This window comes from Oncorhynchus masou, chromosome 9 (genome assembly GCF_036934945.1).
Source record: "Oncorhynchus masou masou isolate Uvic2021 chromosome 9, UVic_Omas_1.1, whole genome shotgun sequence".
NCBI classification, from domain to species: domain Eukaryota; kingdom Metazoa; phylum Chordata; class Actinopteri; order Salmoniformes; family Salmonidae; genus Oncorhynchus; species Oncorhynchus masou.
Window position 1 is genome coordinate 67370453 of NC_088220.1, and position 144179 is coordinate 67514631.

Below are 144179 nucleotides of genomic sequence, written 5' to 3' on the forward strand. Positions count from 1 at the left end.
CACATAGAGTAGAGATATGTGATGTCGGCTTTAAAATCTGTCTCAATCTTGTTGGATATGGATAAGGTGCTCTGGAATTATGGCAATGTTTAAACAAATAGGATCAGCAACAAGCAGTTGTCAGAGTCTGATGTGATATGTAGCCTAAACAATCCCCATTTTATTGCTCTCATATCTACAGTACAGTCACTTCATAGCTCTTTTACTTCAGGAATATGTTCCATAACCCTTGTTTGTCGTGATTTGTTAAGACATTTTGTATGATACCTGTGTTCCCGTGAAAAAATTACAAGTCACCATTTTTCTCTGGATCCGTTTGACATGTATACTTCATCTTGGCAGTTCAATAGATTAACATAGGAAGAAATTCAGAGGGAAAAAGATGAATGTTAGTTGTCACGAACTTGCACAAAGCCCGCAACAAAAAGGGAGACAACGTGGAGATCAGAATAACAAAATATATTTATTCATTGAAGTAAACTAAATACAATTAACAATTGTGTGTAGTCAGTAATGTGAGTGTTTGCATACATAAAGGTGATAATGGGGGAGTGTTGAAAGGTGCCAAAGCAAACAAAATCTAAGAGTCTCCTCAATGAATGGGAAAGAGGTGTATTAATCCTGGGACACATCCCGGCCCAGGTGTGTCCCATGTCGCTGACGACCCTCCCAGCTCCGCCCGCCAACATCCTAATAAGGAAAACAAGAGCAAAGAGAAAGAATACGGCGGACAGAGTGGGAGGGTCGTCACATCCCCCCCATAAAACCGGGGACCAACAAGGACCCCGGAACACAGTACCAGTCACACAAACAAATTCCCCCAGCCCCTGCATCCCAGATTCATAATGGGGTACGTGGTCACACCTCCACTTGCCCTCAGCAACGTTTGCACACAGGAAGCAACCTTTAAGAGGAAAGAAGAAAACGAGACTAGAAGGGGACAGACAGGAGCGACAGAACAGGACAAAACCAAACAAAATACACAATGCTCAGTCACGTAGACATTCAGGAACAGGGCGCACAAGCGAGCTTGTCAGCAACAAGCTCCAACAAAAAGGAAGCCTCAGGGTCCTTCTCATTACATTTTGGCAACATACGTAAGTTTCCAACAATATCAAATGAGTCCGGGGCACGACCGAGAGAGGAGCGACCCCTAGGTAAATCTGGGTCACCTTCCCAGAGCAAACTCCCTTGAGAGCTTTCCTTCCCTAACCAACTGTAGCCACTCGTTGCAACTTGATTTTTGCACCCTCCAAATGCTTTTTAAATGCCAATTCCTTTTCATACTTTACATGATCATGCTCTAGTTGTTACAGAAGCAGTTCTGTTGTTCAAAAGACAGACTACTAGGGCTAACAGATTGGAAGGCCATTGTAATGAAACAGGGAAATGGCGAGTCCTTGGCGGAGGCTGCTCCAAGAATACCACTCTCCGTCAGATTGGCTTTCAATATCAACCTAACAGAATTTGATGTTTGTCACTAATTTCAATCTTGTAGAGTTCAGCAATCTTCAACAGCTGTTCTTTAGTACATATTTCTAACAGTTCCATTGATGGAAAGCAAATAAACTTGTCTACACAAAGACACCATAGTCACTAGTATATACAAAAAAATAATATGTTTGCTCTTCCCCTCTGCTGAGCACACCAGACCACTTGAGAAATGACAATCACACTGGGCACCACAGAAGAGTGATGAGACATATGGAGTTTCCCCAAAACAGACAATAACTCAACCCTAGTCTTCGTGAGGATTTGCGGTGGGTAATTACGCACTGTAGCCTGCTAGAAAGGATATAAAAGAGGTGTATTTATCCTGGGACACACCCGGGCCCAGGTGTGTCCCATGTCTCTGACGACCCTCCCGGCTCCGCCTGCCAACATCCTAATAAGGAAAACAAGAGCAAATTGAAAGAATATGGCAGACAGAGTGGGAGGGTCGTCACCCAGCCAATATAAGGCTGACAGGTCAAGAGATATCTCTGAACCTTACTGCAATAGGCATAAGTGTCACATCCAGGGGCCTGGAGATTAGCAGTTAGGCTGAAGCCTCTGCTACTGCTGTCGCTGGCCATTCTGTCACTGCGAAACTGGGGAACCTGAGGCCTATTGGCAACACAGAGAAAAGTGCTCCCTACTGTAGCTCTCTCAACTAAGTCACCATGAGTCACCAGTATAATACCATTACAATGTCATACAAATGAGAGGCAGCTGCTAGTGAAGGTCAGTTTCACTACTTGTATTTGCCTTGATTGAAGCAAAGAAATGATATGCCGTATAACTTGTCATTGTATATTTTATTTGCAAATGAAATAGTAATAACTCAGAAGTAGTAAAAATATACATTTTTTTACTTGTAATATTTACATGGATTGTTTTCAACAAATAAAGAGAAGCAACTACAAAGAATATGACAGATTATTGAAAAGTAAAGAGTGGTTTACATTTCCCTTAATGATGCAATGCTGAGCTGTCTGTCTGACATCCAGTCAAGGTCGTTACAGACAGAGCCAAACCCCCCAACCCCCAAACCCCCCAACCCCCAACCCTCACCCACGATGAGCACAGCACACAAAGGTGCAAACTACATGGATTTGGAGGAACCAAAATAGAAAACAAATTAAAAGCATCATAAAACTTTCTGTAATATATATTTACAATCATGTTTTTTAGCCAAATACTGGTATACATTTACATCAAAGCAAAGCATTCCCCCTCATCTGCTCCATAGCCTTTGACATGCAGCTCCCTTTGCGTTCCTCCTTTCTGAGATGGACTTCCACCCCTCCCTTTTCAGAATGTCACAACAGATCATGTTCCCGTGCCAGAGGCTGTCCAAATACAGTCTGAGCTTCAATCTGTCATGCTGAACTGCTTATCCCCAAAACTGCTTTAAGAACACAAAAGTATTGGCTACATGAGATTCATAGTCATATAATATAATGTAGGATAATCAGAATCATGAATCATTTCACTTACATTTGAATGATGATAACATTATAGTAGGGCTACTTTAAGACCCATTTTGTCAGTGTTGCAAATCTGGGGGTGGAGAAAAAGCCTAGTTTAAATTCCCGACTGCTCAGACAAAAGCCTATCAGGATTCATTTGGAGAAAACAGAGCAGGTTTGACAGTCCACAAAGCTGGCACAGATGTGGAAAAGTGACACGAGGGCTCATAATCTGGGGAATTTTCCACCTGAGACCTCCAGTTGCTTGAAAGCAAATCAAAAAGTCGGAGGAATTAAAGACAAAGCATCTTATCCTCCACCGAGCTGCTCCTATAGGCAGTGGAGGGAATTTAAATGGAGGAGCCTAGAGCTCTGGCTCGATATCAATCTTGTTTTATGTCCCCCCCTCTCCCACCACTCTCTCACGTTCCCTTGAAAACTGTGAGAGCATTTGTTTTGAGAATGCTAAGACACATAGCACTGTTCATGTGTGTGTGTGTATTGTCTCCTGGGCTATACAATGGTTATTTTTATGCTCCCTTTGGTGGGGAGTGCCATCAGTCAGTCGTAAAGCCCGCCAACCATCCATCAAATGTATTCTGAAGGAACAGAAATAACAAGGCTGACTGTTTCGGCTTTTGGTTCACTATGTACTGTATGTGTGCGTGTCTGTATTTATGTGCATTTGTGTGTCTGTGTGTGTGTGTGTGTGTGTGTGTGTGTGTGTGTGTTTCTATGTGTTTGTGTGTGTGTGTGTGTCTGTGTTTCTGTGTGTTTGTGTGTGTGTGTGTGTGTCTGTGTTTCTGGTTGTGTGTATGATGGGAAGCTGTCAATACACAAAGAGACCTGTGCATGGTTATATTAAAAGACAGCTTTGCCAGGCAGATTGCATGCGAGCGACTTCCAGAGGCCTAGATGAGTATGAATTATGGATGGGCATTGTTATCACTAGAGAAAACAAGATTGCTGCATGTGAAACTGAATTGATTTCAATAATAGACATACAGTTGAAGTCTGAAGTTTACATACACTTAGCTTTTAGTCATTAAAACTTGTTTTTCAACCACTCCACAAATCTATTGTTTACAAACTATAGTTTTGGCAAGTCGGTTAGGACAGCTACTTTGTGCCTGACACGGGTAATTTTTTTTCATTTAGAATTCACTGTATGACAATTCCAGTGGGTCAGAAGTTTTCATACAATAAGTTGGCTGTGCCTTTAAACAGCTTGGAATATTCCAGAAAATTCTATCATGGCTTTAGAGCTTCTGATAGGCTAATTGACTTAATTTGAGTCAATTGGAGGTGTACCTGTGTATGTATTTCAAGGCCTCCATTAAAACTCAGTGCCTCTTTGCTTGACATCATGGGAAAATCAAAAGAAATCAGCAAAGACCTCAGAAAAAACAAGTCTGGTTCAGCCTTGGGAGCAATTTCCAAATGCTTGAAGGTACCACATTCATCTGTACAAACAATTGTATGCAAGTAAAAACACCATGGGACCAGGCAGCCTCCATACTGCTCAGGAAGGAGATGCGTTCTGTGTCCTAGAGATGAATGTACTTTGGTACGAAAAATGCAAATCAATCCCAGAACAACAGCAAAGGACCTTGTGAAGATGCTGGAGGAAACATGTACAAAAGTATCTATAGCCACAGTAAAACGAGTCCTATATCGGCATAACCTGAAAGGCTGCTCAGCTCCAAAACCGCCAGAAAAAAAGCCAGACTAATGGGGACAAAGATCATACTTTTTGGAGAAATGTCCTCTGGTCTGATGAAACAAAAATTGAACAGTTTTGCCATAATGACCATTGTTAAGTTTGGAGGAAAATGGGGAGGCTTGCAAGCCAATGAACACCATCCCAACCGTGAAGCACGGGGGTGGCAGCATCATGTTGTGGGGGTGTTTTGCTGCAGGAGGGACTGGTGCACTTCACAAAATAAATGGCATCATGAGGTCAGAACATTATGGGGATATATTGAAGCAGCATCTCAAGACATCAGTCAAGACGTTAAAGCTTGGTTGCAAATGGATCTTCCAAATGGACAATGACCCCAAGCATACTTCCAAAGTTGTGGCAAAATGGCTTAAGGACAACAAAGTCAAGGTATTGGAGTGGCCACAACAAAGCCCTGACCTCAATCCTGTAGAAAATGTGTGGGCAGAACTGAAAAAGTGTGTGTGAGCAAGGAGGCCTAAAAATCTGACTGTACACCACCTCTGTCAGGAGGAATGGGCCAAAATTCACCAACTTATTGTGGGAAGCTTGTGGAAGGCTACCCAAAACATTTGACCCAAGTTAAACAATATAAAGGCAACGCTACCAAATACTAATTGAGTGTATGTAAACTTCTGACCTACTGGGAATGTGATGAAAGAAATAAAAGCTGAAATAAATAATTCTCTCTACAATTATTCTGACATTTTACATTCTTAAAATAAAGTGGTGATCCTAACTGACCTAAGACAGGGAATTTTTACTCTGATTAAATATCAGGAATTGTGAAAAACTGAGTTTAAATGTATGTAAACTTCCAACTTCAACTGTATACTGCAAGTCACAGAAACTAATATAAACACTGCGTGTCTACACTGCAGTCTTTTCCATTCAGATAGGTTATGTCTAGCTGGTCCCACTATTCTTCTCCCTAGAATGAGCGGCTAACATGAGAATGTGTGGGTGTTGATGTGGCCCTGAAGGCTTGTACCATTGTTTTCAATTTTTGCCTAAAATGACATACCCAAATTCAACTGCCTGTAACTCAGGCCCTGAAGCAAGGATATGCAGATTATTGGTACCATTTCAAAACTTTGAAGTTTGTGGAAATGTGAAAGGAATGTAGGAGAATATTATTTATTATATATATATATTTTTACCTTTATTTTACTAGGCAAGTCAGTTAAGAACAAATTCTTATTTTCAATGACGGCCTAGGAACAGTGGGTGAACAGCCTGTTCAGGGGTAGAATGACAGATTTGTACCTTGTCAGCTCGGGGATTTGAACTTGCAACCTTTCGGTTACCAGTCCAACCCTCTAACCACTAGGCTACCCTGCCACCAACAGATCTGGTGAAAGATAATAAAAAAAAAAAAAAAAAAAAAAAAAAAAAAAAAAAAAAAAAAAAAAAAAAAAAAAAAAAAAAAAAAAAAAAAAAAAAAAAAAAAACGTTTTGTATTTTTTTGTACCATCATTTTTGAAATGCAAGAGAAAGGCCATAATGTATTATTCCAGCCCAGGTGGAATTTAGATTTTGGCCACTAGATGGCACCAGTGTATGTGAACGTTTTGGACTGGTCCAATGAACCATTGCATTCATTTTCATTATGTTGTATCAAGACTGCCCAAATATGCCTAATGTGTTCATTAATAACTTCTAATGTTCAAAACTGTGCACTCTCCTCAAACAATAGAATGGTATTATTTCACTGTAATGGCTACTGTAAACAGTGCTGTTAGATTAACAAAAAACATTTTTTTAAGCTTTCAGACAATATCAGATATGTCTACTTGTTACTTACAACCTCATGCTAATCACATTAACCTACGTTAACTCAACCGACCCGCAGGGGACCCACCGATCCTGAAGAAGATTTATAATGTACATCATTCCCTTGGCATGGAATGTTGTCTCATTATGGAGATGTGCACCCTCTGCATTGTGATTGGGTTACATATGATCTAGTTTACAGCAGAGATTAGTCATAGCAAGATATTCTTCCGGGATACCCTTGTACGCCTTCAGTCTTTGTCCACTACTTTGTATACAAAGCCTACATGCCTCTAGTGCTCTCAGTAGAGTACGTACCAGTGATGAGACCAGAAGGGATAAAAGTAACACAAAAATGAATAAAATAAAAACCATTTATGTCTGTACTATTACATATTGTTCTGTGAGTGATGACATCAAGGGAGTGATGACATCAAGGGAGCTATTAAGTAGCATTGGAATGTGCTTATTGCTGATCCTGCTTGCCAAAAGATTTTCTCTGACCCTCCTCTCTTTTCACACTACAGGGCCAGGAATGTCAGGGACTTCACTGTTAGGGCTGACACCAGGTGACTGGCTTCTACCTCTGTCGTAGTTGTGCAGCATGTAAGGATACCTATTACAAAGTGAGATTATTCAACAGCTCTGCCACTGGAACACAATACACTATCAAACAGTATCCACATGCAGGTCTTCTAACACCATATTCTATTTTAGGCATGAATGAATAATTGTTATTGAAGTGTTTTCTGCAACTATTTGTGTACGATACCCCCAGCTAGTGGTGTCTCTAGCTCCTTACTCTTACAATCCTGTGTTATTTATTTTGAGGAAACGTTCACATTGTACATCGATAAGTAATAATTGATGATTTCTCTCTGTCCGCAATTGTATATAATCTAGATCATGCATTCTATTGTACTAGGTACTACTTTATAGATTTTCTGATCTATTTTCTTGCCCATGTGACATGCAAGTATCATTGAAATAGAAACCAGGTGTGTGCTGAAGATGTCCACTGATGGCCTGAGGAAGAAACATTTGTGTTTTGTTTTCACATTTTATTTATGCACTATGCTATATTCTTTGGACACCATGATGTTTCAATAAACATCTTGATTTTGCATTCAAGCCTAAGTTTTGGATCTTTTCTTTTTTCGACAAGGTACAGGTCTCTATCTCGTCCAGTATTGTTACTTTGACTCCTACGCACCTGCAACAGACCCTTTTCAGTAGTAAGGACCTTAAAAGAGCGCAGATTATATGTATGTGATCAGATACATATAATCCCACAGGTTTGGTTAATGCCCCCATCTCACCGTGTTTTGGCAGTAGATTCCCAAATCTGGATCAACACATAACTCAAACCACATGTGCATTCATGACAAGGACAGAAAAAGAAACCATCAACAGGGATAGGGATTGGAAAGGCAGACTAAATAGTCTACTTCATTCAAACTGCACAGGGCCAGACAGATGTACAACAAAGGGGATGGCTGATGCCAAAGCTTGGCCAATGTACAGAGAATGTACAGAGAAACTATCAAAACAATCAGACAGTAATCGAGTGGCACTCTGTTGTTGTGGATCCAAGGAGAGTACCTACCAGGGGTGGAACCATGCACACTGTACAATAGTCCCTAGAATCATACTCCTTCCTCTATTCAATCAGTATTTTGGGGATTAACTTTATGTCATTTGTGTCTCTCTAACTATGTTTTACTTCCTTCTATTCAGTACCTTACAAAGCATAGAAAATAATCGTAGTGACCATCTTTGTTCAACACACATTCATTGACTTTCTGACAGGTTTTGGTTTCCGTAACATTGCAAAACAGTGGAGGTAAATAAATGAGTAAATAAAGCAACGATGACCCATCCTGGGGATTGGTGGCACTTCCTCAGGCTGAGACACAGCTGTCTGTCACCCTTCACAACCTGAAATTAAATAGATATTAAACCTCCTTTGTCTTAAAGTTATTTTTATTATTCAGTCATGTGTCTCTATTTACTGTACATTAACACCCAATTCATCCATATTTGGGGAGGAGTTTCCGTAACATATGGGATGGTAACGCCAGTCCTCAAGGGCCTGATTGGTGTCACACTTTTGCCCCAGCGCCAGCTAACACACCTGACTCCAATTATCAACTAATCATGGTGTTCAGTTTAGAATTCAATTAGTTTAATCAGCTGTGTTTGCTAGGGATTGGGGAACAGTGCGACAGATCTCTAGACTGGAATTGCCAATCCACAGAGCTGAGAGAGGATGTGGTGAGAAAAATAAAAGTTTCATCAGAACTCTGACTACCATGTTAGTGCTACATCCTATGAATGTGGCTAAAGTTTCTCCTATTGAGAAAAACAAATGAGCTGTTCTCTGAATGGGGTCAGGACCATGGAACATGATGTGTCTCAGATGTCGTCATGGAGTCCGTAAAGCATCACAGAGTCTGGAGCACAGGAGGCTTCTGAGGGGAGGACGGCTCATAATAATGGCTGGAAGGGAGTGCATTTAATAGCATCACACAATGAAACCATGTGTTTGACGTGTTCGATACCATTCCATGTATATCATTCCTGCCATTACTAAGAGCCCGACCCCTCCAAATAAGGTGCCATCGGTCGCCTGTGTTCTGGAGGGTTGATCTAGCGGTTTCTCTCCTCACAGGGCACACAGCATGCTCTCTGTCAGAAAGCCAGGGGTGTGTGGTTGTAGTGGGGGCTGGAAGCTCCGGTGTGTCTGCCTGTTGGGAGTGGCGTGGTTGGATGAGTCAGAGACACCACTAGGCCAAAATAAAGAGGCGTGGTTCTCTCTCAGTATTTCATGCCCTCATCCTCCGTCATGTCGTCAGCTGTGTGTCTCCACCGGCACCTGGTGCAGACTTTGGATCTCTTTTCTCAACCCATTCCTTCCTTCTTCCTTTTTCTCTGCACTCTTCCTGTCCTTTTGGTTTGATAAATAAAAGCTCCACTCTGGGTTTTTCTTACACCTCACCGCACACAGCGCTGTGCTCGCTCATTGCTTCCCATGACTTCAAAGTAGAAAGAAAATTGTAAAAATAAGTTATTTAGCCACGAGACAAACAAAAATGTGTTCTGTCTCAGTTTTTTTGTGTTTGTTGTTTTTTATTCAGTAGGGGGCAAGCATTTCTTATTTTCCCTTTTAAAGTATGCATTCATTAAAAGTTTGGGGGTTTATATTATTGATTATTTTAATTACATCCTTTCACTACTTGCATTTCCTTGTTTAACGGAAGAGTTTGTGTCTTTGAAGGGGTGGATTTTACACATCAACATAGCCAGGATAGACTTTCTTCTCCATCCTACACAGTTTGAAAGGCCTTGGTCTGGGCAGGGACCATGAGAGTGGGGGAGTGGGCCCAGAGATCTGTTTCCTGGAGTTGATGTTGAATTTGGGGGTGCCAGGGGGCTCAGGGGTCTTGTTGGGGGGTACCACCGTTGTGTATGCTGGGGGGGACTGGGGGAAATCAGGGGGCTGTCCATTCTCCTTAAGGGCAGCTATCGCTGGGGGCCGAGGGCGGTGCCCGTGGGGGGCAGTGTTGTGCACCATGGACTGTGTTGAGGAGGCCCCGGAGCGGGAGCTGCCAGAGCGGGACGAGGACAGAGAGTTGGGCTTCACCAGCTTGGCCTTGGGAGCCTCTGCATCCTCCCTGCACAGATACACAAATCAAAAACAAAAACAAACAAGAGCTACTTAGATTTGGCCAGTCATGACCCCAAGCATGCACACAGAGACAAACATAAACTTAGACAAACTCTACGGCCTTTCTGAGGAGAGCCAGTGGAGAAAAAGATCTTACACAATCAGAGAAAAGGGTTTGGTGACGCTCCACTGCACTTGCTGCATTATCATCTGGGTCTGACACAAGTGTCTAAATAAAAATAGTCCAACTCGTCTAGGTCTTAATCCACTACATTACACTGGCACCACGGTCACCGATCCCACTTCAGAAAACTGCCCCATCGCATCCCACCCGCTCAGTGGTTAAACATGACATGTAAAAAGGAAACACCTCCCCGTAGTCTGCATTATTTATCTAAACACCGGCAAATAAACAGCTACACAGCCTCCAAGCAGTGAATTGTTTTCTCTTCTGCTGTAACAAGCTGCGCCATTAGCAGCCTGGAGGCCCCAGTTTACTTTAAATCTCGCTCTGGGAGTCAAACACGGCCTCAATCCGCACTTAGACCCTGCTGCCTGCTTATGGCTGCTCTGGAGAGGAGAGAAGCTCTGGGCACGGGAGCAGAGGGGTGTGAAAAGGATGGCTCTCAGAAACCAATAAATACTACGCTTGACAATGAGAGATTTATTACAGACACACACGCAAGTGCACATACACGCTTCAGTATTTAAAAAGTTAGATAGAAAAAGAGTGAAAGAGGGACAGAAGATAAAGAGATGCAGGAAGAAGAAGAAAATGACTGACCTGATCTCATTGGGAGTCTCCTCCTCCTCATACTTCTTCTTCTCCTTCTTGCGGAAGACGAGCCAGATGATTAGGATGATGAGGAGAACACCAAAGGAGACGCCCACCACGGCACCTGCCAGCACGCCCATCCCTCGAACATCTGTGGATCATCACACATTTTTGACCTCAGAAGGGCAGCGGAAAACTACCATACATGCATCTGTACATACAGTATCCACACGCAAATATTGATGCTTCTCAGGTAAACAATCCCTTTAAAAATAATGATTTAGTCCCGATAGGTAAATCCTGTGAATTTGTGGATGATAGATTTTGCTGGTGTTGTGTGTATTATGTGTTCCCTACAAAGCTATGAATCTAACAAAATGCTATCAAACCATTTCTGTTGCTGTGTTAACTTATAAATCATGTCCCCAACATTTCACCCTGTTGTGACCTTAAAATTCCTGTGCCTTTCTGTAAATCTATTACCGTGACATTGAAACATTACTGTTTGAGCGAAGTCGATGACCAATGGCCACTGTTTTAACGGTACAGTGTTGTGTTACTGAGGCGCAGGGGAGTGGAGCGAGGAAAAAACAATGTCCAGGTGCTGTTGGAAACTACAGTCATCCATCACCATCATAGCATGGTGTGCTGCGGAGCCGGAGAGCAGCTCTCTCTACTCACACTGCATGGTGACCTCGATGATGCAGTTCTCCTCGCCAACGTCATTGCTGGCAGTGCACCTGTAGACACCTGTACTGTCCTTCGTCAGGTTCCGCAGGGTGACGATCTCTGGATTCTTCAGATCTGTAGGAGAGATAGATAGACTGTGATTTAACAACCTGCTCAACTTGGGAAAGCTGATAGGACCGGGGTCTATGGTGCAGTTTGTACATGTATGTCCACTACAATGGTTTCAAGCACTTCTACAGTTAGCATGATCTTGAAGAGCAATTTGATTAACAGCATGTAATCAATCCTTGCAGTGAAGTACTGTACTTCATATCAAAGTCTACTCAGCTCTCATCCACTCCATTCTATGATAATCTAGTACAGACCAGAAGCAAGACAAATGCATTGTGAGGCTGTATTGAGGCTGTATTAAATTGTATTGATGAGTGTTAAGCCTAGTTAGAACTGACTCAGGTCTGTTTTGGGCTAACCATTCCTGTCTGCAATAGTGTGTCAGCTCTGAGGTATCACACTCTGTGGGATGGAGCAAGAGGAGAGGAACTCGCAAATGTTGATCTTGGCCTCTGAGAGATTGGGCGTACTCATGCTCAGAGTGACTCTGGTGATTGAAGACCACCGGGCTCGTAGACCCTGGGGGAATTTAGGGGGAGTTGAAAGAGTTTGTCTGAGACAACGATGGAGATGTACGTGGCTAAGAGTCCCTTAGACATCCCTGTCGTGACAGCCACGTGATATTACCTTTCACCACCACCCATAAATAATGGGCCACGACGGTGCGTTGTATCGCCCAATGAAAACTAATTAGACTGAACAGATGTTGTATCATGGAGGTCATTCATTTCTAGGCTTTCGGCATGGGCACGTGTCATCACTAATGCAAGTTGAGTGGGGAGAATAGGTGGTAAAACTGAAATGCAATGAAAGTGTGTTTTGTGCCTCAAAGGGGTAGATGCGTCTAGGATAGGGATTATCAAATAGATTCAGCCATTTTTCTTCTTGAGTGCATGGTCACGGGGTCATAATTAGTAATAATTTGTAGAATGCATAAATGCATAAAACATAATAATTTCAAACCTTGCTTACATTTGTATACAATCACATATATCTCTGTATTATATCTGTGGGAGTACTTTTGAACAGATTTGCAAAATTAAAATCATTCAGAGCTGATTTGCTGGTGATTTCACAGTCTTTTATGTCCAAATAAAATCAGCCGCGGGAACAAATTAGGCTGCCAGTGGGGGAACACTGGCTGAATTGCCGCTATCAGGAAGTTTTTGTGCTACAATGAATCTCCATTATATTTTGGCGTTTCGGAGGCAGACTGGAATTTAAGTGTTTGGGGATAAAAATGTATTCTGGGAAATACTATCATCAAAATATCACATACTATGTAATGTCCTCTTTAGGGGACCCGTGTTTCACATGCACATGGATGAAGTGGGGTACACCAAGTGTACAATCTACAATCTACTTACCTCTCAGTGCCAGTAGGGGGAGGTTCCCAACACTCTTTCCCTTATCCAGCACCCTCTCCCAATTGTATTTGATAGGGTCTGAGCCGTCACTGGATTTGCAGCTCAGTTTAACATCACTGCCCTCCAGCAGCCTGCCGTCCATCCAGCATCGTGGCTTAGAGGGCTTCACTGTAGAAACAACAGAACAATAGTTATAAAACACTACAAATAACATTATAATACTGTAGCAGCATGTGTAAACAGGAAATAATACTTAAAGATTCTTGAGTGTAACAGTAGCCTGTTTGTTTCTCATGGAAGCCATTGCTGTGATTACAAGTTGTGTCAAAGGCCCCAAACCTAGATCAGTAAGTGACTGTGAGTTGGTTTTGAAAGCCTGCAGACAGAGACAGGTCAGGAGAGAGTGCTGTGCTCCTGAGTTCCTGTGGCGTGGGGGTCACTATATGGCCAGCCCTTCTCGAGCTCTATGGCTGCTTCACAGCAGCTGCTCCAGTCCTCCTTATATCTCTCCATCCATCCCTTAACCCATCCCTCCAACCCTCCACCCCTTCCTCCTTCCATCCCTCCCCTCCCCTCCATCCCTTCCCTCAAAGTCTAACCGACATGGTGAACATGCTGCTCAGTAAGAGATATGATGAAGGGGCTGAGGAGAGTGCATTCTGCAGTACATCTCACAGCTCTGTCAGGGCCAGTTAGACCAATCTATCTGCAGCCGGAGCAGGCAGAGCGAGGACACACACACTGACACAGGGGCCCAGACCCATCCAGCCACCAGCTCCTCTGCCAACCCATTATGTTAACGTCGGGACTGCAAGAGAAAAATGCAAATGTTCATCTCTCAAAATCAAAAGTGTTACTGCAAAGCTGAGGGCAATTAGTAAAAATCTAGATGCTAACTCAATGAAATGTCTTTATGGAGGAGAGGGACAAAAGGTAAAAAGGATTAAGAAACTGTTCCATTAAAGTACCAATAACCACCGGTTTAAATAATCTCCCATGATGTTTTAATAAATTGCATGGGAGAATGATCTCACTTCTCCCGTTGGACTACGTTGTGGTATTGCTGCTCTCCACTTGCCTGTCTGTCCTTCAAAGCTGTTTGTCTATTCAACGATATGCAGAGACACATTTACCACAGAGCCAGTGAAAACTAAGCCATTTAAAACAGATCCGCCAAACCTCTGTGTATTGGGGCAATGAAAAAACTAAACAGAACAAATAAAACAACAATGGGGTTTTTGCCCCTCTAAAGCAGCCCAACTGGCTTTGTCATAATAGTTATGAAAGCTGAATGACGGCTCAGAACTCTGTATGGTGTTTAATAATTATAAACAGATAACAAATATTCAATCATCATAAAGAGCTTGTCTGCAGTATATTTGATGACAGAAAACGTATTTTCATATCATGGTAGCAAAATCATTTCTAATGTTTAACAACTAAATTCTGCATCATCTGTTTCAAGCTGACAAGAGGTCAATCCCCAATGCCAGCCATTTTTTGACATATATTAGATTATGTTACTTCTATGTGCCTCAGCAACCATACATCTGAGACCCTCGCAATGGAGAAACAAGGCCAAACAAAAAAATCTAAATCGAATCACTCCATCTGAATCAAATTGAATCATTTGATCAGTCAGCATGAGAGAGGAAATGTGCCTGCTAATTCCCTATTGATTAGCGTGTGTGAGAGACAGAGCTGGAGAGCAGACTCACCCAGCACTATGAGGTTGACTTGGCTCCAGTGGTACTTTCCCCCCATCTTGACCTTGCAGTAGTACTCCCCAGAGTCGGTCAGCTGTAAGTCACTGAGGAGCAGGGAGGCATCTCCTTTCAGGTAGTCCCCAGCGAAAGACAGACGACTGGTCCCGCTGGTCACCTCGTTGGTGTAAACCTGGCCCCCGAAAAACGTGATGATCTGGGTTGGGGAGAGAGACAATGAGACACACAGAGAGCTGTATGCAGAGAGATATGTAAAGGCATCAGCTCTGTATGTGGATTTAGACATACATGGACACTGCTTGCTCATAAAGACACATACACCTACAGTACAGACATGTACCCTCTATTTGTCTTTCACTCTCTCTACCTTGTAAAAACACACACACAACGGCATCAAACACAGCTGTCACAGCAGCCTATTACTCAGGGCAAGTGAGAGCCTGCAGATGGGGACTGCTAAACGCTGGTGCCACAGCACATCAGTGCCATCGGAGCTGGGTTTACCTGCTGCGCTCGCAGGTGACGTCTGCCCATTTACACACACACACACACACACACACACACACACACACACACACACACACACACACACACACACACACACACACACACACACACACACACACACACACACACACACACACACACACACACACACACACACACACACACACACACACACACAAGTTACTGTGCATTTGCCTATGGGCACACTCCTGCTGTGTTCATCCATTTTGGATGCAGAGTGTACAGTATTTGCAGGTGTGTATGTGTTTGTGCTTGTGGCTCTGAACATATGTTTATGAGAGGTGGAGTGAGTGGTCTGTCTAATGTGCAATTGAATTCAATACAGCATCCAACATCAGAGTTCTTAATGTTCCCCTTGTCTGTGGACGGCCTCAGGATGGGCCTATGGGTGTGTAGCACCATTAGCATACGCATCCCCAGGTCAGCGCCAGTGAACCCTGCCCTTGCTCGGGATTTCTCTCCCTTCTGTGCTCATGACACATGTAGCCTGTACACTCGGCAACAGAGGCTAAATGTTGACAAGCTGCTCTTTTCCATTTCAACACGACCTTCCAGCTGAAATAAAATAATGATTTATTAATTCCGCTACAGGCACAGTCTGGTTTCTAATAAAATGTTCAGACGTTTCATTTTAATTAATGGTGCCTTCAATGTTATCTCCCCGTTAAATATGCAATGCAATGTGCCAGCCTCTTCAGAGGTATCAAAGACATTTGTTTTCCCCTTTCTTCCCTTCTCCCCTCCTCCCTTCTCCCTTCTCTCCCTCCTCCCTTCCCTTGTGGAACCAAATCTCTCATTGCTAATCAACAGATCAGTGTGTAAATGAATGACTTTCAAATACATTAGAAATCTCTTTCATCTGATAAGGCCTGTTGAGATTTCACGGTATTACTGTTATCAGATGTTAGTTTTTTCTTAATGAAATGTACTAAATCAAAACAGAAACTGAAACTTTAACATCTTCTGAGAGCTAGAAGACAAGTAATTACATTAGGACTGTTTTTAGACTCGGGTAGATGATAAAAGGTGGGTGATAGGATGGATCCATTTTTATTATAGTAAGAGCTGGCAGTATTGATGTTGTCTAATTCATATCTCAGGGACTGGAATATACTATTTTCACAGCTGTTGTGATGTACAGGCTTCTCTGGTCTAATGTACAGGCTTTATTTAGTAACTGTGTCTCAGGATGACATTCAGCCACAGTAATTTGCTTACTACTGTATCTCAGTCGATATCGTTTCACTTCAGGGAATCTGAAAAAGCCTACAGTATATTCAGAATGTATTCAGACCCCTTCACTTTTTCAACATTTTGCTACATTCCAGCCTTATTCTAAAATGTTTTAAATAAAACATTTTCCTCATCAATCTACAAACAATATACATACAAATTTATAAAAAACTAAAATGCATAAAACTTATTTACTTCAGTATTCGGACCCTTTGCTATGAGCCTCGAAATTGAGCTCAGATGCATGCTGTTTCCTTTGATCGTCCTTGAGATATTTCTTCAACTTGACTGGAGTCCACCTGAGTTCAATTAAATTGATTGGACATGATTTGGAAAGGCACACACCTGTCTATATAAGGTCCCACAGTTGATAGTGCATGTCAGAGCAAAAATCAAGCCATGAGGTCGAAGGAATTGTCCGTAGAGCTCCGAGACAGGTTTGTTTCTAGGCACAGATCTGGGGAAGGGTACCAAAAAATGTATGTAGCAATGAAGGTCCCCAAGAACACAGTGGCCTCCATCATTCTGAAATGGAAGACGTTTGGAACCACCAAGGCTCTTCATAGAGCTGCCTGGCTGGCCAAACTGAGCAATTGGGATTGAAGGACCTTGGTCAGGGATGTGACCAAGAACCTGATGGTCACTCTAACAGAGCTCCAGAGTTCCTCTGTGGAGATGGCAGAACCCTCCAGAATGACAACCATCTCTGCAACACTCCACCAATCAGGCCTTTATGGTAGATTGGCCAGATGGAAGCCACTCCTCTGTAAAAGGCACATGACAGCCCACTTGGAGTTTGCCAAAAGGCACCTAAAGGACACTCAGACCATGAGAAACAAGATTCTCTGGTCTGATGAAACCAAGATTGAACCCTTTGGCCTGAATGCCAAGCGTCATGTCTGGAGGAAACCAGGCACCGCTCATTCCCTGGCCTATACCATCCCTACGGTGAAGCATGGTGGTGGCAGCATCATACTGTGGGGATTTTTTTCATCAGCAGGGACTGGGAGACTAGTCAGGATGGAGTGAAAGATGAACGGAGCAAAGTACAGAGAGATCCTTGATGAAAACATGCTCTAGAGCACTAAGGACCTCATACGGGGGTGAAGGTTCACCTTCCAACAGTACAATGACCCTAAGCACAGAGCTAAGACAACTCAGGAGTGACTTTGGGACAAGTCTCTGAATGTCCTTGAGTGGCCTAGCCAAAGCCTGGACTTGAACCCGATCTAACATCTCTGGAGAGACCTGAAAATACTTGTGCAGCAACGCTCCCCATCCATCCTGACAGGGCTTGAGAGGATCTGCAGAGAATAATGGGACAAACTTCCCAAATACAGGTGTGCCAAGCTTGCAGTGTCATACCCAAGAAGACTTGAGGCTGTAATCGATGCCAAAGGTGCTTCAACAAAGTACTGAGTAAAGGGTTTAAACCTATGTAAATGTGATATTTATTTTTTACATTTGCAAACATTTCTTAAAACCTTTTTTTTTTGCTTTGTCATTATGAGTTATTGTGTGTAGATTGATGAGGAGAAAAGCACGTTTAAATCCATTTTAGAATAAGGCTGTAACGTAACAAACTGTGCGAGAGTAAGAGTAAACTGTAGGAAGTAGAAAAGGGCTGAGATGGGAAGAAAACAAATTGGAGGAACATTGTGTTGTATTAGTGTGCCTTTGAAAAAGCTTTAAAATAAATCAGATTGGTTGCAACAAAGAGATTGCGGGTGAGGGGGGGTATAGAAAAAGAGAGAGAAGAGAGAGAAAGAAGGAAATAAAGAGAGAAAATGACAATGAAAGAGGCACGAGAGAGAGAGCAGCTTCCTCACCACTCTCTGCTTGGAGTTGGGCTTCTGCAGTAGCCACTCGATGTCAAGCAACTGCACATTGGATTGCCAGAACTGATGGTGGCACGGCAGGGTGGTGTTGTCTCCGACGACTCTCTTCATGTCTGTCTGGGCGCCGGCCGTCAGCAGGCTCAGCAGCACTAGGGAGAGAGAGCGAGAGAGCGAGAGAGAGAGAGAGAGAGACAGAGAGACAGAGAGAGAGAGAGAGAGAGCAAAGACACTGTCAGACAACTAGAACCAGATACACCACCAGACAGCAGCCACAGGCAGAAAATATCTGGAGTAAAAAACCTAGTGAGATAGGAAACCCCATCAGAATTACTAGGACATAACACATAATAGAAACAGAATCAAATAAACAAAACCAGCGAAACCACAATGAGACAAAGACTATAACTAGAGTCAATTTCTCCCAAGCTCACCTAGCTGTCAGGTTGTTTGCTGTACGACAGGGTCTGAGTTGCACTAGGCTCCGTCAGCTGTGTATGTGGGCTTGTGGCTTGGACCCTGGCCACTGGCCAGACTGTCAGGGCATGCTATGCAGTGGGCATCGCAGGGTTAATTTATTGGAGGATGCTGGACAGCCCTGCTGGGTTGAGGGGAATTAGACAGAGGCGTCAGGGGGATTTAAAGAGGGATGGAGCTCGTGGGGGCCGTTGGGTGATCAAGGGGACATACGACTCCCTTCCACTGGTAGACCCAGCACAGGGAAAACAATGCACATGCTCCACAGCCCCCATGACGCCTCTGGCTTACTCGCTCAAATGCGCTAGATATTTGTGGTGCTTCAGCATTAACCTAACGCACATTTCATTTAGCCACTGCAGAGAGCCAGCTAAGAGCCTGGCTTCAAAGTGCTCTAAATAAAGTTATCAAACGCTTGTTCGGCTGCAGTATGTCCTGGTCATGTAAATATACTCGTTTTTATTACTCAGTGGTGTGTCGCTGATTAGGTGCTGAGTGGTTCAATAAATCACTAAATATACAATGTGGTATAATGGGGCTTGAGAGATTAAACAGACAGCGACTCATTAAAAGAATGCCTTTGTGCCCTATCACCCTCGATCACATGTTGTAAATGCACCAGCCGGAGGCACATTTCTTCTTATACAGTGGCCAGCCTCTCAGGAACAGTACACGTAAGAGCGGTCAGAGTCAATGAGATTGATCGCTCGTCTGCCTCATAAAATAGGTGACTTGGTGTAGGGATGAGGTAAAGAGGGAGACATCTTAAATGTTCTGTCACTTTTACCCTGCCTTCATGTACATATCTACCTGAAATACCTGGTACCTCTCCCTGTGTGTCGCTCCAAATTGATCTGATACTGGTACTCCCTGTGTGTAGCTCCACATTGGTCTGATACTGGTACTCCCTGTGTGTCGCTCCACATTGATCTGATACTTGTACTCCCTGTGTGTAGCTCCACATTGATCTGATACTGGTACTCCCTGGATGTAGGTCCACATTGATCTGATACTGGTACTCCCTGGATGTAGCTCCACATTGATCTGATACTGGTACTCCCTGGATGTAGCTCCACATTGATCTGATACTGGTACTCCCTGGATGTAGCTCCACATTGATCTGATACTGGTACTCCCTGTGTCTAGCTCCACATTGATCTGATTATGGTACTCCCTGGATGTAGCTCCACCTTGATCTGATACGGGTACTCCCTGTGTGTAGCTCCACATTGATCTGATACTGGTACTCCCTGGATGTAGCTTCACATTGATCTGATACTGGTACTCCCTGGATGTAGCTCCACATTGATCTGATACTGGTACTCCCTGGATGTAGCTCCACATTGATCTGATACTGGTACTCCCTGGATGTAGCTCCACATTGATCTGATACTGGTACTCCCTGTGTGTAGCTCCATATTGATCTGATACTGGTACTCCCTGTGTGTAGCTCCACATTGATCTGATACTTGTACTCCCTGTGTGTAGCTCCACATTGATCTGATACTGGTACTCCCTGGATGTAGGTCCACATTGATCTGATACTGGTACTCCCTGGATGTAGCTCCACATTGATCTGATACTGGTACTCCCTGGATGTAGCTCCACATTGATCTGATACTGGTACTCCCTGGATGTAGCTCCACATTGATCTGATACTGGTACTCCCTGTGTCTAGCTCCACATTGATCTGATTATGGTACTCCCTGGATGTAGCTCCACCTTGATCTGATACGGGTACTCCCTGTGTGTAGCTCCACATTGATCTGATACTGGTACTCCCTGGATGTAGCTCCACATTGATCTGATACTGGTACTCCCTGGATGTAGCTCCACATTGATCTGATACTGGTACTCCCTGGATGTAGCTCCACATTGATCTGATACTGGTACTCCCTGGATGTAGCTCCACATTGATCTGATACTGGTACTCCCTGTGTGTAGCTCCACATTGATCTGATACTGGTACTCCCTGTGTGTAGCTCCATATTGATCTGATACTGGTACTCCCTGTGTGTAGCTCCACATTGATCTGATACTGGTACTCCCTGGATGTAGCTCCACATTGATCTGATACTGGTACTCCCTAGATGTAGCTCCATTCTCGTGCATTTTACTGCCCGTGTTTCTATTTAAATGTTGTATTATTATTTTTCATCTCTGCCTCGTTGGGATAGGCTGATAAGCAAGCATTTCATGGTAAAGTTGTAGTCGTCAACTATGGCAAATATATTTTATTTGGTACATGGAGGGAGGTATCATACCTGCTCTGACCTCTTTCTCCCCTCTCTCTCCAGATGAAATCTCGCTTCTTGTGACGGCCGGCCGCCCAACAACCTGCCCGCTTGACCCTATCCCCTCCTCTCTTCTCCAGACCATTTCCGGAGACCTTCTCCCTTACCTCACCTCGCTCATCAACTCATCCCTGACCGCTGGCTACGTCCCTTCCGTCTTCAAGAGAGCGAGAGTTGCACCCCTTCTGAAAAAACCTACACTCGATCCCTCCGATGTCAACAACTACAGACCAGTATCCCTTCTTTCTTTTCTCTCCAAAACTCTTGAACGTGCCGTCCTTGGCCAGCTCTCCCGCTATCTCTCTCAGAATGACCTTCTTGATCCAAATCAGTCAGGTTTCAAGACTAGTCATTCAACTGAGACTGCTCTTCTCTGTATCACGGAGGCGCTCCGCACTGCTAAAGCTAACTCTCTCTCCTCTGCTCTCATCCTTCTAGACCTATCGGCTGCCTTCGATACTGTGAACCATCAGATCCTCCTCTCCACCCTCTCCGAGTTGGGCATCTCCGGCGCGGCCCACGCTTGGATTGCGTCCTACCTGACAGGTCGCTCCTACCAGGTGGCGTGGCGAGAATCTGTCTCCTCGCCACGCGCTCTCACCACTGGTGTCCCCCAGGGCTCTGTTCTAGGCCCTCTCCTATTCTCGCTATACACCAAGTCACTTGGCTCTGTCATAACCTCACATGGTCTCTCCTATCATTGCTATGCAGACGACACACAATTAATCTTCTCCTTTCCCCTTCTGATGACCAGGTGGCGAATCGCATCTCTGCATGTCTGGCAGACATATCAGTGTGGATGACGGATCACCACCTCAAGCTGAACCTCGGCAAGACGGAGCTGCTCTTCCTCCCGGGGAAGGACTGCCTGTTCCATGATCTCGCCATCACGGTTGACAACTCCATTGTGTCCTCCACCCAGAGCGCTAAGAACCTTGGCGTGATCCTGGACAACACCCTGTCGTTCTCAACCAACATCATGGCGGTGGCCCGTTCCTGTAGGTTCATGCTCTACAACATCCGCAGAGTACGACCCTGCCTCACACAGGAAGCGGCGCAGGTCCTAATCCAGGCACTTGTCATCTCCCGTCTGGATTACTGCAACTCGCTGTTGGCTGGGCTCCCTGCCTGTGCCATTAAACCCCTACAACTCATCCAGAACGCCGCAGCCCGTCTGGTGTTCAACCTTCCCAAGTTCTCTCACGTCACCCCGCTCCTCCGCTCTCTCCACTGGCTTCCAGTTGAAGCTCGCATCCGCTACAAGACCATGGTGCTTGCCTACGGAGCTGTGAGGGGAACGGCACCGCAGTACCTCCAGGCTCTGATCAGGCCCTACACCCAAGCAAGGGCACTGCGTTCATCCACCTCTGGCCTGCTCGCCTCCCTACCATTGAGGAAGTACAGTTCCCGCTCAGCCCAGTCAAAACTGTTCGCTGCTCTGGCCCCCAATGGTGGAACAAACTCCCTCACGACGCCAGGACAGCGGAGTCAATCACCACCTTCCAGAGACACCTGAAACCCCACCTCTTCAAGGAATACCTAGAATAGGATAAGTAATCCTTCTCACCCCCTTAATGATTTAGATGCACTATTGTAAAGTGGCTGTTCCACTGGATGTCAGAAGGTGAATTCACCAATTTGTAAGTCGCTCTGGATAAGAGCGTCTGCTAAATGACTCAAATGTAATGTAATGTAAATGCAAACCCGTTATTCATAAGCGGTTGAATGACTCATAATGATGTCATCATTACTCTGTGAACTTTGTGTGCAGCCCTAAAACTTTATTTGACTTTCACATTTCCCTGATGCAATAACCCTGGGCTCCACACCAGTCACTCACATCCATCTGAGTCACCACGTTGACCCAACTCCAGACGCCCTCTCTGACTGGCACCCAGCACCACAGGAAAGGAGGCCATATTACAGTACAGCAGGGCCCTCAGTCTGCTCAATACAGCCCTGGTGACAGGGCACATTACTGAGGTCCTCCTACTGCTCTCGCTCTCCCCTGCTCTGCTGAAATCATTACTCATCAGAAAAAATGGCCACCTATTTCAAGCCAAGGAGCTCCCAGCTCCCCTGAAGGTATCCCCATTCATGACTTTTTAATGCAGCATTTGCAGAGCCATTCATCTTGTGGGCACCCCGCAGATATTACTTGGAAGGAAGTCATGGAGGGGAGCCTAGGAAAGAATGATCCAGTCAGCACAGAGGACTGTGGGTATCCTCTCAGCATAGCTCCTAATCACTTTGAGGAGGAGGAGGAAGGAGGAGGTTGGCTGGAGTGTGTGTGTGTGGGTGAGAGAGTGAGTGACCATTGAGTGTTAGGGCCCGGTGATGGTCCGTTGGGAGCCCAGTGCATGCTGCTGGCCAAGGCCTGTTCAAGCCGTGCTGTCGAGTCAGTGCCCTCACACTTGTCACCACGGAACTGAACCCCCTGCTCGGTGTGCTGGGCCTGATAACAGCTAGTAAGCTCACCTCACCTCTCCACCACCTGCCCTACTTCCTCCCTTCGCCAGGGGACTCACAGGCTGGGGAGTCGGGGAGAGAGAGAGAGTTTTGCATGGGAGCGATATGAGTAGGACCAATTATCAAAGGCAGTATATGGAAGGTTGTGTGTTGTATGTGCAATTAACTGTGCTGTACAGTATATCGCCTACTCCTTTCGCCAACTCTCAACGACCTTCCAACAAGCACACTGAGCCAATACAGACTGTATGGGTTTGGAATTAGGCTTCACTTTATCATCGGTCAATGGATTTACCAAATATGAAATTCTCAATTTCAGCCAACAACATGACAAACAATACAATGCCTTTATAGTGACACGACAATCAGCTTTTACATCCTCAGTTTATGGTTGTGGAGAGGGGATTTTGTGCTCTACCTTGAAGTCGATTTGTTCTCAGATTTTTTTGGATTGGCTTCATTCAGTGTTCACAGCTGTGGCGGTTTGGACCGATGGAAACCATCATTTGTGAGATACCCAGTATGTATAGGAACCTCAGGTAGTCTTTAGTTTATGCCCTTGGCATTCAATGGTCTAATAGTGGGATATTTCAGCTTACTTTAGTTTGTTATTTCAGCCGTTTATAAAATAAATAAAACAATTCCACATAAATCTTGAAAAAGCCATACATGCACATTAGTAAAATCATGGAGGATAACACACAAAGTCTGGGACTTATTTGCATTGTGGTCTTCTTGAGACAAGATGGCCAGGCAAGATCGAACACTGTATGGCACTGAGGTAATAAAACATAAAACCAAAGAAGAAGAACATCTATCATCACTGCAGTTACATCGCAGAGTACATTCTTATGGGCACAGAAGACAAACAGTTTGGTACTTTATTGTTAAGGCAACTCATTCCACTCTGAGGCTCCAGTATACAAGTAAGTACCTTTCCCAGTGTAACGGCTTTCTTCTGTTGAAGGAGGAGCGGACCAAAATGCAGCGTGGTAGTTACTCATATTTATTAATGAAAGTAGACTAGACTTGAAATAACTGACATGTACAAAAACAGACGAAAACGTGAAAAAAAAAACTATACAGCCTGTCTGGTGAAACTAAACACAGAGACAGGAACAATCACCCACGACACACTCAAAGAATATGGCTGCCTAAATATGGTTCCCAATCAGAGACAACGATAATCACCTGACTCTGATTGAGAACCGCCTCAGGCAGCCATAGACTATCCTAGACGCCCCACAAAAACCCCAAGACGAAACACACCACAAATAACCCATGTCACACCCTAGCCTGACCCAATAAATGAAGATAAACATAATATATTTTGACCAGGGCGTGACACCCAGCACTACTTCTGAACCTGTATAAGCACACATTAGCATTACCTGATCTGGTGCTGTGGTTCTGTGCATCCCTAACATGCAGAAAGTAATCAGTCAGATATCTGGACGCAGAACCATAAATACTAGTGTAAATCAGACTTTAATCTGGGACACCCTAGCATCAACAGGCAGCCAGCTGAGTTCCTGAAAGCAGCTCTTGCCTATGTGTGTATGTGGACTCAGGATCTTTGATGTTATACTGAGGATAGATACAAGCCTATAATTCCTATGGTCAGACTGTATCGCTCCTTCTCATAGAGAGGTATAACTTTAGCTTGTTTTCATGGGAAAGATGCATTGTTCAAGAGAGAGATTAACGATGTGTAATACAAGGGGCAATTTCCTCAGCAGAATTTCTAAGAAACCTTGCAGGAATATTATCCAGGCCTTGGGCTTTGGAGCATTTATGCTCTGTTAGCATACTGACTACGTTGGCTGTTGCTACCTTTGCAAGAGAAAAAGAGTTCAGCTGAACCCCTAACTCAGTATAATACTTCTTGACTTGGTCGTTTCCATACAAACTAGAACTGGTGGGCAACATGCTGACAAGTAAAACATTTTTTTTGTTGAATTACTATGAATACCGGAGACACAGTAAATAGTCTGAGACATTATATACTGTCAGGCACAGCAAAATTGTCAAAACATCACGAGCAGACCTTGGTTCAAATACTATTTCAAATATCTCAAATACAGTACATTCAAAGTAACCTTTCAGATATATCTTACTTGAAAAGACAAATCCCACTTGGCACACACTGGTTGAATCAATGTTGTTTCCACGTCATTTAATGAAATTAAGTTAAACCAACGTGCAATTGATGTTGAATTGATGTCTGTGCCCAGTGGGGTGGTTGAATATTTTTATGTAGTTGGAAATACAATTGGAAAGTATGTTACAGTATTGTAAAATACTTATTTAAAATACTATTTTCAAATTCCTGCATTAAATGCATGAGTGTATTTTGTCAGTGTATTTGAAATACAATTTGGCAGACTATTTGTTTTTTTAAAAAAAAATAACCATTCAAATACAAGTACTTGTTTTGAGCTGTGTATTTGAAAATACTGAAATACACAAAAAAGTATTTTAAATACCAGATACTCAAATACACATGTATTTGATCCCAGGTCTAATCACGAGGCCTCTATGTGTTCACATCTTCTTGACATTCCATAGGGCCATGGGAAATTGTATGTTAAGGAGGAGCTGTGAGTCAAGGGGGTGTTTCGCGATAAGGTAACTATGTTAATAACTTCTGGCTCTGATGAGACACCCCCCCCCCCTCTCCCCCTCCTCTTCTCTCATTTCCTCTACTCTCTGGACTGGGATCAACATGGCTGAAAATTGACATTTTTGACAGAGCTCAGTTTTTACCCAAGCAAAGAAAAGAGCTAAAGAAATGTATTATAATGAACAAAAGGGGACCTGGCAGCAGCATAGGCTTAGAGAGAGACAGAGAGAGTGAGGGAGAGCTGGGGCGACTATAGTGGAGGAACCAATTTCTATGAAAATGCCCTAGGGGGAGTTGTGCTCCAGTAAATCCACCTCCCCGCAGAATGGTACAGTCTTATTATAGAGCAGCCAGTGGGACGCAGGCAGGCAGCGGCCCCAGATCTTTCACATTGCCCAAAGTCAAGATCCACGTCCCATTCAGCACATTGGCTTGGCTGGGGCCTCAGCACCGCTAAAGCTCCTGACCTCTGGCTCTCACAACTGTAGAGGTCAGGGGAGGAAAAAGAAGAGAGGGAAAAGAGAAGAGAAGGCCCAATGTCTTGTGTTTAATAAGTCCACTCTGTTCGCCATGGTTAACAGATTCTGGCCACAATGAGCTTGAATCTCACCGCAGCTCAAGGGAAAAGCAATGGGGAAAGTGGAGGATACAGAACTAACTCCTTTAGAGTTCTATATGTAATTGTCCTTTGTAATAAGAGTGCATGTGTGTGTGAACAGTATGTGGGTGCTGTGTGTGTGTGTGTGTGTGTGTGTGTGTGTGTGTGTGTGTGTGTGCTGCATGCTCTGTGTGAACATCTGCTGTCTCAGAAATGCACTTCCATGCTTCCATCTGCATAATGGGAAAACAAGACCTATCTCATGCTGACGGTAAATCAAGGTCACTGTGCAAACATGTGAAGTAGAATATAGCAGTCGTAGGGCATACAGAGTTTCAAATTGCATAGGAGTTACCAGCTGATCCACACAAGGTCCAGACAGGGAGAGAGGACTGCAGCATTCATCTCTCAGCACAGTCACTCTATACTAAAGTTTTATCTTGCTCCACTGACAGGCTTCTCTGGCAGGAGAAGAAAACAGAGGGAGCGGACAGGGAGAATTAATCAGAGAACAATGGGCTGGGACATAGAGAATTGCCTCCCGGATAACCAGGTGCACTGAATTTGGCTTAGCTCCATGGTATGACTAATATGTGTGAAATGCATCAGAAGCAACTGGTGACACACAGTTGAGCTGGGGACACATTCAAATGATGGAAAACGCTGAAATAGTCAGATGTCACAACCAAAGTTTCCTCAAAAAATGTTTGGCACCGAGCATATTTCAGGTCTGCTGAGCACAAACTTGAACTATATGACAATTCTGTGCATCTTCCAGCGCGCGTTTACTGTTAACACTGAGGCTATACCCACTTTAAGTTACAGTTAACAGTGGCCTTGTAGGCTCCTGTGGCTATTTGATCATAACGTAGCCATAACATTTCAACATGGAAATACAGTAGCTGTTCTATCATTCAGCCTACAGTAGCATCCAATGTGTGGTGTTCAATGTAGGCCTACATTACATGAGACTTTTGAAACATGCAGAGCTTGACATTATAACCTTTTTATCCACTTGTCATTCAGTGAAGGAGGTGACTGGAAATGTGGTGTTGTTTGATGCAATAAATTACTTCACAAAATAAAATACATTATTATTTCCATGCCATTATTACAGAGAATCAGACAAATGCTACCCTCTGCCTATTGGCTACTTAGCTTATTCAAGCCTGTCTTATCATACAACACTGCCCCTTTAAGACAAAAAGATCTGACTCACTTTTTAAAGATGTCTAGAAATGTATACATTTTGTGCTCCTGTAGGAAGCAATCACTCCCCTATTGCTGACTATAAATGATATATAACTGGGCTAATAACTCACTAACTAGCAAAGGATATGAACAAGATGTGCAGACGTGGTTACATGAAGCTCTCGCTTTGATCTCAAAACAAGCGCATCTACTCATGCTGTAAGCACAGTCCAGTTCAAAGTAAATGACACAGATGGTCTATTTGCATATAGGCCTACTGCAGCTCGGATTGTTTATGCCTCACCGGTCTGTGTATACTGGTAGTGCATGTCAATGCTGGTAGTGCATGTCAATGCAATAGAATCCTACTCCGATGTGTTCTGCCTACAATAAAAATCTCTTGCATAGTTAGTTTTGGTATGTTGCATTGAAATTGGATAATATTGCATTGATTCAATCACAATTACCACAGTAAAGAGAAACGTCAATAGTGTTAACAGGGAAAACTCTAGAACAGTGGTCACCAACCGAGTCAAGATCACTACAAGTCAAAATGCAACCCAAGATCTACCACTCAGTAAGCTATAGGCCCAATACATTATCACTGCACATTGGCTTTGCCAATGCATTGTTGTTCAGGATATTTAAAAAAAATCATATTTCAAAATTTGAGGTAGCCTATATGATCATACAGGTAATAGATCCATTGTTATATTACTTGTAAAGCACAGCTGAGTGAGCGTACATTTAAATAATTTGCTTTCTATTTTACTGTGCTGATGGTGCCTGCATCTGATGGTCAGTCAACAGAGGGAGAGAGCAGCAGACTGATGGTCCGCCTCTCAACATTCCTCCACTCTCCCTTTCCTCCACTGACACTGACAAACAAGGAACACAGTCTTCTAGCTGATGACGAAACTCGAGCCAAACAGCATATTTCTGCCTCATGCACATGTTGTTACTCCTGTGAACAGAGAAAGTGAAATATTCCTCAATATTACTGTAGGTTTACCTGCTAACCCACAAAGCATTTGGTCCTGCCGTACATACCTACACGTACGCTACAGTCACAAGACACAGGCCTCCTTACTGTCCCTAGTTTTTCTAAGCAAACAGCTGAAGGCAGGGCTTTCTCCTATAGAGCTCAATTTTTATGGAATGGTCTGCCTATCCATGTGAGAGACACAGACTTGGTCTCGACCATAAAGTGTTTATTGAAGACTCATCTCTTCAGTAGGTCCTATGACTGAGTGTATTCTGACCAGGATTGTGAAGGTGAATGGAAAGGCACTGGAGCGACCAACTGCCCTTGCTGTCTCTGCCTGGCCGGTTCCCCTATTTCCACTGGGATTCTCTGCCTCTAACCCTATTACAGGGGTTGAGTCACTGGCTTACTGGTGCTCTTCCATGCCTTCCCTAGGAGGGGTGCTTCACTTGAGTGGGTTGAGTCATTGACGTGATCTTCCTCTCCAGGATGGTGTCCCCCTCGGGTTCGTGCCATGGGGAAGATCATCGTGGGCTATACCCGGCCTGGTCTCAGGGTAGTAGGTTGGTGGTTGACGATATCCCTCTAGTGGTGTGGGGGCTGTGCTTTGGCAAAGTTTGGCCCTGTCCGGGGGTATCTTTGGACGGGGCCAGCGTGTCTCCCGACCCCTCCCGTCTCAGCCTCCAGTATTTATGTTGCAATAGTTTGTGTCGGGGGGCTGGGGTCAGTCTTATATCTGGAGTATTTCTCCTGCCTTATCCGGTGTCCTGTGTGAATTTTAGTATGCTCCCTCTTTCGCGCTCTCTTTTTCTCTTAGAGGACCTGAGCCCTAGGACCATGCTTCAGGACTACCTGGCCTGATGGACTCCTTGCTGTCCCCAGTTCACCTGGTCATGCTACCTGCGGCTATGGAACCCTGACCTGATCACCGGATGTGCTACCTTGTCCCAGACCTGCTGTTTTGGACACTCTCTACTGCACCCGCCATCTCTACCTCTGAATGATCGGCTATGAAAAGCCAACTGACATTTACTACTGAGGTGCTGACCTGTTGCACCCTCTACAACCACTGTGATTATTATTATCTGATCCTGCTGGTCATCTATGAACGTTTGAACATCTTGACATTTTTCCTAGCCACCGTGCTTCTACATCGGCATTACTTGCTGTTTGGGGTTTTAGGCTGGGTTTCTGTACAGCACTTTGACATCGGCTGATGTAAAAATGGCATTATAAATAGATTTGATTGATATGAAAAAAGACCCAGTAATAATAAGAATGCAAGCCTATAGATACACTTTCCTACTCATTAGTTACTGCTGCAGTGCTTTCTGTGAAGCTGAAACGAAATAGGAAGAATGCGCATTTTATGGCTTATAAAAGTGATCAATACACAAGTGTTGACAGCTCTGAGGTAGAACTTAAACTCACTCATAAACACAGCAGCTCTTTGTTGATTTTGTTGACAGTCTCTCTAGTCATGGTTTTAAACATTCTGAAATCTCACAGTATCAAGCTTTCTTTTATGCCTGCAACATTACTGCAGACAGTCATCTTGATTTGTACCCTCACACATTAAATGGTTCAAATTGACAACAGTTCGCCTATCTGGCACACAGGGCAGCAGAATCCTGAATCGGTTGCACCTACAGTATCGTCTGAGACAAAAAAGGCTTTATCATCTTTTTACAGAAATATTTAGCGATCGACTAGGAATGCCTTAGAGGTTGACTAGTCGATCCCGATCAACCGCTTGGTGCCCTAGAAAGTTGAGTGAAGTACAATCTCTTGATTCTCTCTGTGAGCTAATATTTATGTGCAGCAATCTCGGGGCTAGCTTAGAGGGAACACTGGTCACAGCCAGAAGTACAGCTTGGTGTTCAGAAAGATCAGTGAAATGAATACGTGTGGGTTTGTTGACAACCTGTTGCTATACAAATGGTAAATATATTGGTGCTTTCTTCACAAGGAAACAGTTATTACAGCGATGGGCACAGAGGGAGGTAAAGCATATGCTCTCATTTAAACTGCTCTCTGAGGTGGACTTGAAACACTGAAATGCTCTCACATCTCTGATGGCTCCCCAGACAAGAGCCATGCTCTGAGACACTAGTGTAAACTAACAGGCTACAAAAACAACCCTCGTCAGACCTCTTACAGAGACTCCTTTATACAGCCTCATATACAGGCTCTTTTTAATTAGTTCTTCTGAAGGGATTAAATATTTAACTCTACCAGAGATCACACCTTAACATTAAATTGTACGCGTTGCAGGCACTCCCTAATTCTTGGTCCAAGTCATGAATATTTTTCTCCTGTGGAATCCAAGAGGGCTGTGTTTTTGCTGACTGGAGGCTGCTTTTTGAAGGGATAAAGTACCCATAATCCTTCTCTGCATTGCACCCCGGCAACCAACACCCCTTCTGCTAATATGGAACTTTTCTCCATGCCACTAACAGCACTATTAAAGATCATGGCCATTTCAAGCATGGAGAGAGCCGGGGCTTGAGAGGAAAATGTTTAAAATGAGGGCCCAGTCATGTACACACTCATCTGCGATGATGGATTCCTAAGAGCCTGGCTAGAGCAGGCGGATACAAAGGAATGGAATCGCTTCAAGGATAATCCATATGACCTGGAGGAGAGAAACAGGGAAAGGGAGAGAGCCTATGGGAAATAAGGAATGGGAGATGCAATTCCACTAAGGTCTGAATAATATACGACCCTGTGGTACGTTTTCACCTCAAGCGCGATTGTTGGCTTCATTAACATTTATTTCAAGGGCTTGTCATCTATGTCACATCAAGCAAAAAAACAGACACCATCCCACTGATAGAATCCTAAAATAGATGCTAAATTGGTTTCATGCCGAGCACTTTTAATTCACCCAAAAGTTTTCAATAAACTAGCAGCAGATAAATGCCTCAAAAAGCTAATTACAACTTTTCCCAAAGGAACGCCAAGTCACGGAATCCTGCTTACATCTTCCAAACCCTGCAGCTGTTGTCATCATACTGTATACATGGGTGTTATCCAAGATCCTATGGATGTTCCGTCAGCTGCTTAGCCGTTAGCGTTAGCTTAAACGACCAGGGCTCCAGAGTGTACCACATGTGGTACACGAGGCGTTCCAATAAGCAGCCACCGCCGCCCCACTTCCTCCCTTTACCTTTATGTGGCTCAGTAAAACCGTAGCTCCACATATGACAGAGTGGAGTTACGAACCCCTTTGGCCCTGCAGTCTAGGGGGGATGAAAACAAGACCCGTAACATATCTCATGCCCGTGACATAAATCATAACCGTGGAAAGGAACAGTGAGAACTAAAAGAAATTCACAGACAACCTAAACCTACTGTCAAACACAAGGTTTATTTCAAACACACGGTAATGGGGAGGGGGGGCTGAGCTGGACCCAAGGAAAGAACTAATAAATATATATTTGTAAACCTAATCTAGTCTTACCTGCTTCAAGAACAGTTAGCTAACTAACCAATAAAATACAGTGGGTGGTCCACCCAGTTCTAACTAGGGTACTTAGACAGAGTTCTCCTACGGGTAATGTATGCCCATGGGCGACTTGGCTTCGTATACCCTTTTCGCACCAAAAAACTAACAGTCATACATACTCACAAGAAAACGGACAAAATTAGATCTAGGCGCAACAACAAAAGAGAGACGTATCAATCCAGAAAGAGAGAGAGAGAGTTTGGGAAACAACTGACTGGGTTTTTAAACCATGAGAAAGGGAATGTGATTGGGTAAGGGAAAAGGAGCAGGTGTGTCTTCAGTGGTGACTGATTGGCGACAGATGACTGCCAGCTGTGACGAGGGCAGAAGGAGAGAAAACAAACACACACAGGATACCTGTATCCGTAACAAGTGGCACAGGACTTAAAAGTGCTCAAACACAAATACACCACTGATAGTCATTGGTCGAGTTTGAATTAAAACCCATATTCATCATTTGGAATGGACATTCAACCAAAAGTTTGCTAGATCAAATCCCCGAGCTGATAAGGTAAAAATCTGTTGTTCTGCCCCTGAACAAGTCAGTTAACCCACTGTTCCTAGGCCATCATTGAAAATAAGAATGTGTTTTTAACTGACTCTCCTAGTTAAATAAAGGAAAAATAAAAAATACATTCTTCATTTACATTTTAATTATGCCAATGCATCTTAAGAGATTCCAGGCTCCCTTGCAGGATAATCGCTGAAGGCTTGTATGGTGTTAAACCGTTTAAGCTTGAAATAACACCATGCAAAGGACCTCCTATTTCCATGATGTGTTCTAAATAAACAAGCCCCCCCCCCAAATGTCAAATGGCCTGGCTTGCGCAAGATAACACGCTTCAGCTGAATTGTGGGGATTGGACAAAGACCCTCTTCTCTGCTGTGGCAACACATCCTCCCCACATCTGGCCACTACAAAACATACCAGCATGTGTGTGCATTCGATTTGCTACAAAAGACTAGAGTGTCTATATACAGTACGTACTTCAAATTAAATCAAATCAAGCTTTATTTATACAGCACATTTCAGACATGGAATGCAACACAATGTGATTCACAGAAAAGAGTGAGAGAGCATGAGAGAGAGAGAAGTTTAGACTTACTCCTCACAGAAAACAGCTAAAATGACTAATGTGCTGGTCCTTGGCAGAATCTCTCTCTCTCTCTCTCTCTCTCTCTCTCTTTCTCTCTCTCTCCGTGTGTGTGTTTGCTTCACATGTGGTTGGGGTGTGGGACTTGTAAAGGGCACATTCCCCCCAGAACACACACACAGAGAGAGGGAGAGAGCGACACACAGAGACGCACACTAAGAGAGAGACACATGAACACACACACCCTTTCAAAACCTTTGCTAGCCCCCAATGCCCCACAGCTTAGATCAACCACATTTCATGGACAGGGGACTGAAATCCCTTGACACGGTAAGACATTCTCAGACAGGCTAGGATAGACTTCTTTTTTGCCATTTCCACAGAAACATTAGACAACTTCGCTGAAAATAATTTTCACTTGTGTGCACACAGTAAGTAAGGATGGAAAACAATGGCAATATTTGACTGAGTCAGAAATTCGGGATATTTAAAGAAAACAATTATACATCCTGTTAACAAATTACATGTATTTTCACAGAAACTATTAGGAAAACCTGTATTTTATTCAAGCACAATCACAGTTTCTCCAAGAATTCAGCAAAACTATTGTTTTCTGAGCTGGGCCTATTTTTTGCTTTGAGTGCCATTAAGTTATTTTTCTTGGCCAACAAAAAGGTTATTTTCCAGGATTGTGCAAACAGAAAGGAAATATTAATCACAGAGGATTATTACTGTAGCAGTTAGCTGGTGAAGAAACAAGAAACAATAACTAGAAAAAGACAAACAGTCATAGATTTGCCTCCATGGGGTTCAGGCTTAGCTTAACCCTGACATCAAAGCAGATGGTGCAGTCAACAAGGAAGCTGGTCTTATGAATTAAAGCACTGTTTAATACTGCCTCACCTGCTACTGATAACAGGAACTGTCCTGTTGGGTATTGGCATGACAGAAGCTAAATTATGCTAGGGACAGACATATGGAGAAGACCTGAGACCAAACACAATTGCCATTGTATCCATACATGTATCAACAACCTTTTTGTGTACTATTTCACCTGGCACAACAAGTGTGCAATTCTCTCCATTATTCAGGACACAAAATAGACAATGTTTATTTCCCTGTTATTTATGCGGACTAATCTCCATTTGTGGCTGGCTGCTGGTGAACTCCACTCACATTGTTGGTGCTGCCTGAATTTGTCCATTGGCCTCCGAAAATCAACACCTAATACCCTATGGTGATGCCAAGTCCATTTAGCTGCAATCTGCTATTTTTTATGTCCATTAGGTGAAAAATAAAGTTGACTAGGTGGATGACCACAGGAAGTGGAATGCATGATGTTTGCCCAGTCTCTGTGGTAATGAATGCTCTGTAGCAGCGTACTGTACGACCAATAAAAACATCAGATGCTGTCTGCCTCAAGTATTGTACCATTAACTTTTATTAAATGCAGTTCAATACTTTGATGATGATGTTTTAAAGGAGTCTCTTTAACTCATTTTACAAGATGTGGGAAGACAATAAAACACATGAGAGTAGACAAAGGATGGTGGTGGTACGTGAAAACAGGGCTGTTTGAAAACAAAACGGCCTGGGTTTTGACATGCTAACGCTAAATCATGGCTTTAGACAGCATAAAACGGCCTGGATTTGGACATGCTAAAGCTAAAGAATGGCTTTACACCATAAAACAGCCTGGGTTTGAACATGCAAACACTAAAGCATGGCTTTAGACAGCATAAAATAGCCTGGGTTTGGACATGCTAAAGCTAAAGAATGGCTTTACACCATAAAACAGCCTGGGTTTGAACATGCAAACACTAAAGCATGGATTTAGACAGCATAAAATAGCCTGGGTTTGGACATGCTAACACTAAAGCATGGCTTTAGACAGCATAAAATAGCCTGGGTTTGGACATGCTAAAGCTAAAGAATGGCTTTACACCATAAAATAGCCTGGGTTTGGACATGCTAACACTAAAGCATGGCTTTAGACAGCATAAAATAGCCTGGGTTTGGACATGCTAACACTAAAGCATGGCTTTAGACAGCATAAAATAGCCTGGGTTTGGACATGCTAACACTAAAGCATGGCTTTAGACAGCATAAAATAGCCTGGGTTTGGACATGCTAAAGCTAAAGAATGGCTTTACACCATAAAACAGCCTGGGTTTGAACATGCAAACACTAAAGCATGGATTTAGACCGCATAAAATAGCCTGCGTTTGGACATGCTAAATCTCAACCATGGCTTTAGACAGCATAAAACAGCCTGGGATTGGACATGCTAACGCTACATTTTGTGGGTTCAGCTTGAGCGTGCTGCTGGGGCTCTGGATCCTTCCCTGATTCCTCTCCTCTCCACACACATTTAATTTCATTAGCTTGTCCACTGCCACTGTCTGTCAGTGTCGAGGCCCTTGAGTTCACCCAGGGTTAGACAGAGCATTTCTGAGCAAAGGCACTGAAGCGCTGGGCTGTGTCCATGGACGAATATGATCGGAACAACAACAGAACAGAGCGGCTCCTATGTTGTACATTTCACAAGCTAATTGAAAACAGAGGGGACGCTAACTCCCTCCCCTGATCCGAGGCTGCGACCTCGCCAGCAACATATTAGCACTATCTCCAGACTTATGGTATGTATCTGACTTATTATTGAGTTTTTTACCTTTATTTAACTAGGCAAGTCAGTTAAGAACAAATTCTTATTTTCAGTGACAGCCTTGGAACAGTGGGTTAACTGCCTTGTTCGAGGGTAGAACAAACAATTTTACCTTGTCAGCTCGTGGATTTGATTTTGCAACCTTTCGGTTACTAGTCCAACACTCTAATCACTAGGCTACCTAATCTGACTTGACTGACAAAGCAGAAAAGAACAAACACAGTACACCTGAAACCAGGAGTGGATGCCTGATGCTGCTGTTGCTTCCTAGGAGTGGAGTCACCCTGTCTATCCTGTCTGATGACTGGGAAGGGCACACCAATGGACACCATCTCCATTTTTCTAACTTGATCACTAATAATCAGAATAATTTGAGAGTGCTCTTCTCAACAATTGATGGTCTGATAAATCCTAACCTCACAAACCCATGTGACCTTTCTTCCACATCGAAATGTGAGGAGGATGCAGCATTTTTCAGAGATAAAAAAGCAAACATTAGGCTGGGTATCAGTGAAGCAAGACCTGATGAGAAGTTTGATAATATGTGCCCTAGCCTACCACACAAAGGCACTATGGATTAATTTCCCCTGGTTGACATAGACATGCTCAGGAAAGTGATACCACAACTTAAGCCTTCTACCTGCCTCTGATCCTATCAAGTCAAATCAAATATATTTACAGTATATAGCCCTTCTTACATCAGCTGATATCTCAAAGTGCTGTACAGAAACCCAGCATAAAACCCCAAACAGCAAGCAATGCAGGTGTAGAAGCACGGTGGCTAGGAAAATCTCCTTAGAAAGGCCAAAACCTAGGAAGAAACCTAGAGAGGAACCAGGCTATGCGGGGTGGCCAGTCCACTTCTGGCTGTGCTGGGTGGATATTATAACAGAACATGGCCAAGATGTTCAAATGTTCATAAATGACCAGCATGGTCAAATAATAATAATCACAGTAGTTGTCGAGGGTGCAGCAAGTCAGCACCTCAGGAGTAAATGTCAGTTGGCTTTTCATGGCCGGTCATTAAGCGTATCTCTACCGCTTGTGCTGTCTCTAGAGAGTTGAAAACAGCAGGTCTGGGACAGATAGCACGTCCGGTGAACAGGTCAGGGTAACATAGACACAGGCAGAACAGTTGAAACTGGAGCAGCATCCTATCCCCACCACCTTCTCCAAAATAGTTTTTAATTGTATATCTGAAGGAGTGCAAGCTATTGTTAATCATTCCCTGTTCATAGGGACATTCCCACTGCACTAAAAACTACTATGGTGAAACCCCTTCTAAAGAAAAGTAATCTAGATTCTTCAGCTTTTAGCAATTTTTACCAATCTCCAACCTTCCATTCTTAAAACCTCTACAGGATCGGTGTCCCCCCCCCCCCGCGGGACAGTTGAGCTAATGTGAGCTAATGGGATTAGCATGAGGTTGTAAGTAACAAGAACATGTCCCAGGACATATCTGATACGGGCAGAAAGCTTAAATTCGTATTAATCTAACTGCACTGTCCAATTTACAGTAGCTATTACAGTGAAAGAATACCATGCTATTGTTTGATGAGAGTGCACAGTTATGAACTTGAAAATGTATTAATAAATTAGGCACATTTGGGCAGACTTGATGCATTTTGAACAGAAATGCAATAGTTCATTGGATTAGTCTAAACCTTTGCACATACACTGCTGCAATCTAGTGGACATAAACTAAATTTAGCCTAAACTGGAATAATGCAGTGTGGCCTTTCTCTTGCATTTCAAAGATGAGGAAATAATACATGGAAAAAAATATATATTTATTTGTATTAACTTTTTCCAGATCTAATGTGTTACATTTGAAGTTGGAAGTTTACATACACTTTGTTTGGAGCCATTAAAACTCGTTTTTCAACCACTCCCACAAATGTCTTGTTTTAACCTGTTGATGCTCTGGGGGCGCTATTTCATTTTTGGATGAAAAACGTTCCTGTTTTAAACAAGATATTTTGTCACAAAAAGATGCTCGACTATGCATATAATTGATAGCATTCGAAAGAAAACACTCTGACGTGTCCAGAACTACCGAGATATTTTCTGTGCGTGCCCTAGAACGTGAGCTTCAGGCAAAACCAAGATGAGACGGCATCCAGGAAATGAACAGGATTTTTGAGGCTCTGTTTTCCATTGTCTCCTTATATGGCTGTGAATGCGAGAGGAATGAGCCTGCCCTTTCTGTCGTTTCCCCAAGGTGTCTGCAGCATTGTGACGTATTTGTAGGCAGATCATTGGAAGATTGACCATAAGAGACCACATTTACCAGGTGTCCACCCGGTGTCCTGCGCCGAAATTGGTGCGCAAAAGTCACCTGCCAGTATTTTTCCATGGGATACAGAGAGGAAAGCAAGCTTCCACGAACTGCATATCAATGAAGAGATATGTGAAAAAACACCTTGAGGATTGATTCCAAACAACGTTTGCCATGTTTCGGTCGATATTATGTAGTTAATCCGGAAAAAGTTTTACGTTGTAGGTGACTGAATTTTCGGTTCGTTTCGGTAGCCAGACGCAATGTAGAAAATGGAACGATTTCTCCTACACACAGACGCTTTCAGGAAAAACTGCGCATTTGGTATGTAACTGAGAGTCTCCTCATTGAAAACATCAGAAGCTCTTCAAAGGTAAATGATTTTATTTATTTGGTTATCTGGTTTTTGTGAAAATGTTGCGTGCTAAATGCTACTCAAAATGCTATGCTAGCTTTGCATACTCTTACACAAATTAGTCAATTTCTATGGTTCAAAAGCATATTTTGAAAATCTGAGATGACAGTGTTGTTAAGAAAAGGCTAAGCTTGAGAGCAGACACATTATTTTCATTTTATTTGCGATTTTCAGAAATCGTTAACGTTGCGTTATGCTAATGAGCCTGAGGCTTTAGTCACAAACCCGGATCCGGGATGGGGAGTTCCAAGAAGTTAACAAACTATAGTTTTGGCAAGTCAGTTAGCACATCTACTTTGTGCATGACACAAGTCATTTTTCCAACAATTGTTTACAGACAGATTATTTCACATATAATTCACTGTATCACAATTCCAATGGGTCAGAAGTTTACATGCACTAAGTTGACTGTGCCTTTAAACAGCTTGGAAAATTCCAGAAAATTACAGCATGTCTTTAGAAGCTTCTGATAGGCTAATTGACACTATTTGAGTCAATTTGAGGTGTACCTGTGGATGTATTTCAAGGCCTACCTTCAAACTCAGTGCCTCTTTGCTTGATATCGTGGGATAATCAAAAGAAATCAGCCAAGACCTCAGAAAAAAATTGTAAACCTCCACCAGTCTGGTTCATCCTTGGGGGCAATTTCCAAATGCCTGAAGGTACCACATTCATCTGCACAAACAATAGTACACAAGTATAAACACCATGGGACCACGTAGCCGTCATACCGCTCAGGAAGGAGACACGTTCTGTCTCCTAGAGATGAATGTACTTTGGTGCGAAAAGTGCAAATCAATCCCAGAATAACAGCAAAAGACTGTGTGAAGATGCTGGAGGAAACGGGAACAAAAGTATCTATATCCACAGTAAAACAAGTCCTATATCGGCATAACCTGAAAGGCCACTCAGCAAGGAAGAAGCCACTGCTCCAAAACCGCAATAAAAAAGCCAGACTACGGTTTGCAACTGCACATGGGGACAAAGATCATACTTTTTGGAGAAATGTCCTCTGGTCTGATGAAACAAAAATAGAACTGCTTGGCCATAATGACCATTGTTATGCTTGGAGGAAAAAAGGGAAGGCTTGCCAGCTGAAGAACACCATCCCAACTGTGAAGCACGGGGATAGCGGCATCATGTTGTGGGGGTGGTGCACTTCCCAAAATAGATGGCATCATGAGAGAGGAAAATTAAATGGATATATTGAAGCAGCATCTCAAAACATCAGTCAGGAGGTTAAAGTTTGGTCGCAAATCGGTTGTCCAAATAGACAATGACCCCAAGCATACTACCAAAGTTGTGGCAAAATGGCTTAAGGACAACAAAGTCAAGGTATTGGAGTGGCCATCATAAAGAACTGACCTCAATCCTATAGAACATTTGTGGGCAGAACTGAAAAAGTGTGTGCGAGCAAGGAAGCCTACAAACCTGACTCAGTTACACCAGCTCTGTCAGGAGGAATGGGCCAAAATTCACCCAACTTATTGTGGGAAGCTTATGGAAGGCTACCCAAAACGTTTGACCCAAGTTAAACCATTTAAAGTAAATGCTACCAAATACTAATTGAGTGTATGTAAACTTCTGACCCACTGGGAATGTGATGAAAGAAATAAAAGCTGATATAAATCATTCTCTCTACTTTTATTCTGAGATTTCACATTCTTAAAATAAAGTGGGGATCCTAACTGACCTAAGACAGGGAATTTTTACTCCGATTAAATGTCAGGAATTGTGAAAAACTGAGTTGAAATGTATTTGGCTAAGGTGTATGTAAACGTCCGACTTTAACTGTAAATATTTCCGTATTTTTTCTCATTGTTTTTATTCGTTTTTTCCCGAGTAGCACATTGTGTTGCATTTAATCTCCGAAATGTGCTGTATAAAAAAAGCTTGATTTGATCTCCTCTTTCGGTGAAGAGGTGCCATGACAGCTTTCTCGGCTTGTGAAAGGCGATGATTTGTGAGGTATCAGACAAAGACAAAGTGCTGCTGTGGCTGTGGCTGTGCAGGGCAAAATGGAGCCAGCGCTTACAGGAACGGTCCCATTTATGCTCAGAGGATCGCTAATGGCCCAGGTTACCATCTGTCCTGCTGGCTACTCAGGTCCAATGGATCAGACAGACACTGAGTGCCTGCTAGGTACACACAGACAGTTACTACTTGCTGGCCTAAGGAAACTATGCTGCAGTTCAGTAGGCCTAATATAGCAGCCTACCAATAGTAAACAATTTAGAGGTATCTTTAAATCATAATTATTGTACTTTGTCCATTTGTAATGTGCCATACACTAGATATCCATCAAAATAATGCATGTGATGTGTTAGGTTTGGAATGGGCATAGCACATTGAACCTTCATAGCCACCAAACATTTTACAGCACAAGGACACAACATGCCTAAAAAGCCCTTTTAAAGAGAGCACCAGGAAAGGCCTAAAACATTCTCCCCTCTCTGGGGGCCAGCAGCACTAGCAGAGCAGAGGTCCCCATGCATCCACATGTGGCATAAGCTTCACAGCTCTCACACACTCCCCCAATAAATAAGGCTGGCCTTTGGGCTGATCAGCTCAGTCAGTCTCTCTCAGGGCAGGGTTGTCCCTCCCGGCCCGTCAGCTAGATAAGGAATTTCCACGCGGCCACATCCGAGGGTGGAGAGGAGATTGAAACCAGATGAATGGGACTTTGGTGCAGCAGGCTCGCCAGGCCCATATTTCACTCCCCAAAGCATGATTAAACGAGATGCGGAGCTTTTTGGGCCAAGGCTGAGAACTCAGTGCTCAGAGGCAGGGCGTGGGCTCACTGCGACAGCCCAAGCTAGAAAAACAGGGCAAAGGGCAGACCTACAGTCTCTCTGATTTGTTGCTGTAGTCTCAGGAGTTAATTCCAGACACATCAAGAATGCACTCCGAATTTGCTTCAGACAAAATAATTGATCTACCCGGATTCAGACTTCTCAGTGAAATGGGAGCACTGATGAATGGAATTAAATTAGATTCTGTCTGAAAAGGGGTTTGGTGGGAATCTGTCACATTACATTGTGTTTTTGTGTGAAATAAAGCAGTGCAATGTAGGCCATGGGGTTGAAACTGACAACCAACGGTGCCAAAGAAAATGAGGGCAAACGGCAACATTTTGGGAGTGAGAAATTTGAACGTCCCTGTCTAATCCAGGAGTGAGAAATAGGAACGTCCCTGTCTAATCCAGGAGTGAGAAATTTGAACGTCCCTGTCTAATCCAGGAGTGAGAAATAGGAATGTCCCTGTCTAATCCAGGAGTGAGAAATTTGAACGTCCCTGTCTAATCCAGGAGTGAGAAATAGGAACGTCCCTGTCTAATCCAGGAGTGAGAAATTTGAACGTCCCTGTCTAATCCAGGAGTGAGAAATTTGAACGTCCCTGTCTAATCCAGGAGTGAGAAATAGGAACGTCCCTGTCTAATCCAGGAGTGAGAAATAGGAACGTCCCTGTCTAATCCAGGAGTGAGAAATAGGAACGTCCCTGTCTAATCCAGGAGTGAGAAATAGGAACGTCCCTGTCTAATCCAGGAGTGAGAAATAGGAACGTCCCTGTCTAATCCAGGAGTGAGAAATAGGAACGTCCCTGTCTAATCCAGGAGTGAGAAATAGGAACGTCCCTGTCTAATCCAGGAGTGAGAAATAGGAACGTCCCTGTCTAATCCAGGAGTGAGAAATAGGAACGTCCCTGTCTAATCCAGGAGTGAGAAATAGGAACGTCCCTGTCTAATCCAGGAGTGAGAAATAGGAACGTCCCTGTCTAATCCAGGAGTGAGAAATAGGAACGTCCCTGTCTAATCTAGGAGTGTGAAATAGGAACGTCCCTGTCTAATCCAGGAGTGAGAAATAGGAACGTCCCTGTCTAATCCAGGAGTGAGAAATAGGAACGTCCCTGTCTAATCCAGGAGTGAGAAATAGGAACGTCCCTGTCTAATCCAGGAGTGTGAAATAGGAACGTCCCTGTCTAATCTAGGAGTGTGAAATAGGAACGTCCCTGTCTAATCCAGGAGTGAGAAATAGGAACGTCCCTGTCTAATCTAGGAGAGTGAAATAGGAACGTCCCTGTCTAATCCAGGAGTGTGAAATAGGAACGTCCCTGTCTAATCCAGGAGTGTGAAATAGGAACGTCCCTGTCTAATCCAGAAGTGTGAAATAGGAACGTCCCTGTCTAATCCAGGAGTGTGAAATAGGAACGTCCCTGTCTAATCCAGGAGTGTGAAATAGGAACGTCCCTGTCTAATCCAGGAGTGTGAAATAGGAACGTCCCTGTCTAATCCAGGAGTGTGAAAAGGGTGAAAAAAACTGACACAGATCTACAATTGCTAGAGTTACTAATTATACCTTAGTCTGTAAAATTGCATTGTTGAGTTACTAAAATGACACTTTAATACCCCTGTCTGCAATTACTGTACTGGATGTAAGCCCTTGTCCAATGAAATGCAATATATGGTAACTCACGCCCTTCCCCCAAACTTGAATGTTTTACAGCAATGTTGTATAGAGTACATTTTCCAGTTGTCCAAGACATCAGATGTGCACAGTGCAGAGAAGTTGAGCAACTTGGAGGGTGTTGGCCTGTGCTCAAGGGGACTGGGGAAGAAAGAGAAAAAACAAACCAACTGCACAGGTCTTGTTTTTCCAGCTTGGAGGCGATTTTCTGTTGGCCAGCAGAGGACTCTGCTAAATGTGTGTGTGTGTTCAGGGCAGATGGTGTTTGTGAGTGATTAAGGGTTTGCTTTCATTGGTTGTCCACAATGGCCCTCCTGAGCGAGGGAAAGTGGCATACTTTTTTTCCAGACCCTGTTCCAGGAACTGTCCCTGTTCCCTCTGACATGTAGCTGGTTGGCCACACTCACAACCCAACGCCAAACACACTCCATATCACCACATTTCAGCTATGTCACTGCTAAAAGAATTGTGGCTGCTTTGCTGGCCGCTGCCCTGCGCTATACTCGAGTAAGTAAAGAAAAACCTTTTTAATTCAGCCATAATGTTTGATCTGCATTTGCTTGGCCAACGAGAGACTAATCTCATTACCCTGTGCTAAATTGCATGCTTGGGCCTCCTCTCTGACAAGACTAAAATTTTACCGTTAGTTAATTAAGAGAAGCATTAAAAAGACACTGGACCTACTGGACACGTAATCCATTCCGAAGGCAGCTCAGCCAGTAGAGAGCAAACCACGTAGATGACAAAATACCCAGCACTATAAACACACACAATAACAATGGCAGAATGGGGGAAACCTGGCACAGGACAGGCTAGTTCTGTGGTCGAACATGTGCTCCAAGTGATGCGGTGTGAGTTTAGTTAGTTGTGGTTTACCTGCTGTGAGAGTGCCCTATTAAACTCAGCCAGCCTTGCCACAATATACATGCAGGCTAAGCTTATTATTCTCCTCCTCCTATTCAAACAGCTCCCTTCATGTGGCACATTAATCATAATTTACACCCATTTGAAATTAGAAAGAGAGGAGAAGGAGAAAGGGAGAATGAGAGAGAGAGAGACAGAAAGAGAGAGCGAGAGAGAGAGAGAGCGAGAGAGAGAGAGAGCGAGAGAGATAGGGAGGCTGCTGCTGTTCCTGCTATCCTTTCTTCTCCTGTCCTCAGGTTCTTCCCCTGTCCACATTGGCTTCCTCATCTCTCTGTGTGAATCATGAGCCAGGCCCGAGCCTCCATGACTTGATCCCCGGTGACATCAACCCGGGAGACGTAGTGAGCAACACAAAGCAAAACAGCCTCTCTCCCTCTCTCTCTCTCTCTCTCTCTCTCTCTCTCATCTCTTTCTAGTTTCAAATGGGTGTAAATGATGATTAATGTACAAGGAGGTATCTGAGGATATGTCAGAGGACTCTAGATATTACAGTTTTTCTCAATTGCTAAACCACAATTTCTGAAACCTTGCTCCATTTCCTGAAAACATTAAACACAAAACCTCATCTTCAAACACTATTTACATAACCTCTGACTCCTCTTGCAAAATGAAACATTCGCCTCAAAACAGTTTTACCTGTGTTCAAAATCAAACACCGCTCTCAAATCATAAACAAAGTGTTCAAAATGATATACACTCTCAAGCAGTCAGTAAACAATACACCAAAAAATAGAAAACACATTGTTCAAAACATACAATTCTCAGGGATATGTACATTTCTATTCAAAAAAAAATATTCATATTTTTCCTTCATTGTCTTTTGATGAACGAAAACAGGTTCTATCATAGTAGCTCAAAATTGATCAGAAATTACTACTCTGCTTTGCTCTTTGCAATTTTGTTTTTTGTTCTTCCTCCTCCTTGTACCCCTATTTTTACAGTACTGTACCCTGCATCTCACAAACGTGTCCTTTGTCTCTGTGATACTGTAATTCTTGTTCTTTGTTGATATGAACCTGCAACCAGTCAAAATCTATTGAGCAGTCAATACTGTTAATAAATGGAAAGCACAATGTTCAGGGCCATACAATTTGTCCATTGTACAGTATACAGCCTACAATGCACTGTACTACAGTATCCATTCTCAGACTTTCTCCTTCCCACCTTCAACAACCTGTTTACTCTCTGAACTGGCTTATATTGGTTGTGTCGCATCATTTGAAACAGGTTAAATCAATTTTGAGTGGTTGTGTTCAATCAATGACATATGTTCTCTATTTGTATTTGATTGTGGCTACTTGTGTTTACCAGTATGGATGACATGTGCATTAGAGTGCAGAATGTGTTTTGAGAATGAGAATGTGTTTAGAGTTTTGCTGAAAAGTCTGAGATCTGCAAATTGTGTTTTACCATGTGAAATGGTTTAAGGTATTGACAACATACTGCATAATTAGCTAAATGAGTCCAGGCAACTGAGAACTTTGTTCAGCCAAATGGGTTTTAGTGTTTTAGCAATTGAGAAAAACTGTAATTTAACAGATATTTGCTTTTCGGAGACTGAAATTAGTCTCTTTCCCACTTCTCCTTCGTTAAGCCATTTCTTCCCCCTCTCCTCCCTCGCTTGATATGTTATGTAAATTAACCTTCCGTTAATTTGTTTAAACACAGCACCAACACAGCCCTAGATGAGTGCTTATGTAGAGTGGCAGCCAAACTAGAATCAACACAGGGCCCTTTTAGCCATGAAAAAAGTGTACCCTCGAGGGCTGAATACATTTATTTATTTTAGGCAACAGAATATAAAATGTTCTGTAAGGCCAGACATGGTAAGTGCTTTGTCTCTTATGCATCAACCCTTGGGGCAATTTATTCCTCTTAATTAAAAAGGGAGCAAGGAGCAGAGGAGGGATAGCTACTGTTGAGGCGGGTGGGTTTCTTGTTGTATTTCTTGTCAGAGTTTTTGGTATGATCCTCACTGCCGTGGAGTCTGCGGTTCTGCTGATGCAGGGGCTTTGTTTCAAGATTAATGAAAGACGTTTGGCTCATTGGCGTTTGGATCCAACTCAGAGGTTAAGAACAACCTCCAACCGGCAAAGGTTTATGCGCCACACTATACAGAATGTTCTGCTCACTCAGTGAAGCAATTCTTTCTCTCCTCCTCTCCCATTTTTACCCTCCTAACAAAGAAATAAAAAGTGAACCTCAGATTAATTTGAAAATGCCTACTTTTTCACTTTCTCCTGCTGACAAATCAGATTTCAAGCAGGAAAATGAAAACCATTACCCCAAATAATACCATTACCACGTTTTTGAAGGCAGCAACCATGTTAGAATAGAATATCATCTGTTCTAAAAAGGACAAACAACTCCTGATTTGGGACTGCATGAGAATGCTATTCATTGACTACAGCTCAGCTTTCAACACCATAGTGCCCTCAAAGCTAATCAACAAGCTAAGGACCCTGGGACTAAACACCTCCCTCTGCAACTGGATCCTGGAGTTCCTGACGGGCCGCCCCCAGGTGGTAAGGGTAGGTAACAACACATCCGCCACCCTTATCCTCACCACAGGGGCACCTCAGGGGTGTGTGCTCAGCCCCTCCTGTACTCCCTGTTCACTCATGACTGCACGGCCAGGCACGACTCCAACACCATCATTACATTTGTCGATGATACAACAGTGCTAGGCCTGATCACCGACAACAACGAGCCTATAGGGAGGAGGTCAGAGACCTGGCCATGTGCTGCCTGGACAACAACCTCTCCCTCAACGTCATCAAGACAAAGGAGATGATTGTGGATTACAGGAAAAAGATGACCGAGCATGCCCCCATTCTCATCGACGGGGCTGCCGTGGAGCAGGTTGAGAGCTTCAAGTTCCTTGGTGTCCACATCACCAACAAGCAATCATGATCCAAGCACACCGTGACAGTTGTGAAGCGTGCACGACAAAACCTATTCCCCCTCAGGAGACAGAAAAGATTTGGCATGGGTCCTCAGATCAGAGCATCCTGACTGGTTGCATCACTGCCTGGTACGGCAACTGCTAGGCTTCCGACCGCAAGGCACTACCGAGGGTAGTGCAAATGGCCCAGCACATCACTGGGGCCAATCTTCCTGCCATCCAATACTTCTATACCAGCCGGTGTCAGAGGAAGCCCCAAAAATTGTCAAAGACTCCAGCCACCTTAATCATCGACTGTTCTCTCTGCTACCGTATGGCAAGCGGTACGGGAGTGCCAAGTTTAGGTCCAAGAGGCTAAACAACATCTACCCCCAAGCCATACGACTCCTAAACATCTAGTCAAATGGCTACCCAGACTATTCGCATTGAACCCCCCCCCCGCCCTCCCCTCTCCATGCCCCTTTCACCCTCTGTTGTCATCTATGCACAGTCACTTTAATTAACTCTACCTACATGTACGTAAGCATTTCTCTGTAAGGTTGTATTCGGCGCATGTGATAATACAATTTGATTTGATGTCCTTTATGTTCAGGAGTTTATTCATATGCCATTTATATGCCACCCTGTATCATGCAGCATCACATACATATGTGGAATCAAGTACTCCATATTCATAAAACCTAAAAACATCATGCTGCGAATGCCATCCATCTTATAGAATTCTCCACTTGACTGTGTCCGTGCCAGATGAATCCTATTCCACAGCAGCAGACTGTGGGCTTTGCTTTCTGGGTGTGATGAGAACATCATTGGGTGTCATGACTTCACAACACAGTGAACTGGTGATAGCCTGATCCCATCATCGTCTGGTCATATTAAACATCACAGGTAATATGTAGGTACCAAAACCTATAACACAAAGCTTTGGCATCTGCCATTGTCCAACATACTTTTCAAAGACGATTATATCAAACAGCGAACTGCAGCATCTTCCTATTCAGAACTACAGTGAGGTCTGGAGGCAGACAGCGGGAAGCTGTATAAAGAGACTTTGTCATGCTGTCTATCCGATTGCCACCCACCCATCCCAGTCTAAGAGGCACCGCATTACTAGTGGTGATACACTTCACTCTCAGGCTACTCCCTTTGTGTGGAAGAGGACCATTTCAAACCAGATTCACCATCGCTGTCTGGCTTCTCTGCTGCATTGGGGAATATGGGGATAGGGAGAGAGGGTTCTGGGGGAAGAGGGTGAGGGAATGTTTTCAGGAGCCTGCAGTGAGACATTTTTTCTTTCTTCCATTCATCCCAACCCTTATCCTTCAACCCGTTCCTGCCTCCAATCCTTCTCCACCAACCTCTTTTGCCTTGATGTAGACAAGCCTACGGTGCACCCACAGAACACATACTACAACACAAACACACAGTCTCGCCCTGCATGGCGACTGTTCGGTGAAGGGGAATAATGCACTTTCCATGCATGGGTGGGCCAATGCCAGGGCAATGACAACATTCTCCCAGGGATCCAATAAACAAGAACTGATTCAATCAGCTTTGTTTCTGGCCCAGATGCCATGCAGTAGCCCGGTCGGTCTCTTCAGCTGGAGCAGCAAGCCAGCGGATTTGAGGAGAGGAGAGCCGAGCCGAGCCGAGCCGGGCAACACTGAGGTTAGCAGGATATGTTTCAGACCAGCCCGCTCTGCTCCGGGCGTATTTATCCCACCGTGGCCAATCACACAGGCTCTGGGCTCAATTTATATTCCCTATCGTCGGACGGATTAGTCCAGTCTAATCTGCTCAACTCATAGAAAAAACCTTCACCATTTTTCTCACTCTAATATTTCTATTAGTCCTGCCTGAATTCCAGTGATGTGCTGCGACACAAGTGGCTCTGCGTGAGACTCCTCTAATAGGTGGTGGAGGGGGAGGTCAGGCAGTCACAGGACTTCTTAATGCAGACATAGGTGGAGAGGATCAGGGTGGGACTGCATGCTGATTATGGGTCTGGTGTGGATGAGAGGGAGAAATGACTTGTATGATTTAATGAGCAGTGGCTATTGGCCTGGAGCAGGGTCTTAGGAGGGCGCACACACGTACGGAGGCAACTGGAGCAGTAATGCTGCCCTTAGCGAAATGCTACAGACTCCATAGTGCGACCTTCCAGCCCCAATGTCCTTCCTCCCTCAGATGTCCTTCATGACAAGCCAGGTCCCCTTTCATTCATTACAAAGCAGGAAGGATATATAGATGAATGTGAATGAGAGAAAGAGAGAGAGAGAGAGAAAGGCAGAGAGAGACTTGCATGTTTGGTATATCAAACTGAATAATATACTGAATAATAACTGCCACTGAGGTAAGCACAAGAGACCCCCCTTTCACTTTATGAAGAGCAGATTAATAGCCAAACGCATAGAAAAAAATATCTAATGACATTTGAAGGCCTTCATATTGACATCGGGTCCCCAGCAGCGGTTTTGTATGCTGTAGTAGTGCTCCTGGCCAGTAGGTACAAGCGTGCCTGTGTGCTCGCCAGCTGATCAGCAGCGTAATGTCACTGGGTTTTACCAGAAATTATTCTTAATGTCACTCCGTCTCCCACACTTGAATGTCACTGCCTTTTAATTGGCCCAGTAAAATAGCAGTGTTGTTTGCAACTGGGAGTGACAGATGGGAGGGGACAAATGAGGTGATGGTGGTTTCAGAGACATGTTCTATGATGGGGGAATCAAAACCTTACAGGTTTTGGCCACGAGCCATTTTGCAATTGGGCTGATTCTGTGGTGCATTGTTTCACTACTGCCAAAGCAACATTAGGTTACACTGTGTGGGAACAGAACCGAGAACCATTCATTGACCCAAGTCAATAGTGTACATACAAAGAACAGTGGATACCCTATACTATTGAGTGATAATGTATGTAGGGACCTGATTGGTTGGTTTTGTAGAGGGGAATTGTGGGGCAGAGGTCAAAACAGTCAGGACGGCCCTTAAGCCCTGCCTGTGGCCCAACAGACTCTGGGGACACTGTTCGACTGATATGACACACACACACATCAGCCAGTCAGTCAGCCACAGTAGCAACACAGCACTGAGCGTCACATGCCAACCTAACTCTATGTCCCTTCTGACTACGCTGACATGGTGACATCCCCATTTGACAAGGTCCTAGACTGGTGCCAGGACTATGAAAATGATCCCTCTGCTCATAAACAAACAGCTTATAGTCGGAATCGTGTGCCCATTGGAAGATTAACGCAAGGAAACATTTGCTCTCTGTGATTTTGGTTTTGAAACATAACAGGAATTTAAGAAAAGAGCCCACTGGGAATGTGCTAGCACTAATGTTTCTGGAATGGAAAGAAAATTATATCAGGTTTCTAGTGTTGAGTAATAAAAGAGCTCATTCTCTGTTAGCTCGGAGGAGGCGCTCTGAATCAGAAAGCCACATAAGCAAGGATCTCAGAGACGTAGAGGAGGAAGAAACAGGCTGTTGGTGTTGTGTGGGGGCTCGGTAGTGTGTGATCCGTGTGCAGCCTGAATATCTGGTTGCAGGGTGAATTTATCACCTCGCTATGACTATACATGGCAATCAGGTGAAACTGGGGATAGCCTGCCTGCCAAGAGGCTCCAGGTTTAAGTTCAGAGTGTGTTTAATCTCAAGCACACACACTTGGATACTGACACACACACACACACACACACACACACACACACACACACACACACACACACACACACACACACACACACACACACACACACACACACACACACACACACTGCTTCACAACCTTCTCTTTTGCCATGACTAACAGAGTACACATTACTCATTGCAGCTCTGCCGAAGCTCTTTGTTTAGATTAGGTGAGGCAGAGCAGAGCCCCGTCAGGCCCTGTGGCTGTGAACGCCACACGTCCGCCTGCCTGCCGTGCTATATACACACAAGCACGCACACACACTGCATGTCTGCTGGCCTTATGTAGGCATGGTGGAGACCCATTGCCTTTCATGGGAGAGCTGACTTTGTTTCCTCCTGTCCTAAGGCTCAGTGTTTTCCATCCACAGCCATCATACCGTTCGGAATGACAGGAAGGGGGGGGGGGGGCTGAGCTGCAGGAGACAGGGAGATGAAGAGTACTCTGGTGCTCCCACAGTGTTTACAGTGGTTCAGTCGTTTGGCACCAGACTCGTCCCCACTCTAAGCCCCTCTTTCCTGAGTTCCAAACACCTGAGTGGTTCTGGGACGATCTGAGCTAGATAAAAAATATATACTGCTCTTGTCACCGTAATGTGTATGTGAGGCCTGCTGGGAAGAGAAACTCTGTCAGCATTGGTTTCTTCCTGCTTTTTCTGAACTTCGAGTATGATTTGTATTGAAATTGGATTTGTATTGAAAGCACAGTATGCTCCCACTAAAACTAAAATTGGCATAGGCCACCCACTCAGGTGCCAGGCCCACCCACTTGGGAGCCAGACCCAGCCAATCAGAATGAGCTTTCCCAATAAAAGGGCTTTATTACAGACAAAAATACTCCTCAGTTTCATCAGCTGTCCGGGTGGATGGTCTCAGATAATCCCACATGTGAAGAAGCTGGATGTGGAGGTCCTGAGCTGGTGAGGTTACATGTGGACCTGTGGTTATGAGGCCAGTTGAAAGTACTGTCAAATTCCCTAAAACGATGTTGTGGGTGGCTTATGTTAGAAAAATTAACATTAAATTCTCCGGTTCAGTTTTAGATGCAAGATGGCGCTGACAGACATTGCAGCTCCTAAAAGCAACTTTGCAGAATTTAGTTTTTTTCCTTTAGTTCACCCGACCTAGAATGCCTCACAATCAAATGCTGACCGCATTACCGCCAAAGATAATTATGTTCGGTTATAGTCACAGCCGTGTATATTCCCCCTCAAGCCGATACCAAGATGGCCCTCAAGGAACTACACTGGATTTGTGCAAACTGGAAACGACATATTTATTGTAGCTGAGGATTTTAACAAAGCAAATTTGAAGAACAAGTTACCTAAGTTCATTCAAAAATCCCCCTTCCGGGATGGATATAAGACCCTCCTCCGCCCTCCCTTCGGCAAATCAGATCACAACTCCATTTTGCTTCTCTCTTCCTATAGGCAGAAACTAGAACAGGAAGTACCCGTGCTAAGGTCTATTCAACACTGGTCCGACCAATCGGAATCCATGCTTCAAGATTGTTTTGATCACGCGTACTGGGATATGTTCCGGGTAGCCTCTGAGAATAACGTTGACGTATACACCAACACGGTGACTGAGTTCATCAGGAAGTGTATAGGGGATGTTGTTCCCACTGTGACGATTAAAACCTAAACAAACCAAAAAACGTGGATAGATTGCAGCATTCGGGGTGCACTGAAAGTGCGAACCACCCCATTTAACCATGGCAAGGTGACTGGGAATATAGTTGAATACAAACAGTGAAGTTATTCCCTCCATAAGGAAATCAAACAGGCAAAACGTCAGTACAGAGACAAAGTGGAGTCGCAATTCAATGGCTAAGACACGAGACATATGTGGCAGGGCCTACAATCATGTACTACAAAGGAAAAACCAGCCATGTCTCGGACACCGATGTCTTGCTCCCAGACTTGCTAAACACCTTCTTCACCTGTTTTGAGAATAACACAGTGCCACCGATGCGGCAGGCTCCCAAGGTCTGTGGACTCTCGTTCTCTGTCGCCAACGTGAGTAAGACAAATCAAATCAAATCAAATTTTATTTGTCACATACACATGGTTAGCAGATGTTAATGCGAGTGTAGCGAAATGCTTGTGCTTCTAGTTCCGACAATGCAGTAATAACCAACAAATGATCTAACTAACAATTCCTAATCTACTGTCTTATACACAGTGTAAGGGGATAAAGAATATGTACATAAGGATATATGAATGAGTGATGGTACAGAGCAGCATAGGCAAGATACAGTAGATGGTATCGAGTACAGTATATACATATGAGATGAGTATGTAAACAAAGTGGCATAGTTAAAGTGGCTAGTGATACATGTATTACATAAGGATGCAGTCGATGATATAGAGTACAGTATATACGTATGCATATGAGATGAATAATGTAGGGTAAGTAACATTATATAAGGTAGCATTGTTTAAAGTGGCTAGTGATATATTTACATCATTTCCCATCAATTCCCATTATTAAAGTGGCTGGAGTTGAGTCAGTGTCAGTGTGTTGGCAGCAGCCACTCAGTGTTAGTGGTGGCTGTTTAACAGTCTGATGGCCTTGAGATAGAAGCTGTTTTTCAGTCTCTCGGTCCCAGCTTTGATGCACCTGTACTGACCTCGCCTTCTGGATGATAGCGGGGTGAACAGGCAGTGGCTCAGGTGGTAGATGTCCTTGATGATCTTTATGGCCTTCCTGTAACATCGGGTGGTGTAGGTGTCCTGGAGGGCAGGTAGTTTGCCCCCGGTGATGCGTTGTGTAGACCTCACTACCCTCTGGAGAGCCTTACGGTTGAGGGCGGAGCAGTTGCCGTACCAGGCGGTGATACAGCCCGCCAGGATGCTCTCGATTGTGCATCTGTAGAAGTTTGTGAGTGCTTTTGGTGACAAGCCGAATTTCTTCAGCCTCCTGAGGTTGAAGAGGCGCTGCTGCGCCTTCTTCACGATGCTGTCTGTGTGAGTGGACCAATTCAGTTTGTCTGTGATGTGTATGCCGAGGAACTTAAAACTTGCTACTCTCTCCACTACTGTTCCATCGATGTGGATAGGGGGGTGTTCCCTCTGCTGTTTCCTGAAGTCCACAATCATCTCCTTAGTTTTGTTGACGTTGAGTGTGAGGTTATTTTCCTGACACCACACTCCGAGGGCCCTCACCTCCTCCCTGTAGGCCGTCTCGTCGTTGTTGGTAATCAAGCCTACCACTGTTGTGTCGTCCGCAAACTTGATGATTGAGTTGGAGGCGTGCGTGGCCACGCAGTCGTGGGTGAACAGGGAGTACAGGAGAGGGCTCAGAACGCACCCTTGTGGGGCCCCAATGTTGAGGATCAGCGGGGAGGAGATGTTGTTACCTACCTTCACCACCTGTGGCAAGGCTGCTGGCTAAGACGGCATCCATAGCCGCGTCCTCGGAGCATGCGCAGACCAGCTGGCTAGAGTGTTTATGGTCATATTCAATCCCTCCCTATCCCAGTGTGCTGTCCCCACTTGCTTCATGATGTCCACCATCATTCCTGTACCCAAGAAAGCAACTGAACTAAATGAATATCACTCCGTAGACCCACTTCAATTTGCATACTGCCCCAATAGATCCACAGATGATGCAATCGCCATCGCACTGCACACTGCCATATCCCATCTGGACAAGAGGAATACCTATGTAAGAATGCTGTTCATTGACTATAGCTCAGCCTTCATCACCATAGTACCCTGCAAGCTCATCATTAAGTTGGGGCCCTGAGTCTGAACCTCGCCCTGTGCAACTAGGTCCTGGTCCCGCCCCCCAGGTGAAGGTAGGAAACAACACCTCCACTTTGCTGATCCTCAACCCAGGGGCCTCACAAGGGTCCGTGCTCAGCCCCCTCCTATACTCCCTGTTTGCCCATGACTGCGTGGCAATGCATGCCTCCAACTCAATCATCAAGTTTGCAGATGACACAACAGTAGTAGGTCCGATTACTAACAATGATGAGACAGCCTACAGGGAGGAGGTGAGGGTCCTGACGGAGTGGTGCCAGGAAAATAACCTCTCCCTCAACATCAACAAAACAAAGGAGCTGATCATGGACTTCAGGAAACAGCAGAGTGACCCTATCCACATCAACGGGACCGCAGTTGAGAAGATTTGAGAAGATGAAAAGTTGAGAAGATGAAAAGTTGAGAAGATGTTGAGAAGTTAAGAAGATGAACATCTTCAAGTTCCTTGGCGTACACATCACTGACAATCTGAAATAGTCCACCCACACAGACAATGTGGTGAAGAAGGCAGAAAACCACAATAGCACCTCTTCAACCTCAGGAGGCTGAAGAAATCTGGCTTGGCCTGCTTCCAAATCACACTCTGCTTCCAATTCACACACGTAGATCCCCTGAACGTAGCTCACTTTCCAGCCAACTTTCCAGCTCACAGTCTCAAACACATAGATCCCTAGAACACAGATCACGCTCCAGATTCCAATCAGCTGAATTCTGATCACCTGTTCACACACCTGTATGTCATTATCACACACTATTTAGTTCAGTTCTTTGCACCCCATCATTGTGAGGTATTGTTTGTTTTGTGACACACTTCTATTCGGAGCTCTGTTTTCCCGTAACTTACTCCTCCCGTGTATGATAGTTTTTGCCTGCCTCACTAACGACGCCTTTTGCCTATTCCCTGTCTGTACTTTAGCCTATCACATGTCCTGTTATCAATCTATTACCTGATCTCCCGGACGACGTTACTAGCATTTTCCCTGCCTGTACTGTTGCCTTTTTGGATCCCCAGTGTATGACCTTCTGCCTGCCCCTAGACCAAGCTACCTGCCTCCTCCTGTGGTCCTTTACAATATACACCTGAAGCCCTGCACTTGAAAACAGCTCTCTTTCTACCATCATGTTCATTACACTGAGACCCTCACAATTTTTACAGATGCACAACAATCTTGTTGGGCTATAACACTGCCTGGTATGGCAACTGCACCGCTCACAACAGTAGGGCTCTCCAGAGGGTTGTGCGGCCTGCTCAACCCATCACCGCGGGCACACTGCCTACAGCACCTGATGTCACAGGAAGCCTAAAAAAAATCACCAAGGACATCAACCACCCCAGCCACGGCCAGTACAGGTGCATCAAAGCTGGGACTAGGGCTGTGGCCATTACAACATTTTGTCAGCCCGTGATTGTCAACCAAATAACTGTCGGTCTCACGGTAATTGACCGTTAATTAACATAAACATATTTAGCATCTCCTGGCTTCCATTGTTGCAGCCCTTTATTTCCGAAGAACAGAATAGCATACTCTGAGTTGTCCTTATGTTAGGTCCTGATCTCGCTGTGACAAATGTCTGTGGATTACACTAGGTCATTTAGCAGATAGTATTATTATTTTTTAATTTAACCTTTATTTAACTAGGCAAGTCAGTTAAGAACAAATTATTATTTACAATGATGGCCTACCCCGGCCAAACCCAGAAGACACTGGGACAATTGTGCTCCGCCCTATGGGACTCGCTATCACAGCCTAGATTTGACCAGGGACTGTAGTGACGCCTATTGCACCGAGATGCGGTGCCCTAGAATTGAACAAAGCTAAATAAAATAAAATAATACTTTTTCCAAACGATTAGAGGGAGTGCGCACATGTGGCAAATCTTTGTTGAGCGTTAACAAAAAAATAGTTATTCCTATATGCTTAATTATTTAGCATCTACTGGCTTCCATTCGTCCAAGATGGCGTAGCAGTGAAGAAGTGTTTTGTTCGTGTCTAGTGCACTTTTGTATTTTTCATATTTTTTTGTATATACAGTGCCTTGCGAAAGTTTTTGATTTGTTAAAAAAGTTTGAAATATCCAATAAATGTCGTTCCACTTCATGATTTTGTCCCGCTTGTTGTTGATTCTTCACAAAAAAATACACTTTTATATCTTTATGTTTGAAGCCTGAAATGTGGCAAAAGGTCGCAAAGTTCAAGGGGGCCGAATACTTTCGCAAGGCACTGTATATTTCAATTTTATTTTCAATCTCTTTTCGATTTTAAATTCGATTATACCTTCCGGTAACCTGCCTCACCCAATGTGATACGGAATCGCTATTATTTTATATTTTAGAACACATTCAAGAACCTCCAGAAGCTAACCAGCTAATTAGCTCTTCAGTCATTGTTAGCCACTGCTAGCAGCTTTTACCTTCTGCACAGATACCAGCCCTTTTCTTAGCATGGATAATACTCTCCAGTCTACTAGTATTGGACTGTCTCTCCACAACAACGCCGGATTCCTGCCGTAATCCCTGGACCACTACTTCTGATCTTCACAACTAGCATGCAGCTAGCTAGCTCACAGCTTGCAGCTAGCTAGCTCACTGTGGTACCCAGTACCGAAGCTATCCCTGAGGCCCACCTCCCGGCCTACTCAGCTGTTCACCTGAACCCCACTCATACACGTCTAGAGCCCGATACTCCACCGGATCCTTGCTGTAAAGTCTAGACCTTGGCACCGGATCACCGCTGCTACCGATTGGCTATAGTGGCTAACGCCACTGCCAGGCCTCTCTCAAATATCAATAAGCCTCTTATACTGTTGTTCAGGTTACTTAACATTGTTTTAGTTTACAATGGAGCCCCTAGTTCCACTCTTCATACCTCTGATACCTCCTTTGTCCCACCTCAACCATTACAACCAGCATGTCCAGAGATACAACCTCTCTTATCATCACCCAGTGCCTGGGCTTACCTACGCTGTACCCGCACCCCACCATACCCCTGTCTGCACATTATGTCCTGAATATATTCTACCATGCCCAGAAATCTCCTCCTTTTATTCTTTGTCCCCTACGCTCTAGGCGACCAGTTTTGATAGCCTTTAGCCGCACCCTCATACTACCCCTCTGTTCCGCGGGGGATGTGGAGGTAAACCCACGCCCTGCATGTCCCCAGGCACCCGCATTTGTTCTATGATCGAAAAAGCCTTGGTTTCATGCATGTCAACATCAGAAGCTTCCTCCCTAAGTTTGTTTTACTCACTGCTTTAGCACACTCTGCCAACCCTGATGTCCTTGCTGTGTCTGAATCCTGGCTTAGGAAGGCCACCAAAAATTCTGAGATTTCCATACCCAACTATAACATTTTACATCAAGATAGAACTGTCAAAGGGGGAGGAGTTGCAGTCTACTGCAGACTTAGCCTGCAAAGTAATGTCATACTTTCCAGGTCCATACCCAAACAGTTCGAACTACAAATTAAAAAAATTACTCTCTCCAGAAATAAGTCTCTCACTGTTGCTGCCTGCTACCGACCCCCCTCAGCTCCCAGCTGTGCCCTGGACACCATTTGTGAATTGATCCCTCCCCATCTAGCTTCAGAGTTTGTTCTGTTAGGTGACCAAAACTGGGATATGCTTAACACCCCGGCTGTCATGTAATCTAAGCTAGATGCCCTCAATCTCACACAAATCATCAAGGAACCCACCAGGTAAAACAAGGGCACCATCATAGACGTTATCCTGACCAACTGGCCCTCCAAATACACCTCCGCTGTCTTCAACCAGGATCTCAGCGATCACTGCCTCATTGCCTGTATCCGCTATGGGTCCGCAGTCAAACGACCACCTCTCATCACTGCCAAGCACTCCCTAAAACACTTCTGCAAGCAGGCCTTTCTAATCGACCTGGCCCGTGTATCCTGGAAGGATATTGACCTCATCCCGTCAGTTGAGGATGCCTGGTCATTCTTTAAAAGTAACTTCCTCACCAACTTAGATAAGCATGCTCCGTTCAAAAAATGCAGAACTAAGAACAGATATAGCCTTTGGTTCACTCCAGACCTGACTGCCCTCGACCAGCACAAAAACATCCTGTGGCGGACTGCAATAGCATCGAATTGTCCCCGCTATATGCAACTGTTCAGGGAAGTCAGGAACCAATACACGCAGTCAGTCAGGAATGCAAAGGCCAGCTTTTTCAAGCAGAAATTTGATCCTGTAGCTCTAACTCCAAAAAGTTCTGGGACAATGTAAAGTCCATGGAGAACAAGAGCACCTCCTCCCAGCTTCCCACTGCACTGAGGCTAGGTAACACGGTCACCACCGATATAGCCATGATAATCAAAAACTTCAACAAGCATTTCTCAACGGCTGGCCATGCCTTCCTCCTGGTTACTCCAACCTCGGCCAACAGCCGAGGCGATCATTCCGAGCCGATCATGGGTGCACCTCAGCCCCACTCAAGGTACTGAACGATATCATAACCGCCATCGATAAAAGACAGTACTGTGCAGCCATCTTCATCGACCTGGCCAAGGCTTTTGACTCTGTCAATCACCATATTCTTATCGGCAGACTCAGTAGCCGCAGCTTTTCTAATGACTGCTTTGCCTGGTTCACCAACTACTTTGCAGACAGAGTTCAGTGTGTCAAATCGGAGGGCATGTTGTCCGGTCCTCTGGCAGTCTCTATGGGGGTGCCACAGGGTTCAATTCCCGGGCCGACTCTTTTCTCTGTATATATCAATGATGTTGCTCTTGCTGCGGGCGATTCCCTGATCCACCTCTACGCATACGACACCATTCTGTATACTTCTGGCCCTTCCTTGGACACTGTGCTATCTAACCTCCAACAAGCTTCAATGCCATACAACACTCCTTCCGTGGCCTCCAACTGCTCTTAAACAGCAGTAAAACCAAATGCATGCTTTTCAATCGTTTGCTGCATGCACCCGCACGCCCGACTAGCATCACCATCCTGGATGGTTCCGATCTAGAATATGTGGACATCTATAAGTACCTAGGTGTCTGGCTAGACTGTAAACTCTCCTTCCAGACTCATATCAAACATCTCCAATCTAAAATAAAATCGAGAGTCGGCTTTCTAATCCGCAACAAAGCCTCCTTCACTCACGCCGCCAAACTTACCCTAGTAAAACTGACTATCCTACCGATCCTCGACTTCAACTTATCACAGTGCCATCCGTTTTGTTACTAAATCACCTTATACCACCCACCACTGCGACCTATATGCTCTAGTCGGCTGGCCCTCGCTACATATTCGTCGCCAGACCCACTGGCTCCAGGTCATCTACAAGTCCATGCTAGGTAAAGCTCCGTCTTATCTCAGTTCATTGGTCACGATGGCAACACCCACCCGTAGCATGCGCTCCAGCAGGTGTATCTCACTGATCATCCCTAAAGCCAACACCTCATTTGGCCGCCTTTCCTTCCAGTTCTCTGCTGCCTGTGACTGGAACGAATTGCAAAAATCGCTGAAGTTGGAGACTTTTATCTCCCTCACCAACTTTAAACATCTGCTATCTGAGCAGCTAACCAATCGCTGCAGCTGTACATCGTTCATCGGTAAATAGCCCACCCAATTTACCTACCTCATCCCCATACTGTTTTTATTTATTTACTTTTCTGCTCTTTTGCACACCAGTATCTCTACCTGCACATGACCATCTGATCATTTATCACTCCAGTGTTAATCTGCAAAATTGTAATTATTCGCCTACCTCCTCATGCCCTTTGCACACAATGTGTATAGACTCTTTTTTTCTCATTTGTTCTACTGTGTTATTGACTTGTTAATTTTTTACTGCATGTGTAACTCTGTGTTGTTGTCTATTCACACTGCTATGCTTTATCTTGGCCATGTTTCAGTTGTAAAAGAGAACCTGTTCTCAACTAGCCTACCTGGTTAAATAAAGGTGAAGAAAAAAATATTAATGTAACTTTAGTTGTTCTACAAACATTGGGCTATACATTTTGATTTTTAATACATTGTAAGGCTGCATGTTGCAACTCTAATGATGATTTTAAAAAAGTAGCTTGAAAGGCATGAACTCTGCGGTTTTTTTTGCACAGGCTGTACAGTCGCAGCCAAAAGTTTTGAGAATGACACAAATGTTAATTTTCACAAAGTCTCCTGCCTCAGTGTCTTTAGATATTTTTGTCAGATGTTACTATGGAATATTGAAGTATAATTACAAGCGTTTCATAAGTGTCAAAGGCTTTTATTGACAATTACAAGAAGTTGATGCAAACAGTCCATATTTGCAGTGTTGACCCTTCTTTTTCAAGACCTCTGCAATCCGCCCTAGCATGCTGTCAATTAACTTATGTGCTACATCCTGACTGATGGCAGCCCATTCTTGCATAATCAATGCTTGGAGTTTGTCAGAATTTGTGGGGTTTTATTTGTCCACCCTTGAGGATCAAGAGGACCACAAGTTCTCAATGGGATTAAGGTCTGGGGAGTTTTCTGACCATGGACACAAAATATCGATGTTTTATTCCCTGAGCCACTTAGCCTTATGGCAAGGTGCTCCATCATGCTGGAAAAGGCATTGTTCGTCACCAAACTGTTCCTGGATGGTTGGGAGAGTTTGCTCACGGAGGATAGTAGTGCTGCTTTTGATACCATCGATCACCACATTCTTTTGGAGAGATTGGAAACCCAAATTGGTCTACACGGTCAAGTTCTGGCCTGGTTTAGATCTTATCTGTCGGAAAGATATCAGTTTGTCTCTGTGGATGGTTTGTCCTCTGACAAATCAACTGTAAATTTCGGTGTTCCTCAAGGTTCCGTTTTAGGACCGCTGTTGTTTTCACTATATATTTTACCTCTTGGGGATGTTATTCGAAAACATAATGTTAACTTTCACTGCTATGCGGATGATACACAGCTGTACATTTCAATGAAACATGGTGAAGCCCCAAAATTGCCCTCGCTAGAAGCATGTGTTTCAGACATAAGGAAGTGGATGGCAGCAAACTTTCTACTTTTAAACTCGGATAAAACAGAGATGCTTGTTCTAGGTCCCAAGAAACAAAGAGATCTTCTGTTGAATCTGACAATTAATCTTAATGGTTGTACAGTCATCTCAAATAAAACTGTGAAGGACCTCGGCGTTACTCTGGACCCTGATCTCTCTTTTGAAGAACATATCAAGACCATTTCAAGGACAGCTTTTTTCCATCTACGTAACATTGCAAAAATCAGAAACTTTCTGTCCAAAAATGATGCAGAAAAATTAATCCATGCTTTTGTCACTTCTAGGTTAGACTACTGCAATGCTCTACTTTCCGGCTACCCGGATAAAGCACTAAATAAACTTCAGTTAGTGCTAAATACGGCTGCTAGAATCCTGACTAGAACCAAAAAATTTGATCATATTACTCCAGTGCTAGCCTCCCTACACTGGCTTCCTGTCAAAGCAAGGGCTGATTTCAAGGTTTTACTGCTACAAAGCACCTACAAAGCATTGCATGGGCTTGCTCCTACCTATCTCTCTGATTTGGTCCTGCCGTACATACCTACACGTACGCTACGGTCACAAGACGCAGGCCTCCTAATTGTCCCTAGAATTTCTAAGCAAACAGCTGGAGGCAGGGCTTTCTCCTATAGAGCTCCATTTTTATGGAACGGTCTGCCTACCCATGTCAGAGACGCAAACTCGGTCTCAACCTTTAAGTCTTTACTGAAGACTCATCTCTTCAGTGGGTCATATGATTGAGTGTAGTCTGGCCCAGGAGTGGGAAGGTGAACGGAAAGGCTCTGGAGCAACGAACCACCCTTGCTGTCTCTGCCTGGCCGGTTCCCCTCTTTCCACTGGGATTCTCTGCCTCTAACCCTATTACAGGGGCTGAGTCACTGGCTTGCTGGGGCTCTCTCATGCCGTCCCTGAGGGGGTGCGTCACCTGAGTGGGTTGATTCACTGATGTGGTCATCCTGTCTGGGTTGGCGCCCCCTTGGGTTGTGCCGTGGCGGAGATCTTTGCGGGCTATACTCAGCTTTGTCTCAGGATGGTAAGTTGGTGGTTGAAGATATCCCTCCAGTGGTGTGGGGGCTGTGCTTTGGCATAGTGGGTGGGGTTATATCCTTCCTGTTTGGCCCTGTCCGGGGGTGTCCTCGGGTGGGGCCACAGTGTCTCCTGACCCCTCCTGTCTCAGCCTTCAGTATTTATGCTGCAGTAGTTTATGTGTCGGGGGCTGGGGTCAGTTTGTTATATCTGGAGTACTTCTCCTGTCCAATTCGGTGTCCTGTGTGAATCTAAGTGTGCGTTCTCTAATTCTCTCCTTCTCTCTCTCGGAGGACCTGAGCCCTAGGACCATGCCCCAGGACTACCTGACATGATGACTCCTTGCTGTCCCCAGTCCACCTGGCCGTGCTGCTGCTCCAGTTTCAACTGAACCGCGGCCCTAGGACCATGCCCCAGGACTACTTGACATGATGACTCCTTGCTGTCCCCAGTCCACCTGGCCGTGCTGCTGCTCCAGTTTCAACTGTTCTGCCTTATTATTATTCGACCATGCTGGTCATTTATGAACATTTGAACATCTTGGCCATGTTCTGTTATAATCTCTACCCGGCACAGCCAGAAGAGGACTGGCCACCCCACATAGCCTGGTTCCTCTCTAGGTTTCTTCCTAGGTTTTGGCTTTTCTAGGGAGTTTTTCCTAGCCACCGTGCTTCTACACCTGCATTGCTTGCTGTTTGGGGTTTTAGGCTGGGTTTCTGTACAGCACTTTGAGATATCAGCTGATGTACGAAGGGCTATATAAATAAATTTGATTTGATTTGATTTGATTTGATGTGTTGGTACCATTCTTCATTCATGGCTGTGTTCTTAGGCAAAATTGTGAGTGAGCCCACTCCCTTGGCTGAGAAGCAACCCCACACATGAATGGTCTCAGGATGCTTTACTGTTGGCATGACACAGGACTGATGGTAGCGCTCACCTTGTCTTCTCCGGACAAGCTTTTTTTTCTGGATGCCCCAAACAATCGGAAAGGGGATTCGTCAGAGAAAATGACTCTACCCCAGTCCTCAGCAGTCCAACTCTGTACCTTTTGCAGAATATCAGTCTGTCCCTGATGTTTTTCCTGGAGAGAAGTGGCTTTTTTGCGTCCCTTCTTGACAACAGGCCATCCTCCAAAAGTCTTTACCTTACTGTGCATGCAGATGCACTCACACCTGCCTGCTGCCATTCCTGAGCAAGCTCTGTACTGGTGGTGCCCTGATCCCGCAGCTGAATCAAGTTTATGAGACGGTCCTGGCACTTGCTGGACTTTCTTGGGCGCCCTGAAGCCTTCTTCCCAACAATTGAACCGCTCTCCTTGAAGTTCTTGATGATCCGATAAATGGTTGATTTAGGTGCAATCTTACTGGCAGCAATATCCTTGCCTGTGAAGCCCTTTTTGTGCAAAGCAATGATGACGGTACGTGTTTCCTTGCAAGTAACCATGGATGACAGAGGAAGATCAATGATCCTTAGCACCACTCTCCTTTTGAACCTTCCAGTCTGTTATTCGAACAAAATCAGCATGACAGAGTGATCTCCAGCCTTGACCTCGTCAACACTCACACCTGTGTTAATGAGAGAATCACTGACATGATGTCAGCTGGTCCTTTTGTGGCAGGGCTGAAATGCAGTGGAAATATTTTGGGGGGATTCAGTTCATTTGCATGGCAAAGAGGGACTTTGCAATTAATTGCAATTCATCTGATCACTCTTCATAACATTCTGGAGTATATGCAAATTACCATCATACAAACTGAGGCAGCAGACTTTGTGAAAATGTATATTTGTGTCATTCTCAAAACTTTTAGCCACGAATGTACACACTAAATCAGTCACTCATTCACAATTTGACAAGCACTTGATAATCCCTATAATTTCACAGCGGCATCCCCTTTGTGTGGCCGTATTGCACCCTAAAACATTCCAGGCCTGTTGCGGCCATTGGCCTTTGTGCCCTTCTCCCTGAGTTCCGAATCACCTCTCATTAACATGGCTCTCCATCACGTGATCGGGTCTTTCTCACAGGCTACAAGTGAAGGCAGACACACCGGGGACACAACTGCATGTGTCCTCATCCAATTCGAGATGCATATTGAGGATATTGGAAGAACTCTCCATTTACTTTTCGTCAGCAAACATGAAGAGTAGGCACTAGCCTATGTCATTCTACTGTCCCCCATCCTACAAACGTCAACCTATTCTGTTGCAAGAAATAAATATAAATATACTGAAGAGCCAGTTAGGATCTACAGCCCTTGTAAAGCGGATTAATGTGCTTAATTTAGTTATTAAAAGTTATTTGACCACTTTAGTTGTGAAAGAACCCTATCAAAACATACAGCTGAAGTTGGAGTCATTAAAACTCATTTTTCAACCACTCCACAAAATTCTTGTTTACAAACTATAGTTTTGGCAAGTCGTATATGACATCAACTTTGTGCTTGACACAAATAATTTTTCCAACAATTGTTTACAGACAGATTATTTCACTTATAATTCACTGTGTCACAATTCCAGTGGGTCAGAAGTTTACAGCTTGGAAAATTCCAGCAAATGATGTCATGGCTTTAGAAGCTTCTGATAGGCTACTTGACACAATTTGAGTCAATTGGAGGTGTACCTGTGGATGTATTTCAAGGCCTACGTTAAAACTCAGTGCCTCCTTGCTTGATATCATGGGAAAATAAAAATAAATGAGCCCAGACCTCAGAAAAAAATGTGTAGACCTCCACAAGTCTGGTTCATCCTTGGGAGCAATTTCCAAACACCTGAAGGTACCACGTTCATCTGTACAAACAATAGTACGCAAGTATAAACACCATGAGACCACGCAGCTGTCATACCGCTCAGGAAGTGGACGTGTTCTGTCTCCTAGAGATTAACATACTTTGGTGCGAAAAGTGCAAATCAATCCCAGAACAATCCCAACATCTTCTTGTGAAGATGCTGGAGCATCTATAGCCACAGTAAAACGGGTCCTGTATCAACATAACCTGAAAGGCCGTTCAGCCACGGCTCCAAAACTGCCATAAAAAGCCAGACTACAGTTTGCAACTCCACATGGGGACAAATAGAGTACTTTTTGGAAAAATGGCCTCTGGTCTGATGAAACAAATATAGAACAGTTTGGCCATAATGACCATTATTATGGTCATTACCATTGTTATGTTTGGAGGAAAAAGTTGAAAGCTTGCAAGCCGAAGAACACCATCCCAACCATGAAGCACAGGGGTGGCAGCATCATGTTGTGGGGGTGTTTTGCTGCAGAAGGGACTGGTGCACTTCACAAAATAGATGGAATCATGAGAGAGGAAATGTATGTGGAAATATTGAAGCAGCATCTCAAGACATCATTCAGGAAGTTAAAGCTCGCTCGCAAATGGGTCTTTCAAATGCACAATGACCCCAAGCAAACTTCCAAAGTTGTCGCAAAATGGCTTAAGGAAAACAAAGTCAAGGTATTGGAGTGGCCATCACAAAGTCTTTACCTCAATCCTATAGAAAATGTGTGGGCAGAACTGAAAAAGCATGTGCAAGCAAGGAGGCCTACAAACCTGACTCAGTTACACCAGTTCTGTCAGGAGGAATGGGTCAAAATTCATCCAACTTATTGTGGGAAGCTTGTGGAAGGCTTCCCAAAACGTTTGACCCAAGTTAAACAATTTAAAGGCAATACTACCAAATACTAATTGAGTGTATGTAAACTTCAGAACCACTGGGAATGTGATGAAAGAAATAAAAGCTGAAATAAAAAATTCTCTCTACTACTATTCTGACATTTCACATTCTTAAAATAAAGTGGTGATCCTAACTGACCTAAGAGAGGGAATTTTTACTCTGATTAAATGTCAGAAATTGTGAAAAACTGATTTTAAATGTATTTGGCTAAGGTGTATGTAAACTTCCAACGTCAACTGTATAGATCTACATGAGGTGTGCAACTATGATAAGAAAAAGTTGCAAAAAAGGCATTGTTTCTTATGCTGGGCAGGTGATAATATATAATTCGCAAGTGATAGGCTAATATTGTCACCCATCAGACTATTCTTGATTTAATCTTGTCTTAACATATACTAAATTTACATATGTGTGAAATTTGTTTTGATTTAGAATGGACCAATTTCAACACCTGTAATGAAACAGGGACAGCGGGAAAAAAAAATGTAATCTATGCACTTAAATATCGAATGGAGGAAGCTTTTCCCGTGGTTCATTTTCAAGCCAGCCAGGTAGACTTTTCTCCTGTTGTAATTATAATTAATGAGCTTAATATTAGGAAAGTTGAGAAATAAATATAGTAGGCCTAGCCTACAGAAAGCTGATGAGATCCGCCTATTTTCAGTAGAAGCCATCACTGTTTTATCGCGCAATTGCATAGACTAGAGAAATGTTGTGCAACATTAGCTCATGAGCTCTAATGAAGTGTTTCATTCGATTTTTAATTACTTTTGCATTGATGTCAGAGTGATTATAGGGACAATGGAGTGCAGAGGCAGTTAACATGTTTGGTAGGCTACTAATGACGAGCAGCAGCATCAGAGCTTGGAGAAGCCTAATCACCTTGACTAAACAGTCACGTGGAATTTGACTGCCTTCATGACTAGTAACCGCGGGTGTGGTGGTAATATGGTCACCGCAACAGCCCTTGCTGGGACCGAGAGACTGAAAAACAGCTTCTATCTCAAAGTCATCAGACTGTTAATTAAATAGCCATCACGACCTGGCTTCCGCCCGGATACTCAACCCTGCACCTTAGAGTCTGCTGCCCTATATACATAGACATGGCATCACTGGTCACTTTAATAATGGAACACTAGTCACTTTAATAATTTTTACATACTGCTTTACTCATTTCATATGTATATACTGTATTCTATTCTACTGTATTTTAGTCAATGCCACACCGTCATTGCCGTCATTGCTTATCCTAATAATTATATTATCCTAATATATTTCTTAATTCCATTATTTTACTTTTAGATTTGTGTGTATTGTTGTGAATTGTTAGATACTACTGCGCTGGAGCTAGGAACACAAGCATTTCGCTACACCTGCAATAACATCTGCTAAATATGTGTATGTGACCAATACAATTTGGTGTGATTTGATTTGAACAGCTCTGGTGGACATTCCTGGGGTTAGCTTGCCAATTTCACTCTCCCTCAAAACATGTGACATCTGTAGCATTGTGTTGTGTGACAAAACTGCACATTCTAGTGGCCTTTTATTGTCCCCCGCACAAGGTGCACCTGTGTAATGGTCATGCTGTTTAATAGGCTTCTTGATAAGCCACACCTGTCAGGTAGATGGATTATCTTGTCAATGGAGAAATGCTCACTAACAGGGATATAACCAAATTTGTGGACAACATTTGAGAGAAACACGATTTTTGTGTGCATGGAACATTTCCGTGATCTTTTATTTCAGCACCTGAAACATGGGACCAACACATGTTGCATTTATATTTTGTTCAGTATATATGCTCTGCATACATTCTGACACTTCACTGGCAACACTGTCCAACAGGAGGTTCCAGTTCAGCGCACAATAAAACTCCACTCTCCACTGTGGCTCCAGGGAGTCATAACAGGCTCATTATAAATGAATGAAGAGCGCTACATCTATGGCTACATACAGTAACATTATGCACGACTGACATGCTTTAATGGAGGGCGCTTAGAACGATTTTTAACTAGTCATGGAAAATATGGTCAAGCCTATTGATTTGGGCACAAAGTAAAATGTTACGATGTCACTTGATATTGGGAATAGATGCATGAAGAGCTTGAGGGTTTTGTACATTAATGACCATGTAAATTAAGCTGTTACACAAACATGAGGGAAATTAAAGGGACATGGTGGCTTGTGGCTGGATTTCCATATGCATACTGTATGTAAATGAATAATAGGTGCTACACTTGTGTAATGATGTCACAGGGCTGATGAGTCATGTATCAACATTGTTGCAGCCTAACTGTGTTTCTGCCATGGAGACTGGCCTTATGTACATGTTGAAGCCTAAATCGGAGATATTGCTCATTAAACAATGTCTGTTTCATGTACATGTTGAAGCCTAAAGCTGCCTGGGATATAGTAGAGTACACAATGTCTGTGTGCGCTAACAACCACACTACATATGACCAGGGTGGAGCTCCTTGTCTTTCTGTTTTCCCAGTCTCTCCCAGTCTCTCATACTCTCTCTCTCCTTGCCTCCTATTTACGTGTAAAACTCTCCGCATCCACCCTTCTCTCCCTCTTCTTGTTTGTTGCAGTAATCTCTCCCCCACCACTGGCTACCTATTCCCCTTCTCTCCCTCTCTCCTCATCTCGATCGCACTCCCCTGTCTCACCAGCTGACATGCACAGTGTCCCTCAGAGAGGGCCAGATGAAAGACACAGAGTACCGTGACCTTCACTTCACAGCAGGGCCACTATCAGTGACAAGCATTCAGCTGCAGTGAGACACTGTGTATACTGTGTATACACACAGAGGCAGGGAGGCAGGCACGCACACACAGGCAGGGAGGCAGGCACGCACACACAGGCAGACATAAGGTAGTGCACACAATGACACGAAAACCGCACATCAAATTCTCACGATTCAAAAGCACTCATCCTCGCCAATCCTAAACGCCACTCTGCCAGGGATGACACCTCCAGAGGTGGAGAGCAGCAGCAGCCATCATGGCCCTCAGCCCAACCCCTCACAAAGCAGTAGTGGGATGGGGTTGGAGCGTTTAGAGCCTCCTGTGGGTCGTTTCCTTGGCCTGTGGCAGCAAATACAGAGCATCATGTTTTAATCATCCTGAGGGACACATGGGTACTCCCCATCATGCTAACAGGTCCTCCTACATCATGGCAGCTGGGGGCTTGATCACATGGGTCCATAGGGTCAAGTGGAGAGACAACCTGGTTGACCCCCGGGGCAGGTTATCAGGATGCTATTTCCTTAGCAAAGCCCATAAACATAGGATGAGCTATCTGAGGCCGAGAGACTCAGTAACCTTGGGATATGGGGTGTGATGGATGGAGACAGTAGACATTGGCCCTGTTCCATCATTGATCAGGGAATCTCAATCACATGAGGACCTGTGAAGCTTCAACTCATCCATGGTGTGCTCTCCAAATGAAATGGGACCAAGGCAATCAGGACCACTGGAAAACACACTTGGGGATGATAATTATAATCACAGAGCAACTGCATGTCATTATAATAAATGATCAGGAAAATACATAATCAAAACAATTGGCATAATTAGCTAGCTAGCATCTCTGCAGTCATTACATTCAACAAAGCTTGTTTACTGTACCAAACAGGTAGAAGGCAGCACCATTTAGACAAACTGCCTTTGCTTGCTTTTTGGGTGACTGCTTTATTTTCAGAGTGCTCTGTTGTAAAGAGCGGGCTATGGTGAGAAAGAGAGGAGGAGTGGAAGAGTTCAGTAATGTAATCAGGGCTTGGTTGCTTTGACATCTTGCTGCTGACTGCACTACTGGGGCTGAGTGTAGGACTGAGGCTGAGGATGGTGGGGTGTCCACACTGTGTAATGCCAAGGAGAAAAAAGCCTGTGTCATGCCAAGCTGGGAGGGGGGACCTTGCATGTCCGTGGACATCTGGCGTCCAACCCGCACTATGAAACAAGATCCCAAGACCCCGGGCCTCCTGTTTACTATAACCAGACAGTCACCAGGATTGGTGGATGCAGACTCACAAACTACCTCCACACCCTATAACACACCAGAACAGGGTGGTTCTGTGAAGGCTTTACTGATAATCCTGTTTGTGGAACAGACCAGTCTGTGACAAAAACAATGCTATTGTAGACATATAGCCAAATGTTATACCGAAGCATGACTTGGTACAATGTTTTAGCTTATATGAGGTTCAGTTTATGTGAATAATAAAAAAAAAGATCCATCCATTTATGACTGCAAGTGGCGTATTAGCTGACATTCTAAATAAGAATTTGTTCTTCACTGACTTGCCTATAAATAAATGTTTGAAAAAAATAACATTGAATTTCAGCTGTCACAGAGGAGAGACAAAAACTCTTACGAGTTTGAGTTAGTCACAGACACACAGACAGACCTGTTATGGAAAGCACTGGGAACATCCAGCAGTGTGTGCTGTTGATTTCCAGCCAGAGTATTCACACTAGATACTGTAGATTGTCTGGAGACACAGCTTTGTTGTCATTAGCAAATAGCATCTATGCACATGAACTGGAGCAAAGGTGTCAGAATATGAGGCCTCAAGAAGACTAAATCGTCATCGCCAACTACACAACACTTTATCTAGTGCACTTCTTGCATCTCACACGACTATGTCTCCATGATATTATTTATGATATTGGTTTCATAATAACAGGAATTACACAAGGCTAATTTCTTGGTACATAATAATACTTCCTACTACAGAAAGAGCTAGAGAGAAAGATATAAACTGATAGAGAGAGAACACTAGAAAGACAGAGAGATGTAGAAATAGAGAGAGAGGGAATGAGAGAGATGGAGGTGGTGTATGGTCTTCAAACCAGTGACCTTTCATAGCCAGCACTGTAACCGTTAGGCTACCTGCCACCCTAAACCATAGCATAGAAACACAATCATGTCAGCCATTAAGAGAGACAAAGACTGTCTGACATGGTTTTTAGATTAATTGGAGAGAGATCGTTTTGGTCTGGTCACACATAAATTGACAATTCACAGAAACGTACACACAGCCATACACACAACTAGACACAGTCATTAGGTGTTGCCCCCCTGATTATTATGAGCTGGACTTAATAACTAGTGGAGGGGCACCACGTGTTTTTAATGTGTCAGCTCTGTGACCCGCTACATACGTGACACAATAAACATGCCTAAACATCTGCACATTTAGAGTGTTTTTCTCTCCCTCACTCACTCTCCCTCCCTCCCACTCTCTTCTATTAATGGGGCTGCCAAGAGACAGAGAGAAGCTAATCAGAATGTGACAGAGAGAAACTAATCAGAATGTGACAGAGAGAAGCTAATCAGAATGTGACAGAGAGAAGCTAAAGTAATTTAAGTTGTTTCACAAAAATATAGGTACATATGCAAACGCATATCTCCATGAAATTATTTATGATATTGGTTTTATACTAACAGGAATTACTTGGCTGATTTCTTGGTAGAGTATAATAATAATTCCAACTTGAGAAAGAGCTAGAGAGAAAGATATAAACTAAGAGAGAGAGCTAAAAAGAGAGATGGTGAGATATGAAGAGCAAGGGAAAGAGAGAGAGATGGAGAGATGGGGGAGATGGTTCTCTCTGATGAGAGTGAAAAGTCTAACTCTGGAGCCTCCTCAGATCTCCTCCTGTCCTCATCTAACAATGACAGTGCACTCATGCAGCACACACTTTGGGCTGAGCCAGCTTCAATCCCTCTCCCTCCCTTTCCTCCAGAGAACAGGTTAGGATGAAACAGCATAAACAGTGTGGGAGCCTTTCTCTATTAGTCTCCTATACTGTAGACTTGCTATCAATGATTCTCTCAGTCCCTAAAATCCTTTTAGCTCCGATGCAGAGTTCACTAAATACGTTTCTTATTAGTCATGCCTGAACCAGGAGCTATGCTACTCTGTCTATTTGTCTGCCTTCCCAAATTTCCCCTGGCAAACCTTACAGCTCTCTGTGGCAATCTGTTTTGTAAATAGAGACTAAACCAAATAGGGGCTGTGATTGATTGGAAAGCATGTGAAACAGCTCAAGTGCTCAGATTGACTCATTTAGGGCCATTTACTGTTCCAACGAGAGGAGGCCTGCCCTGCCCTACCTGTGGCCATCAGGACTGACTGAGGTGTGCCATGTTCAATTTCAGAGTAATAGGGGAGTGTTTCCTTCTCAAATGGATCATTGTGCCCAAGCTCCCAGGAGATAATTGGAATGGACAGGTAGGTCTATTCTTCAAGCAGACACTGATCATGCAGTCTAGAGGGGGACCGAGACAGTCTGTCTGCTTGGTGAGTTATTTGAAAGGTAAAGTCAAAGGAATATACAAACGGTGTGTCTAAAACTATAGTTTAACAGCTCTGGAACACATATTTAGAAAAAAGCTGCTTTTAAATAATCCCTCAGGGGTTGGAATTTCTCACTATCTCACTAATTGTATACTTTAGGAACTCAAACTCCCAGCCACTCCTGATTAATGTACCTAAGATGGTGAAGATCAAATGTAATATGAATTAGACAGACAATGAGGTCACCCAGGCTGTTAACACTGAATTAACGTACAGTCTAAGTATAATAACCCAAAGAAATGGGCAGACAGACAACACGGTTTAACAGTTAAAACCATTATGGGCTGTTTTAAGATTCGATGTAGGATCTTCATTTGATCACTCATTTGTTACTGAGAATTTTCCTGTAAAGCAGGAAATTAAAACGTGTTGTGTATTTGAGTTTTAATATAACTTCTAAAGTTTGTAATTTCTACTTTGAAATTTCAGATTTGATTTCTCCTACACAAAAATTATCAACCTCTACAAAAATGTCAATTAATTATAATCCACATAATAATTCACATTTCCTGTTGCTGCAGGAAAAACATTATGTTGTAGAAAACTGGCTCAAATTACGATCCTGCATCTGTAGCATTTCATTATATGCCACAGGGATAGCACGGAGTCTACGAGACTGGTGCTCTGAACCACGTGTCCCCAAAAGGTAACATCTGGCTGGTGCCATGAGAACTAAAGTGATAAGCATTGTCTCTCTCCCACACTGGGCAGTTCCCTATCTATGCACCATTACAATGGTCCTCCAGAAAACAATAAAACAGGGGAATGGCATGAAATGAAGTTGTTTCTGGCCTCCACCTTTTCCTAATGAAATGCTAGGCAATAACTCATTTAGGACATAATTATGATGCATGCGGCCATGAGATTTGTTAAACCCCAGCGAGTGAGGAAAAGTGTTGATGAGTGAGGGAAAATAACTTCCCCGCTAAAGAGTCAGCTATCTGGACAATCTCTTTCTAAAATTATCTGCTGCAATTGTTGCAAACCCTATTACTAGCCTGTTCAACCTCTCTTTCGTATTGTCTGAGATTCCCAAAGATTGGAAAGCTGTCGTGGTCATCCCCCTCTTTAAAGGGGGAGACACCCTAGACCCAAACTGGTACAGACCTATATCAATCCTACCCTGCCTTTGAAAGGTTTTCGAAAGCCACGTTCACAAACAGATCACCAACCATTTTGAATCCCACCGTACCTTCTCCGCTATGCAATCTGGTTTCCGAGCTGGTCATGATTGCACCTCAGCCACGCTTAAGGTCCTAAGCGATACCATTACCTCAATCGATTAAAGACAATACTGTGCAGCCGTATTCATCGACCTGGCCAAGGCTTTCGACTCTGTCAATCACCAGATTCTTATCGGCAGAATCAACAGCCTTGGTTTCTCTAATGACTGCCTCGCCTGGTTCACCAACTAATTCTCAGACAGAGTTCAATGTATCAAATCGGAGGGCATGTTGTCCGGACATCCGGCAGGCAGTCTCTATGGGGGTACCACAGGGTTCAATTCTCGGGCTCACTATTTTCTCTGTATACAGCAAATTGGATGCAGTCCATCACAGTGCCATCCGTTTAATCACCAAAGCCCCATATAGTACCCACCACTGTGACCTATATGCTCTCGTTGGCTGGCCCTCGCTTCTTATTCATTGCCAAACCCACTGGCTCCAGGTCATCTATAAGTATTTTCTAGGTAATACCCCTCCTTATTTCAGCTCACTGGTCACCACAGCAGCACCCACCCGTAGGACGCGCTCCAGCAGGTAGATTTCACTGGTTACCCCCAAAGCCAATTCCTCCTTTGGCCTCCTTTGGCCTCCTTTCCTTGAAGTTCTATGCTGCCAATGACTGGAATGAATTGCAAAAATCACTGAAGCTGGAGACTCATATCTGCCTCACTAACTTTAAGCATCAGCTGTCAGAGCAGTTTACAGATTATTGCACCTGTACATATCCCACCTGTAAATAGCCCATCCAACTACCTCATCCCCATATTGTAATTTTTGTTTTGCTCCTTTGCACCCCAGTATCTCTACTTGCACACTCATCTTCTGCACATCTATCACTACAGTGTTTAACTGCAAAACTGTAATTACTTCGCCACTACGGCCTATTTATTGCCTTACCTCCCTAATCTTACCTAATTTGCACACACTGTATATAGACTTTTCTATTGTGTTATTGACTGTACGTTTGTTTTTTCCATGTGTAACTCTGGGTTGTTGTTTGTGTCGCACGCATATTTGCTTTATCTTGGCCAGGTCGCAGTTGTAAATAAGAACTTGTTCTCAACTGGCCTACCTGGTTAAATAAAGGTGAAATAAAATAAAAAATAAAAATCTTCATGATGTGGATCATGAACTATTTAGATTGGGTTGCAAAATTCCTGGAACAATCAATAAATTCCCTTGTTTTCCCAAAATCCCGTTTGGAGGATTACCGGAGTCAGAAGGGAATAGGCAGGAAATACGGAATCCACCAACCAGGATTTCAGGATAAGCAAGGAATTCATATTATTTAAAAAACAAAAATTCCCAAATGAGCTACAGTTAGAGTTAGAGTTCAGAGGAATGAGTTTGTTTGGTGAGTTCCATTCTGTGGTTGAAAGGGACACTAAGAAACCCTGAGTGGTGGAGAAGAAGAGAGAAAGAAATGGAGAAAAGGAATGAACTTCAAAGGTCTGCGTGATACCCCCAGTGCGATGAGAGTGCTTTACACAATCTCAAGAGGCAGGGCAGAAAAACAAAGCAGCTCGGCAGTCAGTAGAGGATATGTGAGATTGAGAACAACAGAGAAGAAAGAAAAAGAGGAAGGGCTTTCCTATGTGAACTCTCTCTGAAACAGCCAGACTCTAGCCTTCCTCTCACACCATGTCCAAATCAAATACATTCATACTGAGCCACCGATGGAATCCAAAAGACCTGCAGTGCTATGCTCAAGAGGACAACACGTGGCAAAGGATGCATAGAAAAACCATTGCAAGAGAGAGAAGACTGACTGGCATGGTTTCTAGATGTCTATTGTTTAGGACACCCTCAGTGGGAATGATACCATCCGGAAACATAAGGTTTTCAGGGATACAGTATCTACAACCTAGCTTCCTTTGCCCCTGAAACCCAGATGTGGGGATCCTGCTTAGTGTTGATTCACAAACATACAAGTATATATGCAAACACTCCTGCAGAACTCAGAGGTTGGTTGTTTTGGCTGAGGAGCATGTGGTTGTTGACCTGCGCTGTAGTAAACCGCACCATCTCTATATGGCTACTAACGAAGGCAACTGTATGCAGTTGCACTGTGTGACTCACTGAGCTGGCTGCTCTTAGGGCTGGACTACTGCTCACTGGGGCACTATGTATCAGTCTCTCTACTGCAGTTCCATAGATTGAGCCATAAATAAAGAAGATCACACAATTGTTTATGTGGACTCAAGTCTCACTTTTTCTCTTTGCTTTTCTCTCACTGTCTGTCTGTTTCTCTGTCTGTTTCTCTGTCTGTTTCTCTGTCTGTTTCTCTGTCTGTTTCTCTGTCTGTTTCTCTGTCTGTCTGTCTGTCTGTCTGTCTGTCTGTCTGTCTGTCTGTCTGTCTGTCTGTCTGTCTGTGTCTGTCTGTCTGTCTGTTGGTCTGTCTGCCTGTCTGTCTGTCTGTCTGTCTGTCTGTCTGTCTGTCTGTCTGTCTGTCTGTCTCCCTCTCTCTCTCCCCTCTCTCTCTCTCTCTCTCTCTCTCTCTCTCTCTCTCTCTCTCTCTCCTTTTCCCTGCATGACACAGATTGTTTTGAATATATTCATTTGAAATCCACTGGGTTGCTATAACTAGGAAACACACTAGAAGGGATGCAGATAATGTAGACAGATAGCAGACAGTTTCTAGCCTGGCCTCCTTTATGCACCACTATCATCTTGATGTCTTTATAATGGAACATTGCTTCCTAGTTTGGAGAATTAGGTAAATCAGATTCACAAAACAAGTGGATTAACTTAATCACTCCTCCGTTTTGACAATGACCTTCGCTTCTCAACCACAATAGGGATTAGGGGAAGTTGAGGACATATGCCATGCAGCAGAGAAAGATTAGAGTTTTCCCGTGACAGAATTATTGAAATGTGCTATTCAGAATTCCTTCACAGTGCCGGGCTACAGTAGGATAAGATGCAATATGGTACAGTACAAACCCTCTCAGTTACAGTTGAAGTCGGAAGTTTACATACACCTTAGCCAAATAAATGTATGTTTAATCAGAGTAAAAATTCCCTGTCTTAGTTCAGTTAGGATCACCACTTTATTTAAGAATGTGAAATGTCAGTTGAGAGAATTATTTATTTCAGCTTTTATTTATTTCATCACATTCCCATTGGGTCAGAAGTTTACATACACTCAATTAGTATTTTGTAGCATTGCCTTTAAATTGTTTAACTTGGGTCAAACATTTTGGGTAGCCTTCTACAAGCTTCCCACAATAAGTTGGGTGAATTTTGGCCCATTCCTCCTGACAGAGCTGGTGTAACTGAGTCAGGTTTGTAGGCCTCCTTGCTCGCACATGCTTTTTCAGTTCTGCCCACACATTTTCAATAGGATTGAGGTTATGGCTTTGTGATGGCCACTCCAATACCTTGACTTTGTTGTCCTTAAGTAATTTTGCCAATACTTTGGAAGTATGCTTGGAGTCATTGTTCATTTGGAAGACCCATTTGCGACAAAGCTTTAACTTCCTGACTGATTTCTTGAGATGCTGCTTCAATCTATCCACGTAATTTTCCTCCCTCATGATGCCATATATTTTGTGAAGTGCACCAGTCCCTCCTGCAGCAAAGCACGCCCACAACATGATGCTTCCACCCCCGTGCTTCATGGTTGCAATGGTGTTTATCGGCTTGCAAGCTTCCAACGTTTTACTCCAAACATAACAATGGTCATTATGGCCAAACAGTTCTATGTTTGTTTCCTCAGATCAGAGGACATTTCTCCAAAAAGTATGATCTTTGTCCCCATGTGCAGTTGCAAACCGTAGTCTGGCTTTTTCATGGCAGTTTTGGAGCAGTGGCTTCTTCCTTGCTGAGTGGCCTTTCAGGTTATGTCAATATAGGACTCATTTTACTCTGGATATAGATACTTTGTACCTGTTTCCTCCAGTGTTTATACTTGCTTACTATTGTTTGTGCAGATGAACATGGTACCTTCAGGCGTTTGGAAATTGCTCCCAAGGATGAATCTTGTGAAGTTCTACCATTTTTTTTCTGAGGTCTTGGCTGATTTCTTTTGATTTTCCCATGACGTCAAGCAAAGAGGCACTGAGTTTGAAGGTAGACCTTGAAATACATCCACAGGTACTCCTCCAAATGACTCAAATTATGTCAATTAGCCTATAAGAAGCTTCTAAAGCCATAACATAATTTTCTAGAATTTGCCAATCTGTTTAAAGGCACAGTCAACTTAGTGTATGTAAACTTATGAACCACTGGAATTGTGATACAGTGATTTCTAAGTGAAATAATCTGTCTGTAAACAATTGTTGGATAAATGACTTGTGTAATGCACGAAGTAGATGTCCTAACCGACTTGCCAAAACTATAGTTTGTTAACAAGAAATTTGTGGAGTGGTTGAAAAACGAGTTTTAATGACTCCAAACTAAGTGTATGTAAACTTAACCACTAGGCTACAACTGTAGCCTAGTGGTTAGAGCATTGGACTAGTAACCGAAAGGTTGTAAGATTGAATCTCCAAGCTGACAAGGTAAAAATCTGTCATTTCTGCCCCAGAACAAGGCAGTTAACCCAGTGTTCCCCGGTAGGCCGTCATTCAAAATATAATTTGTTCTTTTAACTGACTTGCTGAGTTAAATAATGGTGACATAAAAATTAAAAAATGTCAGGAAAAATAGCAAGATACTGTACTTGTACACAGCAAAAGCATCTGGTGTAGCTTACATTGACGTCCACTGTCACTGTAAACAAAAGTATTGCAGCACCCACAACAGCTACAGAAGCGGGAAAGTTTTAATTTGCAGTGGGGATTCGATTATGGCTACGGTTTGTGTATTCAAGAACTCATATCCTTTGTGAACTAAATCGCATAATATTTCTTAGGGCCCATGCTATTGATTCATACGAAGGAAGGAAGTCAGTTCAAGTTATTCCTGGGGCCATATGAAAGACAATACTGCCATGGGTCATACAATGAATAATATGCATTCACCTTTATCCTCACTTGAATGAAACCTGAGGTCAGGTGGGAGCAGCAAGGTCACTGGAATCACTGGAGGAATGAGATCAGCGATAGGGACGATGGGTGACCATTGATTTCTGGTGACACAGGAACAATCAATTGCCATGCACAAGTGTCTTCTAAACGAAGGACGCTGTTGGAAACAGATCTGTCCGTTTAAAAATAAAAGACTAGATCAGAGAGGAACATGCTGATATGGGACAGTGAAGGACAGGTCTCTGTGACGCGTGTGTCACTTCAGTATGTACTGGGATTGGTGTGCTATTGTTTCATGTCAGCTGGATGGGGAAGGGTGAATGTTACTGTAAAGTAGGCTGATTGCTGACTGGTAACCGTGTGTGCATATGTGTGTCAATGTGTGTGTGTGTGTGTGTGTGTGTGTGTGTGTGTGTGTGTGTGTGTGTGTGTGTGTGTGTGTGTGTGTGTGTGTGTGTGTGTGTGTGTGTGTGTGTGTGTGTGTGTGTGTGTGTGTGTGTGTGTGTGTGAGCATCAGTGTGTGTGTGTGTGTGTGTGAGGCAGGATGGGAGTAGGTACGACGAGGGACTGTAAATAACAACAGCCACAGGGCGGTAGAAGGGGGAAATGTGCCGTGAATTTATCCCCCCCCTCCCCCTCCCCCTCCCCCTCCCCCCTGAACCGACCAACACCTAACCCCCTCATAAGTCCCACCCAGAAATGCAGGAGATGGACGATAGGAGTGCAATGTGCTGTTTCTGTAGGCATGACATTAAAATGTGGTGACTAGCGTTACATAAGGTCCGAGGGCGGAGCTCGGGAGGGGGGTTGTTTATCCTAGCAGGGTCCACTTTAAAGGTTGTCCTGGGAGTGGTACAAGGACAGGAGGCACTGCATATGACAGGCCCCAGTGACATAGAAGAGTAACAGTCACAGAGGGTTAAGAAGTTCAGAGGAGCCAGTAGGACCGCTTTAACAGACCCAACACCACTCTCCATCTTCCTCGTCTCTCCTTCCCCTCTCTCCCGGGGACGAGTGAATTGTATGTTCATTACCCAGCATGTCAACAGTCCTTGACACCTATCCATCTCTCTCTCCCGGAACAGCAGCTTATGATGGAAGTCATGTTCTCCATATCATGCACCGGCACGCAAGCACACACACACACACACACACACACACACACACACACACACACACACACACACACACACACACACACACACACACACACACACACACACACACACATACACACACACACACACATGGAGAATAAACACAGACATACTGTACATATTGACACTTGCACGCAGACATACTGTACACCAAGAATGCAGACATGCAAATACGCACACAAGTATGCATGAATGCAGGCAAGCACATACGTAAGCACAAACACATACACGCACACGGAGGTTGGGGAGGAACTGGCAAACCACTGAGTCACGAAGCAGCAGTCGGCAGGGAGCAGTCGGCAGGCAGCGCAGTGCTTACATTGTCCCCTCAGAGGTGAGTATAAACAGATTGATTGGATTACTCCTGCTGACTCACACGTTACATTAGCAAGCTGGGGGGTGGTTCATAAATGATCCTAATTCAGCCCCCCTCCCCCATCCTCCCCCAGTCAGGCCCAAGGTTAGCTGAGGGGCAGCCCACCTGAAGTGGTGTCTAAACGGTGGACAGCCCACCTGAAGCGGTGTCTAAACGGTGGACAGCCCACCTGAAGTGGTGTCTAAATGGTGGACAGCCCACCTGAAGCAGTGTCTAAACGGTGGACAGCCCACCTGAAGTGGTGTCTAAACGGTGGACAGGCCACCTGAAGCGGTGTCTAAACGGTGGACAGGCCACCTGAAGCGGTGTCTAAACGGTGGACAGGCCACCTGAAGTGGTGTCTAAACGGTGGACAGGCCACCTGAAGTGGTGTCTAAACGGTGGACAGCCCACCTGAAGTGGTGTCTAAACGGTGGACAGCCCACCTGAAGTGGTGTCTAAACGGTGGACAGGCCACCTGAAGTGGTGTCTAAACGGTGGACAGGCCACCTGAAGCGGTGTCTAAACGGTGGACAGGCCACCTGAAGCGGTGTCTAAACGGTGGACAGGCCACCTGAAGTGGTGTCTAAACGGTGGACAGGCCACCTGAAGCGGTGTCTAAACGGTGGACAGGCCACCTGAAGCGGTGTCTAAACGGTGGACAGGCCACCTGAAGCGGTGTCTAAACGGTGGACAGGCCACCTGAAGTGGTGTCTAAACGGTGGACAGCCCACCTGAAGTGGTGTCTAAACGGTGGACAGCCCACCTGAAGCGGTGTCTAAACGGTGGACAGGCCACCTGAAGCGGTGTCTAAACGGTGGACAGCCCACCTGAAGTGGTGTCTAAACGGTGGACAGGCCACCTGAAGCGGTGTCTAAACGGTGGACAGCCCACCTGAAGCGGTGTCTAAACGGTGGACAGCCCACCTGAAGCAGTGTCTAAACGGTGGACAGCCCACCTGAAGTGGTGTCTAAACGGTGGACAGGCCACCTGAAGCGGTGTCTAAACGGTGGACAGCCCACCTGAAGCGGTGTCTAAACGGTGGACAGGCCACCTGAAGCGGTGTCTAAACGGTGGACAGCCCACCTGAAGCGGTGTCTAAACGGTGGACAGGCCACCTGAAGCGGTGTCTAAACGGTGGACAGGCCACCTGAAGTGGTGTCTAAACGGTGGACAGCCCACCTGAAGCGGTGTCTAAACGGTGGACAGGCCACCTGAAGTGGTGTCTAAACGGTGGACAGGCCACCTGAAGTGGTGTCTAAACGGTGGACAGGCCACCTGAAGTGGTGTCTAAACGGTGGACAGGCCACCTGAAGCAGTGTCTAAACGGTGGACAGCCCACCTGAAGCGGTGTCTAAACGGTGGACAGGCCACCTGAAGCGGTGTCTAAACGGTGGACAGGCCACCTGAAGCAGTGTCTAAACGGTGGACAGCCCACCTGAAGCAGTGTCTAAACGGTGGACAGCCCACCTGAAGTGGTGTCTAAACGGTGGACAGGCCACCTGAAGCGGTGTCTAAACGGTGGACAGCCCACCTGAAGCGGTGTCTAAACGGTGGACAGGCCACCTGAAGCGGTGTCTAAACGGTGGACAGCCCACCTGAAGCGGTGTCTAAACGGTGGACAGGCCACCTGAAGCGGTGTCTAAACGGTGGACAGGCCACCTGAAGTGGTGTCTAAACGGTGGACAGCCCACCTGAAGCGGTGTCTAAACGGTGGACAGGCCACCTGAAGTGGTGTCTAAACGGTGGACAGGCCACCTGAAGTGGTGTCTAAACGGTGGACAGGCCACCTGAAGTGGTGTCTAAACGGTGGACAGGCCACCTGAAGCAGTGTCTAAACGGTGGACAGCCCACCTGAAGCGGTGTCTAAACGGTGGACAGGCCACCTGAAGCGGTGTCTAAACGGTGGACAGGCCACCTGAAGCGGTGTCTAAACGGTGGACAGGCCACCTGAAGCAGTGTCTAAATGGTGGACAGGCCACCTGAAGCGGTGTCTAAACGGTGGACAGGCCACCTGAAGCGGTGTCTAAACGGTGGACAAAGAAGTCCCTCACACCATCTCTGATTAGCAATCTTTCATGGTAGACATACAGCCATAAAGAAGAGACTGAGAACCAGACCCACTGAAACTGATGGTTCTGACGGTGCTGGAGCCAAGCGTGGGTGGGGTGCAGAGTTTGTTGTGTAAATGAGCCCAATGTCACCGTGACTGTGCCGCACTCCTCTGATGGAACCGTAGGCGAGGAGGGGACATGATGGACGATTCATGCGGCCTCCCTCCACCATGGTCAGGCATGCACACACACAGACAAACACATACACAGCAGAGAGCACAGCACAGGCCTCATTACGACCACGGCCCTGGCTAATGCCACAAGATCAATGACAGATCCTGCCTGTCTCTCCCTCTCCTTCTCTTTCTCTCCCTCTATCTTCCTCTCTTTCTCTCCCTCCCTCCCACTCTCTTTTTTTCTCTCTCCCTTCTCAAGTGCTGTTTCTGCCTCTCCACCTTGCTTACTGTCCCAGACTTTCTCCTTCTGTCTCTCAATGGTTCTCTCTCTCTTCTTATAGCTCTCCTACTCTGTCCCCTAGTGTCTCCCTACTGTGCATTCCTTTACCAAGCAATAGCCTCCAATATGTTCCTGCAGCCAACCCAACTCAACCCCACTTCCACTTCCACCCTGCACCCAACCCCACTTCAGTGCAGAGAAATATAGGCTGCCTCTGTTGAGCAGAATGCACATGGCTGAGTGATCATCCATCACACCCTGCAGTGGCTATATGTTCATGATTTTCTTTTACCTTTATTGAACTTGGTTTAAGAACAAAAATATTATTTGCAATGACGGCCTACGCCAGTCAAACCCAGACAATGCTGGGCCAATTGTGCACAGCCCTGTGGGTCTCCCAATCCTAGCTGGTTCTGATACAACCTGGAATCGAACCAGGGTCTGTAGTGCCGCCTCTAGCACTGATATGCAATGCCTTAGACTGCTGCGCCACTCAAAAGCCCTTACACAGCCTGTCCCGTAACCATCACATTGCTGCAGTGGATCTGTGTCGATGATGCTCCACCCGTACATCCTTGCAGGCTACATGTCCATGATGCTCCACCCATACATCCTTGCAGGCTACATGTCCATGATGCTCCACCCATACATCCTTGCAGGCTACATGTCCATGATGCTCCACCCATACATCCTTGCAGGCTACATGTCCATGATGTTCCATCCATACATCCTTGCAGGCTACATGTCCATGATGTTCCATCCATACATCCTTGCAGGCTACATGTCCATGATGCTCCACCCATACATCCTTGCAGGCTACATGTCCATGATGTTCCATCCATACATCCTTGCAGGTTACATGTCCATGATGCTCCACCCATACATCCTTGCAGGCTACATGTCCATGATGTTCCATCCATACATCCTTGCAGGATACATGTCCATGATGTTCCATCCATACATCCTTGCAGGCTACATGTCCATGATGCTCCACCCATACATCCTTGCAGGCTACATGTCCATGATGTTCCATCCATACATCCTTGCAGGCTACATGTCCATGATGCTCCACCCATACATCCTTGCAGGCTACATGTCCATGATGTTCCATCCATACATCCTTGCAGGTTACATGTCCATGATGTTCCATCCATACATCCTTGCAGGCTACATGTCCATGATGTTCCATCCATACATCCTTGCAGGCTACATGTCCATGATATTCCATCCATACATCCTTGCAGGCTACATGTCCATGATGTTCCATCCATACATCCTTGCAGGTTACATGTTCATGATAATCTTCCTGTACATTTTTTCAGGCTATGTGTCCATGATGCTCCACTCGTACATAGCCCGTTCCATTACTCAGAGATGAGGGAGGGGTGAGACGTAAAACAAAACAACAGTGTCATATAAACTGGTGGACTATGGCTCTGCACTTGTAGTGTTTTGTTGCTGTACTATACACAGCGTTACTGGCTATGATTAGTTGTAGTCAAGCTGAGGCTGAGAGTATGTGGTGGCTACACTCTAAACATTAGGATTAATGGCCTGATGGGGTCAGCTAAGTGAAACATCATTCATGCTTCAGTTCCATTCAAAAGACACACAGGGAGACTATAACACAAAACAGACATTTGGGATTTATAAAAATGCATTATTGCTTATTTCTTCCAAATCCAATTCTAATAGATCAGTGGTGAAAACAAAAACAAATGTATGGTAAATATACTGTATTACCTTAACATATCTCAATACGGTGCAGCTGAAAAATATAAAGGTGAGATAACGGTGGTTTTCAAAACCTATGTAGCCTTGCCATTGGCCAGGCATGCTAATGCATTCAAAAGATAAAGCGTGGCGTGATACATCCAAATGTCCGCCCCCAGGACAGGACGGGTGAACTGCCTGCCCCCCCCCCTGCACAAATGTTCTGTAAAATCAATTGCAGGAGATGATTCGCTTGATGGGAGGATGGTCTAAGGAGACGAGGGGACATACTGGTGAGGTACCTGGGTCATACTGGTAGTAAAGAAATAGAAAGGGGGGTACCTAGTCAGTACAGTGCTAGAATAAACCCTCTTCGTTAAGCACTGATGCACCCTCATACTGAATGGTTTCCCCTCAGAGGCAACTGACAAAAAATACAAAAATGGGGCTAACCAGTCAGTTGATGAATAGGCTCCCCAATGCACTTGAATGCACTGGGGTATAACGGAGCTATTGACATGCCTTCAGAAAAAGCGTTCCCAAGACAATCCATCTTCACCACCGCAGTTACAATGGGCTAATGGTGAGCACTCGTTAGCTAGCCTCCTGAAACACAAAATACAGCGCAGCTCCAACCATAAGCAGAGTGCCACTGCCTGCAACATCCAACAGCATTACTGTACTTTGGGATGTGCGTCCTCAGGGTGCACACTCAATACATGTCCTCTAACAAGAGAAGTAAGAGACCACTGTTTCATCCTGCCATGCTATGTGGGTTGAATATTGAATAAGGAGTCATTTCTCCAGTCTAATGTCTTTATTAAGGTCCTGTAAGCAGTGTATTTGGAGGAAAGGAGTACGTCTGCAAGGCAGGGAAGTATTTATCCTTCAGCATGCTGCTGTGCTGTCAAGCACGTCCCCTGCTGGATCTGGTGTCCCTCCGTTCAGCCAATGATAGAGCAGACACGGTCGGCCATTGCTCACAAGGCACTTTTCTAAGGTCTTGTCAGTTTGCCCTCCAGGTGACTTGTAACTGAAACCCCCCAATCCAGCTGCCTCACAGGCGTCAATCGCTCGCAGGGGTGATCTCTGGCTATTGATCCGCTCACGTGATCTGCAGATGGAGCTGGACAAACAATGTGTCACCCTTTGTTGTTTTGTTCTCAAAACAGGAGAGGATGTGGAAATCCTATACAAAGGGACTGCTACTTGATATACTTGACAGACTTTTCTCTGCAAAACGGAATCAACTGACATGTTGTTTTATACATGTACATACATGTACTCTCTACAACGGTTTGGTCAAAACAAGCATCATGATATAACATGGGTAAGCCTATGATGCAAAAATGGGCATCTCGTTTTCTATTCCATCTGTGAAATGCCTGTGCATCCAGTGTCCCATCAGCTCAGCCAGCCAATTCATTAACTTGATCTCCACTGTAAAAAGCATCAAGACATTATTTCCCCTTACTTCTAGTGTAACATTTGGTTTGCAACAACGAGGGTTTGTACAAATGTTGCTGTCTGGCTCTTGACATTTGCAACAATGTTTCAATATTGAAATTCGATTTTAACTGTCCTATTGAGAATGAACCTGTCAGGACGAGAAGGCCATATTTTCTCAGTCAGGGGAAATTATGAACTAGCATCATTTCTATGGATATATACAAAGAAATGTCAGGTGAAACAAAAATGGAGAAATACAGCTGTTTTGCTGTTATTCTAGCTGCAAGGTTTGACGTGACTGTGTTAGCTGTAGCTGGCTAGATAGCAAGCAAGGGATAAGAATGTTGCCAGCCAGCATGGTAATGGTACATTTAGAACTAACGACTGGGTTGCATCTGTACAGGGATACAGAACAAAAAGACTTAACAACTGGGTTGCGTCTCTGGCAACCTAAATGACAGAATGAATGTCCAGCTGGCTTGGCTAGCAAACATAGCTGTGCCGGGCTAGGCCTTTTCTTTGAGGGATGAAATAGTAGGCTATGAATGCATTGATCAAAATAAAACATTTTATTTAATTGGTAACGCTTTGTAAAAAAAGAAATTGTACACGAGGTTGTGCAAAACAACTTTTTTAGCATGGCTGTGCTGATCTACGGTACTCAGGTCCACCTCGTACCTATGACCCCAGCACAGCCGTGCTAAAAAAGCAGTTTAGCACGCTCTCTCATATACAATTGCTTTATTATATGCATGAGCACATGCCTGTATGCTCTCATTACAAATCACACATGGATCGCTTGTCAAATGTTTCTGATCAATCACTAGATAAGCGGCCGTGAAAGAGGAGACGTCGGACATCTCCTGTCTCTCTCTGCACTGTGCATTGCAATATACCTTTCCAGCGCTAAAGAGTAGCCGCCTTCCTTCTCCACAGAGTGAGGCGTTCTCTTTCATGCCATCTGTCAGGAAACACCAACAATTCATTACCAGTGAAGAAGAAAGTAATCTGACGGTTAAACCAGCTATTTGAAGACAGAAAACGATGTCCCGTAAATCCCTTTCTGAGCAGCCGTAAGCCTTGCCGTTATCACCGCCTTTAAACACATTAACTTAGGCTCTAATTCTGTACATGACACAGCAGCGAGAAGCTATAGAGGTTTGGAGGAAAAAGCATACTAACTAATGTAACTACAATTTAAATGGGCAAAAGGAGGAATGCGAAGTATCAGTGCATTTTAAACAATAAACATTAGCCTGTAATAAGCAAAACAGCCTTGAGGTGAATGCATTTCCATGCTTTAATAAACATCCTCATAACACAATAGGAAGATGCAATCTAAAGAAACACATGATGCACACACGCACGCACGCACAAACACTAACACACACACATAAACATACACACTAACACACAGGATTCTCTAGTAACGAGTGACCAGGTGAAGGAGAGATGGGCCTTGTTTTACTTATGAGCGTCATGGAAGAGGGAGGAAAAGGCGAAACAAGCACCCACGCACCACACTACCTCCAGCTGCAGTCGGATCCCTCCATCCACACTGCTGCAGCCTAACGTCCCCTCCCTGAGCAGGAGCTTTTGGTGGCATGAATAACTCATGGACTAAAGGAAACATGGTAAATACTCCACTAACGGCCCGGGGTGACCGAACAGGAAAACGCTGCTGCTGCACTGTGTTATACTCAGGTCAGGTTCTCTGAAACACAGCAGTCAAAGGTAGTAGTCAGACAGGGTGAACTCTGAAGCAACACTATAAGACCATGTACTGTTTCACATCCCATCGCCAAACAGGAAGCGCACAAGCATCAATCATGGATAACGTGATGCTATGAGGCCACTAGCTGGACAACGCTTCAATACGGCCTGGCCCTGCTGGTGATCTGAAGAGATGAGCGAGGGTCACATTGACAAGGGAGGGCCACAGGAGAAGGAAGGATGGGAGAGGGGATGGAGGGGGAGTGAATCCCACGAAACAGCCTGTTTGTGCCTTCTGTTTGCAGCCAGGGGGGAAGAGACACTTGCTGATTGCTGAGACTGCAGATGACTTCTCGGCCCTACACTCAGCCCAGTGCTCCAACACGGCAGGATAGACTTAATTGCCTCATTAGCAAAGGGGCTAGTGACGAGTCGGCTCTTCCACATTGTTCAATGTCAAGAGTGCATCCAAGAGGAAAGGTTCATAGAGTAAATAGCATTTTCTCTTCTACATAGAGCAAATGTTTTTTTTTTAATTGGGTCCAGTAACCAAGGAGATGAGGCATGCCCTTATTCTCTCTTCACAAACAAGGGATAGACCATCCATTAAATAATATGTTCTTATTCTATACTCTATATTCTTATTCTATACTCTAACCCCATGCCATTTTTTTATAACATAGCACACAGTTGATGGTACAGTACTTCCCATCACTGTACATTTTGAGCTTGGACTACTCTAGAATACACAGTCATCATTGCCAACTTTAATTATTTTAGGAGCTTGATTTTGCAAAAGTTGCTATTCCTCCTCCACAACAACTCTGGACCTCAGACTGCAAATCATGCCAAATGTTAACACTCCAGATTTCCCTTTCTGAAATGACACAGACAATAAAGTGATGTGTGCTGTTAAAAACCTCACATTGAATATCAAGAAGACAAGCCGTGCCCGTCATGTTCTATTTGCTCCCAACTGAACCTTTGCTCCAAAAACGTAACAAATATTTGAAAAGGAACATCTCATTCTCAAGCAAACTGTTCAGCACCACTATGGAATACATTGAAATGTGACAGTTTTGACAAAACCACAAAACCATGACAAGAACTTTAAACACAGTCCTAAGCCGTGTCTTCTCTGGTGGCGTAGTGAACTACAGTAGCCTGTCAGGCTGCATGAGGACCAACGTAAAGAATCCAGGAGAGACACAGGAGAGGCAGAAGATGACTAAACAATGGAGTGAAAATGGTAGCATCTGCAGGAAATATAACCAGGAGCTTAGACCATCCGGGAACAGGGAAGTAGATGGCATTAATTTGCCACTCCCCAGGGTACTGGAAGCCTCCTCAGACACAGGAGTTGTGTGTGTTTTAGAGAGAGAGAGAGAGAGAGAGAGAGAGAGAGAGAGAGAGAGAGAGAGAGAGAGAGAGAGAGAGAGAGAGAGAGAGAGGGAGAGAGAGAGAGGAGAGAGAGAGAGAGAGAGAGAGGAGAGAGAGAGAGAGAGAGAGAGAGAGGAGAGAGAGAGAGAGAGAGAGAGAGAGAGAGGGAGAGAGAGAGAGAGACAGAGAGAGAGAGAGAGAGAGAGAGAGAGAGAGAGAGAGAGAGAGAGAGAGAGAGAGAGAGAGAGAGAGAGAGAGAGAGAGAGAGAGAGAGAGAGAGAGAGAGAGAGAGAGAGAGAGAGAGGAGAGAGAGAGAGAGAGAGAGAGAGAGAGAGAGAGAGAGGGAGAGAGAGAGAGAGAGAGAGAGAGAGAGAGAGAGAGAGAGAGAGAATATGTGTATTTCAGGCATGCAGAATAACAACCCCACACTACACTTTTATCAGAGCACAGGGGTGGTGCTTCTGCCGCCTCAGTCAAGGGAAAACACAATGTGCACACTTTGGAAAGGCAATATTAAAAGCCTTGTACTGTGAAAATCTAATGCTTGTGTGTGTTTGGGTTGTATTTTACATTGCTATTTCTGCACGGCACTCTGCAACTTGGTGGATAACATCAAACCATAGAACTACACATCTGCATGGGCAGTATAGTGGAAAGGCACCATTTCATCATCAAGTCAAGTCTAACGACTCGTAAAAACAAAGGTGATGATGCCATCTGTTCTGGAACAGTTTCACAGGAAGAGGAGAATGTTCTTACTTTTCAGCAATCTACTGTACACTCACCATGGTCTAAGCCAGGGGTGCCAAACATACATAAAACAACATCTCTCTATATATTTTTGGGGGGTGGGAGGGGTCATTTTAAAGTATGTTAAATATACTTTAAAATGAACCAAACCAAATTGAAACTGTGTAGTAATCAGTTGTGTAAAGTACTTAAATAAAATACTTAAGTTGTTTTTTTGGGTATCTGTACTTTACTTTACTACTGTACTTTTTAACAACTTATACTTTTACTTCACTTACATTCCTCAAGAAAAGTATATACTTTTTACTCCATACATTTTCCCTGACACCCAAAAGTACTTAGCAGGACAGGAACATTGTCTAAATCACACACGAATCAAGAGAACATCCCTGGTCATCCCTACTGCCTCTGATCAGGCAGACTCACTAAACACACATGCTTAATGTGTAATGATGTCTGAGTGTTGAAGTGTACCCCTGGCTATCTGTAAATAATAAAAAAAAACAAGAAAATGGTGCCATCTGGTTTGCTAAATATAAGGAATTTGAAATTACTATACTTTTACTTTTGATACTTAAGTATATTTAAAACCAAATATATTTAGACTTTTACTCAAGTGGTATTTTACTGGGTGAGTCACTTTTACTTGAGTCATTTTCTATTAAGGTATCTTTACTTTTACTCAAGTTTGACAATTGGGTACTTTTTCCACCACTGGTTGTAATGATAATGGTTCTACATTCATACAGTTTCTTGATTGTGTCCTGCTCGCTAATAACCACCAAAATGAAAGCTAGACAGTCAGGGAGCATCGCATTTTTCAAAAACAATGGATAGAGGAGTATTTTTCATATTTTTTTACAGGGAGGAAATATAACCAATTTTAAGTGCGGCCCTCCAGACCTCGTTGAAGACCGAATGCAGCCCCCAGGGGCAAAATTAGTTTGACACCCCTGGTCTAAGCACCTAAATGTGACTTAATCTCCTAAGCAAACATTAACTTCTTCCATTGAGTGCATCTCACCTCGTAGCATTTAAAGGTTGAGCCACCGTTAGTGTGACACATTGCAGGCTAGCGTAATCAGCAGCATTAAACACTTAATTGCAGGAAGCCTAGCGATTGATCAGCGATATCCAGTTTACAATGTTTTTGCTGTGGTATGAACAGCCAGATAAATGCCTGGCATTGTGTCTCGATAATTAAACCATCCATCATGATACCTCTAGTACAAGATAACAGCAAGCCACTACATTGGGACCTAAATATGGCATTCTACAGTTACTAGCACTGAATAGTAATAAAAGATCTGCAGTCGTGATGACCAATGAATTTATAATTAGTTTAACAATTATCAGCATCAGTTTACAGTACGTGTTTATCATATAAAGCCTTTTTCATGGTTCTAATAAAATAATTGCAACCTACATGTATCTGAAGTACAGGATGTTGTGTAATGGTCAATTTATGACAGACATGAAAGAAAAGTATTGAACCACGAACAAGCTTCGGATTTTAAAACCCCTCCATATCAAACAGGGAAGAGAGTTGGTCCTCAAGCTGTTGTTGCTACCTGCAGGTTAACCATTCCTTCTTCCTACTTTTAAATGCACTATCAATGGACACCAAATTCCCCCCTGCAAACACCATCCATCTTTGGATCTTTTCCAGATGGAGTGGTGATGACAATGGGGGTGAAGATGAATGCAAGAAGAAAAGGAGGCCTCTGCTGATTACTGGCGCTAACGCTTGGGGGAGAGCAGCAAGAGGGAAATGGAGTGAGACAATGGAGCACGTGGGTTCAGAACACCTAATGGAGTGGCCTGCTAGCAGAGCTAATAGACTGTTTCAAATTGAAAGGAACAGCAGGCGTCTAAATAGTCAGACGAGGAACATTCCCCCTGTTCTTTCAGTTGGCTCCCATTCCACAAGAAAGAGAGGGGAGAAAACAACAGGGTTGTCATTGCCTTGTGAAACATGCTTTTGCATCATTGGTTGATAACAAAAAAAAAATCTGAATTCAATTTCAATAATTCATTTACTGCTTAATGTCATACGAGGGAGAAGAAGTCAACCCTTAGTGAATTAACGTTGCTGTCCTGGTGCGAGGGAAGCATGTTCAGAGATTCTCCTGCTTGAATGTGTGAAGAATCATGTCTTTGGGCTTCATAGATCATAGAGCAGGGTTTCCCAACTGGCGGACCCAGGCAAAAGGTTTTATTTGGCCCCCCAAGTTTTCTTAGTAAAAAAAGAGAAAGAAAACATCTGTTTTTTTTCTTGCATTTTCAATGTTTGACATAAAAAACTGTAAAATACCAGGAAATCAGCTCCAATGGATTTTAATTGGGGAAATCTGTTCCCAAGTATTTCCACCAGTGGAGGCTGCTGAGGGGTGAACCGCTCATAATATTGGCCGGAATGGAGCAAATGGAATGGCAACAAACACCTGGAAATCATGTGTTTGATGTATTTGATAACGTTCCTTTAATTTTGCTCCACTCATTACCATGAGCCCGTTTTCCCCAATTAAGGTTCCACCGACCTGTGATATCCAAGCATAGTAGAGAGACGTGATCATATACACATGTAAGCAAGGTTTGAAATTATTATGTTTTAGTGAAATATCATAATGCTGTTTGGGCTTCTTGCGGTCAATTTGCGGTCTACAAATTATTGTAATCAGGTAGCGATTTTAGCATGTAAATCTTGGTGGGGCAAACAAACAAAACATTTGGGGGATGCATGCCAGCAAAGCCACTGCACAACACAATACAACACTAAACAATAGATTAATTGCACTGTAACGGTGACAAATTCTGTCCACAAACTGCTAGAGCCTTCATAAAGATGTCCCAACAGCAGTCCCAACACCTTACCACTGCTACACCTGGCTATATTCAAAGCCTTGTCTTGAAGCAAAATAGTTCATTCAGCCTCATTTACTGCCTTTAAAAAAACTTAGCTGATATGGCTGACTTGCTTAAACAAATGTGGATTCTACTGACAATTGAGATGTACAAACTAGGGCATAAGGGGACGACAAGATGTTAGGAGGCAATCCTTAATTTCGATTAAGATATTAATGAGCGAGCTAGGACGGACCTAGTCAATATAACTATTTGTTCAGCACTTTTGAAATGTACAGCGACAGAATTCAGAATATGGGCTGTTCTTAGTATTCTCCCTGTACACCCAGTCCGAACCATAGGGTAAATAAAGGGGGCATATAAGCAAACAATGAACGCTCTTACAATATTCAATGATTACATTTCTCTAAAACAGGTTATAGGCTACATGTGTATCACAAAGTCAGAACAGTAGGTGAAATTAACAGGAGAAAATAGAACAAATGATTAGGGTGAGGCAACTAATAGTAACTACACCACATACACTTCGTATCACATTTTTACAGTAGCTACAGTTTACATACCTCCCTGGCATTTTACATAATTTATGCAGCAGCGTACAAGACATTTTTGGACTCACCTTGTTGTGCTGTGTTCACTTGAACAGGAAGATGGTGCGGCAGTCCTTCGTGGGCAAATTTGGTCATCAAACGTTGTCATCAAAGTCTGACATTCTCTGGATTGATGATGCTTTCAAGACAACTGGGAACTTGGAAAAAAACAAGGTTGAATCATGATGACATCAGTGATCTTCAGATCGTAGCCCTAGAAATAGGCCCGAGTTCCCAACTTACAATTCCGAGTTGGATGACCATTCAAAATGTATTATTCCAGTAGGAGCTTGTTTTTCCCCGAGTTCTCAGTTGTCTTGAGCTCATTGAAGTCAGATTTCTCAGTTCCGAGTTAAAAGTTGATTTAAACGTGGCAGAAATCATGCTGGGTTGACAGCATGGCCAATGTTGAATGTTTATCATTCTAAGATTGGAAAAAGAGACCCTTAAACACAGATTTGGGACCACACACAAACTCTACGGAATAGCAGTCTAGTGATTGCTTTGCAATGCTTGCAGTTAGCCACTGATTCCTTCCAAACCACTCATTATTGAATTTGTGATCTCCAACTTGTTGTGTAATGTTTTTGTCTAATGGCCGATAAGCACCGATATGTTTCATCTATAATTTCTCTTCATTATTTCTCTTCATATGACAAGGATCAAAAATGATTTGCCAGTAGATTGTCGACTTGATTCATGATGATGACTGCTAGCTAATATTTTGAAAGTATGATCAAAGCTACTGTAGATATAAGGTGATTTGATGTCATTTTATCTGTGGCCAATGACCTTGAACCTTCTTGGATGGGCACTTCTAATGTAACTCCATGGCACACCCAAGGAGCTTGATTTTTCTTAGCTCTACCCATAGATTTGGCAGTGACGTACTGTCCCCATGAGTGAAAGAACACTGAGCCAATCACAGCGCAACTAGAGAATTGTCACGTTCGCTGGAATAATTATCGGACCAAGCTGCAGCGCAATATGGTTTCCACATATTATTTATTAGGAACGCACAAAACAAAGAAAGAATGAAACAAACAACGAACCGTAACAAATAGGTGTAACATACACTAACTTAAAACAATATCCCATAAAACACAGGTGGAAAAAATGTTACTTAAATATGATCCCCAATTAGAGACAACGATAGCCAGCTGCCTCTAATTGGGAATCATACCAAACACCAACATAGAAAAACTAAACTAGAACCACACATAGAAAATAATAACAAGAAAACCACCCAGTCATGCCCTGACCTACTATACAATAGAAAAACAAAGGCTCTCTATGGTCAGGGCGTGACAAGAATATTACCAACCCATACGCTCCGTATTTTCCACTGGCTGCCCCACCACCATAGAAAGCAATGAGCTAGGCTGAAATACCTGTATTTTGGAGCTGCCTTACTCAAGATAGCAAAAGAAAGACCATGTTTGTATGCAGTTTTATTTATTATTCAATTATTTATTACTCAATTATTATTATTATTATTTTAGATTGTTTGCAAACTGATATGTGACATGTATTATTGCCAAAATAACATGCAAAACAGGCAACCCCTCACAAAAATAAAAAACAATATTTTTATTTAGCTTTTTTTTAGATAAATATGTGGGGCTGAATTACGGGTCGCCACTGATTGTAAAAATGTTCCGCCCCATCCGACCAACCGCTCAAGAAAAAATTGGCCCGCTGTCACAGAGTGCTTTATAGTGAGAACCTATTCCTCTGAGAGCAATATTCCCAAATTATTCAGATCTTCAGTCACATCATGAATGTTGAATATCAAAGCCTCTATTTGGACATAATAAACAATTAGTCCCTCCACGATTCTGCGATTGCAATTTTTTGGGGAAAAATCAACAATTCCTTGCATTTTATTTGAGGGCATGCACATTTGACCAATCGCATAAAACAGTCAAATCACAATTCATAATCACAGACTTGCAATGTCAACACCTCAGCTATAGCTAATGGGTGGTCCAGATGACAGTGGGCTAGAGCGTTTGACACAGAGGAAACACACACTACAGCCTCGGAGGAAAATAAGGTTTGGCCAATTTCATCCATGGAACTAACGTACAGAATGACAATCCCATTCTTTTCAATGGAGGAAAATCGCATATAAAGTACATTGTAAGGCACTTGTTATTCTTCTCGTGTCGTTGATGTAAGCAGCATGCTAAGCTGCTTGAAAATGAAAGACCTTTGCGACAGAAACAATTTATTTTCCTGTACTAATAACGGATCCCTCAGCCTCTCTGAAAACAGAAATACCTGGTTTCCAAAGAGAGAACACAGATCAAAAGCATGTTTTGCTATGAGTAGACAAGTGTGCCACACTTATTTTGGGCTGCCAGTTTTCAGTTAGGTAGAACATGTTTGAGAGAAGCAAAACAGAGCTGTGAGCTTGGAATGATAGCATCCTAACAATGAATGATGATAATGGATTTCTTTTAAATGGTATTCAGAAGATGTGTTGATTTTGATAAGTCTCTATTCACTTGGCAGTAGCTATCCATTGAAATATGTGGTTGAAGTCCAACAGTGACAATCATTTATGTGCAACAATATCATACCAGGGGATCGGAAAAACCATGATCAGTCAATGGGAAATATCATTATACCTTTGGGTAAAGTATTTATTTTTAGGTCAATATTGGTAGAAATGTTACAAATAGGGAGTTTCCAGACCCCCGTAAGACATCATAGTAAAATGGAGGGATGTATTCCAAAAGGAAATAGCAAAATGGCATTATACTGGGAAAGATGGGTTCATCTCTGGACATCGGAGGGTTGTCGTTAAAATCAGAATGAATGGTGGATTGGTCGCTTTGGGTGAAAATCTGGCATTTGCAGAAAGAGTAAATTAGGACCAATCCCTTTGTAGTTCGGGGCAAAAACATCAGTATTTGTCTTGTCATTCGTTCACCCTCAGATCTCTGCGTCCTTATAAAACAATCAAAGAGACCCTCATCAAACTATTTATGTTCACTAGCGGCAAAGCTTTCCTGAAAATAAGCAATAATGGTCCCCGCTCTATTGACTTTCATGGGTATTTACCCCAACAAATAATGCAGAAATCCTCACTTTTGCTCGTAAATGACCATGGTGGCAGATATGAAAGAAATAGGGTACTCTGTTGTTTGAACCCCTTTTATGAACCTAAAATGGAAGGTTTGCGATGCTTGATAGATATCATAGAAAGAAGAGCTTAGTGTACCAGAATGAACGTAGCCTACTGTACTATACATGTGGCTTGAGTTAACGTGAATCTGAGCCTCTCCAGAGCATCTGTCAAGAGTTAGCCGTACAGGGAAATAGGCAGTTCCTGTTCATGTGTTCCAAAAAAATCTGGAAGTAATTTTGTCAGTGAAGGTTGAAAAGCGGCTGAGATTTATAGATCAGAAAACAACACACACCCAGTTCTGTCCAGATGTTTGTGGCCCACGTCAATGCTACATAATATTTCAAGCAAAGACATACTGTATTTTGAGACAGACCTCTTGAAAAGACATTGATCAATGGGGAAATTGATGTCCAATGTCAATGTAGTGTATTGATGCAAATAAGATGGTGACAGACACAAGGGGGTAAAATAGGAAGGATATAGAAAAAAAGAGAGGAAATCTGTCATACATTTTCATCTCGCCAGAATGACCTTCACTTGTATCGAAGATGATTTTGGCTGTTAAAACCTCTCTTGGATATATGGGATGGTAGCATCCCACCTCGCCAACAGCCAGTGAAAGTGCAAGGCGCCAAATTCAAAACAACAAAAATCTCATAATTAAAATTCCTCAAGCATTACAAGTATTTTACACCATTTTAAAGATAAAATTATCGTTAACGTCTTTGGCATAGGGGGCAGCATTTTCACTTTTGGATGAATAGCGTGCCCAGAGTGAACTGCCTCCTACTCAGTCCCAGATGCTAATATATGCATATTATTATACGTATTGGACAAAAACACTCTGACGTTTCTAAAACTGTTTGAATGATGTTTGTGAGAATAACAGAACTCATATGGCAGGCAAAAACCTGAGAAAGAATCCAAACAAATCTGAGGTTTGTAGTTTTTGAACTCACCCCTATCGAATACACAGTGGGATACGGGTTATTTTTGCACTTCCTAGGGCTTCCACTAGATGTCAACCGTCTTTAGAACGTTGTTTCAGGCTTCTCATGTGAAGGGGGGGCGGGTGGGAGCTGTTTGACTGACGCGTTTCTCTTTCTCAGTCATGCGCTTTCACATGAGAGATAGCTCTCGTTCCATTGCTTTTCTACAGACAATTGAATTCTCAGGTTGGAACATTATTGAACTCTTATGATAAAAACATCCTAAAGATTGATTCTATACTTAGTTTGACAAGTTTCTTCGACCTGTAATATAACTTTTTGAACTTTTTGTCCGATGTTCGGCTGGACCGGAACGCGCTTTTGGATTTGTTAACCAAACACCCTAACAAAATAAGTTATTTGGACATAAATGGACATAAATGATGGACATTATCGAACAAAACAAACATTTATTGTGGAACTGTGATTCCTGTGAGTGCATTCTGATGAAGATCATCAAAGGTTAGTGAATATTTATAATGCTATTTCTGACTAATGTTGACTACCCAACAATACTCTACTCAGCAAACTGGATGCAGTTTATCACAGTGCCCTCTGTTTTGTTACTAAAGCACCTTATACCACCCACCACTGCGACCTCTATGGTCTCGTCGGCTGGCCCTCGCTACATATTCGTCGCCAGACCCACTGGCTCCAGGTCATCTTCAAGTCCATGCTAGGTAAAGCTCCGCCTTATCTCAGTTCACTGGTCACGATGGCAACACCCACCCGTAGCATGCGCTCCAGCAGGTGTATCTCACTGATCATCCCTAAAGCCAACATCTCATTTGGCCGCCTTTCGTTCCAGTTCTCTGCTGCCTGTGACTGGAACAAATTGCAAAAATCGCTGAAGTTGAACTTTTATCTCCCTCACCAACTTCAAACATCTGCTATCTGAGCAGCTAACCGATCGCTGCAGCTGTACATAGTCTATCTGTAAATAGCCCACCCAATTTACCTACCTCTTCCCCATACAGTTTATATTTATTTACTTTTCTGCTCTTTTGCACATCAGTATCTCTACCTGTACATGACCATGTGATCATTTATCACTCCAGTGTTAATCTGCAAAATTGTAATTATTCGCCTACCTCCTCATGCCTTTTGCACACAATGTATATAGACTCTCTTTTTTTTCTTTTTTTCCTACTGTGTTATTGACTTGTTAATTGTTTACTCCATGTGTAACTCTGTGTTGTCTGTTCACACTGCTATGCTTTATCTTGGCCAGGTCGCAGTTGTAAATGAGAACTTGTTCTCTACTAGCCTACCTGGTTAAATGAAGGTGACATCTAGTGGAAGCCGTAGGAAGTGCAATATGACCCCATTTACACTGTATATTGTTATGACAAAGAGTTGAAAAACTACAAACCTCAGATTCCCAATTCCTGGTTGGATTTTTCTCAGGTTTTCGCCAGCCATATGAGTTCTGTTATACTCACAGACATCATTCAAACAGTTTTAGAATAATACTAATAATATGTATATATTATCAACTGGGACAGAGTAGCAGGAAGTTTACTCTGGGCACCTTATTCATCCAAGCTACTCAATATTGCCCCCCTGTCACCACGAAGTTAAAAATACACACATTGAAAATATTCTACCGAGAGTGCAAGAAAGCAGGCACTATTTCACCTAAAATCACTCTCATTCAGAACACAGAACTAGGGCCTGGATTCAATCAGATCTAGCGCTAACCAGCGTTATCCAGCATTGGCTGGATCCACATACAGTGCATTCGGAAAGTATTTAGACCCCTTGACATTTTCCACATTTTGTCACATTACAGTCTTATTCTGAAATGGATTACATAGTTTTTCCCCGTGATCAATCTACACACAATAACCCATAATGCCAAAGCAAAAACAGGTTTTTAGAAATTTTAGCAAATGTTTTAAAAATAAAACACTTAAATATCACATTTACAAAAGTATTCAGACCCTTTAGTCAGTACTTTGTTGAAGCAACTTTGGCAGCGATTACAGCCTCGAGTCTTCTTGGGTATGACGCTACAAGCTTGGCAGTACCTGAATTTTACCATTTTACCATTCTTCTCTGCAGATCCTCTCAAGCTCTGTCAAGTTGGAAAGGGAGCGTATCTGCACAGCTTTTTTCAGGTCTCTCCAGAGATGTTAGATCGGGTTCAAGTCCGGGCTCTGGCTGGGCCACTCTAAGACATTCAGAGACTTGTGCCAAAACCACTCCTTCATTGTCTTGGCTGTCTGCGTAGAGTCATTGTACTGATGGAAGGGGAACCGTCACCCCAGTCTGAGGTCCTGAACGCTCTGGAGCAGGTTTTCATCATGGATCTCTCTGTACTTTGTTCCATTCATCTTTCCCTCAATCCAGACTAGTCTCTCAGTTCCTGCCGCTGAAAAACATCCCCACAGCATGATGCTGCCACCACCATGCTTCACCGTAGGGATGGTGCCAGCTTTCCTCCAGACGTGACACTTGGCATTCAGGCCAAAGAAATCAATCTTGGTTTGAGAGACCTTTAGGTGCCTTTTGGCAAACTCCAAGTGGGCTGTCATATGCCTTTAACTGAGGAGTGGCTTCTGTCTAGCCACTCCACCATAAAGGCCTGACCGGTGGAGTGCTGCAGAGATGGTTGTCTTTCTGGAAGGTTCTCCCATCTCCACAGAGGAACTCTGGAGCTCTGTGAGAGTGACCATCGGGTTCTTGGTCACCTGCCTGACCAAGGCTCTTCTCCCCCGATTGCTCAGTTTTGCCTGGCAGCTCTAGGAAAAGTCTGGTGATTCCAAACTTCTTCCATTTAAGAATGATGGAGGCCACTGTTTTCTTGCGGCCCTTCAATGCTGCAGAAATGTTTTGGTACCCTTTCCCAGATCTGTCCCTCGACACAATCCTGTCTTGGAGCTCTACGGCCAATTCCTTCCACCTCATGGCTTGGTTTTTGCTCTAGCATGCACTGTCAACTGTGGGACCTGATGTGTCCAATCAATATAATTTACCACATGTGTACTCCAATCAAGTTGTAGAAACATCTCAAGGATGATCGTTGGAAACAGGATGCACCTGAGCTCAATTTCAAGTATCATAGCAAAGGGTCTGAATACTTATGTAAATAAGGTATTTCTGTTTTTTAATTTGTAATAAATGTGCAAAAATTCAAAAAACCTATTTTCGCTTAGTCTTTATGGGGTATTGTGTGTAGATTGATGAGGAAATTGTTTTATCCATTTTTGAATAAGGCTGTAAAGTAACAAAATATGGAAAAAGTTAAGGGTTCTGAATAATTTCCGAATGACCTGTAGTTGATGTTTTGATCGTGTTGGAGGTGTAACTGAGGTATGAGCTGACAAATTGGGGAACGGCTGCTTGTGTGTCACAAACCACTCCCTTCCTTATTATCCCTACTGCATTAGAAGTTCAAAACGGCACTAGAAAGTGTAGGCTCTATTGATGTTAGAAATAATGACTTGTAAAAAAATTCAAGCCATTGATGTTAGACTAATGTATGTTTTCATGTTCATTCGGATATGGTGATTTAGTCTAATTCGAGTGTTTGAACTTGCAAAGCGGCTGCATGAACTTCTAACGCGGCTGCATGGGAATTGTGGGATGATAGACAGCTCTAACGCAGTTCCACCTCTGACACTGCCAAAAAAACTGATATGCTGATGTTGGCCAAAGCGGATCTGATTGAATCAGGCCCTAGGCTTGCTCTGCACAGAAAAATATCCCTAAAAGCTCTTCAATCAATGAAACAAGGTTCTTTCAGAAGAAAATCAGGAAAAGTGTATTAGCCATCTAAAGGCCATAGGAATCAAGTAAGACATAACACATCAGGAAAAACTGCTAGAAAAGCAAATCAGTGTTTGTTAGTGATATGGGTGTATAGTTCTAGTAGTGACAGTTAGACATTTGTGCTCAAACATAGTCTCATTAGGGTGCTCATTACATGTGTGCTCACATCTTCTAAAAGGTTATTCCATCCTGTGTGTATCTCGTGTTTACGTGAATGCAGTCTCCGCTAATGCGGGAACATTGCTTTCAATTTCAATCACACTGTAATGCTGTACTTCTGTGATAGAGATTGAATACGGCCCCTAGTATATGGACTAGAGCGGCAGGGTAGCCAAGTGGTTAGAGTGGTGGACTAGTAACTGGAAGGTTGCAAGTTCAAATCCCTGAGCTGACAAGGTACAAATCTGTTGTTCTGCCCCTGAACAGGCAGTTAACCCGCTGTTCCTAGGCTGTCATTGAAAATAAGAATTTGTTCTTAACTGACTTGCCTAGTTAAATAAAGGTATAAAAAATATGCAGTAACTAGACCTACAGTCTTAATGCTTTCTATGGTCATCAGATTTTTTTTTTAAATGGCTGTGTGTTTGTATGAGTGTGAGATAGGGGGGCTAGTATGTGTGGAATTGTGATTCAGGGCCAAACACATCGAGATGTCACTTCAAAACCTCTGGCTCCGGAGGCTCCTGTCATCTCCACATTTGAGAGATGCTTTGTCCACCCCGGGAGACACGCTAAATATAGAATGGGAACAGAAACCCATTTTAAACCTAGTCACTCTTAGCATATAGCTCCATACATTACAGATCAGATGAACGATGATTATGCAACTTGAGGATGCAACTCAAATTCCCTCTGCCATTGTCATAAAGCAGCATAGATGCAAGACTTCTAAATATCATAGCGGTCAAAGTGGATAAGCTACATTTGAAATTAGGGCGTTTGCGGGTTGGAAATGTATAACTCCAACGGAAGGGCTACTCACTTTTTCCCATTACATTTCTGTCAAGTGAATTACAATCTGTTTTTACTTCCTGGACAGTCATTTAACATATTCCATTCAAAACCATATATTGCTGAGGGAATGACAGGCAGGCAATCCATCATTAAGCTCCACTACTTTGGTTTGGTTACTCTGGTTCTACTTCCAGCTTTTTTACAGGCTTTACCATATCATTTGACCTTCCACTGTACCATTCATTTTGTGATGTAAGCCTTGATAAAGCCAGTTAAGGAATTCTGTGGTGTTTAATTGTGGTACTTATCTATAATGTGAACACTGGATATTACATCTCCCACAGATATTAAGATCATTAAGGATGTCTCTGGACTTCCAAGGCCAAAGACAAATCAAAAAGGAAATGAGCTCTATTAATTAGTATAGATCATTCCATAATAAAATAAGCTCTTCTCTCTTAGCTCAGCCTCTGGGTTGGTCTTAAATAAATACTGTTCATAACTATAAGGGAAATGTCCTTCAACCTTGTTTGCCATTATGAAAGACCGCACAAAGGGGTATGTCACCACTACATGTATGCCATCTGACTATCAATTCCAACCTACACATTAGCAATACACTAATCTGCTGAATACAAAAAAATAATACAAATTCCATTGTACTCGACATCATCATCACCACCACCACCAAAACATCACCATCATCACCACCACCACCACCACCACCACCACCACCACCACCACCACCACCAAAACATCATCACCACCACCACCACCACCACCACCATCTAACAACATTAATAGCTGATAATATAGTTCACTAGAGCTATGATTGCATGTCTAGACTGTCAACCCAGTTATCCCCAGCCTATTGGCTAAGGAAAATGAACACAATGGCAACTCACATCACTTGTCTGCTTCACTCATAGGCCTATCATTGCAGAGCAGGCTACTGAGACCTCATTCAGATGTAGCTACTTTGACAATAGAGAACATGTAAAGCTCTAGCTATGGTATTTGCTGAATTTATAGAAACCTCACAGTGAAATTTTGATGTGATGTTACTGCAAGAATTATGGAAGATGCGTTGAATTTGGACAAAATAAGACTTAGGACCCAATTTAACATACAAATATACTGAACAAAAATACAAACGCAACATGTAAAAATGGCAAAGACTTTACTGTTACAGTTCATATAAGGAAATCAGTCCATTTAAATACATCAGTAGGGCTGTGGCATTGTCTTGTGTGACAAAACTGCACATTTTAGAGTGGGCTTTTATTGTCCCCAGCACAAGGTGCAGCTATGTAATGATCATGCTGTTTTATCAGCTACATGCAAACAAATGTGTGCACACAATTTGAGATAAATAATGTTTGCGTGCAATTTCTGGGATCTTTTTATTTCAGCTCATGAAACATGGGACCAACACTTTACATGTTGCATTTATATTTATGTTCAGTATATATTGGCAGAGGTAATGTATTTAATGTGCTATTGCAAAGAAAATATATACTATATTAAAGGTCTAAGTTTGATAAACACATTAGGCTACACACAAAAGGCTACAGCCAATAAACTGTCATCAGAAAAAATATACTAATGGAATGCACCATCACAACAACGGACAGAATTGTTGGAATTGAACCAAAGGAGACAAGAGTAGGCCTATTCCATGTTTGCTTTGCTCAACTCTCAACACCTGCCATGATCTATTAGAAATATCTATTTTGCCAATCGGTGACACAACACATTAGTTTGTGATTCGGATTATAGCCCTGCCCTGTCTTTGTGCTTTCTGTTAAGAAGCAGTTGTGTTAAATATGTCATTAACATTCAATGGACAATACAATACACTCAGACTACTGTCTTTCTCCAGAACCAGTCTAGTGGATGGATGCCTGAAGTGCAGCATTTGTACAGTGATCATAACACAGAAACATCTGCTTTCAATTCACATTGTAGGGGCTTTTTTTCCGAAGTTAACTTTTTTCTTCTTAACACACATTTTTCATTGAATTACTTATCAAAATGAAGTCTCATTTCACTATTTATTTTACATTTTAAAATGGCTAATTTGTCAAACTGATCTAGGCTATTCATAAAGACTTTGAGATAAATATTATGAACAGCTTATGTTACGTTATTTGTAGGCTAATTTCGAAATCATTCTGGATACAATTACGCACGATGGAGCGCTGTCAGCTATGTTACATTTTTGTGAACAATAGCCCACATAACGGCTCTGTATAAATCATAACCCCAATTACATCATTTATCGTGTTATTGATCATCTCCTATTAATAACAACATATTTTCATATGAATGGGAACTCACTTACCCAGAAACAAAGAGCGAAATGTTGCAGTCATCACCGCACCCGACACGACTGGAAATCCCATGCGACGAAGCTGGAAACAATGCGCTCAGACTGCTTTAAAATTCATGCGGGTGAACGAAGTGTACAATCACAATAAAGAAAGATTTCAGAAATAGGAGAGAGCAATTAAATATAATCTATAATAAGCAGGGATCCAATGCCATTATATATTGGAACACTCGAAATGTCAATTATTCCCTTCACTAAGGAATGCAGCTCTTTCGTGTCATCAATTTCATCATTATCGGCCACGCGTCATATCAAAGTTCCCTTCCTTTCTGTGTCGTTCGGGACGCGTGCGTGTCTCAGGTTCCCTCTGTCTCCGTGGCTCTGAGCGTTCTCCTCCCCTTCCTAGACCGCTGTCCGCTGCACTAGACAGTGAGGGGAAGAATTCCGATAGGTGGATGTTGCTGCATGCTGGATGGAGACCTCAAGAGCCTGAAGCGCTCACATTGCCTCATCTGACCACAAAGGCATCTTGGGCTGGTCTGACTGTGGGGTAGGTTACTTGAGGCCCACTTCCTTAGCAGTGCATCAAAAGGGTAACAATGTTCCCCCCTACAGATGTCTGAATGAAAAAGTTTATTTTATTTTATGTTCTTGCATTATTTTTACAATAGTGCATGCTGGATCTGGAAAAATAATGTGATAGTTTGGGAGACAGCACATTGGAAATGTAACACATGGGAAAGATTGAAATGGAAAATAAATTACTGTAATTCCTTATTTTTTCTATATATAGCATATAAATTCAATATATATTTGCAATTTCAAACAAATGTCACTACTCAAAACATAGTTCTAGCATTTTTCTGTCGACACATCTATTGGCTTGTAGTAATAAGTGTCCATTATCCTGGAGTTATAATGCACACACAGTCAGGATTTATGTATCCATTCATGGGCTCCCTGGCTGTAGAATGTATGACTGTGCAACAGCGAGGTAAATAAACAAACAGAGAGAGGAGCAACACTTCCTATCAAGCACTGAGACAGATTAATCTCCTCTTCTGTCTCTGAACAATCTACTGAAATAACACACAGGGCTGAGGTCTCCAGTGGCCACCAGGCCAGCCCTTCCCCTCACTGCTGCTTCTCTTTGAAGTGGCTCTTTGAGCACAAGACCCCCCATTCCTTTCCATCCCAACAACTAGATACCCTGAAACAATGCCCCCTCCTTCCCCTCCATCTACATCAAGCTAATGTGCCAGGAGAGATATGGAAGTGCTTCTATTTGTCTCACTCTACCCATGTGCTATAGAAAGTGCAGTTTTGTCAGAGAGCTCCTTCAAATTTTATACAAACTGATATGTTTCCTTGTATTTGGGCAGGCAGCGTAACCTAGTGGTTAGAGTGTTGGACTAATAACCATGAAGGTTGCGAGTTCAAATCCCCAAGCTGACACGGTAGAAATCTGTTGTTCTACCCCTGAACAAGGCAGTTAACCCACTGTTCCTAGTCTGTCATTGAAAATTAGAAATTGTTCTTAATTAACTGACTTACCTTGTCAAAATAAATTCATAAATGTGTCCTATTTTGACATAATGTTATTGATAGACGTCAATCAATCTTATGGCAAACATGTCATTTATATAATTGTCTTATTGCGACAACTCAATTCATTGTCAAAGAGTAAGAGCATAACATGAAACTTTGCTCTTCCAACACAGATTGTCAAACTATAATGGATGGAAGATTACCCTTAATGCTGCAATCGAAGACATAACCATAGACAGGCTTGGCACTGTCAGCACAATTCCAGGAGAGAAGCAAAGCAATAGCATTGGGGGTGCAATGCACAGCTTACTCAATGAGCAAATGTGATAACATGGCACAATCTCTGAGCAGTTGATCGTGCGATCACCACTGAACTGATTGCAAACACATGTAGGGGCGGCAGGTAGCCAAGTGATTAAGAGTGCTGGGCCAGTAACTGAAAGATTGCTGGTTCGAATTCTCAAGCCACTAGGTGAGAAGGCAAGGCACTTAACCATAATAGCTCCTGAAAAGCTAAAAGACTAAAATGTAATGCAGTTAGATTAAATATTGTGAGGTAGATACTAATTATCATGCAGCAGGTCACCCATCATAAATGGGAAGCAGACCCTGCCATGGAAGTGAACTGGGTGGCTTGGCCTTGGTGCATGATATAGCACCTTAATGCAGATGGCTGAAATTTATACCACAGGCCCTGAAAAGTCACTAGTGCGGAAACAGGTCCTTGTCAGCACTGATTGGTGAACTAGCATTACGATGTGCCACATTCTGTCCTGGCGTTCATTGAGGCATCACTGTTGGCATAATGATTCCATTTATGGGAACAGACTCCCTTTAAAAATGATAATGGTGATGTGTTGGGACTCTTCTTCCACCGCAATGAAAATGTAATCCTCCTATGTGCAAGGTCCATACTTTTTAAAAAGCTTCAGACACAACATGGCTCCCGTTTTAGAGTCCGAGCACTCCTAACACTAGCACTCCTGTATATCCAAGATGGCATAGCAATCAGACGTCCTTTGTCCTCGTCTTGTCGTGTCCCGTGTATATATATATTTACATATTTTCTACGCATATATTTTTATATATATATATTTTTTTTCTAAAACTCAACTTAAAAACACTCTCCTGCAACCCGCCTCACCAATTTATATATATAAAAGTTTTATTCACCTCAAATATGAAATCCACAACAGAAGCTAGCCAGAAGCTAGCCAGTTCACTGGCTAACGTCAGTATTCAGCTAACCACGGTTGTCGGTCATCAGCTATCCTTTAGCTCAACGTGACTCAGACCAGAGCATACTATTTCTACCACAAGCTCTGGACATTTACACCTGCATCTTGCAGCTAGCTAGCTGCTATCCGAGTGACTATTGGCATAGGTCGGTCCCGGAGCAAGCATCAATTATTCCGGAGCTAGCCAGCTGAAGAGTTCCATCAGCCACTCCAGGGCTTTAATCACCGTTCCGGACCCGTTTGACTGCCGACGCGGAGCCCCACCGGGCCTTCAAGACTGGAATGCCGACGTTATCTGCCCGAGGGAATTATCCAACTGGCCCCTCCGTCGTGACGTTACCTGAACGCCCATCTGCGGCCCGCTAATCGTTAGCTGTCTTATCAGCTGCTATCTGAATAGGTCCATCTGACAATTTTCTTGGGTCACTATAACTATATCTATTTTGCCAATTGGATTGGTCCCCTCTACCACACGGAACCCCACTAATCTACCGACGGAAACGCATGAGGTGGCTAAAAACAGACCATCCTCTGCCAGCTTGCTACTCATGGCCTGGCTAGCTGTCTGAATCAACGTGACCCCAACCAACCTCACTACTCACTGGACCCTTATGATCACTCGGCTAAGCATGCCCCTCCTTAATGTCAATATGCCTTGTCCATTGCTGTTCTGGTTAGTGTTTATTGACTTATTTCACTGTAGAGCCTCTAGTCCTGCTCATTATACATTATCCAACCTTTCAGTTCCACTACCCACACATGCGATGACATCACCTGGTTTCAATTATGTTTCTAGAGACAATATCACTCTCATCATCAATCAATGCCTAGGTTTACCTCCACTGTATTCACATCCTACCATACCTTTGTCTGTACATTATATCTTGAAGCTATTTTATCGCCCCCCCAGAAACCTGTTCCTTTTACTCTATGTTCCAGACGTCCAAGATGACCAATTCTCATAGCTTTTAGCCATACCTTTATCCTACTCCTCCTCTGTTCCTCTGGTGATGTAGGCCCTGCAATGCCTAGCTCCACTCCTATTCCCCAGGCACTCTCTTTTGATGACTTCTGTAATCTAACCGTAGCCTTGGTTGGCTTTAACCGCTTACAGCTCCCCCCTACTTTGTGCAATTTCCGCCTGAAGACATACCCAAATCTAACAGCCTGTAGCTCAGGCACAGAACCAAGGATATGCATATTCTTGGTACCATTTGAAAGAAAACACTCTGAAGTTTGTGTACATGTGAATTGAATGTAGAAGAATATAACACAATCTCGTTTAGATAAAACAATGAAAAAAACATACGTTTTTTATTTTTATTTTTGTATCATCATCTTTAAAATGAACAAGATAAAACACAATTTCAGTGAAAGATTTGAGAGGGCAACAGTACTTGTGCAAAGTTTCAGAATAATAACTTCCAAAATGAGTGTGCTAACATGACATTTATCATGAAGTCACCCAGGTTTCCCACACAAGTAGCCCAAATGTACCCCAGTGGCCAAATTGGTGAAGGTATACATTTTGAAACAAATAACTATATACAAAATACCAAAATGGTATTCTGATACGCCCCCCCAAAAAATGTAGAAAGAAAATGAAGAAAAAAATAATGGGAAAAAAATAATTATTGATTTAAAAATATATGAAAAAATATATAAATATATATATATATATATATATATATATATATATATATATATATATATACATTTACAAAATAACATGGGTAACTATTTACACACTTTCAATATTTGGAAGACCCTCAGACCTCTATCAAATCAAATGTATTTATATAGCCCCAGCCTAAAACTCCCTAGAAAGGCAAAAACCTAGGAAGAAACCTAGAGAGGAACCAGGCTATGAGGGGTGGCCAGTCCTCTTCTGGCTGTGCCGGGTGGAGATCACAGTGGTTGTAGAGGGTGCAACAGGACAGCACTTCAAGAGTAAAAATGAACAGTTTAGGGTTCCATAGCCGCAGGCAGAACAGTTGAAACTGGAACAGCGGCAAGGCCAGGTGGACTGGGGACAGCAAGGAGTCATCGTGCCAGGTAGTCCTGACGCATGGTCCTAGGGCTCAGGTCCTCCTCCGAGAGAAAGAGAGAATTAGAGAGAGCATACTTAAATTCACACAGGACACCGGATAAGACTCCCATTCCGAGTCAGTGTCACTGTGAAAGAAAATGTTCAGTTAGAATAGTTTCACATATGAGCCCTGTATCAACAGGTATAATAAACAGATATATATAGAGAGAGTTGAAGGTTGAATATATTAGGTTGAATATATTATTATATTATTATTACCTGCTAGATCTACTGTCTCTTTTATATTATGACAATTCAGCTAGATCTACTGTCTCTATTATATTATGACAGACCAGCTAGATCTACTGTCTTCATTATATTACAACAGACCAGCTGTATCTACTGTCTCCATTTCACTTTGGCCATTAATGTGGTCCTGCCCTCTCCTCAACAGCATCAAATAGGCTATTTCATGTGGGTTGGGGCGGGGCGGCAGACACACGCATCTCACATTTCACGACATTACATGTTTATATATTGCGCTTCTAAATTTAAAAAAAATCACAAATAATATTTTATATTATTAATTTCAAACAAGGGCATTAGCATGATAAGAACTTACCAGTCCAAAACGATGTCCTCTCTCCTCCACAATCGCTAAATGAAGCGTCCTACAACAATCTCTGTCTCACCTTCCCAATCAATTTATTCTAAAATTGTGTTACATCTGTATATCTAGACTTAGATTTAGCTTTCCCTGACTTAGTCGCCATAATGATTGATATATAAACAACTGACTCTGCACGTTCACCAAACAATGCAGTGCGTAATATGCGTAGCTCCTTTCGGTATGAAACTTCAATAGCGAATGACTCACTTTACGCAGAAGCTACATGGGTTGCTACATGGGTTGGTCTTGCAACACATAAACATGGCGTATTGCCGTTTAGCTCAGCTCATTGGCTATCTACCCAGCTTGATTTCAAGACGATCAGTGGTCATTGGGTTAAAAGACAGTCAATCAACGAAACAGCGGGCAAATTATTGGTGCACAATGATGTCATGACTTGTTGTCTTCAAATCGGTTTTCTTTCAGTCAATACGTCCCGTGAAATGGCCCATCACGTTTGATTGAGTTACAAACAAACCAATTGATTGCAGTGAAACCAAACATAATTGGAAATGTCACGTTCTGTGTGGGTTATTTACCTGGAATGTGTCGTCGAAAATGGAATGAGACGGAATTCACGACACAAGCGGTTCACAAAATGTTTCGTGTTAGGCTATAAAAACGGATTTTATCAAACAAAAGATCATTCATTGTGTAACAATGAGTATTGGAATTGCAAACAGACGAAGATCGTCAAAGGTTAACAATATATTTTAATGCAGTTTGTGATTATGTTACGCCTGTGCTGGTTAAAAGTGTTTTTATTTTATGGGGCTCTATGCTCAGATAATCGCATCGTATTCTTTCGCAGTAAATCCTTTTTTAAATCTGACAACGCAGTTGGATTAGCAAGATTCTAGGCTTTTGATACATGTGAGACACTTGTATTTTCATGAATGTTTAATATGACTATTTATGTAGCGATCACCGTATGTTGTGGAATTTCAGCCAGTCCAACGGGTTCCGTGCGCAGAGGGACTAGGGGGCAGTATTTTTCTTTTTGGATAAAAAACGTTCCCGTTTTAAATGGGATATTTTTTAATGACAAGATGCTCGACTATGCATATAATTGACAGCTTTAGATAGAAAACACTCTGACGTTTCCAAAACGGCAAAGATATTGTCTGTCAGTGCAACAGAACTAATGTTACAGGTGAAACCCAGATAAAAATCCAATCAGGAAGTGCCACATTTTTTGAAAGCGCTTCATGCCAATAACTCCTTATATGGCTGTGAATGGGCTACGAATGAGCTTACGCTTTCTACGTTTTCCCCAAGGTGTCTACAGCATTGTTACATTTACATTACATTTAAGTCATTTAGCAGACGCTCTTATCCAGAGCGACTTACAAATTGGTGAATTCACCTTCTGACATCCAGTGGAACAGCCACTTTACAATAGTGCATCTAAATCATTAAGGGGGGGTGAGAAGGATTACTTATCCTATCCTAGGTATTCCTTGAAGAGGTGGGGTTTCAGGTGTCTCCGGAAGGTGGTGATTGACTCCGCTGTCCTGGCGTCGTGAGGGAGTTTGTTCCACCATTGGGGGGCCAGAGCAGCGAACAGTTTTGACTGGGCTGAGCGGGAACTGTACTTCCTCAGTGGTAGGGAGGCGAGCAGGCCAGAGGTGGATGAACGCAGTGCCCTTGCTTGGGTGTAGGGCCTGATCAGAGCCTGGAGGTACTGCGGTGCCGTTCCCCTCACAGCTCCGTAGGCAAGCACCATGGTCTTGTAGCGGATGCGAGCTTCAACTGGAAGCCAGTGGAGAGAGCGGAGGAGCGGGGTGACGTGAGAGAACTTGGGAAGGTTGAACACCAGACGGGCTGCGGCGTTCTGGATGAGTTGTAGGGGTTTAATGGCACAGGCAGGGAGCCCAGCCAACAGCGAGTTGCAGTAATCCAGACGGGAGATGACAAGTGCCTGGATTAGGACCTGCGCCGCTTCCTGTGTGAGGCAGGGTCGTACTCTGCGGATGTTGTAGAGCATGAACCTACAGGAACGGGCCACCGCCATGATGTTGGTTGAGAACGACAGGGTGTTGTCCAGGATCACGCCAAGGTTCTTAGCGCTCTGGGAGGAGGACACAATGGAGTTGTCAACCGTGATGGCGAGATCATGGAACGGGCAGTCCTTCCCCGGGAGGAAGAGCAGCTCCGTCTTGCCGAGGTTCAGCTTGAGGTGGTGATCCGTCATCCACACTGATATGTCTGCCAGACATGCAGAGATGCGATTCGCCACCTGGTCATCAGAAGGGGGAAAGGAGAAGATTAATTGTGCGTCGTCTGCATAGCAATGATAGGAGAGACCATGTGAGGTTATGACAGAGCCAAGTGACTTGGTGTATAGCGAGAATAGGAGAGGGCCTAGAACAGAGCCCTGGGGGACACCAGTGGTGAGAGCGCGTGGCGAGGAGACAGATTCTCGCCACGCCACCTGGTAGGAGCGACCTGTCAGGTAGGACGCAATCCAAGCACTGGCCGCGCCGGAGATGCCCAACTCGGAGAGGGTGGAGAGGAGGATCTGATGGTTCACAGTATCGAAGGCAGCCGATAGGTCTAGAAGGATGAGAGCAGAGGAGAGAGAGTTAGCTTTAGCAGTGCGGAGCGCCTCCGTGATACAGAGAAGAGCAGTCTCAGTTGAATGACTAGTCTTGAAACCTGACTGATTTGGATCAAGAAGGTCATTCTGAGAGAGATAGCGGGAGAGCTGGCCAAGGACGGCACGTTCAAGAGTTTTGGAGAGAAAAGAAAGAAGGGATACTGGTCTGTAGTTGTTGACATCGGAGGGATCGAGTGTAGGTTTTTTCAGAAGGGGTGCAACTCTCGCTCTCTTGAAGACGGAAGGGACGTAGCCAGCGGTCAGGGATGAGTTGATGAGCGAGGTGAGGTAAGGGAGAAGGTCTCCGGAAATGGTCTGGAGAAGAGAGGAGGGGATAGGGTCAAGCGGGCAGGTTGTTGGGCGGCCGGCCGTCACAAGAAGCGAGATTTCATCTGGAGAGAGAGGGGAGAAAGAGGTCAGAGCACAGGGTAGGGCAGTGTGAGCAGAACCAGCGGTGTCGTTTGACTTAGCAAACGAGGATCGGATGTCGTCGACCTTCTTTTCAAAATGGTTGACGAAGTCATCTGCAGAGAGGGAGGAGGGGGGGGGGGGGAGGATTCAGGAGGGAGGAGAAGGTGGCAAAGAGCTTCCTAGGGTTAGAGGCAGATGCTTGGAATTTAGAGTGGTAGAAAGTGGCTTTAGCAGCAGAGACAGAGGAGGAAAATGTAGAGAGGAGGGAGTGAAAGGATGCCAGGTCCGCAGGGAGGCGAGTTTTCCTCCATTTCCGCTCGGCTGCCCGGAGCTCTGTTCTGTGAGCTCGCAGTGAGTCGTCGAGCCACGGAGCGGGAGGGGAGGACCGAACCGGCCTGGAGGATAGGGGACATAGAGAGTCAAAGGATGCAGAAAGGGAAGAGAGGAGGGTTGAGGAGGCAGAATCAGGAGATAGGTTGGAGAAGGTATGAGCAGAGGGAAGAGATGATAGGATGGAAGAGGAGAGAGTAGCGGGGGAGAGAGAGCGAAGGTTGGGACGGCGCGATACCATCCGAGTAGGGGCAGTGTGGGAAGTGTTGGATGAGAGCGAGAGGGAAAAGGATACAAGGTAGTGGTCGGAGACTTGGAGGGGAGTTGCAATGAGGTTAGTGGAAGAACAGCATCTAGTAAAGATGAGGTCGAGCGTATTGCCTGCCTTGTGAGTAGGGGGGAAGGTGAGAGGGTGAGGTCAAAAGAGGAGAGGAGTGGAAAGAAGGAGGCAGAGAGGAATGAGTCAAAGGTAGACGTGGGGAGGTTAAAGTCGCCCAGGACTGTGAGAGGTGAGCCGTCCTCAGGAAAGGAGCTTATCAAGGCATCAAGCTCATTGATGAACTCTCCGAGGGAACCTGGAGGGCGATAAATGATAAGGATGTTAAGCTTGAAAGGGCTGGTAACTGTGACAGCATGGAATTCAAAGGAGGCGATAGACAGATGGGTAAGGGGAGAGAGAGAGACTGACCACTTGGGAGAGATGAGGATCCCGGTGCCACCACCCCGCTGACCAGAAGCTCTCGGGTGTGCGAGAACACGTGGGCGGACGAAGAGAGAGCAGTAGGAGTAGCAGTGTTATCTGTGGTGATCCATGTTTCCGTCAGTGCCAAGAAGTCGAGGGACTGGAGGGAGGCATAGGCTGAGATGAACTCTGCCTTGTTGGTCGCAGATCGGCAGTTCCAGAGGCTACCGGAGACCTGGAACTCCACGTGGGTCGTGCGCGCTGGGACCACCAGATTAGGGTGTGGAGCGTTTGTATGGTCTGTGCAGAGAGGAGAGAACAGGGATAGATAGACACATAGTTGACAGGCTACAGAAGAGGCTACGCTAATGCAAAGGAGATTGGAATGACAAGTGGACTACACGTCTCGAATGTTCAGAAAGTTAAGCTTACGTAGCAAGAATCTTATTGACTAAAATGATTGAAATGATACAGTACTGCTGGAGTAGGCTAGCTGGCAGTGGCTGCGTTGTTGACTTTGTAGGCTAGCTGGTAGTGGCTGCGATGTTGACACTACACTAATCAAGTCGTTCCGTCGAGTGTAATAGTTTCTACAGTGCTGCTATTCGGGGGCTAGCTGGCTAGCTAGCAGGTTGATTGCGTTACGTTACCTTAAAAGAACGACAATAGCTGGCTAGCTAACCTAGGAAATCGCTCTAGGCTACACAATTGTCTTAGATACAAAGACGGCTATGTAGCTAGCTAGCTACGATCAAACAAATCAAACCGTTGTACTGTAATAGTTTCTACAGCATGCTATTGTGACGTCTTTTTAGGTATTTATGTTGAAGAATAGCCGTAAGGGACCACATTGAGCAAGTGGTCACATGATGGCTCCCGCAGAAAATCTTGAGTAAAGTACTGAGGTAGCCATTATTCCAATCGCTTCTAATGAGAAACCAATTGTCCCGACGGATATATTTTCGAATAGATATGTGAAAAACACCTTGAGGATTGATTCTAATCAACGTTTGCCATGTTTCTGTCGATATTATGGAGCTAATTTGGAAAAAAGTTTGGCGTTGTAGTGACCGCATTTTCCGGTCGATTTCTCAGCCAAACGTGAAGAACAAACGGGAGCTATTTCGCCTACAAAAATAATATTTTTGGAAAAAAGGAACATTTGCTATCTTCCTGGGAGTCTCCTGAGTGAAAAAATCCGAAGTTCTTCAAATGTAAATGATTTAATTAGATTGCTTTTCTTATTTTCGTGAAAATGTTGCTGCTGCTAGCAGAGCCTAGCATAGCATTATGCCATGATAAACTTACACAAATGCTTGTCTAGTGTTGGCTGTAAAGCATATTTTGTAAATCTGAGATGACAGTGTGATTAACAAAAGGCAAAGCTGTGTCTCAATATATTTCATTTGTGATTTTCATGAATAGGAAGATTTTCTAGGAAGATTTAGGTCCGCTGCGTTATGCTAATGATTACGCTCCCAGATCCGGGTTTGAGAGTCACAAGAAGTATTAGAAGCCTCCTCCCTACGTTTGTTTTATTCACTGCTTTAGCACATTCTGCCAACATGGATGTCCAAGCCGTGTCTGAATCCTGGCTTAGGAAGACCACCAAAATCTCTGAAATCTCCATCCCTAACTACAAAATTTTCAGACAAGATAGAACGACCAAAGGGGGCGGTGTTGCAATCTAATGCAGATATAGCCTGCAGAGTTCTGTCCTACAATCCAGGTCTGTACCCAAACAATTTGAACTTCTACTTTTAAAAATCCACCTCTCTAAAAACAAGTCTCTCACTGTTGCCGCCTGTTATAGACCACCATCTGCCCCCAGCTGTGCTCTGGACACCATATGTGAACTGATTGTCCCCCATCTATCTTCAGAGCTGCTAGGTGAGCTAAACTGGGACATGCTTAACACCCCAGCCATCCTACAATCTAAGCTTGATGCCCTCAATCTCACACAAATTATCAATGAACCTACCAGGTACCACCCCAAATCCGTAAACACGGGCACCCTCATAGATATCATCCTAAACAACTTGCCCTCTAAATACACCTCTGCTGTTTTCAACCAAGATCTCAGCGATCACTGCCTCATTGCCTGCATCTGTAATGGGTCAGGGTTCAAACGACCTCCACTCATCACTGTCAAAAACTCCCTGAAACGCTTCAGCGAGCAGGCCTTTCTAAACGACCTGGCCCGGGTATCCTGGAAGGATATTGACCTCATCCCGTCAGTAGAGGATGCCTGGTTATTTAAAAACAATGCCTTTCTCACCATCTTAAATAACCATGCCCCAATCCAGCAATTTAGAACCAGGAACAGATATAGCCCCTGGTTCTCTCCAGACCTGACTGCCCTTAACCAACACAAAAATATCCTATGGTGTTCAGCATTAGCATCGAACAGCCCCTGTGATATGCAACTTTTCATGGAAGTTAGAAACCAATATACACAGGCAGTTGGAAAACCAAGGCTAGCTTTTTCAAGCAGAAATTTGCTTCCTTCAAGACAAACTCAAAAAGGTTCTGGGACACTGTAAAGTCCATGGAGAATAAGAACACCTCCTCCCAGCTGCCCACTTGTACTGAGGATAGGAAACTCTGTCACCACTGATAAATCCACTATAATTGAGAATTTCAATAAGCATTTTTCTACAGCTGGCCATGCTTTCCACCTGGCTAACCCTACCCCGGTCAACATCACTGCACCCCCCACAGCAACTCCCCAAACCTTCCCCATTTCTCCTTCTCCCAAATCCAATCAGCTGATGTTCTGAAAGAGCTGCAAAATCTAGACCCTTTCTTTCAAAAACTATCTGCCGAAATTGTTGCAACCCCTATTACTAGCCTATTCAACCTGTCTTTCGTGTCATCTGAGATTCCCAATGTTTGGAAAGCAGCTGCGGTCATCCCCCTCTTCATAGGGTGGACACTCTAGACCCAAACTGCTACAGACCTATATCTATCCTACCCTGCCTTTCTAAGGTCTTCAAAAGCCAAGTCAACAAACAGATTACCAACCATTTCAAATCCAACCGCACCTTCTCCGCTATGCAATCTGGTTTCAGAGCTGGTCATGGGTGCACCTCAGCCACGCTCAAGGTCCTAAACGATATCTTAAATCTTATCTTAAATGATGTCGCTATTGCTGCTGGTGAGTCTCTGATCCACCTCTACGCAGAAGACACCATTCTGTATACTTCTGGCCCTTCTTTGGACACTGTGTTAACAACCCTCCAGACGTGCTTCAATGCCATACAACTCTCCTTCCGTGGCCTCCAACTGGTCTTAAATACAAGTTAAACTAAATGCATGCTTTTCATCCAATCGCTGCCTGCACCTGCCCGCCCGTCCAGCATCACTACTATGGACGGTTATGACTTAGAATATGTGGACAACTACAAATACCTAGGTGTCTGGTTAGACTGTAAACTCTCTTTCCAGACTCACATCAAACATATCCAATCCAAAGTTAAATCTAGAATTGGCTTCCTATTTCGCAACAAAGCATCCTTCACTTATGCTGCCAAACATACCCTCGTAAAACTGACCATCCTACCGATCCTGGACTTTGGCGATGTCATTTACAAAATAGCCTCCAATACTCTACTCCACAAATTGGATGCTCTCTATCACAGTGCCGTCCGTTTTGTCACCAAAGACCCATATACTACCCACCACTGCGACCTGTACGCTCTCGTTGGCTGGCCGTCTCTTCATACTCGTTGCCAAACCCACTGGCTCCAGGTCATCTACAAGACCCTGCTAGGTACAGTCCCCCCTTATCTCAGCTCACTGGTCACCACAGCAGCACCCACCTGTAGCACGTGCTCCAGCAGGTATATCTCTCTGGTCACCCACAAAACCAATTCCTCCTTTGGCCGCCTCTCCTTCCAGTTCTCTGCTGCCAATGACTGGAACAAACTACAAACATCTCTGATACTGGAAACACTTATCTCCCTCACTAGCTTTAAGCACCAGCTGTGAGAGCAGCTCACAGATTACTGCACCTATACATAGCCCATCTCCAACTACCTCTTCGCCTACTGTATTTATTTATTTATTTTGCTCCTTTGTACCCCATTATTTCTATTTCTACTTTGCACATTCTTCCACTGCAAATATACCATTCCAGTATTTAACTTGCTATATTGTATTTACTTCACCACCACGGCCTTTTTTTGCCTTTAACTTCCTTATCTCACCTTATTTGCTCACATTGTATATAGACTTATTTTCCTGTTGTATTATTGACTGTACGTTGGTTTTACTCCATGTGTAACTTTGTGCTGTTGTATGTGCCGAACTGCTTTGCTTTACCTTGGCCAGGTTGCAATTGTAAATGAGAACTTGTTCTCAACTGGCCTACCTGGTTAAATTAAGGTGAAATAAATAAATAAATAACTTATGTACTGTAAGTGGATTTACAATTCAAATATAACAAGCAATGCGCGATGGCTCGGACTTCAGGAACGGACCTGGAGAGTGTTCCTGGTTGCTCTTACACCGTATTTCCGTAGTCGTGAAATCACACGGAGGTGTAAACATTTTCTTGATGAGCTAACACACCACAGATGTACATGAGCTCTGCGGGAAGTTGAGCCTGTCTTTGAGTCCTGACTTCAGAGACAGCAGACAGACTTTAAAGGATTCTTGAATAACAATATGGACTGAAAAATCTATTTTGTTTGGGCTCTGTTTTTAGGCACCGTTGGGATCCTTCACAGTTAGTCTTTCACGGCTCACAGATCTTTTATAATTTAATGAGGGAGAGGGTGGCCCCGGGAGATTTATAGTCAGCATCTCGAGGCAGCATAGACCACTCAGCCTATTGATCCACATTGGATGTTTGTTTATAGGTCAGTAAAGCGCATTCCCTCCTGTGTAGTAGAACACAGCCAGGCCTTTAGTGATGCTCATATCCACATGCAGGTACAGTGGGGCAAAAAAGTATTTAGTCAGCCACCAATTGTGTAAGTTCTCCCACTTAAAAAGATGAGAGAGGCCTGTAATTTTCATCATAGGTACACTTCAACAATGACAGACAAAATGAGAAAAAAAATCCAGAAAATCAAATTTTTAATGAATTTATTTGCAAATTATGGTGGAAAATAAGTATTTGGTCAATAACAAAAGTTAATTTCAATACTTTGTTATATACCCTTTGTTGGCAATGACTGCTGGGCAATGACTGCTGAGCAATGTTGCTGGGCAACACGGACTTTCAACTCCCTCCAAAGATTTTCTATGGGGTTGAGATCAGGAGACTGGCTAGGCCACTCCAGGACCTTGAAATGCTTCATATGAAGCCACTCCTTCGTTGCTCGGGTGGTGTGATTGGGATCATTGTCATGCTGAAAGACCCAGCCACGTTTCATCTTTAATGCCCTTGCTGATGGTAGGCTTTGTTACTTTGGTCCCAGCTCTCTAAAGGTCATTCACTAGGTCCCCCCGTGTGGTTCTGGGATTCTTGCCCACCGTTCTTGTGATCATTTTAACCCCCCATCATTTTGAGATCTTGCGTGGAGCCCCAGATCCCGGGAGATTATCAGTGGTCTTGTATGTCTTCCATTTCCTAATAATTGCTATCACAGTTGATTTCTTCAAACCAAGCTGCTTACCTATTGCAGATTCAGTCTTCCCAGCCTGGTGCAGGTCTACAATTTTGTTTCTGGTGTCCTTTGACAGCTCTTTGGTCTTGGCCATAGTGGAGTTTGGAGTGTGACTGTTTGAGGATGTGGACAGGTGTCTTTTATACTGATAACAAGTTCAAACAGGTGCCATTAATACAGGCAACGAGTGGAGGACAGAGGAGCCTCTTAATGAAGAAGTTACAGTTCTGTGAGAGCCAGAAATCTTGCTTGTTTGTAGGTGACCAAATACTTATTTTCCACCATAATTTGCAAATAAATTCATAAAAAATCCTACAATGTGATTTTCTGGATTTTCCCCCCTCATTTTGTCTGTCATAGTTGAAGTGTACCTATGATGAAAAGTTCAGGCCTCTCTCATCTTTTTAAGTGGGAGAACTTGCACAATTGGTTGCTGACTAAATACTTTTTTGCCCCACTGTAGCACCTTTTAATCCAATCACATTAATGTATTATCTTTCCAAAGGTGTTTTGTTTCTGCCTCTCTCACTATGATGTTGTCATGGCAAGAGGAAAAGTGATTGTTCAGATGCATGTTTATTGATCTAAAATTACTGTTAGGGTTAGTGAATGTTTGTCACTCTCTTTCTTTCTCTCTCTTGCTCTCTGTCTGTCATTTGCTATTCATATATTTTTTTGGGGGGAGCAGTGCTCACTCCTTGCATTTAAAAGACCAATGACTTCAAAAGCAGATGTTACACTGAGTCTTCTTTTTGATTTCTTCATGAAGCTTTAATCATGGTAGAGAATCAGAGAGGGAGAGCGAAATCAGAAAATGTTTATCATGCACTGATTAAAGACAAGGGAAAGGACAGAACACAATAAAGAGCCAAACGTGGAGCCAATGTTTTGTTTTGCATTTGTAAGCTACTAGAACGGATCAAGAGGGGTCAGTCGGAAGATTATTGTCAAAAAGGCTGAATTTGATCACTGTTTATGCTGAATCTCATAGTTGTACCTTTGAGAGGTAAAATATACCACTGTGTCAGAGGAGGCTGGTGGGAGGAGCTATAGGAAGATGGGATCACTGTAATGTCTGGAATGGAATAAATGGAACGGTATAAAACATCAAACATATAATGGAAACCACATTTGACTCCGTTCGATTTATTCTATTCCAGTCATTACAATCTTCCTCTAGCTCTTCCCACCAGCCTCCTCTGCACTGGGTAGTACAATGCCTGGTGCATTCAAGGTAAACAGATCAATCTCTTTTCAACATAATTTCCACGACATTGCACACAACATTTGCTTGATATTTTCAGCACCACTAGACCCAGGAAAATGCTATATCTTATGGCCATAAATCAACAATATTCTTAAGTACTAAAATAAATACATTTGGCATAATTGGAATATTATTTGTACCTTTGTGTGAATGGTTGTGTGCTCAAAAACCCCCTCAAAGATAGTGTGTGAGATACTGCATATACTCATGCTGCATATCTGGGGAACAGATTGTCTTGTATATACTGTATAGAGTGAACCATTCATTCAAAGATATCAAGTGATATTCTGCAAACTGAGTTACTATGTTAGCATAGCCCACTTCCTTCACTAAGAGATGCAAACGGGTTGCTTATGAATTCTCGCCTGGCTCAGTCTCTCCTCTCCGCTCCCCAAAGAGCCACTGTTGTTTTTGGTCTTGTTGTTTTTATTTCATCTCTATTCCACAGGGCCAGACTCTTTGACAGGAGGAAGTTTATCCCAAAGAGAAACTGTACCAGATTGCATACCCCTCCCATACCCTTCCCCCTGCGAAAGCGGATAATAGGAAAAGAGAAAACTATCTTTACGTACCTATTAGGACATCGAGGCGCCCCAGCCACCGATTGGGAGCTTGGGATGCATTATTGAACAAAATTAATTAGCTGATTAGCTTGGGATTTAAATGCAAATTGACTGCATTCCTTGGCATTGATCCCTTTGTCTTTTAAGGTCTATTGACATAAATGCTGGACATGGATGATAATGTGGACCCCAGGAAGAGTAGGTGCTGCTTTTGCAATGGCTAATGGGGATCCTAATAAAATAGCAAACAAATAACAAATGCAATAGTGGCTAGCTTTCTAAGCAAACAAGGATGCCTCGAGAAAGGCTCAAGTGAAGGGTGGGGGTTATGGAGGAGGTAAGGTGTTTTATGTCATGCTACCTCCCCTCTCCTTCTCCAATCCCACCACTCCTCCCTTGATGAAGTGTTCCCTATCCGGGGAATGGGGAGTGAGGGATGTGATGCGATGTGAGGCGCACGCCACTGCGAGGAGAGCCACTGTAAATCAACTGGAGCTTTGCATCATATGTCAGGTGGGGGGGAACCCATCAGTTCTCCACAGGTCTACATCAATCATGCTGCTAAATGAGGGGACCTTACTCTGCTGCTTAGAAATACAACTGGTTTGTTCACCACAATACTAAGCCTACAATACTCAAACTTATTGTAGGATGCACCTTTGGACAATGTGCTAAATATGAAACATGTTATCTTTTAACATCAGAGGAACAAAACAGCTCTTGAATTCAGGACCATGGAATCTCTGCTTGATGAAAGGGGTAATAGTTCATATTAGTACTAGACATGTAAGGTCAAGGCCTAAGTCTGTCAATGTCTGGGAAAGGTGGAAAGTCATTTTGATGTATTTTATGTGACTCCCCTACCCCTATAGGTCTATAGGCTAAAAGTGTCCTTTGGGTCATGGTGGGTGAGATTTAATTTTTCACAGAATTACTTCAATATAGTCTCCAGATGCTCTTGTTTCAATGTATGGGTATAGAGGGAGATGAGGAAAGTTGTTTATGAAATCCTTCTTAAGGCTCATAGACTGTGACTTGATTAAGGCAGAGTTTGGAGATAACACAAGACATCACCCAAGGTCAACTCAATAGTTGCAAGAGCAGGCAAAATTATGTTAGCATCCGTCCCTTGCTGAATACCACTGCATTTTTATTGGAAGGGTTGAAGAGGTGTTTTCATCATTAAAAGGGAACATAATCTACCACGTGAAGGAGTGTGAGAAACTGGACATGTACTGTTATTAATCTTAAGGAAAACCACATTCCAATACAGAGTCAATGCCTCTCAAACAGTATAAAAAAGAGGACATACAGATCCGAAGGATTCATTTTCCTTACATAAAAAAAAATAAAAAAAGATATGGGACTACTTTGGTAACGCTTTGGGGACAAATAAACTTCCAAATCTAAAAAAATACTAATAATTCAACGAGGGAGAATTTATTGGTCAAAGAAAATTCCGTGCCTCTAGCAGAGGACTCATCTAAAGTCCCGGCTATTTTCCAAGCAACTATGGACTGAGGCGTAACTGACGCAGTGACCAGCCAAGCAAGATCATTCCTCTGACAAGCCCCTACTAAAGAAGAATGACAAGACATGAAACTGTAGCACAAAGATGATACCCTTTATACTGGCAATGTAACACCGTAATCTAGAAAATCCTGCATGCAGGGATTCTCTTTTGATAAGGATGATTATATGCCTTCCTTCACATGTTCATTAATGCACTCTAATACAAAGGCTATACCTCCATGCATCGGTGGGACCGGTTTACACTTGTAAAATATCGTCAGTGCTCTAAAAATAGACTCTGTTCTCATCAAAGGTTAAAGGAGACATGGATTCCTCTGTACTGTGACATTGTCTCTTGGAGTGCAGCTATCGGACAATTAGACACATTGGCTTTTAGAGAAATACCAAAGGTTGTTCGGCTCTCGTTTCTGGCCCCAGTTGAAGCTGTGAGGCGTGTGGTGTTAGCACTGTTTAACATTGTCCATGGTTGTCTGTAAATCATGCTGGGGGTACAGCAGACAACCACATGCCCACCACGGTGTCCTCAAGGCCCAGCAGGCCCAACATCATACTAACAGTTTAGGGTGGGTCTAATTCAAATAGATTACAGTAGGGTGGTCACAGTTTTGTTAAATTCTGATCTCCACTTATACAAAACAACAATAGTTATTGTTTTTTAGCTGTGTAATAAACATGTAATATTCATTCTCTGATTATGCGTGTCGTTGATTGTGAGTATAACGATGTGCCCTGTTTCAGATTTCCAAAAGAGAGCAGTCGACTTTAACTGCATATGGATTATAAAATGTATCTCAGATTATGGTTTCGATTTACAGTTCCTGGCCAGAGACACAAACCTCCTCCATCTCAGCTAGCTCTGACCTTTGGGCTGGGTACGTGTTTCATTTATCACTAAAGTGAAAATAGAAATCTCTATAGATTTTCCTCCCTGACGAAATCAGGACGTTTATTAGCAGCAATGCCCTGGTGATATCCTGCTGGATGTATTCCAATCATACAAGTAATAAATAGGATAATGGCAGTTTGGTCCTTCCATAAATCAATCACGTTTCATTCAGGAAGAGCAGGAAAGTTCTTCCGGAACTACCACTAATCTAATTGAGGAAAGGAAGGAACCCTGTGACACGGATTGAAGAAAAATAGATAAAATGTCTAGAAATCTGAATCTATAGGGATGGTGCCTGTCTTGTGCATCTGTGTTACGATTGAGGCGTAAAGGTGTGATAATATGGAATTACAAATCACATTTTCATGCACAACCATAGAATGCACTGGGCACATACATAATACAGCTATTAGCTTCAACTGGCTTGTCCATTGATAAAGTTACTTGAACATACTGTACAGTACATGTGAAATAGACAACATAGCTATTTGTCACAGAGTTGCATTCATGATGCACACTGTACACAAAACTAGGTGGCTGTAGCATTCACTGAAGACATTACAGCACAGTTTACTACCCAATTAATTATGGTACATGACATATTCAGACATGTAATTAGGTTAGACATTGAACTCGAGTTTCATAAGAAAGAAATTACAACATAGAATAAAACATGTCACAAAGCTTTAGTCAGGAAGGCCACCCACTAAATATCACACAGCTCATTATTGTGCCTTAAGCCACGGTTGCTGCACACTGCTTCGCTGAACAAACAGCAGCTCAACATTATACAGGGAGACAGGTAACAAGCATACTTTATGACGTACACTACCGTTCAAAAGTTTGGGGTCACTTAGAAATGGCCTTGTTTTTGAAAGAAAAGCACATTGATCAGCACCAAATTTATCAGAAATACAGTGAAGAAATTGTTAATGTTGTAAATTACTATTGTAGCTGGATGGAATATGATATATCTGAAATATCTACATAGGCATACAAGGGCCCATTATCAACAACCATCCAATGGCACGTTGTCACGTCCTGACCTAAGTTCCTTTTTTATGTCTCTATTTTGTTTGGTCAGGCCGTGAGTTGGGGTGGGCAGTCTATGTTTTGTTCTATGTTTTGTATTTCTGTGTTTGGCCTGGTATGATTCCCAATCAGAGGCAGCTGTCTATCGTTGTCTCTGATTGAGAATACTTAGGTAGCCTTGTCCCACCTGTGTGGTGTGGGTAGTTATTTTCTGTTTAGTGTGTTTCGCACCTGACAGAGCTGTTTTGGTTGTTTCTTTGTTGTTTTGGTTATTCAGTCTTCAGTTAAATGAAAATGATGAACACGTACAACGCTGCGCTTTGGTCCTCACCTTCTTCCACCAACGGCCGTTACACACGTTGTGTTAACTAATCCAAGTTTATAATTTTAAATGGCTTATTGATCATTAGAAACCCTTTTGCAATTATGTTAGCACAGCTGAAAACTGACCTTCTTTAGACTAGTTGAGTATCTGGAGAATCAGCATTTCTGGGTTCGATTACAGGCTCAAAATGGCCAGAAACAAAGACCTTTTTTCTGAAACTATATCCTTGTTCGGAGAAATGAAAGATATTCCATGCCAGAAAATGCCAAGAAACTGAAGATCTCATACAACGCTGTGTACTGCTCCCTTCACAGAACAGCGCTAACTGTCTCTAACCAGAATAGAAAGAGGAGTGGGAGGCCCGGGTGCACAACTGAGCAAGAGGACAAGTACATCAGAGTGTCTAGTTTGAGAAACAGACGCCTCACAACTCCTCAACTGGCAGCTTCATTAAATAGAACCCGCAAAACACCAGTCTCAATGTCAACAAGAGGCGACTCCGGGATATTGGCCTTCAAGGCAGAGTTGCAAAGAAAAAGCCATATTTCAGACTGGCCAATAAAAATAAAATATTAAGATGGGCAAAAGAACACACACACTGGACAAAGTGAACCCACAAATGCTGATGCTCCAGATATTCAACTAGTCTAAAGAAGGCCAGTTGTATTGCTTTTGTAATCAGGACTACAGTTTTCAGCTGTGCTAACATAATTGCAAAAGGGGTTTCTAATGATCAATAAGCCTTTAAAATGATAAACTTGGATTAGCTAACACAACGTGCCATTGGAACACAGAAGGGATGGTTGCTGATAATGGGCCTCTGTATGCCAATGTAGATATTCCATTAAAAATCTGCCGTTACTGGCGACAATAGTCATTTACAACATTACAACGTCTACACTGTATTTCTGATCAATTTGATGTCATTTTAATGGACAAAAAATTAGCTTTTCTTTCAAAAACAAGGACATTTCTAAGTGACCCCAAACTTTTGAACGGTAGTGTACTTCAAATACGTCCTGTTCTGATACTCCCTGATTTATTAGACAAACTTTGCATTATCTAATTGCAAGCAGTTGATTAAGTTTCCTTAGTCGAGTGTGTTCAATTTTTCTCTTATCTTTAATCGGGTTCCAACCTTGTGACTACTTCATGCTGTTTTATTTCAAGGCAGATTCTGGATTCTGACTCACCTGGTACAAACTGATTTGTGGGCCCACAAGACAGATTCCTTGGCCCCATGCCAGCTCTGCAGTCTCTAGCTCTCTGTCTCTGTCTCTGTCTCTGTCTCTCTCTCCCTCTCTCTCTCCCTCTCCATCCTCCCCGCTGTGGAGACATCCTCTGTTACAGTCTAGATAATATCTGCCTGCCACTCTACAGGCAACCAGGCTTGGGTTACTGCCAGAAGTTTCTGCCATGGGAGATTGGAGAATACTTATTTTGGTCACTTGGCAATGTAGTACGGCAGAGCCACCAAAGAATTTATATTGAAGAGGAAAGAGGATTCAAGTCACAACAGCTCAATCATTTACCTCTTTTCACGGGGTTCCTGTGGGTTCAGAGCCATAAACAATGCTTTACCATATTGAGGGGAATGGAAAGCAAGCGGAAGGCACGACCACATTAAGGCCCGGGCTGTGGCTAGCAAAACAACAAAAATAGAAAATGATGTGTTCTGCACCAAGCTGTCTTCAAGCAGTAGCCTTGACAACACGGTTAACTTGAACCACTGAACACGTTTAGCGGAAAGACTTTCTGTGTCTGCTCCTGTCAAAACACAGATAAGAAAATAACATATTCATGGCATAATTATACCTGCCACATCCAACGCTAAAAATAACACACTGGTTGCAGAACAATTATAAGTTTTCTCATGGCCTTGTTTTATAGTGTGATGGAATCATATATGCCAGTCATATCATTCCCAAGTCTTTGTCTCTTTCAGAAACACCCCCAAAACAGCGTGATCAAGGTAATCATGAGAGGATGTTATCTGCAGATTTCTAAGATGATAATGCTATGCCCTTTAAGTCTCATGGAGATGGCTGAGATTGAATAGAAGAGAGATTAATTGGGCTTTAGAACAAAGCTTTAGAACAAGGCTTTAGAACAGGGCTTTAGAACAGGGCTTTAGAACAAGGCTTTGGAACAAGGCTTTTGAACAAGGCTTTGGAACAGGGCTTTAGAACAAGGCTTTAGAACAGGGCTTTAGAACAGGGCTTTAGAACAAGGCTTTAGCACAGGGCTTTAGAACAAGGCTTTAGAACAAGGCTTTAGAACAGGGCTTTAGAACAAGGCTTTATAACAGGGCTTTTGCCTCTTTTCTGGGCTGCAAGAAAGGACATGGTTGGTAGAGAGAGAAAGAGGGGAGCAAATAAAGAGATAAAGCAAGAGGGAGAAAAGAGGCAAAGGATAGATAAACCAAAGTAAAGCAAATTAAAGAAAACAATTGAGAGAGAGAGAGAGAGAGAGAGAGAGAGAGAGAGAGAGAGAGAGAGAGAGAGAGAGAAAGAGGAGCTCCTTCTGGAGTGAAACTCACGTTCTCAGTCAGCCACACTGCATTTTGGCTCTTGCAGAGGAGAAGAAAAATGTCTCTGCCCTGCATTAGCACTGCAATGTTAATGAGGACTATATATCACTGACTGTATGAATGGATTTTTGCATACCTTGTGCAAGATGCTATTTAAAAGCAACAGAGTTCATTCAGCCTGAGCTGAATTAAAGGAGATAAAAGTTCTCTCCTAAAATAGCTCGTAGTGTGTAGAACAGTGATTCCCCTAGCCTTTTATGTTATTCCGGCCAACTTGCATGCAGTTTATTCTGTCTTGTGGCCTTCCCGTCCATGCTGGCTGATGAGGAGGATGAAATGGAAGGACATGGACCCTGACACCTGGTGCTTTAGCATCACATCAAACCTGGAGTGGACATGGATGCAGAGAGAACCGGAGGTAGAGAGAGAGGTGCTGCAGTGATGCCTGGCCAGCACATGCACCACAGGGCACGGGCATGTCTCGCTTCAAAAAGGAGGAGGAGGAGGAGGGGAGGGAAGGAAAAGAGGAGGAAGGGAGCAAGGATCAAAGCAGAGCATGAGCTGGTAAAAATAGCTGCCCTCCCTGCCTTTCTCCTGTACCTTTGGGCAGATTCCCCTAATAATAGTAAATACAAACATGGACTCGCACGCACACACACACACACACACACACACACACACACACACACACACACACACACACACACACACACACACACACACACACACACACACACACACACACACACACACACACACACACACACACACACACACACACACACACCTCTCATGGCCACAGCAAACAGGCCAGGGATGCAGACCAACGTGCCCTGAGGATGTGCCTCCTCAATTGCAGTGATGCCTCTGGATCAGAACACACGGCTCCTGCAAGACGTACTGTAGTCTGTACACTTTCCGAGCTGTCGGGGAAAACAGTGATGTTTAATGAGCTTCAACAGACATGGATGGAGTGGGGAGAGGGCATAGTGAAGTACTGCTTGTCCAGAGCAAACAGGAATCACTTTCAGCTGCACCATAAAACACTACTGGGAGGGAGACTTACAGTACCTTGAGCTTGTTTGTCTATAAGGAGCACGCTCACGCCTTCGGGAAAGAATCACATGCATGGCCAACAAAACGCTTCACCTTCCAATGAGATTATTCTAATTGCATCCATTTCAGCGCTATAGCAGCATCATGGTCAAACAGACAAAACCATCAGGAATATTCCACTGAATGATGGATGTTCCCATCCACATGCTTTAATAACTGCCCTCCCTGGCAGGGTAGCCTAGTGGTTAGAGTGTTGGACTAGTAGCCAGAAGGTTGCAAGTTCAAACCCCCAAGATGACAAGGTACAAATCTGTCATTCTGCCCCTGAACAGGCTGTTAACCCACTGTTCCAAGGCCATCATTGAAAATAAGAATTTGTTCTTAACTGACTTGCCTAGTTAAATAAAGGTAAAATACTAAATGGGTTCTTTAAATTCATCAAATTGTTCCCTGCTTTGGATAGACACAAAGCATTATATGTGCAGATGACTCTGCTTGGCACTGAGGAGCCAGCAACTCCCTCCCAGAATATTTATATATCTGGCTAATGTGCCCGAATATCCTCTGTCACATGCCTTTTGTGATTGGTGAATTCACAAATCGTTGTTTCTTTAAAAACATTTATTTGGGAAATATTGGAACATTGTGTGAATGTGAAAGTCGTGCTCCAAGGAGATGTTCGTTGAACTGAGAGTGGCTATGTATATTTGCCAAGGCAGCAGCTACTCTTGCTGGGGTACAGCAACATTAAGGCAGTTACTGTATATACAATTTGAAATATTGTATGATATTACATTCCATAACACTTTTCACAACACATTGTGTTCCCTCAGGCCACTACTCTACTACCACATATCAACAATGCAAAATCCAGGTGTATGTGTGTGTAAAGTGCGTGTGTTAGCATGTGTCTGTGTGTGATAACAAATTATTCAAAGTGTGGCACAAAAGAAAGGCGAGATATCCATGCTCATCATGAATAGGACTCCCAACACGGGCTGCTGTGCACTCAGTACCTTTGCTTTGAAGACGGTGTGATTTGTTAACGCTCAGGAAACTATTAAAAATGCCACAAATGAAATCTAATATAGCATGAAAAACAAATATCGGCGGTCCTTGCCAATATGGTTTCTAATTTGATATTTTTCTTGGCAATAGGAAAGCAATACTGTTTCTAAATAATAGATCTTAGTGTGAATGGAATACACAATTAACACATCGCTTTGACTGCGATTGGATGACATTTTTCACTCTAACAATGTTACCATGACAAACTGGCATAGAATTCTATGACAGAAAGATATGTGGTGTATTAAACATTGAGAATCGAATAACAGGCTTGGATATTAGTGTCAGGGCAGGTTGAGCTGAATTGTTAAATATGTCAATGTTTTCAGTTAGACAAAGTTTGAGAAACAAATTGTAATGTAAGCCCAACAAATACCACATTTCCTTTTGTGCTGTTATCATTGTTACCCACTTTAACTTATTACAGACTAAATGTTGACAATACCTCCACAAGGACTGAGAATGGCATGCTTTTTAAATCCCAAAAGACAGTCTCATAATACAATAAAATTCAGCAATTGGACTTGTAGAAAAGGTTTCCAACAGCAGGTGATCTTTCATGTGAACACTGTCAAAATCTGTAATAAAACCAAAACCCAAACAGGAGACTGCCATGCCTTAGTTGTAAGTATTTTCTCTACAGATGTGGTCACCAGAGTTGAAATGCTATGAAATGCCATAACATGGATGTGATTACCAGAGGTAGACAATATGTCAAAATGAAATGCTATAACATGGATGGGCCAGGTGCGCTTAGGCAATGGAGTTAGCATGAGCGTGAGTTTCGATATTAGGCAACAACAGGAGGTGCACCAGGGAGCTTAGAAAACAATTACAGCCATGATGGAGTGAAGTATAATCCTATGGACACTACCAGTCAACCATTCTGGTTCAGTATGCAGGCCAGGGACAGAGCGATGCAGAGATACCGAATAACTTTTAACACTGTATGCTTCATCCCATCACAGAGAGAAACTGGAGTCAAGACTGGAGACGTATGGCTGAGCAGCATTTCAGTGAAACATGGTGGGAAAGATAGGAGCAACACAGCACAATGATATTCCCTCCGCTGCTTTCCTTTAAAAATGCAAATCACGCAAAGCACGGTTAAATGTTTTGTAGCTCACAGACGTTGCCTACAGGGGCTGATACCTAAAAATAACACCTTGCAAGTCATGACCCAAATTTGCTTCAAAAATAACTCACTGGAAGACCTAAACCCATTGCGACATGTGGCAGGCAGCGGGAACCCAAATCTCATTTCCATTTCTGTCACACTCGCTGATACTGCCAGCATTATTTATTGATATCATTTTGCAACAAGAAAAATAAACAAGTGTGGGAGAGTCGTGGGACATCTAGATCTGATGCTTGTGACTTTTACTTATTGTGGAATCTCAGGACTACTAACAAAGCTTTTTCAGGAGAAATGGAAGAAAAATATGAACAAAGGACAGTGAGAGGTTGATTCAAGTCCGACCTCAACATTTCATGTTATGCCGTATTTCTGGGGTGAGTGGGGATGTCAAGGCCTTGTGTATGATTTCATGTCATACCCATGAGACTCCTTTATAGATTTCTGACTGGACCTTTAAATGTGCTATATTTCCACTACCATGTGGTTGCCATAACAGCTGATTCACTGAGGGCATGTTCTTTTAATTAGAGGGGGCAACCTCATCCTCCACCTTCTCCATATGCATTATTCACCCATACTGTAGCTCAAGGGACCAGGTGATTATCTCTGAACCATTTATTTAATTGCACAAAATTCTAATGTCTGTCATACTCAGAGGACTGAAATGAAAGGTGTATTTGAGACGGACCATTCGTTTTCTCTCCTCCTCTCGATAAATACTTCTGTGTGTGAAAGTGAGGTTATTATAGGGTCCATGTGCGATAATCATGCTGGTGTGTGTGCACTATTTAACACAGGGCCATATTGGTTTCTCAATACCCTGGTCTAATGAGAAGCAGCAGAGGTCTTCCTCGCCCCCAAAGCCTCTTAAGTCATGGTCTCATCACACGGCTTGCAGGCATCCCCTGCGGTCTCAAGAATGGATTTGCCAAATAAATGATTCAATAATCACTATCTACAGATATTTCTTCATAAACATGCCTGTGTATGGATGCCTCAATGATAGTTGCATTGTATTGGTAGTATTTCTCAGGACCGGTATCATACTGTATGAAAAGTATGACAGAGAGGTTAGAGAAATGAAAGAGGTTTGAGACCAAGGTTTGAGGAGACGAGACAAATATCTCCCAATGCCTGATGATACTAACTGCAAATACCATGAAAATGACACTGAACGAGTTGCAGGATAAGCCTCAGTTGTCACCTTTGGAATCATTTAAAATCATATAAAATCCATACCCACACTAGAGAGTCTTAAGATCAACCTTAAGAATGGTTTATGGGCAAAATGCTTTAAAACTACACAGGCGTAAATAAAGTAGAATTGTTTGAAATGAACATTACATGGTAAACTATTTGATTCCTTTTACGGTTTCCACCCTACTGATGAGATATATTTGAGATGTATTTTGTTTTCATTTTATAATCTTGTGTAGATTTTGTTTTCCTGTATTTTCTTGAGGACCACAATGGTAATAAGTTATACAACTTTTTTGTGTCATCCTCTATGATTTAAATTTGATTGAACCATTATTTAACTAGGCAAGTCAGTTAAGAACACATTCTTATTTTCAATGATGGCCTAGGAACAGTGGGTTAACTGCCTTGTTCTGGGGCAGAATGACAGATTTGTACCTTGTCAGCTCAGAGATTCGATCTAGCAACCTTTCGGTTACTGGCCCAACACTCTAACCACCAGGCTACCTGCCGCCCCAAAATGGCATTGTACTGTATCCACGTGTGATTGTACTGTGTTTTAAAATTACAAACTTCTTTGCACTCAATCAATGTATTACATCACCTGAATCTAACAGTAATTTTGTTTGTAATGTGATGTTATGTCTCCCTTCCAGTTAAACTGGAAACAGCGAACTGCAACAATTCACAGAGGTGCACATTTTCCATGCTAGTGAGGTCCACAGAACCACTACCCCAGACATTCTAATTGTAAGTTAGAAGGGCTGACCTACATAGTTTAATCTCATTGAATCCCTTCTCTCCTCTCCTCTTGCCTTAGACATCGGAAGGCATATAGGGCACTCTCACTGGCTCAGGGCTAAGGAAACATTTTAGACTTTAACACTGAGAGACCCCTTTCTCCCTCTCTCTCATAACACCCTTTCTGGACCTTCCTCTTGATCTGTTTACACTCTACTGAGTGTGTGTCATCACTCCTACACATCTTGCCAGGTAGAATTGTCCCCATTTTTCCTTCCTGCTGTTTGACTTCTATAAATAAAGCCCTAGCTTGTCGTGAAGCGGCCACGTGGCTGGAGTTTGGGACTCTGCAGGGCTCAACACTTCACTTCCTGTTGAAGAGGACAGAGGAATGCATGTTCCCATCATCTGAGAGACAAAACAGATTATTGTCTACTGTGAACATTAGCGTGCGCAGCAAAGACACTTTGACTAATTTGGGGAGAAGTGTTAGCACATTGCGATACATCAAATCAAATCAAACATATTTATAAAGGCCTTTTTAGATCAGCAGAAACCCGACCTAAAACCCCAAACAGCAAGCAATGCAGAATCCCACATCCAATGGGATTCTCATAACAGAATTGAAATGTGATGTCCTCTCCTCCAGGGTGACTTATTTTCCATTGCATGTCATAAACAACTACAGTACTCTTATTTGTATTGCAAAAGGAGACAATGTATTTTGGTAGCATGGGATTGATTGTATAGTAACCTACATTATGTACTGTACCTTTTCATTGAATCTGCAAAGTTACTGTATAACATAGTCTCCTGCTGCCAACTTTGTTGAACTTCTTAAGACTGCACCTATCATAGACATAATTATTGCTCTGAGACTGCTGCTGGAAGTTACAGAACTGGCAACAAAGGGAAGAGAGCTCTCTCCAGACTTGAAAGTTACAAAAGCAAAAACCGAAATGAGGGCAAACAGGGATATTTTTTCTCAACTTTAGAACATGATGCATATGGTCACAAGTGCATCGGTTTCTTTGATCTCAGTAGACAAAACAGGAAAAGAAAGAAAGAGGGAAATCTGCAATAGCATTGTTAGCCTATATTGTTTGTACATTACAAGTCCAGAGGAGCGCTATTCATTCGTTTCCGACATGAGGGAAAAGACATGAGTTTGAATTGCTTTGACTAGTTAATGGGTTAGTATGGTTGTTTAATAGTCTACAAGACAGAGCCTCTGAAGTCAAGCAATGCTGTGGTAGGTACTTTCTCTATAATGTATTGATGCGCAGGTCGGAATAAGATGTCCATACGGTTCACCTGGCATATTGCTATGTTTTACTCCAGCAGGACCTAATGGATTTGAAGTGAAGAAACTGCTGAATAATCCAACAGCATGTTTGAATTAGTTGATTAAAGTAAGGAAAAAAAAGGTCATCCCAGTTACTGTATGGAAATATGACCTCTGTGTGAAAACATCGTACCATTATGCCAAGCATGTTACTTACATTTGCAAAAATGTAATTGCTGACAGATTCTGGAATTTATGTTTTAGCTTTAGATTATACAATTATATTACAGCAATAATTTGAGGCCTGGAACCAAGTACCATGTTAGGAGTACTATAGGTCACAGTATGTTGTTGTTTCATGTTAGGAGTACTATAGGTCACAGTATGTTGTTGTTTCATGTTAGGAGTACTATAGGTCACAGTGTGTTGTTGTTTCATGTTAGGAGTACTATAGGTCACAGTATGTTGTTGTTTCATGTTAGGAGTATGACAGCACACAGTGTGTTGTTGGTTCATGTTAGGAGTACTATAGGTCACAGTATGTTGTTGTTTCATGTTAGGAGTATGACAGCTCACAGTATGTTGTTATTTCATGTTAGGAGTATGACAGCTCACAGTATGTTGTTGTTTCATGTTAGGTGTATGACAGCTCACAGTGTGTTGTTGTTTCATGTTAGGAGTATGACAGCACACAGTGTGTTGTTGTTTCATGTTAGGAGTATGACAGCTCACAGTATGTTGTTGTTTCATGTTAGGAGTATGACAGCACACAGTGTGTTGTTGTTTCATGTTAGGAGTATGACAGCTCACAGTATGTTGTTGTTTCATGTTAGGAGTAGCATAGCTCACAGTATGTTGTTGTTTCATGTTAGGAGTACTATAGGTCACAGTATGTTGTTGTTTCATGTTAGGAGTATGACAGCTTACAGTATGTTGTTGTTTCATATTAGGAGTACTATAGTTCACAGTATGTTGTTGTTTCATGTTAGGAGTATGACAGCTCACAGTGTGTTGTTGTTTCATGTTAGGAGTAGTATAGGTCACAGTATGTTGTTGTTTCATGTTAGGAGTAGTATAGGTCACAGTATGTTGTTGTTTCATGTTAGGAGTATGACAGCTCACAGTATGTTGTTGTTTCATGTTAGGAGTATGATAGCTCACAGTGTGTTGTTGTTTCATGTTAGGAGTAGTATAGGTCACAGTATGTTGTTGTTTCATGTTAGGAGTATGACAGCTCACAGTATGTTGTTTTTCCATGTTAGGAGAGTGATAGCTCACAGTGTGTTGTTGTTTCATGTTAGGAGTATGACAGCTCACAGTGTGTTGTTGTTTCATGTTAGGAGTATGACAGCTCACAGTATGTTGTTTTTCCATGTTAGGAGTGTGATAGCTCACAGTGTGTTGTTGTTTCATGTTAGGAGTATGACAGCACACAGTATGTTGTTTTTTCATGTTAGGAGTGTGATAGCTCACAGTGTGTTGTTGTTTCATGTTAGGAGTATGACAGCTCACAGTGTGTTGTTGTTTCATGTTAGGAGTACTATAGGTCACAGTATGTTGTTGTTTCATGTTAGGAGTATGACAGCTCACAGTATGTTGTTGTTTCATGTTAGGAGTATGACAGCTCACAGTATGTTGTTGTTTCATGTTAGGAGTACTATAGGTCACAGTATGTTGTTGTTTCATGTTAGGAGTATGACAGCTCACAGTATGTTGTTGTTTCATGTTAGGAGTATGACAGCTCACAGTATGTTGTTGTTTCATGTTAGGAGTATGACAGCTCACAGTGTGTTGTTGTTTCATGTTAGGAGTAGTATAGGTCACAGTATGTTGTTGTTTCATGTTAGGAGTATGACAGCTCACAGTATGTTGTTGTTTCATGTTAGGAGTATGACAGCTCACAGTGTGTTGTTGTTTCATGTTAGGAGTAGTATAGGTCACAGTATGTTGTTGTTTCATGTTAGGAGTAGTATAGGTCACAGTATGTTGTTGTTTCATGTTAGGAGTCTGACAGCTCACAGTATGTTGTTGTTTCATGTTAGGAGTATGACAGCTCACAGTGTGTTGTTGTTTCATGTTAGGAGTAGTATAGGTCACAGTATGTTGTTGTTTCATGTTAGGAGTCTGACAGCTCACAGTATGTTGTTGTTTCATGTTAGGAGTCTGACAGCTCACAGTATGTTGTTGTTTCATGTTAGGAGTCTGACAGCTCACAGTGTGTTGTTGTTTCATGTTAGGAGTATGACAGCTCACAGTATGTTGTTTTTCAATGTTAGGAGAGTGATAGCTCACAGTGTGTTGTTGTTTCATGTTAGGAGTATGACAGCACACAGTATGTTGTTTTTTCATGTTAGGAGTGTGATAGCTCACAGTGTGTTGTTGTTTCATGTTAGGAGTATGACAGCTTACAGTATGTTGTTGTTTCATGTTAGGAGTACTATAGTTCACAGTATGTTGTTGTTTCATGTTAGGAGTACTATAGGTCACAGTATGTTGTTGTTTCATGTTAGGAGTATGACAGCTCACAGTATGTTGTTGTTTCATGTTAGGAGTATGACAGCTCACAGTGTGTTGTTGTTTCATGTTAGGAGTATGACAGCTCACAGTATGTTGTTGTTTCATGTTAGGAGTACTATAGGTCACAGTATGTTGTTGTTTCATGTTAGGAGTATGACAGCTCACAGTGTGTTGTTGTTTCATGTTAGGAGTACTATAGGTCAAAGTATGTTGTTGTTTCATGTTAGGAGTATGACAGCTCACAGTATGTTGTTGTTTCATGTTAGGAGTATGACAGCTCACAGTATGTTGTTGTTTCATGTTAGGAGTAGTATAGGTCACAGTATGTTGTTGTTTCATGTTAGGAGTATGACAGCTCACAGTATGTTGTGGTTTCATGTTAGGAGTACTATAGTTTACAGTATGTTGTTGTTTCATGTTAGGAGTATGACAGCTCACAGTGTGTTGTTGTTTCATGTTAGGAGTACTATAGTTCACAGTATGTTGTTGTTTCATGTTAGGAGTCAGACAGCTCACAGTGTGTTGTTGTTTCATGTTAGGAGTAGTATAGGTCACAGTGTGTTGTTGTTTCATGTTTAGAGTAGTATAGGTCACAGTATGTTGTTGTTTCATGTTAGGAGTACTATAGTTCACAGTATGTTGTTGTTTCATGTTAGGAGTATGACAGCTCACAGTATGTTGTTTTTCCATGTTAGGATAGTGATAGCTCACAGTGTGTTGTTGTTTCATGTTAGGAGTATGACAGCTCACAGTGTGTTGTTGTTTCATGTTAGGAGTATGACAGCTCACAGTATGTTGTTTTTCCATGTTAGGAGTGTGATAGCTCACAGTGTGTTGTTGTTTCATGTTAGGAGTATGACAGCACACAGTATGTTGTTTTTTCATGTTAGGAGTGTGATAGCTCACAGTGTGTTGTTGTTTCATGTTAGGAGTATGACAGCTCACAGTGTGTTGTTGTTTCATGTTAGGAGTACTATAGGTCACAGTATGTTGTTGTTTCATGTTAGGAGTATGACAGCTCTCAGTATGTTGTTGTTTCATGTTAGGAGTATGACAGCTCACAGTATGTTGTTGTTTCATGTTAGGAGTACTATAGGTCACAGTATGTTGTTGTTTCATGTTAGGAGTATGACAGCTCACAGTATGTTGTTGTTGTTTCATGTTAGGAGTATGACAGCTCACAGTATGTTGTTGTTTCATGTTAGGAGTATGACAGCTCACAGTGTGTTGTTGTTTCATGTTAGGAGTAGTATAGGTCACAGTATGTTGTTGTTTCATGTTAGGAGTATGACAGCTCACAGTATGTTGTTGTTTCATGTTAGGAGTATGACAGCTCACAGTGTGTTGTTGTTTCATGTTAGGAGTAGTATAGGTCACAGTATGTTGTTGTTTCATGTTAGGAGTAGTATAGGTCACAGTATGTTGTTGTTTCATGTTAGGAGTCTGACAGCTCACAGTATGTTGTTGTTTCATGTTAGGAGTATGACAGCTCACAGTGTGTTGTTGTTTCATGTTAGGAGTAGTATAGGTCACAGTATGTTGTTGTTTCATGTTAGGAGTCTGACAGCTCACAGTATGTTGTTGTTTCATGTTAGGAGTCTGACAGCTCACAGTATGTTGTTGTTTCATGTTAGGAGTCTGACAGCTCACAGTGTGTTGTTGTTTCATGTTAGGAGTATGACAGCTCACAGTATGTTGTTTTTCCATGTTAGGAGAGTGATAGCTCACAGTGTGTTGTTGTTTCATGTTAGGAGTATGACAGCACACAGTATGTTGTTTTTTCATGTTAGGAGTGTGATAGCTCACAGTGTGTTGTTGTTTCATGTTAGGAGTATGACAGCTTACAGTATGTTGTTGTTTCATGTTAGGAGTACTATAGTTCACAGTATGTTGTTGTTTCATGTTAGGAGTACTATAGGTCACAGTATGTTGTTGTTTCATGTTAGGAGTATGACAGCTCACAGTATGTTGTTGTTTCATGTTAGGAGTATGACAGCTCACAGTGTGTTGTTGTTTCATGTTAGGAGTATGACAGCTCACAGTATGTTGTTGTTTCATGTTAGGAGTACTATAGGTCACAGTATGTTGTTGTTTCATGTTAGGAGTATGACAGCTCACAGTGTGTTGTTGTTTCATGTTAGGAGTACTATAGGTCAAAGTATGTTGTTGTTTCATGTTAGGAGTATGACAGCTCACAGTATGTTGTTGTTTCATGTTAGGAGTATGACAGCTCACAGTATGTTGTTGTTTCATGTTAGGAGTAGTATAGGTCACAGTATGTTGTTGTTTCATGTTAGGAGTATGACAGCTCACAGTATGTTGTGGTTTCATGTTAGGAGTACTATAGTTTACAGTATGTTGTTGTTTCATGTTAGGAGTATGACAGCTCACAGTGTGTTGTTGTTTCATGTTAGGAGTAGTATAGGTCACAGTATGTTGTTGTTTCATGTTAGGAGTAGTATAGGTCACAGTATGTTGTTGTTTCATGTTAGGAGTACTATAGTTCACAGTATGTTGTTGTTTCATGTTAGGAGTATGACAGCTCACAGTATGTTGTTTTTCCATGTTAGGAGAGTGATAGCTCACAGTGTGTTGTTGTTTCATGTTAGGAGTATGACAGCTCACAGTGTGTTGTTGTTTCATGTTAGGAGTATGACAGCTCACAGTATGTTGTTTTTTCATGTTAGGAGTGTGATAGCTCACAGTGTGTTGTTGTTTCATGTTAGGAGTATGACAGCTCACAGTATGTTGTTGTTTCATGTTAGGAGTATGACAGCTCACAGTATGTTGTTGTTTCATGTTAGGAGTACTATAGGTCACAGTATGTTGTTGTTTCATGTTAGGAGTATGACAGCTCACAGTATGTTGTTGTTTCATGTTAGGAGTATGACAGCTCACGGTATGTTGTTGTTTCATGTTAGGAGTACTATAGTTCACAGTATGCTGTTGTTTCATGTTAGGAGTATGACAGCTCACGGTATGTTGTTGTTTCATGTTAGGAGTACTATAGTTCACAGTATGTTGTTGTTTCATGTTAGGAGTATGACAGCTGACAGTATGTTGTTGTTTCATGTTAGGAGTACTATAGTTCACAGTATGTTGTTGTTTCATGTTAGTAGTCAGACAGCTCACAGTGTGTTGTTGTTTCATGTTAAGAGTAGTATAGGTCACAGTATGTTGTTGTTTCATGTTAGGAGTAGTATAGGTCACAGTATGTTGTTGTTTCATGTTAGGAGTAGTATAGGTCACAGTATGTTGTTGTTTCATGTTAGGAGTACTATTGTTCACAGTATGTTGTTGTTTCATGTTAGGAGTATGACAGCTCACAGTGTGTTGTTGTTTCAGGTTAGGAGTACTATAGTTCACAGTATGTTGTTGTTTCATGTTAGGAGTCTGACAGCTCACAGTGTGTTGTTGTTTCATGTTAGGAGTAGTATAGGTCACAGTATTCTGTTGTTTCATGATAGGAGTACTATAGTTCACAGTATGTTGTTGTTTCATGTTAGGAGTCAGACAGCTCACAGTGTGTTGTTGTTTCATGTTAGGAGTAGTATAGGTCACAGTATGTTGTTGTTTCATGTTAGGAGTACTATAGTTCACAGTATGCTGTTTTTTCATGTTAGGAGTACTATAGTTCACAGTATGTTGTTGTTTCATGTTAGGAGTATGACAGCTCACAGTATGTTGTTTTTCCATGTTAGGAGAGTGATAGCTCACAGTGTGTTGTTGTTTCATGTTAGGAGTATGACAGCTCACAGTGTGTTGTTGTTTCATGTTAGGAGTATGACAGCTCACAGTATGTTGTTTTTCCATGATAGGAGTGTGATAGCTCACAGTGTGTTGTTGTTTCATGTTAGGAGTATGACAGCACACATTATGTTGTTTTTTCATGTTAGGAGTGTGATAGCTCACAGTGTGTTGTTGTTTCATGTTAGGAGTGTGACAGCTTACAGTATGTTGTTTTTTCATGTTAGGAGTGTGATAGCTCACAGTGTGTTGTTGTTTCATGTTAGGAGTACTATAGCTCACAGTATGTTGTTGTTTCATGTTAGGAGTATGACAGCTCACAGTATGTTGTTGTTTCATGTTAGGAGTATGACAGCTCACAGTATGTTGTTGTTTCATGTTAGGAGTACTATAGTTCACAGTATGTTGTTGTTTCATGTTAGGAGTACTATAGGTCACAGTATGTTGTTGTTTCATGTTAGGAGTATGACAGCTCACAGTATGTTGTTGTTTCATGTTAGGAGTATGACAGCTCACAGTATGTTGTTGTTTCATGTTAGGAGTATGACAGCTCACAGTATGTTGTTGTTTCATGTTAGGAGTACTATAGGTCACAGTATGTTGTTGTTTCATGTTAGGAGTATGACAGCTCACAGTGTGTGGTTGTTTCATGTTAGGAGTACTATAGGTCACAGTATGTTGTTGTTTCATGTTAGGAGTATGACATCTCACAGTATGTTGTTGTTTCATGTTAGGAGTATGACAGCTCACAGTATGTTGTTGTTTCATGTTAGTAGTACTATAGGTCACAGTATGTTGTTGTTTCATGTTAGGAGTATGACAGCTCACAGTATGTTGTTGTTTCATATTAGGAGTACTATAGGTCACAGTATGTTGTTGTTTCATGTTAGGAGTACTATAGGTCACAGTATGTTGTTGTTTCATGTTAGGAGTACTATAGGTCACAGTGTGTTGTTGTTTCATGTTAGGAGTACTATAGGTCACAGTATGTTGTTGTTTCATGTTAGGAGTATGACAGCACACAGTGTGTTGTTGGTTCATGTTAGGAGTACTATAGGTCACAGTATGTTGTTGTTTCATGTTAGGAGTATGACAGCTCACAGTATGTTGTTATTTCATGTTAGGAGTATGACAGCTCACAGTATGTTGTTGTTTCATGTTAGGTGTATGACAGCTCACAGTGTGTTGTTGTTTCATGTTAGGAGTATGACAGCACACAGTGTGTTGTTGTTTCATGTTAGGAGTATGACAGCTCACAGTATGTTGTTGTTTCATGTTAGGAGTATGACAGCACACAGTGTGTTGTTGTTTCATGTTAGGAGTATGACAGCTCACAGTATGTTGTTGTTTCATGTTAGGAGTAGCATAGCTCACAGTATGTTGTTGTTTCATGTTAGGAGTACTATAGGTCACAGTATGTTGTTGTTTCATGTTAGGAGTATGACAGCTTACAGTATGTTGTTGTTTCATATTAGGAGTACTATAGTTCACAGTATGTTGTTGTTTCATGTTAGGAGTATGACAGCTCACAGTGTGTTGTTGTTTCATGTTAGGAGTAGTATAGGTCACAGTATGTTGTTGTTTCATGTTAGGAGTAGTATAGGTCACAGTATGTTGTTGTTTCATGTTAGGAGTATGACAGCTCACAGTATGTTGTTGTTTCATGTTAGGAGTATGATAGCTCACAGTGTGTTGTTGTTTCATGTTAGGAATAGTATAGGTCACAGTATGTTGTTGTTTCATGTTAGGAGTATGACAGCTCACAGTATGTTGTTTTTCCATGTTAGGAGAGTGATAGCTCACAGTGTGTTGTTGTTTCATGTTAGGAGTATGACAGCTCACAGTGTGTTGTTGTTTCATGTTAGGAGTATGACAGCTCACAGTATGTTGTTTTTCCATGTTAGGAGTGTGATAGCTCACAGTGTGTTGTTGTTTCATGTTAGGAGTATGACAGCACACAGTATGTTGTTTTTTCATGTTAGGAGTGTGATAGCTCACAGTGTGTTGTTGTTTCATGTTAGGAGTATGACAGCTCACAGTGTGTTGTTGTTTCACGTTAGGAGTACTATAGGTCACAGTATGTTGTTGTTTCATGTTAGGAGTATGACAGCTCACAGTATGTTGTTGTTTCATGTTAGGAGTATGACAGCTCACAGTATGTTGTTGTTTCATGTTAGGAGTACTATAGGTCACAGTATGTTGTTGTTTCATGTTAGGAGTATGACAGCTCACAGTATGTTGTTGTTTCATGTTAGGAGTATGACAGCTCACAGTATGTTGTTGTTTCATGTTAGGAGTATGACAGCTCACAGTGTGTTGTTGTTTCATGTTAGGAGTAGTATAGGTCACAGTATGTTGTTGTTTCATGTTAGGAGTATGACAGCTCACAGTATGTTGTTGTTTCATGTTAGGAGTATGACAGCTCACAGTGTGTTGTTGTTTCATGTTAGGAGTAGTATAGGTCACAGTATGTTGTTGTTTCATGTTAGGAGTAGTATAGGTCACAGTATGTTGTTGTTTCATGTTAGGAGTCTGACAGCTCACAGTATGTTGTTGTTTCATGTTAGGAGTATGACAGCTCACAGTGTGTTGTTGTTTCATGTTAGGAGTAGTATAGGTCACAGTATGTTGTTGTTTCATGTTAGGAGTCTGACAGCTCACAGTATGTTGTTGTTTCATGTTAGGAGTCTGACAGCTCACAGTATGTTGTTGTTTCATGTTAGGAGTCTGACAGCTCACAGTGTGTTGTTGTTTCATGTTAGGAGTATGACAGCTCACAGTATGTTGTTTTTCAATGTTAGGAGAGTGATAGCTCACAGTGTGTTGTTGTTTCATGTTAGGAGTATGACAGCACACAGTATGTTGTTTTTTCATGTTAGGAGTGTGATAGCTCACAGTGTGTTGTTGTTTCATGTTAGGAGTATGACAGCTTACAGTATGTTGTTGTTTCATGTTAGGAGTACTATAGTTCACAGTATGTTGTTGTTTCATGTTAGGAGTACTATAGGTCACAGTATGTTGTTGTTTCATGTTAGGAGTATGACAGCTCACAGTATGTTGTTGTTTCATGTTAGGAGTATGACAGCTCACAGTGTGTTGTTGTTTCATGTTAGGAGTATGACAGCTCACAGTATGTTGTTGTTTCATGTTAGGAGTACTATAGGTCACAGTATGTTGTTGTTTCATGTTAGGAGTATGACAGCTCACAGTGTGTTGTTGTTTCATGTTAGGAGTACTATAGGTCAAAGTATGTTGTTGTTTCATGTTAGGAGTATGACAGCTCACAGTATGTTGTTGTTTCATGTTAGGAGTATGACAGCTCACAGTATGTTGTTGTTTCATGTTAGGAGTAGTATAGGTCACAGTATGTTGTTGTTTCATGTTAGGAGTATGACAGCTCACAGTATGTTGTGGTTTCATGTTAGGAGTACTATAGTTTACAGTATGTTGTTGTTTCATGTTAGGAGTATGACAGCTCACAGTGTGTTGTTGTTTCATGTTAGGAGTACTATAGTTCACAGTA

At 43.1% G+C, this 144179-nt stretch overlaps 1 pseudogene; it reads right to left on the reverse strand.

The window, feature by feature from the left end:
- Positions 1 to 6036: 6036 nt before the first annotated feature.
- On the reverse strand, positions 6037 to 105151 carry LOC135546537 (CXADR-like membrane protein; annotated as a pseudogene).
- Between the last annotated feature and the right edge of the window lie 39028 nt (positions 105152 to 144179).